The sequence below is a fragment of the Drosophila ananassae genome, chromosome 2R (genome assembly GCF_017639315.1).
Source record: "Drosophila ananassae strain 14024-0371.13 chromosome 2R, ASM1763931v2, whole genome shotgun sequence".
Classification (NCBI taxonomy): Eukaryota; Metazoa; Arthropoda; class Insecta; order Diptera; family Drosophilidae; genus Drosophila; species Drosophila ananassae.
In genome coordinates, this window is record NC_057928.1 from 10,177,523 (window position 1) to 10,316,608 (window position 139,086).

The 139,086-nt window shown below is 42.3% G+C and overlaps 17 protein-coding genes and 2 long non-coding RNA genes across 23 annotated transcripts in view; 6 read left to right on the plus strand and 13 right to left on the minus strand.

The window, feature by feature from the left end:
• Nucleotides 1–3,932: 3,932 nt before the first annotated feature.
• On the minus strand, nucleotides 3,933–9,124 carry LOC6493540 (organic cation transporter protein). Its single transcript, XM_014908948.3, has 3 exons — nucleotides 8,545–9,124; nucleotides 5,786–6,228; nucleotides 3,933–5,409 (listed from the first exon to the last, which is right to left on the minus strand). The coding sequence occupies exons 1-3, from the start codon at nucleotides 8,934–8,936 to the stop codon at nucleotides 4,259–4,261; spliced, it is 1,986 nt and encodes a 661-aa protein (XP_014764434.1). The 5' UTR covers nucleotides 8,937–9,124; the 3' UTR covers nucleotides 3,933–4,258.
• Nucleotides 9,125–12,384: 3,260 nt separating this feature from the next.
• On the plus strand, nucleotides 12,385–13,822 carry LOC6506390 (brachyurin). Its single transcript, XM_001957925.4, has 3 exons — nucleotides 12,385–12,876; nucleotides 12,934–13,032; nucleotides 13,459–13,822. Exons 1-3 carry the CDS (start codon nucleotides 12,411–12,413, stop codon nucleotides 13,770–13,772), a joined length of 879 nt encoding a protein of 292 aa, XP_001957961.1. The 5' UTR covers nucleotides 12,385–12,410; the 3' UTR covers nucleotides 13,773–13,822.
• LOC6493539 (chymotrypsin BI) lies at nucleotides 13,555–16,038 on the minus strand. The gene is made up of 3 exons (XM_001957924.4): nucleotides 14,742–16,038; nucleotides 14,508–14,683; nucleotides 13,555–14,447 (listed from the first exon to the last, which is right to left on the minus strand). The coding sequence occupies exons 1-3, from the start codon at nucleotides 15,287–15,289 to the stop codon at nucleotides 13,813–13,815; spliced, it is 1,359 nt and encodes a 452-aa protein (XP_001957960.1). The 5' UTR covers nucleotides 15,290–16,038; the 3' UTR covers nucleotides 13,555–13,812.
• A 9,726-nt stretch (nucleotides 16,039–25,764) lies between these two features.
• On the minus strand, nucleotides 25,765–27,514 carry LOC6493538 (protein tantalus). 2 transcript variants are annotated; one of them, XM_032454344.2, is made up of 3 exons: nucleotides 27,361–27,514; nucleotides 27,098–27,306; nucleotides 25,765–27,037 (listed from the first exon to the last, which is right to left on the minus strand). In XM_032454344.2, the coding sequence occupies exons 2-3, from the start codon at nucleotides 27,166–27,168 to the stop codon at nucleotides 26,185–26,187; spliced, it is 924 nt and encodes a 307-aa protein (XP_032310235.1). In that variant the 5' UTR covers nucleotides 27,169–27,306; nucleotides 27,361–27,514; the 3' UTR covers nucleotides 25,765–26,184. The 2 variants fall into 2 exon arrangements, with proteins under 2 accessions (XP_032310235.1, XP_001957959.1); XM_001957923.4 differs by having other exon boundaries at nucleotides 27,098–27,507.
• Nucleotides 27,515–28,370: 856 nt separating this feature from the next.
• On the plus strand, nucleotides 28,371–29,222 carry LOC6506391 (serine protease 1). The gene has a single exon (XM_001957922.4). The coding sequence runs from the start codon at nucleotides 28,392–28,394 to the stop codon at nucleotides 29,181–29,183; it is 792 nt and encodes a 263-aa protein (XP_001957958.1). The 5' UTR covers nucleotides 28,371–28,391; the 3' UTR covers nucleotides 29,184–29,222.
• Nucleotides 29,223–29,735: 513 nt separating this feature from the next.
• On the minus strand, nucleotides 29,736–30,612 carry LOC123257109 (serine protease 1). Its single transcript, XM_044714704.1, has one exon. It carries the CDS (start codon nucleotides 30,584–30,586, stop codon nucleotides 29,771–29,773), a length of 816 nt encoding a protein of 271 aa, XP_044570639.1. The 5' UTR covers nucleotides 30,587–30,612; the 3' UTR covers nucleotides 29,736–29,770.
• A 220-nt stretch (nucleotides 30,613–30,832) lies between these two features.
• On the plus strand, nucleotides 30,833–37,423 carry LOC116655781. Of its 2 annotated transcripts, none has more exons than XR_006507053.1 (2): nucleotides 30,833–31,085; nucleotides 36,936–37,423. It is a non-coding gene; the product is annotated as an uncharacterized LOC116655781 (long non-coding RNA). The 2 variants fall into 2 exon arrangements; XR_004310838.2 differs by lacking the exon at nucleotides 30,833–31,085 and adding an exon at nucleotides 35,526–35,680.
• Nucleotides 32,333–33,261, minus strand: LOC6493536 (serine protease 1). Its single transcript, XM_001957920.4, has 2 exons — nucleotides 32,994–33,261; nucleotides 32,333–32,923 (listed from the first exon to the last, which is right to left on the minus strand). The coding sequence occupies exons 1-2, from the start codon at nucleotides 33,251–33,253 to the stop codon at nucleotides 32,371–32,373; spliced, it is 813 nt and encodes a 270-aa protein (XP_001957956.3). The 5' UTR covers nucleotides 33,254–33,261; the 3' UTR covers nucleotides 32,333–32,370.
• Nucleotides 34,299–35,460, minus strand: LOC6493535 (serine protease 1). Its single transcript, XM_001957919.4, has 2 exons — nucleotides 35,017–35,460; nucleotides 34,299–34,894 (listed from the first exon to the last, which is right to left on the minus strand). Exons 1-2 carry the CDS (start codon nucleotides 35,364–35,366, stop codon nucleotides 34,336–34,338), a joined length of 909 nt encoding a protein of 302 aa, XP_001957955.2. The 5' UTR covers nucleotides 35,367–35,460; the 3' UTR covers nucleotides 34,299–34,335.
• Nucleotides 37,424–42,917: 5,494 nt separating the features above from the next.
• On the minus strand, nucleotides 42,918–43,958 carry LOC6493534 (serine protease 1). The gene has a single exon (XM_001957918.4). The coding sequence runs from the start codon at nucleotides 43,784–43,786 to the stop codon at nucleotides 42,980–42,982; it is 807 nt and encodes a 268-aa protein (XP_001957954.1). The 5' UTR covers nucleotides 43,787–43,958; the 3' UTR covers nucleotides 42,918–42,979.
• A 720-nt stretch (nucleotides 43,959–44,678) lies between these two features.
• Nucleotides 44,679–45,847, minus strand: LOC6493533 (brachyurin). Its single transcript, XM_001957917.2, has one exon. It carries the CDS (start codon nucleotides 45,845–45,847, stop codon nucleotides 44,897–44,899), a length of 951 nt encoding a protein of 316 aa, XP_001957953.1. The 3' UTR covers nucleotides 44,679–44,896.
• Nucleotides 45,848–47,201: 1,354 nt separating this feature from the next.
• Nucleotides 47,202–48,244, minus strand: LOC6493532 (serine protease 1). Its single transcript, XM_001957916.4, has 2 exons — nucleotides 47,875–48,244; nucleotides 47,202–47,813 (listed from the first exon to the last, which is right to left on the minus strand). Exons 1-2 carry the CDS (start codon nucleotides 48,222–48,224, stop codon nucleotides 47,255–47,257), a joined length of 909 nt encoding a protein of 302 aa, XP_001957952.2. The 5' UTR covers nucleotides 48,225–48,244; the 3' UTR covers nucleotides 47,202–47,254.
• Nucleotides 48,245–51,295: 3,051 nt separating this feature from the next.
• Nucleotides 51,296–52,263, minus strand: LOC6493531 (serine protease 1). Its single transcript, XM_001957915.4, has 2 exons — nucleotides 51,965–52,263; nucleotides 51,296–51,910 (listed from the first exon to the last, which is right to left on the minus strand). Exons 1-2 carry the CDS (start codon nucleotides 52,228–52,230, stop codon nucleotides 51,352–51,354), a joined length of 825 nt encoding a protein of 274 aa, XP_001957951.1. The 5' UTR covers nucleotides 52,231–52,263; the 3' UTR covers nucleotides 51,296–51,351.
• Nucleotides 52,264–57,565: 5,302 nt separating this feature from the next.
• LOC6493530 (putative uncharacterized protein DDB_G0282133) lies at nucleotides 57,566–82,957 on the minus strand. 2 transcript variants are annotated; one of them, XM_044714705.1, is made up of 7 exons: nucleotides 82,475–82,957; nucleotides 65,694–65,787; nucleotides 64,074–64,806; nucleotides 63,817–63,919; nucleotides 58,983–59,244; nucleotides 58,561–58,880; nucleotides 57,566–58,489 (listed from the first exon to the last, which is right to left on the minus strand). In XM_044714705.1, exons 3-7 carry the CDS (start codon nucleotides 64,559–64,561, stop codon nucleotides 58,280–58,282), a joined length of 1,383 nt encoding a protein of 460 aa, XP_044570640.1. In that variant the 5' UTR covers nucleotides 64,562–64,806; nucleotides 65,694–65,787; nucleotides 82,475–82,957; the 3' UTR covers nucleotides 57,566–58,279. The 2 variants fall into 2 exon arrangements, with proteins under 2 accessions (XP_044570640.1, XP_032310088.1); XM_032454197.2 differs by lacking the exon at nucleotides 64,074–64,806.
• A 21,634-nt stretch (nucleotides 82,958–104,591) lies between these two features.
• LOC6506393 lies at nucleotides 104,592–113,105 on the plus strand. 2 transcript variants are annotated; one of them, XM_001957913.4, is made up of 3 exons: nucleotides 104,592–104,965; nucleotides 111,705–111,959; nucleotides 112,052–113,105. In XM_001957913.4, exons 1-3 carry the CDS (start codon nucleotides 104,885–104,887, stop codon nucleotides 112,826–112,828), a joined length of 1,113 nt encoding a protein of 370 aa, XP_001957949.1. In that variant the 5' UTR covers nucleotides 104,592–104,884; the 3' UTR covers nucleotides 112,829–113,105. The 2 variants fall into 2 exon arrangements, with proteins under 2 accessions (XP_001957949.1, XP_014764729.1); XM_014909243.3 differs by having other exon boundaries at nucleotides 112,055–113,105.
• On the minus strand, nucleotides 110,040–111,164 carry LOC26515560. The gene is made up of 2 exons (XM_014910256.3): nucleotides 111,023–111,164; nucleotides 110,040–110,968 (listed from the first exon to the last, which is right to left on the minus strand). The coding sequence occupies exons 1-2, from the start codon at nucleotides 111,074–111,076 to the stop codon at nucleotides 110,606–110,608; spliced, it is 417 nt and encodes a 138-aa protein (XP_014765742.1). The 5' UTR covers nucleotides 111,077–111,164; the 3' UTR covers nucleotides 110,040–110,605.
• Nucleotides 113,106–114,539: 1,434 nt separating the features above from the next.
• Nucleotides 114,540–116,061, plus strand: LOC116655806. Its single transcript, XR_004310868.2, has 3 exons — nucleotides 114,540–114,860; nucleotides 114,929–115,047; nucleotides 115,111–116,061. It is a non-coding gene; the product is annotated as an uncharacterized LOC116655806 (long non-coding RNA).
• Nucleotides 116,062–117,787: 1,726 nt separating this feature from the next.
• On the minus strand, nucleotides 117,788–118,665 carry LOC26515128. Its single transcript, XM_014910215.3, has 2 exons — nucleotides 118,561–118,665; nucleotides 117,788–118,464 (listed from the first exon to the last, which is right to left on the minus strand). Exon 2 carries the CDS (start codon nucleotides 118,462–118,464, stop codon nucleotides 118,141–118,143), a length of 324 nt encoding a protein of 107 aa, XP_014765701.1. The 5' UTR covers nucleotides 118,561–118,665; the 3' UTR covers nucleotides 117,788–118,140.
• An 11,671-nt stretch (nucleotides 118,666–130,336) lies between these two features.
• LOC6506394 overlaps nucleotides 130,337–139,086 on the plus strand; it is a 19,329-nt gene continuing 10,579 nt past the window's right edge. The window contains exon 1 of the mRNA XM_001957912.4: nucleotides 130,337–130,798. The gene's annotated coding sequence lies outside the window, so the exon portion shown is untranslated. The remainder of the gene's footprint in view (nucleotides 130,799–139,086) is intronic.

Below are 139,086 nucleotides of genomic sequence, written 5' to 3' on the forward strand. Positions count from 1 at the left end.
AAAATTCCGCAAAGGAAAAGCCCTCCAGTACACCGACTTCTTCATATTTCCTCCTTCAGACAGAGTCGAGTGCGGCTTCAAAAACGAGGACAAAAAAGAAGCCAACAAATGACAAGCTATAAAAATTGAGTATACGCATTGGTTGCTTAAAGGATCAAAGGATACACACACACCCAGCCCGTATGAGTCTGTATTGTGGCGTACTTGTGTTTGATGGCATTCGATTGGCATTTTCAATGTATGTAAGTGGCTGGCCGTTGCCGCGGGTGAGGATGGGTGAAAAAAGTTATTGCATCATAATTCCCCCACTAAGCATTTATATTGCACATAATTACGCGCCCAGCGAAGCTGTGTATATAAAAGGGCAACAGAAGTTCGATTGGGTTCTTTCACATATACAATGTTAATTGAGGCCATCATAAATGTGAAGGGCCATCTTTTAGCGGAATTCCTGGTGGTTAGATGCTCATATATCGATGCTCTTTACCTAGAATGGAATTCGGAATTCATTGGAGGGGAATAGTTATTTAAGTTTTAAAAGCAATAAACAAAAAAATCGGAGTTCCTGAAGCTGTATATCCAGCTTATCAAAAAACGGCATTCATATTTAAACAATTCCATCGAAATCGGATTTTAAATGGCGATACCATCCCAAGTCAGAGCATTCAAATAGCTCTGCAACGCAATTCGCTTGGGGAAGGGTGGCTATAAAAATTCCTGTTAATGTTCATGCTGCTGCCATGCCAGGACAATTGTCCTGCGGGGAACCTGGCGGCGTTACAGCGCTGTCTGAGCTTATGGCCGAAGCCATTATGGACAACTGCAATGGCGACAATAACGCGACGTTGATACTTCGCACCTGAGACCCATTGCACCCCCCCTTCGCCAAACATTCCCGCTCATTTTTTTCCTTCACAGGTGGTTGGCGCCGCGCCCAGAAGTATGCTATTAAACAGGAAAAAATCCAACCGCCACACACACGCCTTGCACCAAAAGGTTGCCAAAAAAATGGTCATGAGAGAGGGGAACTTGTGGGGCATCAAAATTCGCTGACACAGCGGCCTGCAAATGAAACACAAATTTTGCGGTTTTGCGGCTATCCCGTTTAAGCAGCCAGCCTGCAGCAATAATAGTGGCTTGTAAGCTTGTTAGGTGTGAAATATGTTTTGGGCAGACGCCATTTTGTTGTTCTGTTTGCATATTAAATAAAAGCCATTTTTTGGGGGGAATGGTAAATCGATTGTGCCAATATTATAGGCTTATATATAGCCTTTTACCATACATAAGGGCTGGCTTTAAACTTTGAAAGAAAAAATTACATAGTTATCACCATCAAGTTGTCGAACACCCACCGCTAATTGTTTAGCCCTTGTCCCCAGGGCATTTCCACAATCAAATTGAGCATAAATCCAAAATAAATGCTACAACACTGATTTGTGCCGCGGGCACTGTTTAATTAAACGCGTGCCAAAAGCCTAGGAATTTTAATCGTTTAATTGAAAAACTTTAGCCGTTTAGAGAACCGAAAGGGCATGCTGAAATTGAAGCTTTTCTATTGCCAGGAAAAGGTCCAACTCGAAATCCCGCCTTTTGAATAAAAAGACTTTAGGTAAACTAATTTTCTAAAGAGGACATCTCTTTTAAGTTTTTACAAAAATGAAAGGTTTTGAAATCAACCCTTTTTCCTTTGTTTTTTCCGCAAAACTTGGATGGGAAATCATCAAAATTATTTTTAAGCGACAGCTTTCGAAACGTTGGCGCGAAATTTTTGTGGGGGCCACATGTCAGTAAAGGTGCCGAAAAATTTCACTGCTGATAGTTGACAGACGTTGCTCATACGCAGCATGTGCCTGTCCAAAGTCAAAGTGAATGCTTTTTCCTTGGCGCTTCGCCGGGCAGCATTAATTGACACGTGATAATTTAATTAACGTGGCAACCCCGAGCCTGGCAATCCAGTCATGGGCTAGAAGGATACTGTACAACATCGAAGATTCAGTTTTACGCATCAGGACGAATGGATGGATGGATGGATGGATGGAGATCCTCGCCGACTAATTGGGTCAGCCTCGGGCAGAAGAAAAAAGAAAGAGAAAGAGGAAGGGAAAGGGAAAGGGAAAGATAAAAGTGGTAAGGGCCAGCGTGTGTTCATCCATTGTTTTCCCACTGGCCCGGAGCCATCGTCCCCGGTGCCGGAATGGAGTGGAGTGTCTCTTAATTACGGTGTGCGCGTGTTGCCATAGAGGGATTTTCTTGTTAGACCCTAATACCCTCAACACTCCCAGAGGCCCCCAAACGCCAGAACCACCCAAACCAACCGAACCACCCGCACCACAATCATCGCCACCATTAACCACTTTTCATTGTTCGCCACAAAGAATGCAACAATAATTGACATTGTGCAAAACGGAAACAAAACGCAAACTAAACGAAGCGGGGGGCTTTGAACCTGAGACCTGGTTATTTACCTCATTATTTTGAATAAAAACGTGGCTTATTAAATTAATTATAGGAATAATTAGCAAGTCATTAAGAATTTTTGAATATAGTGTGCCTTAATATCTTTATGGATAATGTATTTTTATTCCAGCAAACATAGATTTAATATTAATACATATGTACCCAATAAGTACCTAAACCTCTTTAATCCTGCAATCCTTCAAAAATTTATCCTATATTTTGTAAATTCATTATTTCAAAATCCACTGCATACCACATCTGGGATCAAAGCCAAGCATTTCCAATTTATTTCCAATTTTATCTCCGCCAAAATAAGATGAGCAAATGCGATATATTTGGTACACTCAATTTACTTAGCAAGGGCATTAAAATTAAACCTGATTTGCCCTTTGAACGGCTCAATTCTGTGATGTTGCAGTTGACTGCCTTGGTAGGGATTTAATTACAAGCACCAAAGCAGCTCCTGCAGTGCCTTGGGCGAAGGCGATGGCTATGGCTATGGCAATGGCAATGGCAGTGGTAGTGGTAGAAGCAGAAAGCTTGGCCGCTTCTAAGCGCATTAAGTATGCGCCGCGTGCGCCAATTAGGTTGAGTCAGCTGCCTGGTCTTACGGCCAGTATTTTTAGCGCGCTTTCTTCGCCTCTTCGACGCCATCCTCGTCCGTCGCGCTTACAAACCAATTAACCTTTTGCAGTGTAATCGCTTCGGGTTCCATTATTAGCTCGGGCGGAAGGTGCAGATTTGCGAAGTACTTATTTGTCTCATCTGGCGGAGCGCTGCCAGAAGTCCAAGCACGGCAGCCTAGAGTTTGCCATTAGCAAATCGATGGGGTCCTGACAAATCATTGGGCATTGTAGCCGATTAACTTGCGGTCAAATGCGATGCGATTCAATAACCTAGCAACCCAGAACCATCTTCCCAAATCTGGCCAAATTGACACGACCAGTTCAAAGCTCCTTTCAATTTGGCAAAGGCACAGGAGGTGGGAGCAGGTCCTTAGGCTCTCGACATGACGGCCGATTGTAATTGCAACCATTATTGATTGGAGGAACTCTCCAAAGGACTGGAGGATAATTCCAATAAGCCTTTAGAAATAAAAATGGATTTTAAAAAGAATGTGAACTTCTCATAAAGTAAGCAACACATTTTAAAAATATTTTGCGGCTTTAATAATGACTGGAAATTCCTTAGAATAATACGTAATATTCTTAAATATCAAACATAACTATTTAAGTTTTAAATGCTGCTTATTTAATGCAAAATATTAATCAAAAACTCAACGCATTTTAAATTTTAATGTGACCACCACTTTAAACACATATTATCTACATGCAATGCTTTATACACACTAGGTGGCGCTGTGTAGTTGCGTGGCTCCAGGTGGTGGAACGTTTTGGTAGCTTAGTGCCACCAATTTTGGCCAAGCGGCGCTAGTCTACACAGAAAGAAAAATATGCTGATTAAATAACAATATATAAGGAAAAAATCGAGATCCTTTATTTATTCCATTTTAATTTTATCTACTACTATTTGTTAATACATATATTTACGCATAAGTCGCAATGATTTGAATCATTTCTATTATTTATTATTTGGCAAACCTTTGATGAGAAGAATTTTGATACTAATAGATCGTTAGATTGGTTTCGTGGATAGGCTCATGGAGATTTTCCTATTTCTAGTATCACAAAAGTCTACAAAGACACTTAGAGGCTAGTTGGTGCTAAAAATGCAAGGCGGAGCTACGTGTTATTGGCTGCTAGAAAAAATTAGCTACCTAGTAATAAGTGGAAAGTATTGTTTACAGCTTCGTCGAGTTTCGTGACTTTATGGATCGCCGCAGGATACTGGAACGGAGTTCCCCTCCTGTGGAGGCATTCAGAGAAGCTCCCGTCTGGGTTCCCCTCACAAAAGCTTGCGATCGCACTTCCTCCACATCCGCATTCCTCTTCTCATCCTCCTCGTCATCGACCTTTTTGGCCAGACAGGGGAAGTCCCAGATACTCTGGCCGCGTCCGAACTCCTCGCCATCTGACAGTGTTTGGGGCAGATCGTGATTAAGGGTTTCCGGCAGGAGGAGCGACAACAGACCACCCAGAATGCCCAAGAGTCCCAGGATTATCAGGGGCAGGGAAGTGGAGATGTTGGACAAGTAGACCACAAACGGAGCTATAATACTGGCCACGTAACCCATGATGTGGATGAAGGCCACCGCCTGGGCTCTGACCACGGTGGGCAGCACCTCCGCAGCCCACTGGAGTCCAATGTTATAACTGATGTTTACGAAAAATCGACCCATTATAGCCAAGGCCGCGGAGTAAACTCCCACGGGCACCACAGTGGCCAGCAGACTGAAGATTCCACTGGCTACCATAGATCCACAGGCCAGCCAACGACGTCCAAAACGATCCAAGGTCACTGTCAGAAGGGTATCCGCCGGCAGCTCCGTAAAGCTGGCCACCGTAAAAGTGAAGAAAATGTCCAGACCCAGGGAGCCCACATTCCGCACATGTCCATCGAAAACCAGCGATATGGCCATCCAGATCACAATCAGCAGCAACGTGGTCCTCCTTAAACGAGGCGACTTGAACAGATCCAAAACGGAGTAGCTTCCGTTCTGCTCCTCCTGCTCCTGCATCCTGCGACAGCTGTTGGCGAAGTCCTGGTAAGTCTGAGGAGACACATTGCGGCCATTTCGGTGCTCCAGTTTCTTGAGAATTCCAATGGCTTTATCCACCTTGCCCTGGGAAACCAGCCAACGAGCAGATTCCGGCACAATCACTGGAGTGAATATGACCAGCAACAGTGGAGCGGATGTGATTATGGCCAGGATCTTCCAGTCGGCCACAAAGTAGGCAATCCAGGGTAGCAGACAGGCGGCTCCTGTGAAGAAAATGGCTATCGACATGTTGGCCACAAAGGTGCGGTACTTGGGACCCACATATTCCAAAACTAAAAAGAAAAGTAAATGGGATTTAGATTGAGTGAGAATTGATTAAATGGCGTTTTCCTAACTTGAACTTTTTTAATGTGTCTTTAATTGGCTTCTATTTTAGCTAAAACTGATTAAATATTTTAATGGCTTTAATTTTAGTGCTTTTAGTGCTTTTTAGTTCTTTATCTTACTAGAGAATATAAACACTAATCTGAGCCTCAATCGTTTTCAATTAGGTCTGAGCTTTGGTATTTACTTTGAAATGCACTTGGCATTAATTGGTTTCGCAATTCAATATTTGCGTAGATATTATCGCACCTATCTCCGAGGCATAAAATATTTTTAACACAAACAATTCTTATCCAATATTTCTATATCAGCTCCATAACTCACCCAGAATGTACATCATGGTGAAGCAATTGTCGAACGCGAATCCCACGAAGAACCTCATGGCGGCAAACTCCCAGAAGTTGTTAACAAAAGCTGTGCCGATACCGGCAAACAGTCCCATCATGTTGGTACCAATCAGAGCCGGAATCCGACCGAAGCGGTCCGCCACCCAGCCGAAGAGCAGGCCCCCCACGATGGCGCCCAGGAAGAAGATCGACTGGGCGTAGGTGGGCAGGGCGGCGTCGTCGCAGACCCAGTTCTGCTCAGTAGCCACCGTCGAGTAGGGGATCTCCGTAAAGTTGTAGGACCAGCCGTGGCGGCACTTCACCCGCGGCCAGGCCGGGTCGGCCATCACCTTGCCCTGGGCCAGTACCTCCGTGTAGTTGACGTCGTACATGTAACAATTGTTGTACTCCCCATTAACCATGGGTATGGAAAGTGCGAGTCTGAAAAGGGGGATGTGGCGTGGATTATTATTTGGACGCTGCAATTAACTCAACCAGGGTCAGGCGCGTGGAATTGTCTCCGCTCGGTTCTCAGAAGCTCTAAGCCATGGCCAACACTTCTGCAGTTTGGAAACCCACACTTACGCGAGTGTAGAGTGCGGAGTGTATGTGCATATTAAGCCAGCGACAACTTAATTATCATGATCTTGAGGGGCACTCGAAAATGCGGTTGCGACTTAAACGTTTTCGGATACACTTTAACCGTTTTCGTCTGCTCCATTTGGTTTGGTTAAAGAGTTCGAGCTTTGTGTATGACCAAGACTAATTGTCTGATCTGAGATTATGATGGATGTGGACTTGTGGTCCTCGAAAACCTCCAAGTAATTTGAGTAATTGTAGGAAGTAGCCAATAAAAATAGCATATGAATAATTATTTTCATGAAAAGTATTTTTATTTGAGCCCTTCTCATCAATAAACAATCTATCTAATTGGAAATGTCATCATTGAGTCTAAGCCATAAATATATTAACTAATTATTATACAACTGGCAAAATCAATTATCGTGAGTCTTTGACATTTATCTATTTTATTAGAATATTCAGATTCGAAAGTAAGCGATTTCATTAGGATTTTAATGAGCTCTGATTAGATATTCCCATGGCTTAAGAATCTTTTGAACCAAAACATAGGATTTTAATTAGAAATCTAGCATTAAAGTTTCAGGGGACTTATCCACTTTTTTTAGAAAGAGTGATGCATATTCGACCACCTTCATTATACTAAACCATAAATTCACATCATAGCCACCACTTCGCCACACAACATTAGTCTTGTTGATGGTTGTTGTTGCTACCTGTGTTTCGCTGCTGCTGCCTTTGTTGCTGCTGCGTTGTCGCAACATTCACGCTGCGCTGCTGCTAATTAAACAATTTGGCTGGCTAACTTGGCTTATCTAACTGCCCCTTGGTAGCGCACCACCGCACCACCACCCAGGCACTTCAAGCTAGACGGGTCGGGCCACCCCACCCGCACCGCCGGGAAAAACCCTCCTCGTCTTGGCCACCCGGCAATTACACAGATGATCGTTTTTCGTATTGGCAGTAAGGTTCTTTGCCTTATTAAGCCGACTGGAAACCCAATCATGGCTCAAGGTCGCCTCAACTGGACGTTCTAAGCCAAGTCGGACGCTTTAATGACTTTGGTCAGAACACTCGAACTCCAACTCGGATCCGAATCGTTACGTTTCATTCGTTTTCAATTTAAATCGCGTTAGCACGCCCCAAAGTCTTGCAAACAGTTTAAATAATTTGACTATTAGAATTTTCGAATGGGTGGCAAAGCGGGCCAAATCTTTTTTGCGTGGCCAATTCTAATTTGGTTTTATCCAGTTTCGGTTCATGTACGCACAGGGGCTGCAGGTTTAACCGGTATTAGCCTTAGCCTTTCGGTTCCAAGGTTATTGGTACTATAGTAGATCGCTTATTAGTATTCGATCAATTGCTTTTTTTTTGTGAAAGTATCAACGGAACCGCATATTTCAGTTCGCCATTTACGCACAAACATAATGCTTCCGGATGGGGATTGTTTGAACAGAATATTCGAAAGGTTACTGGGGGCGAGGGTTGGAGAGTAAATAGGTTTTGACCTTTATGGTTTTCTTATTGTTTGGGTTCTTTGTCCAACTTGAACCCAATAAAGTCCTTGAACTATTGCATTCAAATGTTTGACTTTGGAGGTAATGGATCACTTAAAGAACTGTAAATTATTTAAAGTATTTTTTTGATTAATTGTGTTATTATTTTTAAAATTTATTACTCGGAGGTTTAGTTTTAAGCAATAACTTGCATTACACTTGGAGCAATTTGACAAGACAATTTATGGGATCGATTTGGCATACCATGAGTGACTTTAATGCATTCATTACAATTTAGCACCGTTTCTTGCTGGCGTTGGCTCACACTGTTTTATGCAATCTTTATGAGTGTTCTGAGAGCCAGCGGCCGTTAATAGATTCATGATCATTTGAATAGCCGCCAAAGTCTTCATTATAGTTTAGTACTCGAGGCGACGTTTACAACTACTGCACTTAGCCTGCAGTGTGCTGGCCACTAATCAACAACATACTTGATTATACACAACACATTTGAATATTTATGGCACATTACGTGAATTACTGAGCTAAGCCGAGCTCAACTGCGGATGCCATAACCAAAGCCATGGAGCTGATGTTGGCTCGCCTTGGCTTGTTTGGGCTTTGGAGGGAAAACCGAAAACCCATTCAGACTTTCGAGGGAAAATCAAAAATGTTCACTCACCTGGCCTCCACATCCAACCCATCCAATTCTGAGACATGGCACCAATGCTGTTCGGGTATCAGGGTTAGGAAGATTTGCGAGAAGTACACAAAGGCAACGAAGAACGAGAAGGGAATCATACAGATGAACAGGATCTTCTGATATTTTCCAAACTCCCCGATCATGGGGAGGATGTCATCAAAGTCCAGATTGGGAGGATCACCTCCGCCGCCACCGCCACCACCTGCACCACTTCCCATTCCATCCTGACTCTTCTTGAAGCCATTCAAGTCCAGCTGGAGTTCTTTGTTGCCAGCACTCTTCCGGCGATGCAGATTATCCAGGCCCTGGGAGGGCTCTTCGTGACTGAACGCCTCATTGACGAAGTACGCTTGCTTGGCCTGGCCTTCCATGTTGTGTGTTTGGATTCGCAATAACTCGGTAGTCCGCGACCTTGCTGGATGTGTGTCACTCCAAGTGATTCAGAACTCGACAAAAATCCGAAGCCGAAACCAATTCAAAATCCAAATACTTGATCGAATTCGATTGCGACGAACACGCGCGTTTCCGTTTCGAATTTGCAACTGACTGAGCACGCGCGCCAAAAGCCGTTTTTATATGAGCCCGGCCAAGAAGCCCGGCTCACAGCTCGCAGTTCGCAAGCCGCTGCACTTGCCGCTTGCCAAGAACAAGAAACCGATCCGGTACGATACGATACGATCCAGCCATCCGGCGATCCGCAGCGAAAGTTCGGCTGTTCGGCGTAGGTTCACACAGCTGGCAAACCGGTTCGCGGGATCGGATCTCTGTTTTCTGAATCGGCCTGACATCGGTTTTTGAGAGGGCGGGCGGCAGGCGACCAGGCGGCCAGGCGAGCCCCAAACGATCTCATATCGGTTCACGATCTTATGGCACTTATTGCTTATTTTTAAGCCTGCCGACATCCATGACTCCTTCAAAACAATGCTCGTGCCCATCTTTTGGGCCCAGCTGGACTTTATTATTAGCCTCCAAAAAAAACGGCAGTAGAATGTGCCTGTGATTCATGCCCAAAACACTCGGGTCGATTGAGGAAATTAGCAAAAAATGTATTTGTTATATTTATATATACGTCACAGCCCATTCATAAATTGAGCTGCGAGGGGATTAAACTCGCCGACAGATCACAGGCCATCTAACAAAACGGGTTTACTTGATTTGATAACGATAATGGTGATTGGCTTGGGGGATTGGGGGATCAGGTGGAGAGGCCTTGGAAGACAATGTCGCAATTTGTTAAAACTTCACAGGTAATTTATTCAATTTTTTTTTGAATCGTTTATATTATGTTGTATCTCATTTATTAAAAATATATTTTAAATTTTAAAATAAGTTTCACAGGAAGGGAAATGTGAGTGACTAACATGTAACTTTGAAATTTTCCAAAACATATTTATACTTTTAATTAGCACTCGAATTTGCATCTGAAAAATATTGACTTGTTTTGTTCTTATAGATGTTTTGCATCTATCCTGCTAACAGAATCCCAAACTTTTCCAGAAGAGTTTTTAAAAGAATATTAATCTTACAAATTAACAGATCTTACCTAATTAAATGACTTATTTCACCATTATTTTTAAGTATTTTCACTCATTTCACAATTTTTTGAAAACGGAAATTGTTCACAATGGAAGATTTAATATTTAGGGCATTATTATTATCACATTTTTGCTAATCTTGATTTAACAAAAAAACTGATGAAAAATAAACCTCCTTTAAGGTTTTCGGCGCATGAGCCCATTTTGTTGAATTTTTTGTTTCGAGAGGATAATTGAAGAACAAACCTGTTTTGAGTTATTAAAAAATATTTCAAATCTTGTTTATCTTATTTATAAACACATCCTAATTAATCTGTCTAAGCTCGTTTCCCTCATTCCGTAAAAAGAAATACCAAACTCCTTTAAAAGGCACACATTCAGGTGATTTACAATTCAACTTAATTTTAATTCTTATCCTACATGTTTTTATTTATTCGTTGGGGCAATTATCAGGACGTACACATTACTTAACTGTTAATTTGCTTAAAATTAAACTTTGATGTGTTTATGCTTGGTTTATCTTATTTATTTACAAATTGTCGTGTGTTCGATTCCAGATACGCATGTTACTTTGAGGGGGCGGTGGCGCATGTTTGCATTTATATTAATTATGAAGTCGCACCCAAATCAAATAATTTTGCTTCTCATTACAACTGCTCACAAAATTATTGTTCTCTTGACCGCTGCCGCTTTAAACCAGTTTAATCTCGCTTTATAAATTAAATTTTTATAATACACTTGCTAAGTGTATGTAACATAAATTTGATTAGGACTTTGCCGCACATTGCTGTTATAATATTTTTATCTTAGGAGGATACTCTGGAACTGGATCAGTATTTTTTCAAGATTCAGATAAATATTAAGTAGTCACGATTTTAATGAATATAAAGACATATTAATAATGCTTTTAAAACGAATAAAATTGCTTTTATATCTTTAGAGTGTATTAAATCATTCGATCCTATAGTTAAAACCCCTTGTTTGGTTTTTATTTATTCAACTAAGTTTATTTTTTTGTTGTTAGGTTACAATTTTATAGTTTGCTACGCATTTAATGTTTTAATTAGCTCTGCTTTGGAACTGCTTCAAGGACTTTTTCCATTTATTTTTTGTTCAGCCTAACTAAGTGTATCTATCAGCGTTTGTTGGCCAGTTAATAGAACGGCTATTGAGCAGATTTATAACGAGATAGTGTCATATGGCTAATTTGGACTTTAAGCGCCTGGCAGGTGTCATTTGAATTGAATAATATTTAGAAAGCCGTGCTAATTAATTGGCCAAATATGTCCTTCTATGGCAGCACTCCGAGAATCTCTTCTCCGCCAAGTCGTAGACATTGTTGAGACGGCTTTTGTTTGGACTCGCATAACTTCGACACCTCGACCTTCAATTGAACAAACAAAATTGTTATATTAAACCGTTTCCGTTTTGATTCATGTTTCGCTTAGTTTTCTGCTTTTGTTTAAGCTTTTTGTTACTTATTTTATTTCCATTTGGCTCCATAAGTATTAAGCTTTAATGAGTTTGGAAGTTGATTTGAAAACACCGAATACCGAACCTTTTAATTGAGTTGAGGGAAGTAAACAGCCGAAGCCCCGCTGCATCGGGGGCTGCTAAGCGTTATGACATCACATAATAATGAGTCGGCAGGAAGCTCACACGATCGATCAGGCCGTCCACTCATGCCATGGGCACCTCAAAGTATTTTGCGGGATACTCGTGGCACTGGATTCTATAAACTATGATTTATAAATCCCCAAGCCCCATTCGTAATCAAACCTGCGGGTTTTCTATATTCGCAGAAGCGTAGTAGGAGTTTCTTGATTGTATTATCAAAATATAGGACTCTTGACAAATGAGCTTGACCAGCTGGGGAATTCCAAATTTAAGATTAGCATTAACTGGCCTTAGCATTAATCTGGTTCATTTTCTATTCATTTAAGACAAAAGACCATATTGTAATTGCTCGGTTACTGTTCCACCAATCATTGATCTCCGCCGCCGTGGGCTCGTCATCATTGCCCTCGATAAGCACTCTTTTAACTGATAAATCTAAACATGATTAGGCATTATTATCTACGCCATTTCAATTCACAACTTTATAATAAAATCTTATCGCCAAAAAGTAATCGATGATCGGTAGCATCGTCGCCAATATCAGTTTAGGCCCATAGACGATTGTAAATCACCACGGTTTATTCCGGCCGGGGCAATCCAGAGCAGATAGTCCATGATATATGATCCCCGTTTTCGCATCGGAATCGGTATAAAGTGCTCCGATTACTGGCGGAAAATTTAGTTGCGATCAACATGAAATTCGCGTGCGCTTCGGTTTTGCTTTTGGCCACCCTTTTGGGGGCCCAGGCTGTCGACTGGCAGTCGGTGAAGAACCGCAACATTGAGGTTCCGGTCCCGAATCTCCGTGTGGGACGTGTTGGTGGTCCCAGTGGAAGGATTACCGGTGGAGAGCTGGCCACCCCCAAACAGTTCCCCTACCAGGTGGGACTCTTGCTGTACATCACCGGAGGAGCTGCCTGGTGCGGCGGCACCATCATCAGCGACCGCTGGATTGTCACCGCTGCCCACTGCACGGACAGCCTGACCACCGGTGTGGATGTCTACCTGGGCGCCTGGGATCGTACCAATCCCAAGGAGGACGGCCAGCAGATCATCTTCGTAGAGACCAAGAACGTGTATGTGCACGAGAACTGGCAAGCCGACACCATTACCAACGATATTTCTCTGATCAAGCTGCCCGTGCCCATCGAGTTCAATGGTGGGTGAAAAATTCACATTTAAAGGGTCAAGACTAAGAGGTTCCTCCATTTCGCAGAGTATATCCAGCCCGCTAACCTGCCCGCGAAGTCCAGCAGCTACAACACCTACAGTGGCGAATCGGCTATTGCCTCCGGCTGGGGCAAGATCAGCGACTGTAAGTGACCTTGTTGAAACTATAAATTGTTTTTTTTCGTCGTGCTTACTCTTGTAGAAAGTTTGAAACGTAATCACCTCACCGTACTCATAAAAAAAATACTTTAAAATGTGTGAAAAGTGTTAGTGAAATGAATGATTGCCGTAAAATTTGGAAATAAGTGAAAAATTAACATTACGCTTATTGAAATATAATTTCCTAACATGCTTTTTTCCACTTTTGCAATCAAATTTTCAAATTTCGCCAAAAATGCTTGTACAAAACTATTTCTTTTGAAAGAACTTATCAACAAATATTTTTAGGTTTTTGTTTGTTGTTGATAAGCATTGACCTTTGTCTATAATTTTTAGATTAACAAATCTTTAAACAGAATTCTCGAAAACAGATACCATCTTTACTTATATATTTTTTTATTTACTCTAATAGCTGCCACTGGAGCTACCGATATTCTGCAGTACGCTCAGGTGCCCATCATGGCCAACAGCGGCTGCTCTCCCTGGTATTTGGGCCTGGTTGGTAGCACCAACATCTGCATCAAGACCACCGGCGGCATTTCCACCTGCAACGGCGACTCTGGCGGCCCCCTGGTCTTGGACGACGGCAGCAACACCTTGATCGGAGCTACTTCCTTTGGCATCGCCTTCGGTTGCGAGGTCGGCTGGCCAGGAGTGTTCACTCGTATCACCTCCTACCTGGACTGGATCGAGGAAATTAGCGGCGTGGTCAACCTCGGAGAGTAAACACGATTATTCGAGCTTAGAATAAATGTTTATTTTTGGATTACAAGAAATAGAACTCGTGTTCTGCAGACTGTGGGCGGGTGCGAGTTCGATGAGTAACGACCTCGGAGAGATCCTCATCGGAAATGGGATTGGGATGAACATCGAGTTCATCGGGCACATCGTCTTCCGGCAGCTCCTCGGTCTCTAGTCTACGACTCTGCCTGGGTTTCCCATACTCTCGCACATACTGGTCGAAGAAGATTGCCTCTGTAGTGTCTTGGTGGGAGCTGACGCCTGTCTCGTCGCTGATCCAATCCAGATACGAAGCCACCTTGGTGAAGGCTGCCGGGTAGCCCCGGTCACAGCCGTATATACTGCCAAACGAGGTGATGCCCACTAGAACCCGTTTCTTGGAGTGTCTTCGTTGAAGGACCAGAGGTCCTCCGGAGTCTCCGTTGCACGTGGAGCGGGAATTCCTTCCACTAGTGCAGATATTAGTTCCTCGATAGGAGAGCGGAAAGTTGGACTTGCATGTCCTTCCGTCAATGATTTGTAGTTGAACGTACCGGAGTACATTGCTGATGGCATGCACCCCGGTGGCATAGCGACCCCATCCCGAGGCAATAGCCAGCTTGTTCTTAAAACTGCGGTACTCGTAGTGGCGCTTGGGCAGCTGGATGGGATGGATGCGCTCTGGAGAAGAAAACAAATTAAATTAGTTATTGTTTTTTAACAAAGATGATATCATCTTACCATTAAAGCTAACTGGATGCGGCAATCTTACTAAGGCGATGTCGTCCTTTAGCCTTTTGGGATTCCAGGTGGGATAGATTTGGAAATTACTGCTGGGCACCATCAGTCGCACCTGACCCTTCTCCTTGGCATTCTTGATCTCATTGGCGCCAAGGAAAACTAAAGCCCGTTTGGCCCTGTGGTAAGAAAACTTATAAATCGAAATGTTCCCCAGTCTGTCCTTAGTGTTCCTACATGTCCACGCAGTGTGCGGCGGTGAGAACGTACTGCTCGGAGATGAGGGAGCCGCCGCACCAGTACAGACCCTTAGGCCGCTGCAGGAGCATGCCCACCTGGTAAGGAAAGCAGTGAGGGTTGCCCACGTTTCCGCCAAAAATGCGATCCATGGCCATGGCGCCTTCCGGCAGCATCTTCTCCAGCAGTGGCGTAGTCTCCAGATTCAGTACGAGGGGCTCTCGCTCCTCGAGATCCTCCTCGCTGAATCCGCCGACACCATCATCCTTGATGTGGCGGCTCTCTATACTGCTGGCACTCATTTCCGCGTCATGTTCGAGGGAACCGGAAAAGGGGGACGAGGAGGAGAGGGAGGAGGACGAGGAGGTGGAGAGACCGAATGGACCCGGGTACATGGAGACCAGGTACATCGGCTTAACCTGTTGCCAGTCCAGCGCCATCGCCACGCCGACGCTGCCGAGGCAGTGCAGCATGAGGCATGACCAGGTGAACCACAATGCCACCTGACGACGATCTGTTAAAGTGGCTCTTTCAGTTTGTTTGTACATTGGCGTTGCTTTGCTTGAGTACGCATTTAATTATTAATTGCGATAGGAGTTGCTGGCACTAATGCACTTGATTTGATTACGCTGCTTTCACCGCTGACTGTGCTTCTCTAGCATGGCTTCCTGTTAAACGGATTCTGTTAAGTCGAACGTGGAAAAGGACTTCCCCTGTGGGGCTTTAAAAATGACTACTTTTTTTCGGTTAGATCTTGGTAAGCTACATTTATGAAGTAAACTTTTAAATAATTAGCACTTTATGTCTTTTAGAGCTTGAGGATTTATTTATTGAATAAACAAAAGATTTCTAATTGAAAATGGTGCATTGCACAATCTATATTTCGATCCTGGATATATATAAATTGCTTCTAACTTTTCCTATTTCAATCCTTTGAAAATGGCGTTTATCCACTTCCGCCTAGACTGCTTTCTTGAATCTAACTGCTTTCCGGTATGGCTGCCAAGTCCTACCTCCCTTCCGGCACTGCTTTAGGCATTCTAGTACTGCTTCCTTGAAAGCTAAAGCTGTTTCCTTTCAAATTTGATGCACTTCCTTGACTTCCTTGGCTTCCTCTTCCAATGCCTCACGCCGCCAATCCCCCTCGCCCACTTGACACCGGTGGTCGGTCTGTTTTCCCGCTTCGAAAAGCCGTTACGCTGGTTGCTGGACACTTCACTTGTAACCGCTGTAAGTGTAATCGCTCGCTCGTAATCTGCGGCTTGTTGTACTGCTTTCTTCGCGACTCGTTAGCAAACTGCGCCGGCGCGCTGGTTGCCAGCATTTTTATAAACTCTTTCGCCAGCAATTTCTGTGCGCGATCCAAGATGCGCTGAATTATTTCATCTATTTGACTGCATACGGCTTTTTAGCGCACAATTGCAGTTGCATCAATTTCATTTAATTTTTCCCCAGCCATTCATTTCTTCGTAACTCTCTTTCTTGGCTCTTTTTGGTCTCTTAGCCCTCTGGTTTCTCTCTGCCGCAATTGGCCCTTTCCCAGACACAAATGTCAACTTTTCGTCAAAGTTCGCCCTTTGAGTTGACGGCTGGAAGTCCGCATTTCAGTCGCGAAATAAAATTTGGTGCCGCATAAGTTACATTTCTGCTGGTGTATTTCGGCTTGTCTTTGTGGTTTTGCCATTTAAATTGAATACGAGAGGCTGTAAGCTGTAACTCTAGTTATCTGCCCGCTTTGGCGCTATTACATCATGATCACTTCTCGCTTTATCTTCATTATGCATTCGCATGTTGGTGGAAGTATCTGTCTGCACGAGAGTCTTTCATTGAGAAAAAGGCACAAACTTGTTGTTGTGTTTGATGTTGTTTTTGCTATTATTGTAAGTGGTAAGTGAAACAATAACATTCGTAGTTACAGCCACGTTCATTTGCGTGCTCTCTTCTTCAACTGACAGAAATGATACAATTATGTTCCTACTAGGAAAGTTTAAAAAGACTTTTCTTAATATCACTGTGGACGGAAGTCCACGAGGTGACGACCTGCATGCCTAGGCGTGCGCGAGGAAACTCTATATATAGCCGAAGAATTAAAAATTTTCTGTAGGCAACCGATCTAAATGAATGATATACCAATCGAAAGGTATTGTTTCAATTAGATAATTTTTGTCGAAACATATTCCAAAAGTTATTTGGTTTGGGAGAAATTAGGGTGAAAGTAAAAAAAAATTTTATCACTAAAGTGGGGCTGGTGGACACATTTTAGTCCCCAGATAGAATATTTTTATATATTCGCATTCTAGAGCTAAATACGCGTCGATTGGTACCTCAATCGACCCGATCCGACATTTCATTCAGAAGTTATTCAAAAAATTCGATTTTTTCTTCTTCTTCAAAATGAAGCCAGTTTGCGTCGGTTTGTCGGTTTGTCTGTTTGCACTATTTTTATCTTAAAAATCCTGAAAAAAATTGGAAAATGTTTGTTACTATCATATGAGCAACTATTGTTCTACAACTTTTTGAAATACCTTTAGCTTACGTCAAAAAATTAAAAAAACTTTGTTAATGAAAAAATTCATAACTTTATAATTAAGAAAGATATTAAAAAAAGCTTTACACCGTTGAAATGGTTTTTTAAATATCAATTTCACTTTCTTTGAGACCAAACGTCTATATAGTAAAAAAACAAAAATACACTGAAAATAAACTTTTTTTTTTAGAAAAAAAATTATTTTTCAAAATTGACTCGACTGATCCTTTTTTTTTATTGCACGTGTAGATAGCTTTTGAGATGACGCAACTTTCGATATATCGCTTATATTTGGCAAAATCCGTTAACTCAAGATATAGTCCTGTAAGTGCAGCTACCCATTTTGTCCAGCCTCTTGTGATGCTTGCATTTACTTATATGTACATGTGTATGTATTTGATTGGCATCTTTGCTTTTTGGAGTCTGCTTATATTTGGTCAATACCCTAAAAAATATGGAGTATGTATATCTTTTCAGATTTTAGTTTATTTATTAAAAAATAAAATCCAAATAAAAAAGGGCTTGAAAAGCAAAACGTAAACATTGACTCAACTTGGACTCGAACCCAGGCCCTCTGTGTTAGGAACCACGACGCTCTCCACTCGACTAACCTAGAACTGTGTTGCTTGATGGCAACTTTTGTTGTAATTCTGCTTTGTGTTTCAGTGTCTCATGTCTTAATGAGAAGACTCAGAAGATTGGTACTTCAACCGACCCGGTCCGACATTTCTTTCAGAAGTTATTCAAGAAATTCGATTTTTACAGTTTTTTCAAAATGAAGCCAGTGGGTCTGTTTGTCTATATTTTTATACCCTTGCAGAGGGTATTATAATTTTGGTCAAAAGTGTGCAACGCAGTGAAGGAGACATTTCCGACCCTATAAAGTATATATATTCTTGATCAGGATCACCTCCTGAGTCGATATGAGCATGTCCGTCTGTCTGTCTGTCTGTCTGTCTGTCTGTCTGTCTGTCTGTCTGTCTGTCTGTCGGTTTCTACGCAAACTAGTCTCTCAGTTTTAAAGCTATCGAGTTGAAACTTTGCACACACCCTTCTTTCCTTTGCAGGCAGTATATAAGTCGGAACGGCCGGGATCGGTCGACTATATCCTATAGCTGCCATATAGCTGATTGATCGGAAATGCCATAACTTCGGGGTTTTTTAAGATAGAGGGTTGGCACTTTCCACACATGTTATATTTGACCAACATTGAACATATTGAATTATTTTGCCCAAAGAGTAATCTGTACCAAGTCCCATCTTTCTTACTTAAAAAACACCAAAGTTTGCCAATTCCGATCGTTGTATGACAGCTAAAGGATATAGTCGGCCGATCCTTATGAAATTTTGCACATAAGATATGTTGGTCAAACATAACATGTGTGGAAAGTCCCAACCCTCTATCTTAAAAAACAACGAAGTTATGGCATTTCCGATCAATCAGTTATATGACAGCTATAGGATATAGACGGCCGATCCCGGCCGTTCCGATTTATGTACTGCCTGCAAAGGAAAGAAGGATGTGTGCAAAGTTTCAACTCGATAGCTTTAAAACTGAGAGACTAGTTTGCGTAGAAACAGACAGACAGACAGACAGACAGACAGACAGACAGACGGACAGACGGACATGCTCATATCGACTCAGGAGGTGATCCTGATCAAGAATATATATACTTTATAGGGTCGGAGATGTCTCCTTCACTGCGTTGCACACTTTTGACCAAAATTATAATACCCTCTGCAAGGGTATAATAAAAAAGAGCTTAAAAAAAGTAAAACATAAGCATTTTGCCTCAACTAGGATAAGAACTCAGGCCCTACCGTGTTAGAAACAACAACGCTCTCCACTCGGCTAATCTCGAACTTCGTTGCTTGATGGCAAATTTTGATGTGTTAATAAGAAGAATGCAAAATTTTATGAGTAGAAAGCTTTATATGCATATGCCCCCACTGAGCATATAATGCATATAAATTTACTTAAATTACGTGTTTCGGTCAAATCATGGATTAAAAGCTAAAAAAAAAACCAGGCAAACCAACTCCGCCAATACTTTTCTAATATTTATTATTTTATATCGCACACCCAAAATAAATTGTTACATTCAACAATTGGTTTAACTAGAAAAACTGGAAAAACGAAATTTCCAGTTTTTTTTTAATTTTTTATCTTTGCGCATTTATTTTAGATATAATACATGTTTATTATATGATTGATCGGATATGCCATAACTTGGTTTTTTTTTATAAGTTAGAAGGATGGAACTTAGTACAGATTGCATTTTGGACAATCTTATCCGATTTGCAAAATTTTATTAGGATAGGATGGGACTATCTATGGTTTCCGTTTTGGGCAATCTAATCCTATGTTTCATAAGAATCGGCCAACTATATCCTATACCTGCCATATAACTGAAAGATCGGAAATGGCACAACCATTCTATTTTTAAAGATGCTTGGGGCTGTTTTCAATATTTTTATTAGAAATTTTGTTGATGGTGAAATTCTCATAAGGATCGGACAACTCTATAGGATCCGATATATATAATAATAATATAAGCTTCTGCTTAACTGCAAGGGTATATCAAATTCGGCTCCGCTTGAAGTTAGCTTTCCTTTCTAGTTTTTTTTTTATAATTTATTATATAGTGGAAATCTCATAAGGATAGGCCTCTCATCTGTTAATTTGTTAAAACAATTTGGTTTCCCACAACTATGAAACAATTTTGGATTTTAAATACATTTTTGAGCAAATTTTTAATTAAAATTTTTAAACTAACCAAATTCCAAAACCTTTGTAAATTAAAAATACTTATAACTTCAGAGCACTGAAGCTATCGAAAAATTCTTTACGTCTTTGGAAAGGTTTTTAATTATTCCACCTTCTTGAATGTCAAAATCTATAGAGTTAAGAAAAAAGAGTTTTGATGTTTATCCTTACAATTAAAGTATTGCTAACCATGTGAATCGCCTGTCCAGAGGTTACTTCCATATACATATATTCTATATATTATGCGTTCTGTTTTAAATAATTGAAGATCAATATATACAAAAAAACAACTGATATCATATAAAAAAACCTCTTGACGAGGTAAAGTACCGGTGACGAACCTGCATGCGAAACCCAAAATATCTGATATCAATTTTAGTGACGAAAATATGCTATATAGGTGTACAAAATTGCATATAAAAAATATTCTTGTTCGGCACGTGCAAGAAAAACAAAAACAAATCAGTCACGTGCCGAACAAGAATATTTTTTATATGCAATTTTGTACACCTATATAGCATATTTTCGTCACTAAAATTGATATCAGATATTTTGGGTTTCGCATGCAGGTTCGTCACCGGTACTTTACCTCGTCAAGAGGTTTTTTTATATGATATCTGTGATATAAAAATATATCAAAAATCTTGTTTTTTAACCTTTTCCAAATTATTAAAAACTTCTCTTTTAAGACAAGTCATTTAGACTATTATTTAAACTATCTTTATACGAACTGCTCCCTGAAACTTATATAGTTCATCCTATATAGTCATGTCTCATTTGAATAATTTTTGACTTCCCATTGCAAATATGAGTGCACCACCAAGTAAACCACTTTGCAGAGTCTGTGGAGCTCAAGGTTATTGCCAGGGCAAGTTATATGTTGAAGGGTTAGGAAAGGGGAGCTTTGGCGCTGCACCAGTTGGTAGTAAACAAATTAACAGTTTTTCATTTGGTTGCATGCCACATTGAATGGCATGCGCAAAATTCTTAGCAGGAAATGAATATCAAATATGTACGTTTGTATGGTTAATTAAATTAATTCGTGCACCGCCCGCCTGTGTCTGAGATAATCAGTTTTATTTGGTGTTGAAAGTATTTCTGTTACCTGGCAATAGCCATTGTTGTCGATTTAGGAAATTACTGCCACAGCTACTGCGGTCTGTCTGCTTAGCGAAGCAAATAAATCAAATCGTCTCGAGCTAGCCATAGTGATATGTTCGGATCGAATCAAATTGGATCGGTTTGGATCGAAGCCGGAGTGTAATGAGGCTGCCACAACAACACCGAATGGCAAACAACATGATTATGCAAATGTCTGCACCACCGCCTCTACACCGCCACCGTCGGTCCCACCGCTTTCGGATCGATGCGGTGGTGCGTCGATAGTCGCTGCATAATAGCTCACCACCCGTTGCCCGTTGCATGTTGCACTCATTAATAATGGGCGCGTTTTTGTTACTGCATTTTATTGCACTTGCTAATCATGCTGCCCCGTTATTTAATTTAACGCCACCCGGCTCGCACGATCCCCCACTTGTAAGCCAATAATAGCCACCGTTTTGGACATCTGCTCGGTGCGTTTCGCTTCCTTTTTGTGTGGGCTTACATATTTTATTGTGTTTTTATTGCTAGCCCTAGTTTCCGTTGTTAAAGTCTGACTTCCCGCACAAAAATTATTAATTATGAGAGAGGAAAAGCTTTTTGGAAGCAGTGAAAATTTTTAATGATTATTTCTTTTTTGAGCTCCGAAACGACAATTTCAAAGAACCATATCAATGACAATTCTGATAAGATAAACGACTAAATATGTTCAAAATTAATATAAACGCATATTAAATCGAAAACATAGTTCAAATTTTATAAATTTTCATAAAAGAAAATGTGCATAGCCCGTTCGGTTAAATCGTTTATCAAAAGCTTTGATTTTGGTCAAGTGAAAATATATAACAACCGAAGATCTAATTTTATAAATTTTTGAAAAGGAAAATGTGCATAACTCGGTTAATATTTGGCGGATCGATAAATGGCATACCTTCCCCGACTTAGAAATCCTAGTATTTTCATTCTAAATAAAGACCTGGAAACAAAAATTCGGACCCAATTTTCGAAATTTTTCAAAGGGGAGAAAACTGTATGGAGCCACTATATGGCTCATAGCGAAGGCTATATCTTTGGCAATAATTATCAGATTCTTGAGCGGAATACCTTAAACGATTCCTAGATCAATTCTCCACCAATCTGCATCAAAATCTGGGAACGAAATATTTTTTAGATTTTTCATCAACTTTTCTGGGGGACCTGCCAAAATCTAGAAAACTGTATGGAGCCACTATATGGCTCATAGCGAAGGCTATATCTTTGGCAATAATTATCAGATTCTTGAGCGGAATACCTTAAACGATTCCTAGATCGATTCTCCACCAACCTGCATAAAAATATAGAAACCTTCGTGGTCGATTCTCCCGCAGAAATATTTTCCTTCTTTTTTATTGATAAATATCGTAACAAATTAAAAAATCTTAAATAATGTTCCATTTTTAGATGCTTTGGTATCAAAACTCTTTCCTTTTGGATCCAACTGATCGCCGCTCCATGTATCCACGAGATGACAGATATAGTCTCATTATTAGGAATTTCCAGCCAACCGATGATTTTTGCCAAAAAATGGGTCACATTTTTTTTGTTTCATTTTCCCAATCTTTTGATGCAGATTGAAGCGGATTTGAGTTCTGATTTGTAGATGGTATTCCGTTCCTAAATCGGTCGCGAAATATGTAAAATATTCGCTAAAAAGTTTATCAAAAGCTTCGATTTTGGTCAAGTGAAAATATATAACAACCGAAGATCTAATTTTATAAATTTTTGAAAAGGAAAATGTGCATAACTCGGTTAATATTTGGCGGATCGATAAATGGCATACCTTCCCCGACTTAGAAATCCTAGTATTTTCATTCTAAATAAAAACCTGGAAACAAAAATTCGGACCCAATTTTCGAAATTTTTCAAAGGGGTACCATCATGATTTTTGCCAAAAAATGGGTCACATTTTTTTTGTTTCATTTTCCCAATCTTTTGATGCAGATTGAAGCGGATTTGAGTTCTGATTTGTAGATGGTATTCCGTTCCTAAATCGGTCGCGAAATATGTAAAATATTCGCTAAAAAGTTTATCAAAAGCTTCGATTTTGGTCAAGTGAAAATATATAACAACCGAAGATCTAATTTTATAAATTTTTGAAAAGGAAAATGTGCATAACTCGGTTAATATTTGGCGGATCGATAAATGGCATACCTTCCCCGACTTAGAAATCCTAGTATTTTCATTCTAAATAAAAACCTGGAAACAAAAATTCGGACCCAATTTTCGAAATTTTTCAAAGGGGTCATCATGATTTTTGCCAAAAAATGGGTCACATTTTTTTTGTTTCATTTTCCCAATCTTTTGATGCAGATTGAAGCGGATTTGAGTTCTGATTTGTAGATGGTATTCCGTTCCTAAATCGGTCGCGAAATATGTAAAATATTCGCTAAAAAGTTTATCAAAAGCTTCGATTTTGGTCAAGTGAAAATATATAACAACCGAAGATCTAATTTTATAAATTTTTGAAAAGGAAAATGTGCATAACTCGGTTAATATTTGGCGGATCGATAAATGGCATACCTTCCCCGACTTAGAAATCCTAGTATTTTCATTCTAAATAAAAACCTGGAAACAAAAATTCGGACCCAATTTTCGAAATTTTTCAAAGGGGTACCATCATGATTTTTGCCAAAAAATGGGTCACATTTTTTTTGTTTCATTTTCCCAATCTTTTGATGCAGATTGAAGCGGATTTGAGTTCTGATTTGTAGTTGGTAGTCTGATCCAAAATCGGTCGCGAAATATGTAAAATATTCGCTAAAAAGTATATCAAAAGCTTCGATTTTGGTCAAGTGAAAATATATAACAAACGAAGATCTAATTTTATAAATTTTTGAAAAGGAAAATGTGCATAACTCGGTTAATATTTGGCGGATCGATAAATGGCATACCTTCCCCGACTTAGAAATCCTAGTATTTTCATTCTAAATAAAAACCTGGAAACAAAAATTCTGACCCAATTTTCGAAATTTTTCAAAGGGGTCATCATGATTTTTGCCAAAAAATGGGTCACATTTTTATACCCTTGCAGAGGGTATTATAATTTTGGTCAAAAGTGTGCAACGCAGTGAAGGAGACATCTCCGACCCTATAAAGTATATATATTCTTGATCAGGATCACCTCCTGAGTCGATATGAGCATGTCCGTCTGTCCGTCTGTCCGTCTGTCCGTCTGTCTGTCTGTCTGTCTGTTTCTACGCAAACTAGTCTCTCAGTTTTAAAGCTATCGAGTTGAAACATTGCACACACCCTTCTTTCCTTTGCAGGCAGTATATAAGTCGGAACCGGCGGGATCGGTCGACTATATCCTATAGTTGCCATATAACTGATTGATCGGAAATGCCATAACTTCGTTGTTTTTTAAGATAGAGGGTCGGGACTTTCCAAACATGTTATATTTGATCAACATATCTTATGTACAAAATTTCATAAGGATCGGCCGACTATATCCTATAGCTGTCATAGAACGATCGGAATTGGCATAACTTTGGTGTTTTTTAAGTTAGAAAGATGGGACTTGGTACAGATTCTATTTTGGACAAAATAATCTGATTTGCCAAATTTCATAAGGATCGGCCGACTATATACGATCTTCTATATATCTAATAATATAAGATGCGTGGCGCCACCTAGCGGACTGCGACTGAACTGCAAGGGTATATCAACTTCGACTCCGCCCGAAGTTAGCTTTCCTTTCTTGTTTTTGTTTCATTTTCCCAATCTTTTGATGCAGATTGAAGAGGATTTGAGTTCTGATTTGTAGTTGGTAGTCTGTTCCTAAATCGGTCGCGAACCATCATGATTTTTGCCAAAAAATGGGTCACATTTTTTTTGTTTCATTTTCCCAATCTTTTGATGCAGATTGAATCGGATTTGAGTTCTGATTTGTGGTAGTCTGTTCCTAAATCGGTCGCGAAATATGTAAAATATTCGCTAAAAAGTTCATCAAAAGCTTCGATTTTGGTCAAGTGAAAATATATAACAACCGAAGATCTAATTTTATAAATTTTTGAAAAGGAAATGTCCATAACTCGGTTAATATTTGGCGGATCGATAAATGGCATACCTTCCCCGACTTAGAAATCCTAGTATTTTCATTCTAAATAAAAACCTGGAAACAAAAATTCGGACCCAATTTTCGAAATTTTTCAAAGGGGTCATCATGATTTTTGCCAAAAAATGGGTCACATTTTTTTTGTTTCATTTTCCCAATCTTTTGATGCAGATTGAAGCGGATTTGAGTTCTGATTTGTAGTTGGTAGTCTGTTCCTAAATCGGTCGCGAAATAGTTAAAATATTCGCTAAAAAGTTCGATTTTGGTCAAGTGAAAATATATTACAACCGAAGATCTAATTTTATAAATCGAAAATTTTAATTATCTAAAAGGAAAATGTGTATAACTCGACTTATACTTGGAATATCCGTAAATGTTATACTTCTTCCGTCTTCCCTGTCTTCTTTATACTTATACGTCTTCCCTGAAATCCTGCATAGAAATCCAAAAAGAAAAAACTGGGCAACAAATAAAATTTGTATTTAAACACTTTTAAAATCAATAAAGTCAAAAAAACTCTGTATTTGAACTGTGGTACTGTGTTTAATAAATTATGTTACATTTACTTTGAGAGAAATTTAATTAACAAAAAATGAACAATGATAAAAAAAAAAAGTATTTTTAATTAAATCCTTCTATAACTTTTCTAACAATATAAATATTACGAAGACAGTCGGCAGTATATAGATATGTATTATGGTAACTTTTATTTTTCGCTTAAGGTCTAAGCACAGAATCGTATTCTATGGCTGGATAAGTTTAGTTCTACATCCTATTTACACATACATATAACTTTGCTGACTTAAGGTTATGTTTCTCGAATGAGCTGATGAAAAAACGAACGTAAGCCCTATCTTCATAATTGATATCAGTACGAGTTTTTTGGGCACTATCAACTAGATGTATAGTGAAATGAATAATGGTGTGTGCACATCAAATGGAACTTTCAGTCTCTCTACTCGAATCCAGCGGGTTGCATATGGAATTGCTGGCTGCTCAGCGTCATCGTGGCAGCTGGCAACTGGATGTCCTCCATGGTCATGGAGGTCTTGGGAAGCATCTCTGAAGCGTCTCCAGATCCCGAGGCCAGCTCGCCGTCATCGCCTTCCAGCATGGCGCTGTCAAAACTTTTGTTCAGGCGATCATGGAACTCTGTCATGGAGATCTTTTTTAGGGCAAAACGCTTGCCAAACGTCTTCTTGACCTTCTGCCGCCGCTTTTTCAATAGAATCTTGTTCTTGTTCAGTCCATCGCTGAAGGATATGGCTCTTCGAAGCTTACGTCCGCCGAACTTCACAATCCTTACTTGGTTGCTAATGGAGCACTCTTCGCTGTCGTCCTCCGCATCAGCGGCATTCTCATCGCTCGGCTCCTCAAATATGGTCTCCAAGTTAGTGGGCGTGAACTTCTTCATTCGCTTACTAGTGTAGATCTTCTCGATGCTTTTAAGTGTCTGGGCATTGGTACTGAGTTCCTTGCGCTGTTTCTTCTTCTGCGGCTTCATAATGGCGCTGCACACCCGGTTGAAGTTGTCCTTGGATAAACGGGCGGGCATCCTGCGACGCGCCCCACCGCTCCTTGAACTGTAAATGTACGAGCGGCTGGATCCACTGAGACAGTCGCTATCGTCATCGTTGTCCTCAGCCCGACTCAATTGGGAATCTGCTTCGTCGGATGCGTTGGACACGCTGCTTACGCTGTCGTCCGATTCTTCAGGCCGTGTACACCCGGGGGTGTCCTGCATCTCCTCCGTATCAGACATGGCCATGGACTTGAAACTCCAGGAGAAATTGCCACTAGTGGCCGGCCTTATAATAGAGAAACAAGGGGGTGCAATCATTGGAAGAGGAAGACCAGCGACTACTCACCTATTCTCAGTTAATCCTACGTCCTTGGGCTGAAATGTGATCTTGGCAAAGTCGTAGACGATGTTATCCATTGTGTTTATCGCTGCACCGCGAGCATTTCCTTTTATTTTAATTCCTATTTGAGAGCGTCTGTCTGGGAAAACTCACTTCTTGCACTCCAGGGGGTAACCTTTTCCCGGAGGAAGCAGATCCTCAATCCTCCGAATTGGCTGTAAGTTATCTTATTTTAAGGGAAATTTTTTGAGCAAAGTACCCTTACGTACTTTTACTTCTAAAGCTGTATGAGCGTCTTTATTTTTTATTATTCTATTTTCCGAGAGAAACAATACAAAACAGTGATGTCTTTCTAGCTCCTCTATGGCCAATAGCCAGTGTTGCCAGATGCCGGTTTGAACTTCCCCCTAAAACGTATCGGCCCAGAAAACCCACTAAAAAATCCCTATTTCCCCCTAAATTTAAAAATGGTCCGGAATTTCGGAAACTTTGATGTTATTACTAATAACTTATTAGACAAAGATTTGAACATTGAACACAATAAATAGTCAAAAATGAACGTCAAACAATTGGAAATAAAATGTTATCAAAGGGCAACATTCTGTTAACCTCGTTTCGTTACTATACAGTTCTGTTAGTCAACTACAGTGTTGGAAAGAATCATTATGTTTACATTTCCCGCCATAGTTTCTGTTTAAAATGTTATATTTTCACTTAACATATAAAATACAACAAATAAATTCATTAACACATATATCCTGAAATGAGTACAAGGAAATATTAAGAAGTATAGTGGACAAAAATCGGTGCCTAAATATTTTCTTATGCTATTGTTATCTATCTTTGGTAATGTTAAAAACTTTGATAAATGATTATATTGTATTATACATAATATTTTTAACTATTAACTAGTAGCTATTAAAGGGAGAATATGATTTAGTACATAGAAAAGTTTTTTCTATTTTCGTCGGATTTTATTGCATTTCCTTTTTCAATTAATTAAAATTAAATTATATGTATCCATTGTTAACTTTGATGGATAGAACTATAAATTATACACTTAAATGTTTAATATATTGTGACGATAATGAATACGCTTGAATCTAATCGAACACGGGCAGTTCCCCACGAGCAAGACTCGAAAGACTTCGTCAAGTTGCCTTAAGTTGGCAAATCGATAAAATAAAGGCTCGTCTTATCTAGGGGTTGTAAATAAACTAATAATATTGGCTGTTTCCGGCAAAACAAATGGTATAAAATCGCCGCTGGTGTTTACTTTGATTCATTCACTGTAAGCAATATGAAAGTGTTGGCTGTTCTTCTCCTGGGGGTGATCGCCTCCGCCTCGGCCTTCGAGAAGCCCGTCTTCTGGAAGGACGTGCCCATGGGCAAGTCCTCGATCGAGGGTCGTATCACCAACGGATACCCGGCGTACGAGGGTAAGGTGCCCTACCAGGTCGGACTTGGCTTCAGCAAGAACGGAGGCGGCACCTGGTGCGGAGGCTCCATCATCGGCAACACCTGGGTCATGACCGCCAAGCACTGCACTGACGGCATGGAGTCGGTGACCATCTACTACGGATCTGTGTGGCGTCTCCAGGCTCAGTTCACTCACTGGGTGGGACGTGGCGACTTCATTGAGCACGGCTCCGGCGACATCTCCCTGATCCGCACTCCTCACGTCGACTTCTGGTCCCTTGTCAACAAGGTGGAGCTGCCCACTTACAACGACCGTGGAAACAACTACCAGGGCTACTGGGCCGTCGTCTCCGGCTGGGGCAAGACCTCCGACGATGGTGGTGTGACCGAGTACCTGAACTGCGTTGATGTCCAGATTGGCGAGAACTCGGTCTGCGAGAACTACTACGGCAACTTCTCTGGCGACCTCATCTGCATCCCCACCCCCGAGAACAAGGGCACCTGCAGCGGCGACTCTGGCGGCCCTCTGGTCATCCACGACGGTGGCCGCCAAGTGGGTATTGTCTCTTTCGGCTCCTCCGCCGGTTGCCTGTCCAACGGACCCAAGGGCATGGTCCGCGTCACCAGCTACTTGGACTGGATCCGCGACCACACTGGCATCGCTTACTACTAAGCACTTTTCTAAATAAATATTGAAGCTTTAAAAAACGAATTTACTGTCTTTTCGTCATAATCTGGGAAAAAGGTACTGAAAAATAATTGCAAAATGGCAGTGGTTTTAAGTTCTAGGATTCTTCAAGTCTTAAAATGAAGCTCTTTCAATATCTTTGGTTTAAGGGGGTCATCCCGTGTGGCGCTCGGCTTATTAACATTTTTTTAAAATGTTTTTTCTAGATATATAAAGATATAAATATAAATTTTAAACTTAAAATATTGTTTAACACCTGATATATACCGTTTTAAACATCTCCACCTAAAAAAAGAGTGCTCCTCTTTCCTTCAGCCTCCCTCCAATTGTTAAGTAGTTTTTATTTGTTTAAACTTTAAAGTGAGAAATGAAACAAAACTATCTCGTTATGAAATGAGTATTCTTAATCAATTCTTTTTAAAAGGGTACAGATTGGAAAAAATGGTTTGTTTTTAACTTTTCTACGAGAAGAGAATTCCGCGAATAAGAAACCATTCTAAGCCTTTTGCTCTTCTGAATGTCAGATGAAACACATAATTTAATTTTTAATAGCTCAGATTATTTTTCTTATTTTAGTAAGAAATGCCAGTATTGTCGCGGATCCAGTCCAGATAGCTGGTCACACGGGTCATTCCCTTAGGGCTATTGGAGAGGCAGCCAGCGGAGGAGCCGAAGGACACAATGGCCACCTGGCGGTTCCCGTCGTGGAGGACAAGGGGACCGCCGGAGTCGCCGCCGCAGGAGCCCTTGTTCTCCGGAGTAGCAATGCATACGTGGTTAGGCGTGATCACCGTGGTGCCGTAGTAGGACTCGCAGATGGAGTTGTCCGCGATCTGGATGTCAACGCAGTTGAGGTACTCGGCCACTCCACTGTCATCGGAGGTCTTGCCCCATCCAGAGAGAAGGGCCCACGAACCGTAGTAATTGTTGTAGCGATCGTTGTAGCTGGGCAGCTCCACCTTGTTGACCAGGGACCAGAAGTCGACGTGAGGGGTGCGGATCAGAGAGATGTCGTTGTTGATCGTGTTGGTGTCGTAGGCGTGATGCTGGACAAAGTCGTTTTGGTGTACGTAGTGGGTGTACTGAGGCTGAGAACGCCACACTCCTCCGTAGCCGATGTTCACGCCGGCGGCTCCGTTGGTGCAATGAGCGGCGGTGAGGACCCAGGTGTGATCGATGATGGATCCACCACAGTACCAGCCACTGCCGTTGCCATTGTCGAAGAACAGGCTAACAATGTACGGAACTTTTCCCTCGTACGCCGGGTATCCGTTAGTGATACGACCGTTGATGTTCTGACCCACGGGCATATCCTTCACGGGAATTGGCTTTTCGAAGGCGGCCACCAGGGCCAAAGCCACAATTAGTAAAACTCCCAGCACTTTCATCGTCAAGAATAATACCCATGTTAGCTTTGGACCCCTTTATATACCCACCCGATTCTGGTCGAATCATCTTCTTTAACAAACTTAAAACCTAGTAATTTATTAACCCATTCATCTGGTATCAGTTGATAACAGGGAAACTCATATATTTTTGAGTTCCTTTGATGGTGCACTTTAATTTTACACCGAAAGAAACGGGAGCTCATTTAGCACCTTTGTTTATTTTTTGTTTTGATTGGTTTTATTGTTTTATGGCGAGTATCAAGAGGGCTACCAAAGACCTATATTTGTTCTTGATTAGGGAGATAGCAAATCTATTATCTACAAAATAATTCTAATCAAAAATTGATTAGTTTCAGTACCAATTTTAGAAATTGATATTAAATGTAAAAGTTCATATTTGCTAATCTAATCTTTTCATAACACAGTGCAACAGTGATTCTGAAATTTTAAAGAAACATAGTAGGAATTGTTTATCTGGTCGACTATAACACAAAACCGTGTAAGTATTTAAATTTTTAACACCCAAAAAATCTTTATTTATTTAAAAACAAGAAAGGAAAGCTAACTTCGGGCGGAGCCGAAGTTTATATACCCTTGCAGTTCAGTCGCAGTCCGCTAGGTGGCGCCACGCATCTTAAATTATTAGATATGTAGAGGATCGTATATAGTCGGCCGATCCTTATGAAATTTGGCATATTGAATTATTTTTCCCAAAATAGAATCTGTACCAAATCCCATCTTTCTAACTTAAAAAACACCAAAGTTATGCTAATTTCGATCGTTCTATGACAGCTATAGGATATAGTCGGCCGATCCTTATGAAATTTTGTACACAAGATATTTTGGTCAAATATAACATGTGTGGAAAGTCGCAACCCTCTAACTTAAAAAACACCAAAGTTATGGCATTTCCGATCAATCAGTTATATGGCAGCTATAGGATATAGTCGACCGATCCCGGCCGTTCCGACTTAAATACTGCCTGCAAAGGAAAGAAGGGTGTGTGCAAAGTTTCAACTCGATAGCTTTAAAACTGAGAGACTAGTTTGCGTAGAAACGGACAGACGGACAGACGGACAGATGGACATGCTCATATCGACTCAGGAGGTGATCCTGATCAAGAATATATATACTTTATAGGGTCGGAGATGTCTCCTTCACTGCGTTGCACACTTTTGACCAAAATTATAATACCCTCTGCAAGGGTATAAAAAACGGTTTTCGGAACTTTTTTTCGCTTCAAAACTCCTGAACGCGTTTTTTTTAAATGATTTCAAAATTGCCGATGTTTTTCAATAGTTTTGGGTTGTAGCTTTTAAAAAAAAATAGATCTTCAATTTTTTTAAACAAAAAGGACAACATTTTTACACAAGAAACTGAAATTATCGCATTTTATACGTGTTTTTCGGATTTGGGTACAGTTCTTCCGCCAGTTTTTCCGTACAACTTACAAAAATTCTGTCATTAATGCCATTCATCAATGTTGTCTCATTAATGCTGAATAAAACGAGACAAATTTCATTAAAAAATTATGAAAATTGTTGAAGTTATAACGCTTTTCTAAAAAAAAAGTCAATTCAACCTTGCTATAGCGCCTAGTTTGTTATAGTCGACCAGATAAACAATTCCAACTATGTCACGTTAGAAGTTCATTCACTTTTGTTTTTTTTGTAGCACTGTGTAACCAATATGGGTGAAATAATATGTATGTATTATATTATACTATGCGCCAAAAAAGACAGAGGATTTCAATGTTCGTTTTTATTCAAGAAGAGAGCTTGACGTTAGGCATTAATTTTGCTTTGGATCCAGGGAATAAAGGACGTAATACGGGTAAAGCCATTCGGGTATCCTTTCTCACATCCGGCGCTAGATCCGAACGAGACTACTCCGACTTGGACGCCGTTGACGGCCAAAGGTCCGCCAGAGTCTCCGCTGCAGGTGGAAACGGCATTCGCGGTTTGCGTGCACAGAACACTACTAACGACAACAAGCGATCCATATGCATCCACGCATATGGAATTGGAAACAATGTTAAGTGGTGCCCAATTCAATTGGGCGGCTACAGAGTTGGAACTGTCCGACTCCAGACCGTATCCAGAGGCAATGCCCTTCTCTCCTTCGTAGGTGGAGTAGCTGTTGGATACCTCGGGCAGAGCAATAGTGTTAATAATATCGGAGACAGCTACGGCGGGGATCTTGATCAGTGAGATATCGTTGCGCAGGAGTATAGAACTGTAGCTCTCGTGTTGACGGAAGTTTGTGCTGGAAACGACTAAGGTTTGTGCTGGCTTGGTGCGAACAGTAGCGCCCAGAGAGATGGTCGCGCCAGAAGCTCTGAAATAAAACCACGTTTGTTAAACCGGTGAATGATGCATCCAATCCAATGTTGGTTGTTTGTACTCACCCATTGGTGCAGTGGGCAGCGGTCAGAACCCATTCAGTTTTAATCAGGGAACCGCCGCACCACCAACTGCCGCTGTTGCTGCTGAAGCTGATTCCCACCTGGTAGGGGAACTGGCCCTCTGCGGCTGCCTGGCCATTGGTAATACGACCCTGAATGGAGTCACTGCGCTTCATGTCCTTGGGGTGGACAGGGGTCAGCTTGGGCAGGATGCCGGCGGAGGCGGAGGCCAAGGCCAGAAGGAGGACTACGAAAACTTTCATCGTGGAGAACGAATATTGCTATTGAGCCTCCAGCACCATATTTATACAATTTCCCATGACTTCTTATCGGAGCTCTTAAGAGGGCTGTAAATTTAATCCTAATCTGGATGGTTTTTAGGATATGTACGGGGAATCATTACCCGATAGTACACTGCAATGTCTGAAGATTATTATTGCGACGCGAGCTGCACCTACACTAGCTCATGATTCACATTATTCTTAATCGTTCAACGTCCCAAAGTTCTAAATAAGGACTATAATTTATTACCACACTTGAGACTTTCGAGTTCGTAATTGGTTAAGATTACATTTTGCAATTTAGCAATGAAGACATTTTTATTTGCGCTGCAAAGTATGTTATTCAAAAAAACTAACGATGCTACCTAGAAATATTTCTGTTAAAAAAATATGAGATTTTGGCCATATGAAATAAACAATTTTTATATTAGTTGTAATTGTATAAGTTTTTGTAATAAAAAATGTTCCCGCTCTTAAAACGGTTGCGGAATAGTTAAAATATTCGCTAATAAATTGATTAAAGCTTAAATTTTGGTCAAGTGAAAATATATTAAAAACTAAGTTCTAATTTTTTAAATTTTCAAAAAGGAAAATGTGCATAACTCGGTTAATATTTTGCAGATCGATAAATGGTTTACCTTCCCGGTCTTACAAATCTTAGTAGTTTCATTCTAATTCAAAACCTGGAAACAAAAATTCGGACCCATTTTTTTGAAATTTTTCAAAGGGGGCCATCATGATTTTGGCCAAAAATGGGCCACATTTTTTTTGTTTCATTTTTCCAATCTTTTGATGCAGATCGAAGGGGAATAGAGTTATGATTTATAGTTGGTTTTCGGCTTTGAAATCGGTTGCGAAATACTACAAATATTCGCTACAAAGTTTATAAAAAAATTTTAATTTTTAACAAATAAAAAACTATCAAAAGCTATTTCCCGATATCGGAACTTCGATTTCTTTCATTCCAAATCAAAACAAAAGTGTTGATCCCCCTAGTGTATAGCCCATATTTCTAATATTGATTATCTTGTATTCAATAATCGATTTTATTTAAATATTGCTGCTTAGATACCAGAGTTAGTCTCGATCCATTCGCGGAAGTGAGTGACGCGAGCGAAACCGGCCGGGCTGTTGGATTCGCAGCCGTTGCTAGACACAAACGAGGTGACACCGATAAGTTCTCCGTCGCTCTGCAGAACCAATGGGCCGCCGGAGTCGCCGTTGCAGGTGGAAATGGACTTGACAGTCTCAATGCAGATGACTCCGTTGGTAATGATCAGGGAGCCGTAGGTTCCAGCGCAAACAGAGTTGGTGATAACGGTGGAGACCATGAAGTTAAGATGGTTGGCAACAGAGGTGGCGGAATCAGAGGTCTTTCCGAAGCCAGAGGCGATGGCAGTCTGGCCGGCGTAGGTCGAGTAGGAGCTGGCCAATTTGGGCAGGGGAACGTTCTTGATGTTGCTGGTGTAGGTGACGTAGGGGGTCTTGATCAGGGAGATGTCATTGCGCAGGACCACCGAGTTGTAGCTGGCGTGCTGAATGAAGTTGGAGCTGGAGACGGTGTGAGTCAGCTTGGGGCTGGTACGGACAGTGGCGTCGTAGTAGATGGTCACGGCGGAGGCACTGCATCAAGGAAATAAAATCATTAATAAGGCAATCGCATGAAATGAAGAATTCACAGAAAAGATGGGCTCTATCTGGACTCAAAGTGACAACTTTCTAAAGAGACTTGAAGTATTACTCACCCGTTGGTACAGTGGGCAGCGGTCAACACCCATTCGTGGTCAATGATGGATCCACCGCACCACCAGCTGCCGCTGGAGCTGGAGAAGCTTAGTCCGACCTGGTAGGGGAACTGTCCGTCGGCGGCGGCCTGGCCGTTGGTGATGCGACCCTCGATCGAGGAGACAGCGGGCAGGAGACGGGGCTGGATGGGCACTGCACGGGGCATGATGGGCACCGCACGAGGCTGAATGGGCACCTCACGGGGCTCAATGGGCACCTCACGGGGCTCAATGGGCACCTCACGGGGCTCAATGGGCACTCCGGCGGAGGCGTAGGCCAAGGCCAAGGCGAAGACAACAAGCACTTTCATGATGATCGACAAACGAATAGCTTTCAACTGGTCAGTGCAGTACCTTTTATACCATTTGGTTGGACAGTTATCGCCTGACAAGCCTCTTGGATTTTGACCAAATCATTTCTGGCTATTTATTCGAAGCCCAAGCGCAAAGTCAAATGTCTTATCAGACCGAGATTTGGCCAGAGGATGTAGAGCTGCTTACGCCACGAAAAGGTATCTTCCGTTATCGGTTCCGATTGTGGCAAATTGTTGAGATTGCGCACCACAGGCTTTCAATTAAACTCACTTGAAAAATCAAAAGGCGGCAGACGTCTAGCACTCGAGTGGTAAGTGATAAGCATATATTTCTTTAAATGATGGCAGTGCTTTTGATTTGCAAACATTAATATTGCCGAAAATACGTTAAGCTGGGAAAACCGCTTATAGAATTTTCCCTAATCGAATTATTTGATTTTTATAAATATTGTTGATCGCAAAATTGTTTACGGCCACTCTCAGCGACTCAAGTGGCAGAAAGTCCCAACTATTACTGCGTGATGGACAGGCCCAGATCGAGGTAAGAGCTCGCAGAAGTGTGGCAAAGTAGCAAACTCATTCGTTCGGGGGCGGGAAGGTGACAGTGTCTAGTTGAATCTAGAATCTGGGAAATTGAAATCAAATCGCCTTACGTGTTGGGAATGCAGAGCGAATCCTATTCAGGACACTGCCGGACATTAGCACATAAAAACAATTCATTGCCTTTCCTGCTGACACATGTAGTTGTTGGCTAGTAGGCAACGACTTTTGTGGGCCACTGTGCGTGTCTGGCCCATAAATGCCGGGCCTGAAATAGATTTTGGCTATCTCGAATCGCTTAAAGCAGACCCAAGGCATTGGCCTGGGAAATCCTCATTTATTTAATCCTCGTATTAACTGCATTCTATTGATTTTCCCTCGCTTTTCGTTCTGTTTGCACTGTCGAGCATTTTTATGGTTGCTCCTTTCGCTGATTGCGGGAAAATTCGCTCCTTTTGTCTCTGTCTCCGGCTCCGACATCGGCTCCAGCTCCGTCTCCGAGGAGGAACAAAGGAAACTAATTTTCTTGAAATATTTGCTCTCATTGTTGGTTGAGCGTCAAGTTTTAAAGCGACCAAAAAAGCAAGGCTCGCCCTTTAAACTCCTGGCAGAGATGTATGAGCCGCACTTAAACTCGGATATAAGCGTACATTACGTATACGTAATGCGCTCACCCGACACACACGCTTATTAGACGCATATCCGGCTACGACAAAGAAAAGACAGCCTGAACAAGAATGTCCAGAAGCCTGAGACTGGGAGGGCAACTCAGTAGCAAAGGCAACCGCCCGAATATTCATCAGAAGCCCACTACGCCCCTGGCTCTAGAGGACATATAAGTAGTTTGGGGTACAAGCGGGGTCACCAATTTAGCAAACTTATTCCGCAGAAAGCAGAAGTAAGCGGTTATTGGGAGAAAATATTTTATTTTGTATCTTATCCTACAAATACAAGATTAGATAGTTTCATTAACTTTCTTACGCACCTATGCTTTTTACGCACTTATTTCTATTATCATGACCACAGCTGTATGTAATAGTGTGTGCCCAGAAAGGCATTTGAAATGTCCCCCAGCGTGCGCTCTCCTTTGACGAGAAAAAGGACGAGTCGACGACGACAAACAAGATTGCAGCAATAAAATTTCGACAAGTGAACAACAAATGATAAACGAAGCAGCAGCTTGGGATAAAAAGCAGAACCAGAAGCCCAAGCACAAGCAGCAGCGAAAGGAGCAGCTCCAAGAGGTCAGTTGGGGAGCACTTGAGATGCCGGTGGCTGGCCAAGGATTCTGTCCGGCTCACTTCAACTCAGTTTGGTCCTCTCCGGGCCAAACAATCTAATGTGAGCCGCATCGATTACGCTTCCACTGCCCCTCGTACTGTGTATTTTGGCCGACGTCTTGGTCCCGTTCCACTATTATTTAAGGCATTGCTAGAAATAATATGAAATTTATGTATCTCAAAGAATATACAAGTCTCATACTTAATAAAAATAAGCAATTCCTTTTATTCTAATTTTTTAGGAAATTTAATTGTTTGGATTTAATTTGATGGTCTTTAATTTTTTCAGTGCACGAAATGAAATACTTTCCTGCTTCTCAGCTTGATTCGCTTTAGTTTTTTGTGTTAAATTGTCATGAAAATGTCGCTGGGCCTGTGGTCAGCTGAAGAAATTCGTCTCCGGCTCCTTTTTGGCCAAAATTAATGACAACTGTCTGGCACAGCTGACCTCCTGGAGCAGCCCGATCCCGGTCCTTCGGAGCTTGTCGCTGATGACTTATCACAGGGAACTATGTCTATTTCCTGCTATAATTCAAATTGCTTTCGGAGATGTCAACAGCAGCCGCCTCATTAATCATGCCTCTTGGGATGGTCTCACATTGCGTATGAGTAATGTATTTGCCAGCCCACCAAAAGGTGATTTTTTTGTGTGTCTTGGCTTGAAACTTGCCAAGAACTTATCGCCTCATTTTATATCATCCCGTTTTCAAGATGTTACAACGGGGCGTAAATGCATTGAGAAACTTTTCTTTTTGCTTGGATCTTTTTTTTATTTTGAATGCATTTTGTTGCTGCACTTGGGTGGCAAGTGGAGAGGCATGACATGACTCACGTTCGAGAACCACCTCCCACAACTACCCGACCCAAGTTAACCCGAGAGTTAGCAGGTCCTGGGACTTGGTCAAAGTTTTGTGTTGCAGTTTGTCAACTCGTTTTTAATGCGCGATGTATTGAAAAAGTTTGATTAGGCAACAGCTGGCGGAGGATGTTGAGGAACTCGTTTTCAACTCCACCTGAGTGCAATTTCGGTACAAGAAAACTTGATAAAGAGGGAGCTTAGCAGCGAAGGAGTTGCGGAAAATAGGGACTTAAATTGCGTATTTGCCATGTTGTCGATATTGGGATGGCCAATACAATATCCTGGCACAAATCCGACGCCGAGTCGACAAACACAAGTGGCCAGCATTAAATTTTATGCGCTGGGATCAAACTAAGTTATTATATGGGAATACATAACATAAATGTATATAAGCAGCGGGCGGGATGGATGGGCAAATATTTGCGACCATTTCTGCTTCCTCTATGATTTTCTATCAATAAGCTGACGGCGTCCCGTTGGCTTTTGCATATGAGAAGGCTGAGCCCGCTCAGTCTTTTTCCATCTCGAAATATATAAATATAAATTCCTGCCATGCAAACAAATCCTTTTCGATAGATTGCTTTTGGCTTGCCTTTTTTCGCCATCGTCGCTTTTATTATTGTGTGCCAACGCCATGGATTTTTGTCTACTACGACAATTGGATTTTCACGGAGAAGTATCCGTAGTGTGGAGTGAGCAGTGTGGGCCTTTTAAGGGACGAGACAAATACGTGTTCCCATCGGAGGAGGTAGAACTTCTTGTTGTCAGCTTATTGGCAATGGCACATCCCAAAAAATGGTTCCGCTCCGTATCAATGACGCTTGAAAACTCACAACGGATCTCTATTGTTCCCGGCATTCTTGGCACCAAATAATGCAACTTTTCCTTTGTATCAGTATTTGCACTGCCTCTGCACTGTCTGTCCATATTTGAATGCACTGGCAGTCTGGTGCCTTCCCCGAGGAGGAGAATACTTAATATCACGGGCAGATTGTTCATTCATTTGGGAATCCCTTTTGTTGGGACTTCATTAATGCCCCGAAAAATATGCAAGGGCTCCCTTAATAAATATCTCAACGATGTTATGCTTCTAGTCGGACCTTTTTGAAAAATATATAACTACTCATCAAATTTCAGCATGCAAATATTTACTTGATGAGTCTACAGCTGGGTCTACAGTGCTTTATGGCTTATAAACATTTTGTTTGGCAATATTTTTTGTGTTGCCTTGGCACAGTTGTTGCTGCTGTTGTAATTCTGGTTTATTGTTTTCTATATATTTTTCTGCTTGAACGCACTAAAAGCTACTCTACTGCCAGTCAACCAGCTATCCAGGCATTCAATCCACCTTCTGGGCGGTGGAAGAGGCTTTCATATTTCCTCCTCGATGCCGGCATTTGTTTGCTTTATGTCTTTATTTTGTGCCCTGCCGGAGGAGCAGAGTATTATTATTTTTTTTGTTACCCTACTCTATCCTTTTTGCTGAGTGATGGCTCTAGGTACTACATATAATGCCAGGATACCAGGATGTCGGGATGCCTGGATGCTGGGATGATGGCAAGGGGATTTCGGTGAGTGCTCTCTGAGCGGCTTTGCATATGCGTATGGGTTTGCTTTCGGTGCTTTTTGGTAAAATTTTCGAGAGCCGAGTTGGAGACCGAGTGATGTTTCAATTATGGTTTCCGTTTGTTAGCCCAGAAGCAGACGCACTTTGCCGAGTATTTCTTAAGTTCCATATACACATACCAAGCAGTAAGCCATTAACTTTTCCTGTCAATCAATTGTCACTCGAAAGAAAAAACAAAGGAAAACCCTCCTTCCAGAAAAATAAATGACACATGAAAACAAAAGGCACGAGTCCATGACAAGACATTTTACTTCCATGAGAAATAAATGAAATTAAGGGTTCAGTAGAAGCATTGTATTTGTTATTGTTATAACAGGGGTACGTACTCCTTACATATTTAACAAAAATATGTAGACATCCTTATCTGAAAAAACTGTGCCACTTTAGCTGATAAATGACAACTCATTTCACATGGAATGATACCTAAATTCTAGTTACTTAAAATGGCATTAACGAAACAAAGTCAAAGCTCCCACTGATAAACATTGTAGATATTGTATCAATTTCAACAAAAAGAAGAGTAGTTGAAGGCATTAAAGTAAACATTTAGTAATAGGAAATAAGTAATACAGGCTTATAATAAAATACTTAAAAAATAAGGGAGATCCACAGATATAAACAAATATATTTTAATTTAGGTAAGACTCTCCCTCAGAAGTAAAGATTATCCCTTTGGGACTCTAGAGTCCTTTTAGTTAACCAAACGAACCGACTTTGACCAGAACAAGTATTACCACTCAATCAACAGTCAAGGCAGAAAAGGAGCCCCCCGAAAAGTCTTTGTCTCTGATGCCAAGAGCAAAAAAGCAGCGAACTTTGCCGTCAAGTCATTGTGGTGGCAAGCTGGCTGGGCGAACTCGTTTCAAGTGGAGCCACCGGAGCACCAGAAAAGCAGACAAGTCACAGCCAAACGCCAACCCGAACAAACCAAGTGTTGTTTGGATTTCATTATACAATTATCTTGTTACCAGAAATAATGGTGTCGGGCCGGGCAACATGCCAAAAGCATTCAATGAGCTTGATGCGTCTCCAACCAGTTTTCTTGGTGGGTGGTGGTTGGGTGTCAGTTAGTCACTCAGTCAGTCAGTTAGTCAGCTAGTGAGTTTTGCCAGCCCTCACGCCAGTGAAACCAAATCCAAATACCATATCCCATATTCGCATGTGTGTGCTTTGGTGTGTGGGGTTAGCCGGATGCCGGGCGCGTTAGGAAAAGCAGGAAGTCATTAGCCGAAAAAACTCTGGTGATGGCGGTTCCAACTGGGGTAGGAAAGAGCCAGTAATGCGATAAATAAATGAAAATGTTTGAGTTAAATGAATTAAGTGTGCGATACTCTGGCAGAGTTGGGTTTTGGCATTAGGGTGGGGGGCTTTTTTGTTAGAAACACTTTCTGTGTTGGCCTGTCAGAGCAGAAACCGGAGCGACTGCGTCTGAGGGTTGTGTTAAGTGCCGGGGAGTAGCAATTGTTCGGAGTTTAATTAGCCGAACATCACTCAAAGTGTCACAGGCACCGAGCGCACCAAGGGGTTAAGGAATTCGGTTAAAGTTTCCGCAAGTTCGGCTGCTAAGTTTCAAATCGCTGGTCATGCCCAGAACAACACATCATCATAAACATCATTAGGATTATAACTATCTGGGATTCCCCGGGCGTAGTTTTCCTGCGGTTGCTGAGTTGCCTTTTTGGAGGATTTTTTTTCGCATTGGCTGACTGATTTCGACTCCACTTAATTAATTATGTAGCCGAATCATGGCCGCCCCGAAAATCGTTAATTAAGTTGATTGCTTTGAATTGGTTGGCATTTATTAGCCAGGATTGCGTTGTTGACTCGCCGGTCGAAAAGTTTGTAACCGCTCCCCTCGGTCCCTGCATAATTGATGAGCTGACAGTTTGTTAATTGATTTTTCTCTGTGATTAGAACTCCATGGCGGGCTCCATGAAACGATTTTATTAGCTACCACATGAGGCGGCCCTCAATATTAAATTGGTTCGAAGTGGGTCACAGGCATAAATAATCGAAATAACGGCCAATGCAAATTTGGCCTGTCGATGGCCGCAGGCTGGCAAAATATTTCCCAAACAGAGTCAGCCTGGCTAACCACTTGACCGACTGACTGTGTCGTTGGCAAAAACCAAAGAAATGCCCCAAATCGGCGCTCGGTTCGACAAAGTTTGTGGCCAAAGTAAGAAATGAACTTTGGGTCGTTCAATCAGAGCGCTGCAACTGGGCAACTGGGCAATGGCACTGGCATTGGCACTGGCAGTGGCAAAAGTGGATTTTAAATAAAAAACTTTTGCCATAAACACTCGTCGACCGTTTTCGGGGTTGACATTTTAACTAACTTTGCCATACTCACACACTAGAAAGAGCTGAATAACTTGTGTTTTTTATTCCCGGAGTTATGTATGATATTTTGTCATATCTAAACCACAGAATACGAGTGCAGGAAACTTTTTATGCTGTCATAAATTTCGGCAATGCAAACATTTATCAGCACGGCTGGACCTCTCCATCCACCATCCTACACCCCCGGAAAGAGCCCGGTCTTAACCCATCTCCGATTTACTCCCGCATCCACTTTCAAGCTCAGCTGCTGCTATTTCCCCTGACTGACTTTGTTATGTCCCTGGCTGTGGATCCGAATCAGAATCCGAATCTGGTTTTCGTTCCTATCTCAACTACTATTTCTAATTCTATCTGCGACTCTGGGTCTGTCTCTTCTCTAGTCTCCTGTCATTGTTTCTGGTTTCTGTCGTTTGGCTCGTGTTGACTAAATGCTTTTTATGCGAAACCGCAGTACCATCTGGCCATGAGTGGTTTTTGGCCACCACCTGCTCGCTCTCAACATGTGAGGTCCTTCCACTGTCAGAAAAATCCAGCACTTGCCCCAGATTCTGGGTGAAAAGTTCTTGAATTATGTCTCATTTTCTGAAAATAAAAAGTGCTACAATTGAAGCAACCAACTTTTGTCGTTTATTTAAATGCCTGGCAATAATTCAAGTGTTGACATATTGTCTGCCGTTTCCTGTTCAACTTTCACTTGAATGAAACTTTTTCTTTATATTGTTTTTCCTTCTTGCAGCTTGTGAGTTTGAGTTTTTATTGTGTCGCTTGGCAATTTAATGAATTTTAATGAAAACTTATGTTTCAGGAGCACTTGTTATTATAATGTAAATTTTTAACTGCATAGGATCCAAAGCATTGAAGGGAAAATTAGAATAAAAGTAAAAAGAAATAAAATCAAATCTCTTTCGAATTTTTTTTATTTATTTTTTTAAAGTTGCTAATGAAGTTCGCTGACCATTAATTAAATGCCAGTTTTGGTAGAGATCCAATCCCTGAAGCTGGTCACACGGGTGAAGGCGGCGGGGTAGCCCTTCTCGCAACCGGCAGCGGCTCCGAAGGAGGTAAGACCGATCTGGACCTTGCTGGACGCCAGGACCAGGGGGCCACCGGAGTCACCGTTGCAGGTGGAGACGCCGTTGGGGGTGGACACACAGATATTGCCGGAGGTCACAATCGAAGAGCCGTAGGTGTTGGCGCACACGGTGTTGGTGATGACAGTAAGTTGAGCGTACTGGAGGTTGGTGGCGACGGAGCTGGAGGAGTCGCTGGTGCGTCCCCATCCAGAGGCAATCGCGGCTTCACCGGCATAGGTCGAGTACGAGCTAGATTTGGCGGGCAGAGCAGCGGCCTGGATCCTGGATGAGTAGCTCACGCTGGGGATCTTGATCAGAGAGATGTCGTTCTTCAGGTTGGAGCTGTTCCAGCCGGAGTGGATGATGATGTTGGAGCTGGAGACGGTGTGGGTGACCTCGGCAGAAGTACGCACGGTGGCGCCCAAGTAGACGGTCACGGACTGGACTCCATCAGTGCAGTGAGCAGCAGTCAGCACCCACTGGTTGCCGATCAGGGAACCGCCGCACCAGGCACTGGAGTAGGCGCTCAACTTGAGGGAAAGTCCCACCTGGTAGGGGAACTGACCGACGGAGGCGGTCTTGCCGTTGGTGATGCGACCCTCAATCACGGGCATCTCGCGAGTGCGGTGGGTCAGCTCGGCCTCGGGGAAGGCGGAGGCGGCGACGGCCAGGGCGAGGATGATCAGGAACTTCATCTTGATTGTTGCGTGTTCAGTCAAAGGAACTCAACTGGTCTTCTACGGCCTGGCGAGGGTCTTTTATACCGACTCCTAGCTGGCTGCTCACCGATTAGGTTGCACTTCGAAAAATAGACTCGCCCCGATTAGATAGGCCCCAAGTAGCTTCGAACAGCGGGTACTATCTTCGGAGATTTTTTGCGGTTGATATGAATGGACATAGTTTAGCCAGTCGGTCGCCAAAATTACTTTCCAAGTCCAAGGGTAGTAGTCTCGATAGGCATCTAATCGGTTCAGGTGTGTTGCCAAATCTAGCAGGTGTGATATGGAAAGCCCAGAATGAGGTTGCTAATTAATTTGATTAGGTTCGCGCAAATATATCTATCATTGGAAATTGGTAAGGGTCTTGTATTTGATCTTCCATGAGTGACGCGCCTGTCTAATACTTTTTTAACCGAGTACCACAGAGTACTCGAGTCCTATCTTATCATCTGGCCAAAGGGAAGCGAAAGCTTTAAGCTGGTAATTCCGCTATAGTGAGTGTTAAGACCTAAAGGTCATGTAGGAACTGCAGCTTTTTATTCGGAAGCCTCTTTGGCCGAGAAGAGTTTCACAATAAAAGCTCAATCATGCAGCTGTGAAATGTTTACGCTCTTCCATTCACGATTATAAACAAACAAAGTGCTGCTCCTTATCATCGAGTGCCGCGTGATTTGATGACGCGTTTGCAATTTCGTTCTGAACACAGTGCTGCGGTTAATGGCCAATTCAGTTGGCCAATTAAGGCGATTAGCCCGGCGACCAATAACAACGACCCACCAACCCGAAGACGGTTTCAATTTCAATTTCAGTAGCGAATCCATCACCAATTTGCCTCGCACTGCCTTTACTATTTATTGAACTCCCCAAACTGACTTGGTCAAGCTGTAATGGCGCAACGTTTATTGTTATTTATCGGCAACAATTTCCATTCAAGGGTAAATAACCCCCAATACTGCCATTCGTAAAATGGCCATTTGCACCTTGCCAACCCACTGCCCTTCGGGTAGAATCTCGTCTCGACTCCTCTGCTCAAATTGGTTTTATTGTCTGGTCCGACTATATTGTTTAGCAATTAATGGGCTGCAATTAGGCGTTAATTGCATTTAGTTGGTCAGTCTGCTGTCGGATCCATGGCAAATATGCGGTTATCCTGGCGTAGACAGTGGGCGCACCCAGCTCACATCCTCCGGCGCTCCCGAACGAGGTGACCCCAATCAGGTAGCTGGTATTTTGAAAGAGAAGGACAAGGGGTCCACCCGAATCCCCGTTGCAGGCACCTCTTCCCCTGCTTCCATCGGTGCATAGGTGACGTCTCTGACTGACCAGTCCCGGCAAAAAATAGCACATACACAGTTCCTGATCTATCACCTCCACATCCAGGTAATACAGATCTCTATTATTTTTCCCTTCCATGTCGCCCAGAGTGCCCCATCCCGAGAGGGTTACCAGTTTTCCTTCCAGGAAACTCTGATGCATAAAATCACCAGCCATCTCAATAGTTTTCACTCTTTCTGAAAGAGTTACCCTTCTGGGCAGTCGGATGAGTGCCAAATCATTATATCCACCAAACCCGAGATAATCGGGATGGATGATAAAATCTCTATGGGTGACCACAAGCTCTTCGGCGGCATCTTCTGGATCGGCAAACCTAGTTGCTCCCAAATATATCTTTGCACCAATACCATCTATCAAACAGTGGGCTGCGGTCGCAATGAATTGGGAAGTGATTAGGGAACCACCGCACTTTATAAGTCCTCCAGCACCAAGTTGAATCAGCAGGCCCACTTGATGCGGAAACATGCCACGTGCGGCTGAGTTCCCGCCAGCGATTCGAGTGGATACCAAAGAGGTCTGATTAACCTCCTCCTCGAATCTTTCGCAGCGAATACGCCACTGCTCATATCCGTACTGCCAGCGTTTTTCTATGACGGCTTCTTCATCGGCTGTGGTGTCTTCACTGGAGGGATCGTCCCAAGGGGCATCCGATGCAACCAGAAATGGAAATAGGAGTACAATTATGAAGTGGCAAGGTGTCATCTTGGAAAAAACTCTGGAGAAAACTTAATAAAACTATAAAAATAATAAATATTGAAAAAATGAGATAAAAATAGTAATCTTAACTTATTGTCAATAATATTCACTGAAGAAATTTTAATCACAATGAGTTTGATTAGTGTGAAAGCTACATACATATAAAAGCTTAAAGTTTTTCTTCAAAAGATAAGAGCGAATATTAATTTATCAAGATGATTGATATTTATATTTATATAATTATGTCACAAATATAACAGAATCATGTGGGATTGTTGGGGTTTATCGTTCTAGAAAAAACATCCATCATAATAAGATTGATAGCCTATCACACCTGTTAATTTATATTTTAGTACTTTAAAGCTAAATCTTTAGATTAAAATACATATATGTATGTGATATGTTCCACTTAGAAAACCTTAAATTTAATCTAATCTTTAATCTAATAATAAATGTTATCTTGAGAATGGAAATTCCCTATACCAAAAACAATTAAAATATAAATCCTAATCCTAATTGATTTATGGATTAAGCCATTGAATTCCCAGAAGTCCTATCCTATCCTAGAAATATTAAATTTGGGGGTTTCCCTTTTCGTTAATATCACTTAATTTTTTGTTTACCTATTGGTAGACTCTTGGCTGATAGTCAGCTGTTAATTGTTCTTTATTGAGGATGAGTCTGAGTGGGTACTTCATGTGGAGTACTGGAACTGTTGTTGTCTTAGCTGGTGCTTTTATAGCCCTAGAGTTTGTGGCATCAACATTGCGTCAGCCTCAGCGTCATCTTCAGCGTCAGCGTCTTTTTCCGTCGGCACGTGTCCGCTCCGACTGTTAATTGAATTTGCCTCATCCCGACCCCGGTGCAAAGAAGGGGCAAAGCGACAGGGGCACGAGCAGATGCTTGGCATTCAACTCCTCAAGCTCCCGTGTAATTGCCGCACGTTTCGGCGATTATGTTGCTTAGGCCTTCACTGCAGTCGCCTTAATTGCTTTCGACCCAGTCATTCATTGAGTTTCCCGGCTTTCAATTGCATGATTTTCGCTTAGCCCCAATGTCGCCGACAATGTCTGGCCTTACTCCTTATATTTATTGACTAGCTCTTTATCAATACCATGGTATATTATTTGTTTAAATTATTGTATTCGTTTATTAAGTCTGGCTGGATTTTATGGAGTTACCTTATGGAAAATTTTATTTAATGAGCTATAAATAATTTCTTGTATTAATTAAACACTTAATTTATAAACTATAGGCTTTCAAAAAGTCAGAAGAGCTACGACTCAGTGACGTTTCTTTGTTGGACGAACGGGATTCCTCCCCTTTTTACTTTGTGTTATTTTATAGAAAAAAACGGCAATTTGTTGCGATTTTAATTTTAATATGCATTAATATGTTCAAGGATTTCGGACCTTAACCAACGACACCGGAGTTGGCCTTGATCCAGTCCAAGAAGTAGGTAACACGGGTGAAGGCAGCCGGGGCTCCAGACTCGCAGCCGGCAGCGGAACCGAAGGAGGTGATGCCGATCAGAGTGCCATCCAGAGCTAGAGGACCACCAGAATCACCCTGGCAGGTGGACTGAGCATTGGGAGTACCCACACAGATGACACGGGCGTTGACAATCAGAGTGCCATAGGTCTCAGAGCATATCTCGTTGGTGATGACGGTGAGGTCGGTGTACTGCAAATGCGAGGCGACGGCGGTGGCGGAATCGGAAGTCAGGCCCCAACCGGAGGCCACAGCAGTCTGGCCAACGTAGGTGGAGTAGCTGCTAGCGATAGCAGGCAGGGCGATCTTGTTGACGGCGGCAGAGAAAGAGATGGTGGGGGTCTTGATCAGGGAAATGTCGTTGCGGACGACCAAAGACACGTAGCTCTCGTGCTGGATGAAGTCCGAGCTGGAGATGGTCTGGGTGAACTTGGGGCTGGTACGCACGGTGGCTCCGTACGAGGCAGTCACTGATTCGGCACTGCAAAAACAGGTTCTAATTAAACAGAATCGAGTAGGAGGAGACTCTCGCTTTAACTTACCCATCGGTACAGTGAGCAGCAGTCACCAACCAGTTGGCGGCAATGATGGAGCCACCGCACCACCAGCCGCCCTTGGAGCTAGAGAAGCTAAGTCCCACCTGGTAGGGGAACTGATCGGCCACGGCATCCTTTCCGTTGGTTATGCGACCCTGGATCGAGGCAGTCCTGTCACGGGGGTGGAGAGGAGCAGCCTTGGGCAGGACTCCAGCGGAGGCGGTGGCTACAGCCAGAAGCAAAACAGCGAAGACCTTCATGATGGCTAGTCGAACGATGTATGAATTTTCCCTACTAACCGGGCCAAATTTATACCCCTTCTTATCAGATGAAAATATTGGGCAAGTCACAACCATAAAAATCTGATAATATTCTTACGAAACGATAAGTAGGCAAATCCAGAATGTCCACTATGTCTGGGGCCTCATCTTAGGCCATCTTATCGCCAAAATCTGATAGGGGCCTTAGGTAGCCTTTACGTTTGATTTCCTTATCAATAAATTGAACTTTTCTTATCTCACTAATAAATGTGTTGCATCATGTTTAATTTAATTACTGGGGTAATAGTAAACAAATGATTTGGGAGTTTATACCAGAAAGAAATTGTTTGAAAATCACTCGAAGATTCTATTAGATTGGTCCATAATTTATAACCGAATAATCGAGATGGAATAGCCCGATTTTCGATAAGCCAATCCAAGGATTAATATATTGTACTTAAATAGGAACAGATGCCTCTTTCTTTGGAAAAAAGTGGTTTCAGTTTCGTTTTCTTAACTGTTAATGTTGCGAATTAATATAAAAAGATTAAGAAGTATTTAAGTATTAACAATCTTTGTGGGAAAAGCCACTCTAACCACCTTTGCAGATTATAAATCTTTTTTAATTTCTTGGGAGAAACCCCAGCACTTCCGATGTCACATCTTTGTGGAAATGTCTCTATCAACTAACGATAATCTATATTACCAGTTAATGACTGCAACAAATCATGTTTTACACCTCATAGATTAATGGGACTTCAGTTAATCGGGTCAAGTAGGTTTAATCAAGCCCTTGATTTCTGATTTACGATTTGTCGCGACTGGGAAATTTTGGTTTAAAAAGGTAAATGGGCATTGCCCACTCCCTATCGTAAGAGAATCCCCGGACTAAGATAATGGACCTATTTGAATTTTGATTGTGTTTATGAATCATATACTTGCAAATTTTTAAAGTCCTAGGTGGAAGCTTGTTTAAATTTGAAATTGTTCTAACTTTTGGACAGAAACACTGTATCGCCTAATGTCAGATGGTTTGTTTGCCTTCGATGGATTCTCGATTGCCGCAGGAAATGCCGAAGAACTCCAGCTTTGTTTGACTTCCATTGAATGGTGGTCGCATCATAGGAGTTTTGTTTGCTTTTTGTTCAATTTTTATTAGATACCATTTGTTTGCGGGCCACGACTGGCTCAACTTGCCATTGTCGTTGTTTTCTTTTTTTTTTGGTTGCTACTTGAGCCGAACCTTCCATATTCGAGCTGTGTTTTTATGTTTATGCGGAAATCTGCAGAAATTGTGTCAATATCAATAAAATTAGATTAGTATCGACGACGAGGACGATGAGGATGACGATGACTATGGCGGCGGCAACAACAAACAAGTAACCGAAGTGTGGCAGGCAACAAATAAAGTCCCTTCCTCGTTTTTCCGCTTCCTTCCCTTAACCAATTTCATGTGTTGTGGGCTGCTTCCGTTTTCTGGCGCACTTCCGGTGCTACTTGGGCTTATAAGTGTCTGTGTGTGTGTGATTTTATGTGACAAATACTTAAATGCCTTGAAATTGCTGCAATTTTGATCCGAATTCGGAAAAAGTTTTCGCAGTCGAGCCAAAAGCATAAGGCCTCCACTTAATCTCAGTTAATTTTCTTAATGGAAAAGTTTTCCCAATTCTTTTCATTCATTCTTCTGCCTTTGACTAGGCTTAAAAATTGCTTTTCACTTAATTCATGGCGGAGGGAGGTCCTTGCTGGTACGTTTTCATGTTGCGACCCAATTTTCATAATGCGAAAATTAGAAAAGTTTCCCGCTCTTTGGCTCTGGGGCCGAAAAGTTTCCTCCGGAATTGAAGAATTGAAATTCCATTCGGTTTAAAGCTGTTTTTCTTGGCCCTATTGATTTCCCATTCACAACATTTAGGTGGCATTATCGCAGGGCTTTTCGCTCTCCGGCAAACAATAACAACATGAACAATTGTGTCTCCATTTCTCATCTGGTGGCGTAATCTTTTATATAAACACAGCCGCGCTCCAAACACTCTGCCACAGTGCGCTGTCCAACTAGGAAAAACATTTGCACAAGAAGCAAAGGAAAAGCCGGAAAAACCCGGCAAAGGAAAACCTTTGCTGGAAGCGGGCAGGATAGGAGGAGTGAATCACGTGACGAATGATTGAGTGCACTTCTGTGTGCGCTTTTTCACTTAAAATGTGCGATTTCAATCACTAAAAGCAAAGGTACACATTGGAAAATCGAATCAGCCATGGCTCACCGACTGATGGAGTTTCTGGAGTGCTTACGGTTACTCCGCGCTTCTAGTTTTTGTTCCGGCTTTCCACTGTGGAAGGACCATTAACCGCAAGGTGGGCCAGAAACAAAAGACACTCGCACAGCGCATACGAAAGCGGAAGTTGGCAATAAAAACGTTGAAACAAGTTATGTGCAAAATGTCCGGGACACGTGATGGACTTTGCTTAAAAACAAAACCAAAAAAAGGAAGAAAAATGTAAAGGAAAATCGTTGAAAACAAAAAAAGTGAGGGTGTTGGGACCTGGGCTAAACATTCCGCACATCAAAAACGACGCGCCACTTAACAAATCCCAAGTTGTCGTTGCGTGCCACGTGACTGGCATACAAAACGGTGGAAAGGACTCCGGCAGGACTCCAGCAGGACCCGAAAACAATAGCTCTGCTTTGGCCTGCCGGAATGTATGGCTCGCTCTCGTTACTTTATGGCCAGCCGGCAAAACGCTTTCACGCACGCCCGCCTGCCACAGCTTTCTTCGTCCAACTGGCGACCTGCCGCGCTTAATTTCCGCTTGTAATGGACGCACGATAAATCCTGGCAAACGTTTCCGAATCTTCAGGACTTTCCTCATGCGGCACGCAACCAAAATATATATTTCCAAAGATTTTCTATTATTTTTGTGGGCTGACCAGCTTGTTGCATTTTTGCTTTCAGGAATTTTATTAATTTTCGCTTTAAGTTTTCTTTACTGCAAGGCTAGAGAAATAAATTTATTTGAATAGCTGCCAATAAAATGCAAGGTATTTATATTGCTTATGAAATATTTTAGAGAAATCGTATACATTAAATTGAATTTAGTTTCTGGTCAGTGTTTTTGATTCCCCTTTTTGGCCATGATGTTTTGTGTAAAATAAAATATTCAGAGAATGAGTTCGAAGATTTTTCTGATGCGCTTTATTTAGAAAACCAAATCGAAAGTAGTTTTAGGCTTCAACGCCGGAGTTGGCCTTGATCCAGTCCAAGTAACTGGTAACACGGGTGAATGCAGCCGGGGCTCCAACCTCGCAGCCGTCAGGGGATCCGAAGGAGGTGATGCCGATCAGAGTGCCGTCGAGAGCAAGAGGACCACCAGAATCACCCTGGCAGGTGGAATGGGCATCGGGAGTGGCCACGCAGATGACACGGCTGGTGACAATCAGACTGGAGAAGGACTTTAAGCATTCGGAGTTGGAAATGACAGTCAGGTCGGTGAACTGCAGGTTCCTGGCGACGGCAGTGGCGGAATCGGAAGTCAGGCCCCATCCAGAGGCAACAGCAGTCTGGCCAACGTAGGTGGAGTAGCTGCTAGCGATGGCGGGCAGAGCGATCTTGTTGACGGAAGAGGAGAAGGTGACGGCGGGAGTCTTGATCAGGGAGATGTCGTTCCGGACAGTCAGCGAGATGTAGTTGGCGTGCTGGATGAAGTCCGAGCTAGAAACGGTTTGGGTGAACTTCGGGCTGGTGCGCACGGTGGCTCCATAGTAGATAACAGCGGAAGAGGCTCTACATTAAGGGAATTTGAGAAACTGAGGTCTTTAGGATTCTTAGTATCCTTACCCGCTGGTGCAGTGGGCAGCTGTTAGCACAAAGTTGTTGGCAATAATCGAGCCACCGCACCACCAACCTCCTTCGGAGCTGGAGAAGCTGAGTCCCACCTGGTAGGGGAACTGATCGGCGACTGCGGTGTTTCCATTGGTGATGCGTCCACTGATGGAAGGAGCACCGGTCCTGTCACGAGGATGCAAAAACTTGGCCTGAGGCAGGAAGCCTGCGGAAGCGGAAGCGGAGGCGATAGCCAGAGCCAGGATAAGGAATACTTTCATGTTGATGGTTAATCAGGCAGTGAATGATGGCAACTCAGTTACTGCACCATTTATATACCCGTGCTGAGTGCCTGCACTATCTTTCTGGGAAAAGCGTGCCCCTTTCGAGGACTATAAATCTTGGCAAGTGTCTGAAGAGAACTATTGGGGTATGGCGTATTGTTAATCTAAAAAAATAGACGCCATTACATCCATATATGGAAGTTCAAGTACTCCAATCGATAAGCCCATTCATGTTTATTGATAACAAAACGCAAAATTTTACATCACGGAATTCCAAGAGCTACTAATCAGCTAATCAGGCTAAGTGGCTAAAATAAAAAATTAGATTTATGATTTTTCGTGGGCAAATCCCTAGTTCCATTCCTAAATAGAACAACCTTTTGGACTGAGATTACTGATTTAATTAAGTTTTGATAGTGACTGTTAATCATTTTATGACTAATTTTAAACAGCGTATACTTTAAAGTGAATATATTTTCTCTTTAGCATTTCTTCTAGACTAAAACTTACTGAGTCTGAACTTCTGATTCCCCTTTTCTCCATTTTATCCTTGTTTTTCTTCCTCACTTAACTCCTCTCTACTGGCTCCTTGCTAAGGCCATCATTTAAATCGAAAATCCTTTTAACTTGCCACCGCAATGTGCCAATTGCCAGGCCATTTTTATTGTCGCCCATCGTTAGTCAAAGGCTAAAGCCGGTAACAACTATTGCCATTGCCACATGCCTGTCTCCATGGCTAAAAAAAAAAGCTGCATGACCTTTCCCCTTGGCGCCATTTTCACCTGGACCAGCCCCACCTGTGCGTGTCGCTTAAGCCGGCGATAAGGTGAGCACAGTTGGCGGCACGAAACCCCTTCGGAGCCACATCCAAAAAACCGAAACCGAAACTGAAACTGAAACAGAAACTGAATCCGATCGGATCCGGGAGAATACGTGCCTTTCTTTGCGGCTACGATAAATTGCTATTGGCTTGCAGTCGGGGCCAAAAGGTAAAGCTGCTAATTTATTAGCCAAAGCGACAAACAAAGCATAAATAAGCAAGCAATGGGAGGCAGAGTGGTGGGTGGATGGGGGTGTATCTCTATCTGTAGTGGCAACCATCCTTCGGGCCTTAAACATCCGATACGATTCGCTTTTGGCCATTTCGGCTTTAATGTGTGCGAAAGTGGCATATAAATTTCAATGGGCCCAAGAATCCGCTAAGCTGTTGGCTTTGCAGCCATGTGCCACGCCCACCGCTGGGGGATTTTCCAAACAATAGGACAATGACAACGACAACGCATATTCAATAATGTCGCTTTCTACTTTTATGTTCGCAAAATGCAAAATCTGCAGCTCTCCGGTTGGCGCAAGCCGGGCCAGGAGTGCAGATAGTGAGTTGGCTAAACACATTCATGCATTTTACAATGTTGCCAAAGCCCGTTGGCCTGAAGTTCTTGGCTGTGAACAATAGAAAAACGAATTAAACAAAAAGCCAGGCCAGCGGCAGGATTCGCCAAAGTATGTGTTCTTATATCCACTGAGAAAAAACTGGCAAGTTTAAGGAATTACTATCTGAATTAGAACATAGAACTTTCAAACTAAATTATAAGCCTTTTAAGATGGTTTTAGTTTGGAAAAATTTTTCAAATCTCTAACCATTATAAACTTTATTTTTTGAAGTGCATTAATACATGTGTGTGTGTATATATGTGCAACAACAATAAGCAGAAAGGCAGCAGCTGCAACAATGGAAAACAGCAAAAATGAATGCGAGTGCGAATCCAAGTGAAAGCCGAGCAGGGACTACTGAAATGCTCTACTGTTGCTTTTACTGGCTTTTGTTTGCCCCACCACCTCCGACATCCGACCTGCCACACCCTCCTCCCACTCCCACTACCCCCTTGACTTTGTTGTTGCCGTTGCATTAGCAGCCATAGTGCATTAATGTTTCACGTTGAGCATGTGAGTATGACTCCAGATGGGTCGGCTTCACTTCAATTGGCAAGCAAAAATGCTGGGCATTCCGGACGGGATTCGATCAGACTTGGGTATCTGGTGTGCATAGAATTCGCATAAATGAGCTATTGATAGCCATCTCTTGGATGTAGCTTAGGAACAGCGAAGTATGCTCATGGAATATTTAATGCAATAAAGATTTAAATATTTTATAAGAGTTAAAGGCCAAACATTACTCATACGCACTGTTTACAACAAAGTAGTAAAGGATTCTCTAATAAGTTTCTCCTTTCAATAGTACCTTTCAATAGGGTACACCTCTTTCCATACAATTTTTACAATTCTAACTCCCTCGCTTTTATGTCCTTTGTTTTATTTCGTCCTATTTGGTGCCTTTTTCTTCAGCAGCACTTATAGTTGATCGAACTGTGCCGGCAAAGTGTGTGATTTGGAAAAGTTTCAAGTGCCATGGCAGCCGTCACAGCTCGAACAACTGCAGATTCCATTCCGCTCCCCGTTGGGCGCTCCACTTGAAATATGTTGAATCCTGGTCAATAGCATGCAATTTGGGTTAGGCAAACAAGTAAACAGGGACAAGGAGGCTGGGTGGTTGGGTGGCCAAACATTATGGCATAATCAGCACCAGGGCACCGCTACGTGGAGAGCCACGTTCGAGTCTGGTGCATTCAATTGGCCAACGGGCAGTGGACGAACGCTGTCTGCCAATTGGCCAAAAATGCCACAAAAACATATTTGGCAACGCAGTAACGTCAGATGCAGGATCAACTGAAGAGGAGAAGTGGCAGCAGTAACAGCCAGGAACCAGAAGCCAGCATCCAGCAGCAGGACAAACGGCTCCTGGGTCAATTTGGATGTTGATTTTGGACATGAGCTGCAGCCCCAACACGAGCTGGGCCATAAAATCAGGCAGTCAATGAGCCAAATAGCCGAAATAGCTGTTATTGTTATTGCCGCAGCCTGGCAAATTAATGAGGTGTCCTGTTCGGCCATCAACTCCATGCATAATCGAACTGGCCCTGTAGGCTCTGCTGCAGCTTTGTAATTGACCATGTCAATTGTGGAACGGGGCGGGGATATTCCCCGAGAGCGGCTATATAATCAGATTTCCAACTGTTCCCAGGCAACAAATTGGAGAGGATTTTAAGCCGCACAGAAATCTATACTTCCCATTTCCACTTCCCATTTTTATGGCTTACAGTAAGCTCTTGAATTTAAATCTATGACCGGCCAACTTTAAACATCTACTTCTTGGGTAAATGTCTTCTGTCTAACAACCACCTCAAGGCAGTAGACTTTAATCCCTTGTATCACATTATAGCAGTTTTTTTGTGTAGTCTCATTTCATTCCTGACAGTCCCTCGACAATATTTGCATGAAAACTGTTACTGACACTTAAGCATATTCCTGCCAAAAAAAAAATAATCCAAGAAGAGAGGAAAACTTTTGTGTCGCTACTTCTTTTTTATTGTTTTCTGTAATTTTTCGTTGGCTGGCATTGTTGGAGTTTTAATGACGAACAGGACTCGCAATTGTCGCCTTAATGTCGGCAAAGGCGACAACGTAGACAAAAAGTGTACAAAACTCCATGCCTTTTTTTTCTCTCGGATTGTATTTTTAAGTTTACATTTTAATGCGAGTCTCTGGGTCCGAGTGCCAAAGTTGCTTAAGATGCAAGCCCTGCAAGTTTTAGACAAGATTTTAAGTAGCCCGGAAAGGGGAAACAGTTGGCGCTGCAGGCAGTTGGATCCATTCGGTGTCCGGAGTCGTATCCGGCCCAAAAAGTTCGTTTACCTCGCAGTCATAAAGCACTTATTACCCATACGCCATGTGTTACACTTTCCAGGAGCCAAAACTTTCAAGACATTGACAAACACTCTCACTCTCAAACATTTTTAATTAGCCTAATGAAAAAGTTCAAATATAAAACGAAGAGAGACGTAAAGAAAATCCCCTTTTATACATTTTTATATTATTTTCTGTGGGTTCGGTGGGGATTCCACCACAAAGGACCCTCTCCTGCTCCCATTCCGACTGCTGCTCCTGACAAATGAAGAAGACGCAGCGCAAATAAGCAAAGCAATAATTTTTGCCATTGTGCCACTGAAACAGGACTGTGAGCTTGGGGTTTGGGGGAGCCTCACAATCTGTAGAACAAAGAAATGCGACTAATGAAAAGCGTTGGAAAAGAGAGCAAAATTCCAGGGTAAATATAACGACGTCGCCATACTGCAATTGGCTCAAGGACCCAATCTGAATGGGGTTTTGTTTGCTGGCAGTCCTACCTATTTGCCTTTGTCATTGGAGCGATTGAGAATGTTCAATTAAAAAACTTTTCCGTGGCCAGACGGCCGGAATCAGACGGCAGACGAATGTTTAAGCCACTTAAGAATGATAAGGTCCGTGCCCTCGCCCCTCAAAAAACATGCAATATATAATTGATTTTCGACGTCTTCTGTTTGTTGTTCCGCTCGGCCACTTTGGCTTATTAAATATTTAAGTGGCAAATTGTCAAAAACATCCAACTGAATGACAGGCCGAGCCCCACACTTCCTGTGCGCTTGTTTGTGTCGCAATAATTGACAAATAAAGTGAAAAAGCAAAGGAAAGTTTTCCCAAGTCTTTTCCTCATGAATACTTTAGGCTGTCTGTGGTGGGAGAATGGGAGGAGATGGAGGCTGGTGAGGGAAGGAGTGGCGACTTGCCAACTTCTTTGGCAATTTTCGAATTATTTAAATGGCAGCCAGTCCTTTTTTATTTCCCATCTACTTTTATTTTTCATTTACGCACGCCTTCGTGTGTAGCGATGCCGATAATTGCAACAAAGCAAAAGTTTCCAGCGCACAAGAGCCACCAGAAAAGTAGACAACACTTTGACAACGAACACGAAGGATATAAAGGATATAAAGAAAAAATAGGAGAAAAATTGCCGCTGGCCAGAAAGTTTTCTATTGAAAAGATTTGCCACAGCTGAAGCACAAAAAATGTGTTCGGGATAGCTGCAATTAAAAAAGGGATTACGATCCTGGCCAGACTTTCGATTTGCTCCTTGCTCACTTTTCATCCTCCTCTGAGCTCCCAGCCACCCCAAGTTCCTTCCTTCCGGTTCTGATTTTCTTTTCGCCTTTCGATTAAAAGTTTAGCAAATTAAAATCGTATAATGACGGTGATTAGGCCAACAAGTGCTGCAGGACATTGTCGCGGCACAGCGCTGCTGAAAGCGGCTTTAAAGAGCCGATGAGAATTTCGGCCATAAATATGGAATTGTGCCACCAACATATAATTAACGTGTGAAATTTATTTCGGTCCGCAGCTGCCAGTGTGCAGAAATTTGCATAATGAGCTGGAGAAGAGAAATTGATTGTTATTACTCGTGTTCCGTGTTTTCTTTTTTATTATAGCGTACTGGCTTTTCCATTTTTTGTTCTTTATTATAAATTAAACAACTTTATTTACTCAATTACGTTACGGTTGTGAGCTATTTACATATTTGGGTCGATTCTTGTTCTGGGTCTGTTTTGCTTAAATTTAAAATATGCATTTCAATTAGGTATATATTTATTTATGCTTAACAGTGGAAAGCAGCAACAACATTTAACATAGATTTTTCCATATTTATTATACTTACATATAATTTACTTTACTTTCATATATTTTTTTAGTAGGCTTGCAGTTGAAAATGATCATGAAGGGGTGTCGAGAAACAAATATTTCAGGCTAACCAATTCAAGAATTAACGTATTATTTCTATAATTTATGCAACATATTAAAAGATGAGAATGTTTTAGAAATTTAAGAATCTTGATGAAGATTTAAGAATCCCCTACATTTATTTTTCGCACTGTACCACCTTCTCATGATTAACTTGATAAATACCATTGACAAAAAACCACCCAACCGAAAGTAACTAAAACTAAACTATAGATAATTTCACCGTTTATCAGCTAGGCGTTTCATTTGCAGTGTCTGTGTTTTCTTTTTCATAGAGTATCACATTTGTTGGTATCGGTTCGATTCAAGCAAAATTGTTTTGCCGTTCCAGAACTTAAATGTAATTTTGCGCCACCAGTTGATCGATTTCCTCCATTAGCTACTGTTGCTGCTCCGTCTCCATGTTCTTTGCCCGCAGATACTTCAGCAGCATCTGGAGCGAGTCGTAGGTATCAAAGTCGTCGAGGTTGCGCCTCGAGGAGGACATGTTGGTGGGACGAGGCATGGCCAGGGGGACGGGCAGCAGTTCGGGCATCACCGAGTGGTGGGTGATCAGGGCCTTCAGGCTGGAGAACTCCTTGCGAAAGCCCTGAAGCGATAAATACAAATAAGATTTAGATTTAGAAAAGAATTACTTATTTCTCTATTTTTGATGGCTACCTTTATTTTGAATCCTCTTGCAGATCGTAGTATAATATAGTTAGCTATCTTTGGCCCAGGTGGCGAAGGTACTCTCAATGTCAGAGCATAGCACCCCGGCTTGGAGCTGCTCTTGCGCACCAAAAACGCCCCTGGGCTCTTGTTTTGCAGGACCTCGACGGCAATGTCTCTGGAGATCCCCGCCTGATACCAGCAGGCATCCTTCAGGTCACCCTCCTCCTCCTCGTTGCCAAAAGTGTTGGCCAGGCTACTGCTGCGCTGCCCACTGGCTCCCTGATTCATCCGCAGGCGATTGGCGAAAATCTTGGGACTGGAATTGGCTGTGGATGAAGGAGTTGGAAGTTTGTGGAATATAAAAGTTATAATTCAATCGTAAATAAATCTAAAAAAAATCCTTATAAGCTTTAAAGTGGAATACTTACCGCTACTAGTCTCCCTTAAATATCTTTTCTTCATGTTGAATTCGTTGTTGTCGTTCAGGTTGACGTTGTCCAGCATTGGGATGGCTGTCAGGGATTGGCGGCAGGAGTCACCGAATTTGCTGTCGATATAGGAGTCCTCGTTGATATATCCGTTGGAGTACACCGGATGGCTATCCAGGGGAGCTGTCAAAGGGGTCATGTTACCCACCAAAGGTCGCGATTCTTCGTTGTGCCGCAAAAGCCCCATGGTCAAGCGTTTGACCTGAAAGTTAAAAAGTTTAACATCAGATTACAATACTTTTGAAAAGTTCCCTGTGAAGAGTTAAAATATTTCAGAAAAAAATCGACTTTAAGCCTTAAACATACCACCAAAAAAATTGCGAATTTCGAAGCGTTCAAGTGGCAACAAAATTAACTACAATTTAAACACCTTGTAAGCCGACAAGGATCAGCAAAGGATGTTGCAGTCAAGGGCAACGTGGGCGTACAGGGGCGGGAGGCGTGGTCCGCAGCCACAGACAGAGGCGGAGCAGAAAAAAAGGAAAGAATTTATTACCAAGAACCGCAGCGAGACAAAATGCTGGCAAAATGCGCCGCGCCACAAAAGGAAAATGCAGGCAAAACTTTTTTTCGGGTGTGCACTTAAACAGGAAACGGATGCTTGGACTAGGCATTACCGGCGGAGATGGCGGTGAAGGGGTATAAGGCTGCCTGAAGACAGGCAGGAGGACGGCAGGAAACGAAGAAAGAGTGCAAAGTGCACAAGGAGCAGAGAAAGGCGCATAAATTCGTGGCAGGCTCTGCCGCCGCCCCTATATCCACTTTTTATAGTACATTGCCACCATCTAAAATGTTGCATAGCAAATGGCGGCTGTGGCATACTAGGCGGAAATGTGCCGCAGGACACAGGACTCGCTACCAGTAGTAGGAGCAGGAGCAGAAGCAGCATTGGAAAAAATAGGAACACCGAACTATGTAGAGCAAGAGTGCTGAGTTGTGGGTTGCAGGAAAAATATGATCGACTATGTTGGGACTTGGCTTATGATTAATTTCGAAATTAAGATGGAAAATAGAAAATTAAAAAAATAGTCAGCTTAAAAATATTACAATTTATTTAAAGGACAAACTTATATCTCTGTTATTGTCAGTCCAGGACCACCCTGCACAAGACATCCTTTAAAGGGTACTCAGGAGTAGCGGAAAAAGTGGCGGCCGGCAATAATTCAGATGCACAATGTTGAGATCGTGTTCTCCCTTCCCTGCCCGGCTCCTTTGTGTCCTGTTTTCGGGGTTTGAAAAAGTCTGCCGGCGCTGGAACAATAGTTGTCTGCCCCAAAGTAGACTACGAACTAAAGTCTAACTGGAAGCCTCGACTATTTTCCGCTCAGAAGCCTTCTGCTTTGGCTGCGAGTGTGTGGCATAATTTAAGGCGACATTGACAATGAGACGATGGTGGGGTTTTTGGAAGGACCCCTACCAGCCCACCACCTGGCTGTGACTACCTGGCTTCCCTGCCTTTCCGGCTCTGACAGCAATTGTTTGCCCATTGCTGCATAATTCAGTATCCGAAAAAAAGTGTGCTGCTTACGAGGTGGATGGTGGCAGCGACATTGTTTGCATATTTCACGGCGCATTGCACACTGATTGCGGCCATGTTTCTGGGCCGTATTTGTATTGGTGGAGTTCATTTCTTTCGTGTTTGCCGAAGGATATTTCAGGTGTTTACGTTCCAAGGAGTGAGCCGGGCTCACCCATTCCATTGCTTATTTTTTGTTTTGTTTACAATTCGGCTTTCGGCTTATTTCTTGGCGCAGAAGGAGAGCCACTCCATTTCTGAATAAATATTTCACATTTTTTCGTTTTGGCCCGGCCTACACTAATTGCCTTGTTCGTTTAATGAACTGCCAGCTATCTGGACATTAGTGGCAGCTGTTGCCGAGCCAAAGAGGCGGCACGTGCCCCCCAAAAAGGCAACAAAGAACACTTGCCGCAAAGTGTTCAACATTTATGCAAATTTAATAAAGTGCCTTGGCAAAGGATAAGGCAGCCAGGGAAGCCAAAAACGAGGCTAAATAAAAAGGCCAAGCGAAAGTCGAGCGGGTTTAAATCAAAAACACCAACTGGATGTGTGGGTGGCCGTGATAGTGGGAGTGTGGGCATGGGTGTGTTTGCAAAGGATGGCGTGGCACACAAAATATTATTTATGGCATTCGAGCTGAAAATATATTCTGTGCACACATGATACATGGATAGGCATGACGGGGCCAAATCGGAGATCCGAGCCAAACGAAACGAATCCGAATCCGAAACCAAGCCAGGAGAGGCCAGGCCGCATTTGGTGGCTGATAGCTGTGGTATCAAGTGGTTCACTCAAAAAAATAATGTATTTAATCAAAAACCAATCCTTTTAAAGTTTTATTTAAGTTTAAGGCTATCGACTTTAAAGTAAACAAAAGTTATAGAACTTTAATAAAAAACTTGTTTTGGTTTTAAACCACTTTATGTTAAATTAAATTATTTTCAGCATATTTGTTTATTAAATCCTTATACTTTTTTGTTAAATAAATACATTTTTGTTTGGAGTGGCAGGAACAGGGATGTCGAGTGAGGATTTCGTTTGTCGTTGCAGTTGCAGTTGCTAAACAAACATTTAGCGGCACCGAGTCAACAGCATCGATGCATCAACGCCGGCAGTGAGCCGAGCCATGACAGACAGTGCGTCATTTCCGTCTAAGTTGCATGGCACGGAAGGAGAGTGGGGGTGTGGAGCAGGCCAGGACTCTCGTGCTGCCATGGACAAGGATATGCGGGTGATGTGGCACTCAGACTCCGACTCAGACAACCGACAGCAAACTGCATAATGTGGCAACGCATTTGTCTTTGACTCCTGCCAGGACATGGCTTACGGCTCACCCCCGCCCACCATGGGGCACTGCCCCTCCGCCCATCGTTTTTGGTCGCATGTGCTGCAGTTGCCTGCTGCTTTATTTTCCTTATCTGAAATTGAATCAGGCAGCCAAGCAGACGTCGTCGTCGACGACGACAGCGACAGCGATGGCAAGTTGCCTGTTGGGCACAATTAGGGAAGCATCACGCCCCTCTTCTGTAGCATAATACCCCGACCCCGGGACCGGGCCCGGGCCCGGGCCCAACCTCTAGTCCTCCCAGGAGGGGAAGCAAAAATTAATTTGCTTATCGGGCCGCACCCTGAAACAGAATGATGTTATTGACAGGCAGCAGCATGTTGAACCGCAAAAATGGAAAGGACTAAAAAACTATGCAAAACAAAAGGATATGCCTGCCGTAGCGTACCATGCGGCGTATGCGTGTTATTTGCTGTTGCCGGCGAAAAATGTTTATAGCCAAAATTGATTTATTGACAAAACAAGGAAAGCGAACTGCGACCAGCATGCTGGCAGGAATATGAAAAATACCAAAAGCGAAAGCCCCAACGAACCCTTTTTTCTTCGCTTTTGTTTTTCCATCCATGCTCTTGTTGTTTTTTAACCCTCGGCATATGCAGGATATCAGGACGGGGTAGGGTCCTTGTATTGACAATATTTATGGTTTACCATTAGGGCCAACTGATTGCTTTTCGCTTTCGATACGATTTCAATTTCTCAAAGTGTTTTGCATGCGGTGTGTGTGCTGCTGTTGATGTTTCAGTTTCAGTTTTCGGTGTGTGACTTGGCCTTGATTCGATTTGATTTCAGTTACATTACCGCCCGGACCACAGTCCTGGCGGAGGGCTAGGTGGAAGCCATTAGTTTACAGACGTAATCACCATAATGCGCAATCGAGTCGCATTGCTGCCATAAATAAGACAAACACATAACGTATACGCAGCGTGGTCGTCGCTCGTCGCTAGTCGTTCGTCCAGAGAGTCTCACTCTCGTATGAATAAACTCGCACGTACTTATCGCATAGACTATACGCTCGACTGAGCACAGCTGCCTCAAGTCTATATCCACCAGCACACCACACACCACCCGGCACACACAACACACATGTATGAATATTTAAGGCGTTGAATTTATGAAAACAACGTGCCGCAAGTCGAAGTCCTCGTTTTCGTTCTTGTCCTCGTCCGGGAAAGACTAAAGTTTTGCATTGCAAAACTTCTCGATCTCGTGCCACCGCCCATCACGTGACAAAGAACACGGGCGAAACATTTGATAAACATTTCGCATGTGGGCAGCCCTTCGACGTCTACGTGTTATGAAAAAGACTCGAGAAACTTGGATGCATTGGGTTGGTATTCCTGCAGGAGGTGAGGAGCTGGGCAAAGCTGGCAAAAATCCACAAGCAATCCAGCAAATGGTCTGTAAGGACCTAAGGGTTGCCTGGGCTTAGTTGTCTAAAGTTTTTTGCGTTCGAGAGGAAGCTAAGCTCCCCACCCGCGGGAATTCCTTGTGTGCCAATAATTCATAACAAAGCGTTGAAAATTCGGGAATTTTTTTTGGCAAGTCCTTGAGCCAAAAAACGAAAACCAATAAACCAAGTAAAAGTGTTCTGGGGCACTCGTACCCTTATCAAAGTCAAATCCCTCAAATATATTTGATCTTCGATGCTTTGCGAAATATTTGCCATACTTTGTCGAGGAAATCACTTTGAAAGCCTTGAACTTTTTAGAAATAATTCTAAATCCCTTACCCAGAGGTATTATAAATCCATATTGAATAGCTATTAGCCTTTTTTTCATAAAATATCACATGGTTTCAAGGCAATATTGAAAGTATAATGGATTTTATAAAAAAGAGGTATTTTATTCATGGGTCTTAACTTAAATAAATCTTAATATAATAATATTTTTAATAATATATTTTTTACTTACCAATGGAGGCTTGTCAGCCAATCTTTTGCAGTTGTTCAGCTCGGTGGGCGAGTTGTCCTCATCAGAACTGGGCGTCTGGGCCACTTTCTCGTTGTCATTGCAGCTGTTTGAATTAATTTTGAATAATTATATTACTAAATTGCATAATAAAAATTTTAAAAATAAGTCTTGTGTCTAGTGTATTGTTTAATGAATGTGATTAAGCATTGACTGGAGGGATCTACTACGAATCGCCTTTTATTTGGTAAGCTACTCACTTGAGGTTTGCATGCGTGAAGAGCTGAAGAGGTCGGCGACGTCCTAAGGAGGCGGGCGACGCGGGCGTGGCCAGGGAGGTCCTGCCACGGCTAATCGTGGCCAGTGGGGATCTCATGGTGGCTGTGTTGTGCGCAACCTGCGGACGATTGTTGCAGGACGAGGATCGAAACCGGGCTCCTGCCCCGGTTAAAACTGCTGCTAAATTGGCAGCAATTCGGTTATCAAACCGATTGAAATATGAATTCGAATTTGAGTTTGAGTTTGAATTGGAATTTGAATTAGAGTTAGAGTTGGAATTGTCCGCCGTGGGCGAGGTGTTGTTGCTACTGCTGGTGCTGCCATTCCGGTTGCCACCACCACCCATGGCTCCTGCGGTGTTCGGGGATGTGGATGTGGCTGTTGCCACTGCGGTGGTGCTACTGGCACTGCTCTGGTCATAATCCAAATTATTGTTGGTTATCATTGCGGCGGCTTCGCTTTTGGGCATTAACTTTTGGCAGCAGGCGTTGTTGTTGAAGCTCTATGGGGCTCTGAATTATGGGCGCATATAAAAACGCTGCGGGCGGCTTTTGTCGCACTCGGTGTGTGCCCGCCAGGACAATTCAGGACCTCGGCAGTCACCACCAGAAAGGCGAGACGAAAGCTCTGCCTTTATTAAATTTGACTAGAGTGGGTGGTGGGTGGGTGCTAGCCGCAGGGGTTCACTTGCTCCACTCCTGGTGCTGGTCTCGACTGCAGCGGCAGGACGAAGGCGGCAGGACGACGATTCGCAGATTTAAACACAGAATTAATTCAAGCGGAAATTGGCAACGAAGGCAGGGGGCACGGAGCAGTGGGTGGGGATTGGTTTGGGGCAAAAACCAAAACAAAAATTGAAAGCGTGAAGCATAAACAAAACCGGCAAGTGAGGCAGAGAAAGCGAGTACGAAAACGCAAATGAAAACGCATAGAAACGAGAAATATTGAGGGGGTAAAGCCACAAAAATGCACATAAATAGGAATAGAACAAGGGTCGGGGTAGGGGTAGGGGTAGGAGGGTGGCGCAGCCATGACGTCACAACAAAAAGCGCATAAATATCAGGATTCGCAGGACATTCATGATGAAGATGATGATGGTGTTGTTTTTTGTTTTTGGTGGTTGTTGTGATTGCAAACGGAATACATGATTTCCATATTGTCGTGGTGGTTTGTTTTTTTATCATCAGATTTTTTTATTTTTTTTTTTTTTTTGCAGTTCCCATTTTATGTGATTATTGATTTCGCAACACAATTCGCAGTTGTAAATTGTTATTTTTGTTTTTGCCAATTATTTGCCAATTTGATGGCGCACAAGATAGAAGCCAATTTCGTAACGATTCGGGTTGTGTTTTAAGGCCAAATTTCATGTAAATAAAGAGTAGGAAAAATATGCCAATTTTATATAAAAGTTTTTCATTTTGTTCCTGCAATATTAAAATTTGCATTGAAAGTTTTCGCTGAAAGCGAGAGCTATCCTGTATATATTGCTCTATCGATTTTATTTTGCAAACCAAAAAAAGCGAAATTTCAATGCAAATTCGTGGCTAGTTTTTCGCTTTTTCCATTTTTTTCCCAGAAATAGTTTTTATTGATGTACTCACATAGGATCGGGGGCAACCAAACTTTTCATTGGGCTTTTCTCCAGAGGATGCTGCGCCACGTTCACTGATTGAAGTCGGTTCTGCAGCTCATGTGCTGAAAGGATGAAAGTTAAAGGAAGGATGGCTTAGATTTAATTAAACTCAACTTTAAGCCCCGCTCAAGTGTAAATATATAGGAGGATGTGTGTGTGGTAGGTGGCCGTTCAAGGCGGTTGTATGGCAATCATTATAGACGTTCATAGTCAACACCTCATTAGGCGACTAATCAAGCGTGCCGGGCTGGGCTCGAAATAACAACCAGTTCAGTCCACTGGCAACAGATTAAAGGAGCAGCCACCTACACAGGGATCGCAAGGACGAGAAACAGGAGACGGAACACGGAACAAGGCGCCAGGCCACAGACACTAAACAAAACCAAAGCAAATCATCAAGATTGCTGCGGTCAAGGAAGGGGAGGAGGTCCTGCCAGGAATCCCTGCTAGAGATGTGAGCGTGCTGCATTCAAAAGCTTAGGACGAGCACGAAACTTAATTACAGCACGGAGAAAAAAATATTGTAAGAAATGGTTTTAGGTCAGGATAAGTATATGCTACTGTTTAGACCATTTCTGAGTAACATTTAATAATTAAGGATGGAATTTAGACTGTGGATAGTAAACCTCAAGTACTAACTATACTCAGAAATAAACTATTTCTTCCAGTGACTGAGCAATGAAGTAAACACGAAGACGATGCCGCAAATAAAACGCACAGATTAAAGGATGCCCGGGTGAAATGTCTTCTTAATTACTTCGCCGAGTCCAGAGGCTGAGACTGCGAAGGATAAACAAGCCGTGGCAGAGTTGGCTTGGAAAAGAAGCAAGTACAGGACATGATGGTGGGCGGATAGAGGATGGAGAATGGCGGACGGAGGTCGGAGAATAGCGGCTGGCGGATGGCGTAATTGAGAAGTCGCCGGGCTGGGAATTGGAATGGCCTGGCCCTTCGTTCTTGGGTTCTTGCGTCTGCAGCGCAGTTTAAGCGGAAGTAATTTAATTAATTACAAATGAAACGGAAACACGAGCAAAACGAAGGCCAACTCTGCCCAGCTAGACTGCATCGGGTGTCGATTGTTTGCCCAATGATGGTATGAATAAAGGCCTCCCACATCAACCCCAACAACAAACAAACAAATGAGCAACAACCCAGTTTTTTGGTGGTTTTTTCGGCTTTGCTTTGCATATGGGGAGCATAAATTGGGGAGCAGCCTAAGCGTTTTCCAAAACAACGGCGGTAATATTAAGGGACCAGTCCTCCCAGAGGAGCAATTAAATTTTTCTGTGCTCCAGAATTGCAAACTATTCAAAGAAAAAATGCACTTCAATAAACTTTATAATTTTAGACATACATTATGCCTTTCAATATTATTTATTTGGTTTTTTTTTTGAAAGTTTTTAATGAAATTCCCACTAATTCGTTGAAAAATATTTTTGTATCATTTTTCATTAAATTGAATTTAATTTTTTGAATTTTTTGCAGTGCACAGTCACACACACAGATGAAATCAACGCACTCACACATCGGCGTACGCATTAAGCACAGCTCATTTGCATTGCGGTTTTAATTGCCACAGCGAGAACGAGACAGTGAGAGGGAAGGGAGTGAGATAGCGAGACATGGGCAGAGTGAGAAGGGGCGATTACCTCTGGCCCTGTCCTGCACGGTTCGCTGGCAGGGCTTACAAGGATAATGAAAACAATTTAACGACTCTCCCGACAATTCACAGAGACAGAGAAGGACAAACGGCAACGAATCCTGGTTAAACAAATCTTGAATCCTTTTTTGCCGCCTCCTGCATTTGCGTTTGCCATTAATTTTTATCGCCGCCACCCCCCAACACAGCTCCCCAAAACCCAAACTGCCCTCTCAACGAATGTTTCGTGTCTGCGCAAAATATATTCAGATATTTTTTGACATTTTAATGAAAATATTTTGCGTAGCAATCCAGAAAGTAAGCGCAAAAAAATGGAATGCCAGTTAGCAAAGAAGGACTGGCGAGTGGAGCGATGAATCCTTTATATATTTTAACGAAGCGGATTCCCGCCGAGCAACAGGATCCCGTCGAGTGGGTCACTTTTAAGCCCTGCTGATGGCCAGTAATTAAATGCTTGACATGCCATCGGGTGTGAGGTTTTGCGGAGGCAAGGATTAGCGCCGCTAAGAGGATGTCTCGACCGGGCGAAAATCCTTCACAGGCTGGCGCTCAAAAGTGAACAATTAATGAGGCCCAAGCTTCATAAATAAGCGGTATGAATTTCGCTCAGTGCAGGAATTAACTCGGAAGCCTGGCATTATAATTATGGCATGTTGTTAAGGCGATTGTTGGACTGCAGCTGTCAGGTATGAAAAATAAAAACTGAAAGCTGCCTTGGATAAGGTCCAGGGAGGAGGGATTTCGAGGATTAAGATTCCTCATTTAATAAAAAGTTTAAGTTTTCAGGATTCTCAGGTTAGTTATTGATAAAATACCCACTTTAATTCGGCATAATTAAGAGTTTATTGCCGCGCTAAGCCCATCCTGTTGCTTCTTTCCCGCCTTTATTTTTATTGCATTTCCCATCTCATTAAATATTTACAAATTCTCAATTTGGTTAAGTGAGCAGCGTGTATCAACATGGCCGTAATAAAATCAACAAGCCTAAACAAAAATATTTGTCTGCATGCAAAATAAGAGCAAGGACTGAGGACTCTAAGGCAAACAGCAGACATGGCGGGAGTGGAGTTGTTCGCAAATTAAAAGAAATCAAAATCATATGAGAATTTTCAAGTGATTGCCGCATGTGTGGTGGGAGTCCTTGTACGCTGGTTTTTGTGCCGGCAGGATGCGCGGGCCAACATAAACAAGCAATTTAACAGGCACTCACACACACACTCCCGCACTCTCGCCCCCTCCAGTTCAACACGCACACCCATACACGTATCCTTGAGGATCCGTCGCCAGTTGGCAAACAAACGAAGCGTTCAAGCGAAAAAAGCCAGGAAAAAAAACTCGGGCAGCCTCGAAACAAGCAAAGCGTTTTATGTGCCGACATCAGCTTCTGTATGTGTGTTAGTTAGTGTGTTAGTATGTGTGCTTGAGTGTGGCACCGCAGATTTCTGCCACCCACACAGAAGCCGCAGCCTTAAAGTATGCCGCAAGTTTTTGCCGCTCTTTGTTAATGAAATTTTAATCAAGCTGCAAGCGAAAAAAGAGTTTGCCGAACAAGTTTGGCGAGTACACACGCCATATCCTTTTACAAGGACCTCCCATCTCCGGCTCTCGCCAAATAGCCAGCAGCTTCATTAGACGTGGCGCCTCCGCCACCGCCACCGCCTCAGTCCACACTGCGTATGCGTAATAATTTATTTAAAATGCAATTCGTTTATGGCAGACATTAATCATTCCGGCAACTGCGATAAGACATCGAACGAGTCACGTTCCGAGGCCGGCTGCATTTATTAACAATTTACGTCATAAATAAAATTGAATAACATTCATAATGTCAATGGCGGCGAGAGGAGGGCCTTCCAGAAAAGTGAAAGACGTGAGAGCACGAGCTGATGGCAGTTTCATAAATAACACTGGGATGGCTCAACGGAGGGCTAAGAAGGGTGTGGATGAGCGGCAGGTTTACATAAATTAGACAACAAATTCCGGAACAAAATAAAAGCAGGAACCAGGTAAAAGGTAAATCACTAAAGCGGCTCCACAATGACAACATTAAAAGCGAGTACGTTAAAAGGCTCCTAAGTGGACACGGGAAAAAATTCATCAAAGGACTCATCCAAAAAACTGTTAATTAAAAAGATTCTACTAATTATATTACAGATTACAGATATTTTTTCCATATTATATTCATTGGCTTTTAATCTGACTTTTTCCCTTTTTTCCTACTAATATTTTTCCGTGTTGAATTTGCTAAAACACTTTTACTTTGAGCCCTAATTCCCTGGCCATTTTTTTTGCGGTATCAGGCCGAGTTGTTTAACATATTTCTGTTTTGCTGTGGCTGTTACGCCTTTTCCTGGCCGAATTCGAGTGAATAATGTTCGCTTCGCACGGCAAATAATTATTTTTCGCTTAGTGCCAACTGGCATGCTATTTGGCAGGATGGCAGGAGCTTTAAGGATAGCTTTCGGTCCTTTTCACCCGCCTGCCAAGCCCACCGTTCATCCATTTCGGTCCTCAGTTCATTATGTGAAATTTGAAATTGTTTTTTTTTTTTGTGTTTTTTTACCTTTCCACTCTCTGGGTTCTTTGTGTTTTTTGCTGCGGGGCTCAAACCCAAAAAAAAAAACAGAGTAAAAAACAAATGCCAACACGTTGGCTTTGCTGAGCAACCCCTCAAAAAGGTGTTGAGTTGAGCCAAATTACAAAAAATTGCCAACACCGCTGCCCCGAGTTGTTCCTTTAATGATCTGAATATGCAAAACGGGCCAAACAAAGCGAGCGAAAAGAATTTTAATTAGTTTTCGGAATGCTTTTCGGTGCAATTAAAGCCAAAGTCAGCTCGAAAACGAGCGCGGGCCATAAACAAAACAATTATTATTATTCTATGCTATGGTCGCCATTGAAATTTTGCATTCAACCGAATATGAAAGCAAAAATGTTAGCTATGCTCGGCGCACAATCGGTTAAATGCTTAAATTATTCTGTACAAAAAATAAACACGAACTGAAAACTAAATATGCAAAGCAAAGTGAATTTATTTGTGAAATACGTAAGCAATTGGCCGGCACAGAATTCGGAATGGCAGAATGGCAGAAACGGCCAAAATCAGGCCAAGCATCCGGCCAAGATGCCAATAAGAATCGGAAGGAAAATTCCCATTGATTTCTCTACCTTAGCCGAGGAGTTTACAAGGACAAGCCAAAACTATTTTATATTCAGCCAGAGCCGGGCAGAGCCAGGCGAGACGGAGGAGCAACAACGAAGTAATTCGACTACCTTTCGTCCTGGCAATGTCTGGGCAATGTCCCATGACGTCCTCGCAGCTCGAAAGCAATAAATGTTCAAATCAATTGAAACGTTTTGCCAAAGCCTCACACCGAATGTGCAGCCACCCCCGATATAAATCGAAGAAAGCTGGAATGAGAATTGGGCTGCGACTGGGACTGGAGCTGGGACTGAGGAGTGGGGCTAAAATGGATTCCTGGACAGCTTAAGGCGGCGATTTGGTTTGTTGTTAGGCGGCCCCAAACAACAGAAAATCGATAAGGGATGCCGACACACCGAATAAGCGAAGAATGTCAACTTGTTTTGAACTACTCCGATGAACTCAAGGAAACCGGACAGATCCTGTCCCATATTCGAGCCTTCGGAATAAAGGGAAATAGAGGAATAGAATAGTAGACTTCTATATGTGCCTATGTATGTGGCGGGGGGTGAACAGGAATCGGCAGAAGTCAACGGCAATAAAACGCCATTTGGTCATAAAAATAGTCGAACGTTGCAGGGGCCAAGTGAATGCGACAACTGCCCCAAGGGGGGAACACCCCCAAAACGGCAAGAGGGAGGGATACCGGAGGGTGTCCTGTCTGCCAGGGCAAATTACGAATTTTGCATATTGCCTGGCCGGGACCGAGCCGGTTTCTTTTCAGCCTTCTTTGCCCCTTTGGCCCATTAGTCATTTTGGTGCCGAGCTCGGACTGGGCTCGCGCCGGGAGAGTTTTCCCAGTGTCTACTTTGGCTTTGGTGTGTCGCCACTTTGCAGGATGAATGACCCCGGCGTAGTGACTGCCATTTTTCCCGCAACTCCCATAACCCCCGGCCAATTCATCCCCTAGCCTCTCGACCAGCGGAAATTGCGCACACGTCACAGGGCAGCAATTTTCATATAACAGTTTTGCAATTTTCCTTTTTTCTTGATATTGGAATAAAAGGACATAAAGCTAAGACAAATCGCAAATGCATATTGCATTCATTCCCAATCCAATTTTATGATATATAGCTATAGATGATTTATATTTCAAGCTAAGAACTTTATTTCCAACTAAAAAATAGTCCACTGTTTTGATTTCCCATCAAGTTTATATGTTATTAATTAAATATTTGCTTTAAATGCTTCGTTGCTCTATTTGTTCAAGCAGTGTAAATTATTTTATTGCTTATTTTTACGTTTAATTGATTTTTGCAACCGAATGCATCAAAAATTCATGCGTGTGCAATTAATGACATTAACGAAGCTCTTGACTGGTCGCGAGGATTTTTGTTCAATAAATTATAACCATTATCGTTATTAAGCAAACAGCACAGAGTCCCATAGAGCTGGGCATTAATTTAATGCGAGTTAAATTCAATTTTTAATCAATATGAACGTGATGAAATCACGCGAAGTGAATTGAAAAATAATTCTAAAATGGGCGTATAATCATGGAATCATTTCGAGTAGCAGGTCCATTAAGGAAGCTTTTAAATTCGGAATTTTTCATTAACTTTTCTTGTTGCAACAATTAGTAAGAGTGGGTGGTATGTATCTTATTTATGTTTCACCCTTCCAACTTGGCCTTAATCCTGATAATATCTTGCCCATTCCCCCATAGACATTCCCGCCTTCAACTTTACTGTTATGTAGGTCAAAACTGGCTGAGCAAAAACACGTTGCATACCTCCGGGCTGTCAATTCATTTTTCGCGCTTCGCATGTTCTTGGGCCATGTTTTTCCGATTTTCCCCGCGCGTGCTTCAGCGTCCTTGAAATTTATGCGTTCCACGCAGGCGAAGCGCCAAGTGTTGAGAACATCGGAGATAGGCACAAGTGCCACATGGCGTGTAATGCGCTCATTATGTTGCCCCTCACACACACACACAGCCATATACCTATAACCATATCTGTATAGATGGATGCCACATGCAAAGGATGCCTCCTCGTTTCGGTCCTTGGAACTGGGCCAATGTGAATGGCATTGTCTTTCGGGTCGCCTCCACCGGAGAGATAATAACAACAAATTATTACACTTGCCAAGGGACCTTTTTGGGGAATAGTCAGGGACGAAGGAAGGTCCTTGCTGTGGTAACTAAATTAAGCATATCGTTGATAACTCAACGCAGATCGGACAGGCCCCGATAAGGCAGAGTCGTTCGGCCTTAAAGGCTCTTGTTTGGGCTTATTCCCAAAGTTGAAATTGCCATTCAGTCAGCACAGACTGGCACGGTGAAAAATATTCACCAAAGTTATGATAATAAGATTTTAACATTTATAAACCAAAATATTTCTTTTTGTGCATCTCTGGCCTTGAATTGAGAATGTTACAACCCAGAAAAAAAAGTCATTTATCGATTTTGTCATAACCATTTTGGTTTTTGAACCTTACTCCTTATCGGCCTCTTTTGGCAATCGACAAGTCCTTTCCCCAAAAGGCCGAACAAGTGCCATTAAAATATAAAATTCCAATATGTACATGCAGTGGTATCTCCTCCGAAATATTTTTTTCTTTATTTCATAATTTTCGTGTCGGCGGCTTCTTCACGTCCCGCATCAATTGCACTTCCGCATGAAAAACAAGTTTCGTGCAAAAGCCAGATTATTGCAATCATAAATTTTTATGATTTTCCCATTGGTTGCAGCTCTAGGCGAGTGAAAGAGTGTGGTGTGGAAAATAGGAAAATGTTGGATGGGAAAATTCGGCTGGGATGGATGGAGAACTGCGTGGGAAAAACGCTCGCATGCCGCACGAATTTTTATGTGAATTTAATAGCCTTGCAGATATGATGCAGAAAATTATTATAGTCTGAAAGCAGCGCTGAAGGAAAGCGATAAAGATGCGAAACACCACCAGGACATACATATCTCTTGCTTTGGTATATATTTTTTTTTTGGGGGCCATTAAAAAGAAATTTAATATAAACTTAGGGCAAAATGACGAGGGCCGTAAAAGCATATTGACAATGCCACAAGATCAAGCCATCCCATCCATCAATCAATCAATCAATCAGCCCTGACAGCAGATGCGGCAGCCGCAAAAATGTATCCACAGGAGACCCCGACAGGTACAGGGAAACAAAAACGGAGAGAAGTAATCTAATCCAATTACTCAACACTGGCAAACAAGGACTCACGGTTTGGGGGAAAAGGATTTTTGGCAGGGCGCTAATGGACGAGGCCCCAAACAAGGCGGATATCACATGTCTACGCAAAAAGTTAAATAACCAAGGGCAATCGCAAAGTATCGATGGCCCAGGAAGTGGGCTCTTTTGGGGGGAAAAGCAGAGCCGCAGGCACATTTACATCATCAACCCCGAACTAGCTGCGTTTGATTATTAACCAACAAAAGCCGGGGTGTAAGACTGCAAATCCTTGCCCGGAAAAAACCAGAGGAAAAAACACAAATTGAAATTCATGCGCATTCAGTGGGAAGACCACCTCGCCATTGTTGAGGCCACGGGGCTTACAAGATGGGAATATCCAGGGGGAGGGACCTGGGCTGGGGGCCCAACCTTTCTATTGACGAAATTATCATTTTTGTTGCTTCAATAAAACGACAGGCCCAAAACTAATATGGTTTCATTTTTCCTTTTCGTAAGCAGGCTTAGGCATGGAATTGAAAATGTAACAATGGGCCAGTCGGCCGTGGCATTAGGGGGTTGGAATACGTAAGACTGATTGGATGGAGAAACCAGATGATGAGATGACAGCGATATTAGAATCAACCGAAAATGGGTAGAAAAACTATTCATTGAATCTTGGGGGATACTTCGGACTTTCGTACAGCCATCCCGTGATTTATATGCCTCAACTCGTCACTGAATTCATTTAACTTCACCTTTCACTTTCGGCAATCAAATGGCAATTATGCCCGCCCATAGTTCAAATATTTGCTGTCGGGTCCCGACTCCACCCCAAAACGATTATGCAAATTTGTCCGGGTTAACGATTTCATTAAATGCCAAGCCGGCCACGCCTTATCACCCAACCAGTCACTGTCACTGCCACTGCCCCTGCTCTGGTGCGGTTTGGCCAACTAATTTCAATATCAGCAGCCTGGAGCCAGCAGCCATGAGGCAGGAGCTACAGGAGCTTCCAGGAGCTTGCATTAATTCTCACATTTGGCCCAAAGCCGCAGGAGGCGTGGCATTGTTGATAAACAGCCAAAGCAGAGCTTCCGTTTAGTCTACCGACTCCACTCGACTCATAACAAATCCCCCAGCCTTACCCGTGACTCAGGATGTCCTGGATAGGGGACAGACACATGGGCTCAACCCCAAGCCGAAGGACATCCCAGCAGCCTTGGGGTCAATTTGCAATGTATCAAAAAGGGACAACAGTTTTATAAACTAGAGTTTGGCAAACAGCTTTCGAGCAAGGAGGTGGCAGTCCAGGGACTTCGTCTGGCCGGCATATTTATAAACACATTAAAAGCGCTTCACTGACAGGACGTAGCCAGGATATAAGAACTTGATGAGTTATCAGTTAGGGGAACTGCGACAAAAATCTATTATATTTTAAAAGAAATGTATTAAAGAATTTTAATTCGATGGAGGAGATAATTTTCTTTTTTAAAAAGATAAGGTGACTGCTTTAGTTATCTCTTAAGCAAAATATAATTTTAGTCTCAAATCGAAGAAAGCAAACTAGTTTCTCTCAGTGGTTGGTTTAGACCCTTTAAGGGCTACCCTAAAAATTAACAGAAAACAAGTCAAAGTCAATGTTTGTAGATGCGATGTGCTGGTTGTGGGCGAAATCCCACAGCATGTTGAAAAATGTCAGTTGCACATGAGACTGGCAGGGACCTCAAACCTCAAGAACCTCAGCAGTCAAGCCGCCGTAGGGAAAGCGGGGAAAATGGCAAAGCTGAGGGAAATTCCATAGGTGGAAGGACGCTTATATATACATATGTGTGTGTGTGTGTGTGTGCGGATGTGTGGGTATGTGGGTGTTTGAGGGTTGAGATGAGGAATGGTTGCAATTTGCAACTTGCAGCTGACGGTTGTTAAGCTTGTCAACATGAAGCGACAGTAAGTCGCTGGGGAGCCAGGACATGTGAAGAAGCCAGGTCCTGGTCCCAGGCATAACAATTGAAGCTGCACTCCAACACTCCTCGTAGGGCAGCCCTAGGCAGGCCCCCTTCATTTCAATTCCCCATACTGCCTGCATTCCAGGTCAAGCCTTATTTGACCTGGTTTTTATCTAAAAGTCAACCGTTTAAATGCCATTTAACATTTTATGGGACGCGGGGGAGACCAGAGCGATTTGTAACCTTCATGTTAATACTCCGCGAACCAAGTTATTTATGTAAATTACTGGCAGCAACTGCAATGCCAACTCCCGCACTTGGAGGATGCTGGCCAGAGCTAAGCTCTGCCCGGAGCTCCCAGCGTTCATGTTTTATAATTAAGTCAGTAATTTAAGAGTGTCAGAGCTGGGGAAACTTTTCGCTTTTTTCGCTCGCAGCTTTCCTTGACTGCATTCCTTGTGGCTTGCAATTTGGTTGCAAGCAAACTTTTCGCCCCCGCTTCGGAAAATACAGAGAGTCAGAGTCGCCATTTGAGTCAGAATCGAGGAGGAATAGCAGAGGGGGCCCAGAGTAAAGCCGTGCGAAAAGGCGGAAATGTTAACAACTACTTTGACATTTGCTTTGGCGCCGGGATAGCGAGTTCCGGGGTGTTTGTTTGCAAGTTGAAATTACTTAAGTGCCAGCGCGACGAGGCGTGTGAATGCCAAACTGAGTCCCCGAGTCCCCAGCGAATAAATGAGTTAGAGAGTGACTGAAATGGCTGAAACAGAGTTTAGCTTCTACTCTGGCTCATAAATTAATGTCATTGCATTAGAGGGTATTTCTCAGGGTTATCTCTGCCCGCTCACTGGCAATCGGAGGGCTTAAAAAAATAAATAAAATCAAATAAAATAAAAGTCCTGCTGCAGTGCTGAGAGGAGCAGAAGTTACTCTGGCTCAGATGCAGCCGAGTGTGAAGGACAACAGCAGCAGCACATAAAAACAGGAACATCATAGCCAGGAAGGACTACTTACGATACTCTACCTCTAGATCTTTAAATTAAAAACTGTTTTAGCAAAAATAAATGTATTACAAAGAAAACAATCCTTGAAAGTCTGAATACTTTACAGGTTCACTAAAAACCTTTATTTCCCAAGATGCACAAAATGTTTTCTTTGTCGGCCTGCCGGAAGTAGAACTTTCAAGAACTTGGCCTGAATATCCTGCCATCTGAACTCTGCCTTGTAGTGCGCTCTGCATGTCAGAGTATAAAAATGTTAGTTAAATTTCGTAGTTACATTTGTTTTGCGCCAGCCTGGAAAAGAGACAGATAGATAGATGCAGAGAGAGATGGCTGAAGTTGGCAACTCACAGGACTGCATGCATAGTGCATAAGTCAGTCAGTTGGTAAGGACGTGGTGGGGGCTGCTGGGTCATTCGGTAGTCTTGGCATGACTTTAAGACTTATTGTTGGTTGGCCTTCTGGCAGCACATTCGGAATAAAAAGGCAAGCAATTTTCGTTTCCTCTTGACTAGAAAAAGGCTTCACAAGCTGTTGCAAGTTATTAAAACGTCAGTCACACACTCTTCTGTATACCTGTTTGAACTCGGTTTTGATTTTCTTTGTTGCAGCTCTATTTTCAGTTTATCTTTACCCGGTTTACTTAAGCTAGACTCCGGCCAGACCTTGGCTCGTAATATATCCTTAAGGTATGCATTAATTACAAGGATCATAAAAACGGGATAAAGGCAACCTGCGAAATGCAATGCCAGCCAGACACGAATGCCCCGAAAACCCCGGGAGATCCCTTTCGCCTTTTACTTTGTGTTACTTTCTGCATTTTACGGCCAGACAGAATAAGGATTTTGGAGTAGATATTTGGTCCTCCGGCCCAATCCTCCCTCCTCCTGCCAGCGCTGCCTGCTCCCTTTATGGCATTCCATTGTCTTCCTGCTGTAATCAGGCGGCAAATTTCGAGTGCATAGTTTATATGCCGCCCCGCAGAAATACATACTTCAGCCCAGCTGCAAAGGCTTTTCATAAATGGCTGCTTTAAAATTTGCCAAAGAGACGGGCTGGCAAACAAATGACGAACTCATGTCGGAGGCTCATTTGTTTTATGGCCCACGCTTAGGCAGGCAGATGATGTCCCCATCCACTCTCCCCAATGGTGGCCCAGTTATTTGACACGCTTTTTTGCAGCCTTAGCTGAAATGAAGACCCTCAGCCGAGGAGCTGCCATTCATTATATGGAGTGGAGAAAAAGGCGAGAGGATTTATTATAAGGACGGGGTTCGGTTGGGGTTCTATAATTCACAAACCTTTGTTCGTAAGGCGCTAAGCTTCTAAGGATGAGGCTTGTAAATATTTCTTAACTAAACTTTCATAAAACCAAAATCTGGGTTTGAAGGATACTGATTTGAAGAAACTATATGTTTTTAGTCACAAAAGAATAAGTAACAATTTTTATTATGCCTTCCTAACAAAACCTATGTATATTCTTTTCTTGTACAACTACTCCCTCTTGGTCCTGTATGCAAAATATAATTGCCTACTTTTCGGTGGCGGCAAGAGATAAAGCATTCAAAGCGGCATTGCGGCTGCCCTATCAACTTTATTATGCCAAAGCCGAAAGTGGAGAAATTAAGAACAACTGAGTGTGAAAGCAAGAGGTGGAATGGCCATAAAGCAGTCTCTCCTTCGCTCCCAAGATAGGTCTCAACTGCAGGCGAGACACCCACACACTCTGCCTGAAAACTGTTTCAATGTCTTGTCGCACTGGCATGTGTTAGTGTGTGTGTGTTAGTGAGTGGTATATGCCTTGTTTATCTCTCTTTTGTTTGTCCTTGTTGAACCAGCTACCACCCCCTTTTTCTCCCATAATTTAGCTCCCCGCGAAAAAGTGTCTTACTTTGCTCAGCTTGTGCGCTATTTTCGCTGCTTTCGCAACTTCCACGAAGATTTTGTTTGTGTGTGTCTGCATTATGTGCATGTATGCGAGCAGTGGCGTGGCAGAAGCTTAAGAGAGGATTTAAATCAAAAAATATCCACAAAATCAATGATTATAAATATTTAATTTAAGCCAGTTTGAAGGCAAAGAAGTATATCAGTTCTATCAATCCCCTTTTATAAAACACTACCTACACCCCTGTCGCTCAGAGAGAGATTCAGCAAGGAGTGCGTATTTTGTCTACCAACACTTGCTCCTGGCCGCCTGTTCCAAATTATTCGCTCTGTGTGGGTGTATCATTCACAGACACATGCCCACAAAACAGCGATTCCCGCAATGAATGCAAGTCTGTGTGTGTGTGAGCCATGTTGCTGGCAACATTTTGGCAACTGTAATTTCGTGCCAAAAATGTTGCCGGTGGCATTGAAATGCTTTCGAGTGTTTTGATAGCGGGCCAACTAAGCCCAAGAGATTTTACTCATATGCACACATCATCCTGACAATTTTAAGCGGCTTACAACGACGATGATGCCGTCGCAGAATTTTCATTACAAAGCCAAAGGTTGATATCCCCCAGTCTACCCCACCTGCCTGCCTTCCACCATTCCCGCCCAAAATTTCCATCATTCGCCTCAAGTGCGCAGTCGACTTCAAAAGGCTGGCAAATTCTATGGCTGGCAACGAGTCTTGGGCAAACACAGATCACATCTTATCGGGAATCATTTTATGAGCAAAATTAATACGCTTCAAGCCAACTGGAGCGTTGAGAGCCACCGTGCCGACCGAGGAAATTTGTAGACGTTTTGTCGTTGCCCAGGCAACTTGAATGACGGGAACAATATAATGAGCCCAGCCAGGTGGCAGGAGCGAATGCCAAGGATATAGACAAAAAGATACTTTTTTCACTTGAAAAAATACATAGGATTGATGAAATAAATGATTTATTAGAAATTACTGACTAAATTAAGGTATTATGATACTTAAAAGGTGTAAATTAATTGCTTGACTTGGCTTTGTGTCAGAAAACTTTTTTTTAGAAAGGTTTTTTAACTCATAAATTTTTTAATAATTGCTTAATTAATAAATAAAATCATAATCATTTATTTCAAGTGTAATTGAAGGCTGACGGGCAACGACATCGTCATGGAAATTCTTCATTAACTCAACTCGGGCGCTGAGAGAAAATAAGTTTATGTTATTAAGAACATCGAGGCGTGGGCGTTGAATGATGGTAAAACGGGGGCGTGGCTAGGCTCAACGGCAAATGGTTAGTGGCAGGAGAGAGATGGGGCAGGGACAGTGCCAGCAGCAGCTGTTGTTGTACTAAAATGTGTGTTTTACTTGACAAGAAAGAGATAACGGTAAATGAATATGCAGCAATTTGCACGCCCACATAATGAGCAAGGGCCGCAAGGAGTGTGGGTGTGTGTGGGCTTCAAGAGGAGCTTCGTAAGGGGCTCAGATTGTGCCGCCGGGCAGAGACTGAAATAATAACAGCAACAGCAGAAAAGCAACAGCATCAGCCGCTAAACAAAAGTCGATAAACATAAACCAAGCGGAGCAGACGAGCCCTGATAAGTGTGCTACACTTTCCACGGGAAACGGAAGGAGTGCGTTCAAGTGTCTGTATGTGTGTTTGTGTATGGCTGTGTGTGTGTTGGTGAGTGTGAGGGAAAAGTAAATTAAAACGATTTTAATTACGGTTGCCAAGACGATGAATGAAAATGTCAACGATGCCGTACGACAGCAGGTGGGCGTGCCGTTGCTCTGCTGGGCGAAGGAGTGCGGAAAAATAAAACAGATCCTAAAAGCCTTTTGCTGTACCGCTTGCCATACAGCTGTGTGAATTATAGCCCCATGTATGTATCACTGAAAGAAGTTGGCAATTGTTTCTAAAATGGATGTCTTGAACAAGTTATTTTTACTAAAGACATACCCCTCTTGCAGCTAAAAACAATGTGTTAAAGTTTAAGAAATATCTGAAACCCTTTTCTATGTGTAGCTTCTGCTAGTCACTCAAATAAAGGAAGCCGAGCCACGTTCAAGATTTTCATTTAGAAGCTCCGCCGTGTTGTCTTTAGCTACTTGAAAGGACCCCCAAAGCCAAAGTCACTGCCAAGAGCAACACCAGCAAACTTTAACAAATAAAAGTGTTTACAGGAAGAAAAAAATAGAAAGACTACGAAATAGAAGCGCTACCCGTAGCTCCTAACTTAAACAAACAAGCTCCATTTTTATGAGGCTCTTTTGTCTTTTTGCTGCTATTCCGGTTCCGGAGGCTCCCCCTTTTTTTATACCTTATTAACGCTCGCTCAGTCGCTCGTTGAAAATGAAAAGTTTTCGCGGCGGGCGTGAAATTTTTTGCTTTTGTACCCACAACCAACCGACGAAAAAAAAAAATAGGAACGCTGAAAAGCCACGAAAAAAAGATGCAGAGAAACCATGGCTGGCTGATTAACTTGACACGGCCAAAAAGCGGCGAGACTGGAGCGGTTAGGTGGGGCGAGGCGGAAAATTCAGCAGGTGTCGCGGGGAAAATTCACAAGACGAGGGGGAAGGAGCTTCGCGGTTTGAATGCAGCTGACAGGCAGCACCTGTCGCCGCTGCGGAAGTGTCGACTGTGAATGCGACTGCGTCTGTGGCCGGCAAACCACCGCTTGACATTTCCTTGGCGACGACGCTTTTCAAGGAAATGCGAAAAACTGTCCTGGGAGGGGATGCGGGACGTGGAAAATGCCAGTGAATGGGTTGCAGACCCCTGCGGTGGCCTTGTGGATCTTATTTTGTGACTGCATTAAAGTGCACTTTTTATGCAGGATATTTAAGCGTAATCCACTGAAAGCCAAACTTTGTCCAGGGGTTTATCTTCATTAATTTCCATGAAACTTTTTAATACCGCTTAACTCGGGTTTTATCCCAAAATCCCAAAATTATACGAAGGAGCATTATTTGATTTGGAGGAGCAAAACGGACTAATAAAAAGTTAAAGGAATACCTCGTCTGCCCAAAAGTAGGCCAATATTGTCAGAACCTTTTCATTTCTATTTGGAGATGATAAAGGGAATCAAGGATATAGGATTCTTATTAGAAGATTTCTTTAAAAAATATTAAGATAAATATTTCAGTCTTAATAGAAAATATCACTTCGCAATAAAAGTTTTCAAACAATAACTCTAGCATTTTTTAGGAGGGTTTAAAAGTATTCTAAAAGTTACTTTTAAATGCAAACCCTCAATTTTAAAGCTTAGAAAATGGAATATTCTCTTCAGACACCAACTTGTCCAAAGATTTCACCCGATGAATAGCGATTTCTGTTCACACTTTTCACAAGCTTTCTCGCATGCATTTCAACTCCCCAAAGTATTTAAACTTCTTCGGGAAAACTGAAACACTTCACTCTAAACATGTTGACAGCTTAACAGGAAGTCTGCCTCAAGGACTACGACGACACCCTGAAAAAAGTTGATTCCCTTCCTGCCCTCCTCCTCCCCAACCCCCAACAGATAACTTTAAGGATCGGGCACCAGGCCAAAAAGTGTTACAGCTTTGGTGGCAAAAGTTTGCAATGCATTCTGATGTGCAGCGCAGAAAATGGCAGACAAAGTGCCAAAAGGTGAGAGGTCGGGATGAAAATGCGAAGGGGGAATTTTGTTTGAATAATTATATAGAGAAGATGAAAGGGATCACGGACGCAGCGAGGCGAAATGAGGGCCTATGCAATCCTTTCAAGTCAAGGCCAGTGACCTTTTTTATTAACATTGTTTGTCAAGGACTCGGCGAAGAGTACCCTTTGATCCCAAGGATAAACAAGAGACACAAGCTCAAATTGACCAACAAAATAATCGTAAATCCGCCCATACAAAAAGTGCAATTTACTCACCTTTGGACCAATTTTTGGCGGCAATTTACGTTATGGTCTGGGCCTTTATTTGTATGTTTTTCCGTTTTATTGCCACAATAATCCCGAAGAACACAGCTCGCCAAGTTTTCGCATAAAATTCAATTACGATTGTGAACTCATAAATTTCAACACTTGGCCGGGCCGCGTTTTACGATTACGCCTTTTGATTTCGGAAAGTGTGAAAGTTTCGGTTAACGCGGCTACTTTGTTATCACTGTTATCAGGCCACGACCACGACTTTGGCAATAAAATTACCCAGTCGCGTCATTAAAAGTTAAGCGACCCTTTGTGCTAAACTGGCAGATTTGTTAAGTTTTTATGGCTTTTTTTCGTCGTTGTCGGTCTCGTTCTGCTTTCGTGTTTTTCGGAGATTAAGTTTGCTTAGGGATCAGTAGGCTAATTTTTTGGCGCCTTGTCGGGGCCAACCAATGCAGTTGAAAGCGCGCAAGGAACTGTTTATCCTGGCTTCATGTGCTGGCATTTTTGTCCTCGCCACGAAACTTGGCATCCTGCCACCCGAAACTTGGCATCCACAAACTGCGCACGCGCTGGACCTGCCACTGGAAATGTTATTTTGGCCGCCCCGAAGCGGGAATCATGAAGGGGGATTGATACTTCCAGTGGACATGCAACTGGTGGTTATGCTTCAGTCCAATCCTCAATGGGCAGCCATATGTGACTGTCGACTTTGTCGTTTGTTGTCGGTTGTCGTGACAACTTGATTTCTTGTAATTTTATCAGAGGGGAATGCCATCTTATCTTGCATTACGTTGGAACTCTCTAAAGGTTTCGAATTTAATGAAATTGTATTTGGATTTCGGGCAGGCCACTGCCACTGCCAGGGGCAACCTTTGAAGGTCCACCCTCCGAGTCTCCATCTCCATTAGTTTGAAATCCAACGCTGATCTAATTATGAGAGCGTTTAGCACTGCATACTTTTCAGCGCTCGACAAGGACTCTCAGAAGAGGGTCGGTGAACATCTGAAAAGGTCTGGCATAGAAACAGGACATTAAGGCAAATCCGCTTACAGACACAAGTTACAGATACGGGATAAGGGGCCGGGATGAAGATACATTGTTTATGCAAGCGGATTATACGGAGGCTGAGCTCTGATGTGACCCCAGATACGGATGCCCAGACATGCAGATGCAGTGGCAGATACGGTAGTGCCCTGCTCACACCCACAAGATGCAGATACAGGCTGCGGTTTGATGAGCAGCATATTGACCTGGCCAAGAGTCTTAGCCTCGGGACAAACAAAACAAACTGACCGCATCGGAGGGGGCGAGGCGGCGTCTGAAAGGTGCAACTGCCACTGCCACTGCAACTGCAACAGTTAAAATTAGAAACTTAATGTTAAGATTTTGAAAATTCTTACACAAAAGTCAGCGGAGCGTGTTGAACTCATTAACAGCGCCGAGCAGAAGAAGAAGCCGTTGCCATGTAATTCAATGCCAGCTACCAAATTGGTAGCTCGTATCTCACAGATACGCACACGTATAAAAAGGGCTAATAAAATGAATGGAAAAAACTCAGTTAGAGAAAATTGAAACTCGCGTGGATATTCCGTGATTTTCCGTCTGCCCTTGCTGACTTTTTATATGCTTTCCATTTTATTGTTTATTTAGAGCATTGTTTAGCTGGATATATTCCGTGCAGATATATATATATCTTCATGTCTATTCCCCTGTCGGCTCTGATTTAATGGCTGTAAATTGAAACGAAATACGCGAAATGGAAAAAATGTTGGGCTAGGTGAGCCGAGTTGATTTGGATCCTTAAAAAACGAAGAAAAAATTATTTATTGAAAAAGTTGGCACAAAGAATTTAAAAGAATAAACTTTGCTGAACGGTATTTGCATTTCATGGTTTTAGGCCGAAAATCTAGCTGGCTTCCATCATCAATTTTCTGTCCTTTATGGATTTGATTATATTTTATCTGAGTCCCGGCCAAAAAGAGAAAAGTTTCATATTTTGGGTTATGCATATTATTCCCTAAATGTATCTCACACTCCACATCCCTTCCACAAAACTCCCGCCTCACTGTTTTTGCCAATTTCTGTTTATCTTTCTTGTATCTTTTTCTCGTTTTGCTTATATTACAAGCGGAAATTTGATTTGTTTCTGATAAATGCCATTTATTTTACTTGTTTAAGTCGAATATCCATCCACCTCCACGGGCGCCTAACACTCCTCTGGCGTCCCTAACTTTCAATGAAATTCAATTGCCAAATTGATTTAACTTTTTCACTTCCTGCCCCGCGCTGCGATGCCGCCGCCACTTTAAAACCGTGAAGCTTGGCGTTGAGCCACAGATAATTGAATGATTTGAATTTTTATATTGAATTTGGCTTTATACATAGCTGAACACGCCCATCGCCCACCACCCGCATAAGAGGCGGACTTTCATCATATTTGGCAATTGTGCGAATTTTTTTCCCCTCTTTGTTGTGTTGCGTGGGATTTTTCTATCAAAATGGAAATTGTAGGCGAATTGGAAAATTGCTTATCAATTGACGGGGGCCATATGCTTCAAGGATCAAACGGAGACTAAAATTGATTTTACCCTCGGCCCCCTTTGGTAGCCCTCATGCCTGGACCCTCCCTAGATATTTATGCCGCAATTAAGCATTAAATTAAGTTTTTCACTTGCCAGCAAACTTAATTGAGTTGTATGTGTGAATTTCATTCCCAGGGCATCGGAAGACAGAGAATAAATGGTAAAAGAACCGCCGGGGCGGGGGTGAAAACCCCCTCGGAATTTAATTTAATCCACTGAAGCGTTACGCCGCCAGAAAATGCATAGCGAATTTTTTCTCCAAGCATTGCGCTGCCAGCCTTCTTTCAATTATTTTCGTTGGGAATGGGAATTGAAGACAACTGCCCGCATGATGATGTAACCATTTGGAGAAAGAAAGGCCAATGTATATATGTTTTTGTAATGATCCCTCTGTGCCGACACAAAGTCTGAAGAGAGCTCTATTCTGACCCCGTATATCAAAGGAAACCCACGACCGGCTAATGGCAAGGTGCTCTTGAGTTCCTTTTGTTTGACCCAGAACAAAAAACGAAACTATTGCTTATTGGTTCGGAGAAAGCAACTAGAACGTCTAGGAGTCCTCCTGGTATTCGTACCTCAAGTACCTCTCCACAGTTCGACCTTTGTTTCGCAATCGAGTTTCAATTCAAAAGCAATACAAACACGCACTGCGGGTGCCACTTCAGACAAACAATTGGAATTCGAAATGGAAATGCGAATGGAATCGCTCCAGAAACTGCGTCACCATAAATTGTAATTACCCAGAATTCACGCGACCCATGGCATCGAAATCTACACAAAAAAGAAATGTGTCAGCCAAAGGGCGTATGCAGCGACACTTCCCCGGCCTCGCCCCCTTTTTGACGGCTGCCTCCTGGGCACACCCGCTGGCACCAGAGACCAGGTACTACCGCCCGCCGCTTTACGGTATATCTGCAGGGTAAGGGATGTGAGCGTGAGTCCTTTTTTTAAGCTAAATAACCAATAAAATATATTTTAAATTTCAGATAAAATATATAAAAATTTCTAGTTTTATTTTAGAATTATATAAGGAACTCTATAAAAAAGACTTTTATCCTTTAAATATTTGATTTATAAAATTGTGTTATTATCAATTTTATAAATCAAATATTTAAAGGTCCTTTTCTCCATATAACCCTTAAACTCCAAGCTCCAAAGTTGAATTCATTTCACGTTTCCATCTCTAGTTACTAAGCATATGTGTCACATAACCCGTAAAGACGCTTACAAATGAATTAGGCCAGTCCATCGAAGGCTGTTAAGAGCGCAGGCGCACAGCTTGAGGTCGAGCCTGAGTTATAAAACGCAAAACGTCATGCCAGACACACTGACGCAAACCACATGCTGACTTTTTCCAATTTTCCTCGGGTTCCCCAGCCCCCATCGAAACTGGAACCGAACCGATGGGTTCTGAGGCGAAGGCATTCCTAATGCAAAACGTGTGGCCACGACACTTGCACACTTTCACGTTGGCATGTGTTTGTCAGATGTCTCCCCAGTTACCCGAAAACACATCTCATATCACATCAGCCATCCAGAAACGAAGGGAATCGTCTTCAGAGACCCCGCAACAAATGGTTTAAAATTAATAACAAAATACAGTCGCTGACAGTAATTGAAGTGTGACATACTTTTAATATGATTACGAGCTGTGTGACTTACAATGTTATTTTAAAGTCAAAACTTGCCTCGCATGCTGATGAGATTACAAAGTGTAATGATGTGCCAGTGCCCCAAAAAGCCAATTAGTTTTCCCATTTCACGTCTTTGGTGATGGCTTTACTGGCTGCCAAAGATAGCTCATAAGTTTCAAGGCAAAATATAAAGAAGAATCCGTGGGATAGACTTTTAATTATGAAATATATTTCAATCCAAAAAAAAAGTTAAGTGTGCATATATTTCGTGTAATTTATTTGTTTGATGAAAGTTTGAAAAGCAAACTTATAAGTTATAACATAAAACATAAACACATAAGCAAAAAATCGTATAACATTCTGAAAATATTATGTATAAGAAGTGGTTCTATTTATATAAATTGTTCTCGTTTTGAAACCTATTTATTAAACAGGCACTTTAAATAGTCACAATATTTATATTGATTTGTTTTCATGATTCTTCTATTAGTCCATAAATCCTGGACTGACAATTTCTATTAAGAGTCTTAATTTAAAAGCCTTCAAAAACCAATTTAAATTTTTGAAAGCCAAAAACTAAAGATAGAACAACGAAGTGCCAATGAAAGCAATCTGCTTGAACATTATCCTCTTTCCAAATACAACCCCATGAATGGCCAAGTCCACTTTCTGCTCTCACCTCATAAAAGCCACAGAAACTAAATCTCACCTTTTCCCTCTCACCTTGAGGGCCAAACTCGGTTAGTTGAGGTCATATCAATAGTTTGGAACTTGCGGCCAACATAAAAGTCAAGAACTTAATTTCCAGCTGCTGTCATTTTAAAAAACAATATTCAGTTTTATGACTTTTTCGGCAAGGAGGAGAGCGGAGCGGAGTACCAGGAACAACTTTTCGATATCCGTGGCTATATCCGGTCCCTTACAAACACACGCACACACACACTCAAAAAACACACGCACACAGATAGTCTGACAAACACAGATGGCGGGCGGTTGCCACTTTGTTGGCTCTGTGGAAAGTCGCAGCTTAAAACAAATAAAATGCGAATGAAAATGTATTTTATGCATGTTGATGCTGTCGTCGTCGTCGTTGTCGTTGTGGAGTGCATTGTTTTTGCAGTGACAACAACCAGACAGACACACGGCACACCAACACACTCAGTTTCACCTGCACACACAACCAAATATCCACAAAGATTCTGAGGAGGATTCTGAGGGGCACACGTGATGTTTGCCTGCCAGAAACTGAAACAAAAGCGACTTGCTCCTGCCATCTCTAAACTGCTTAACTCTCAAGGAAGCGGCCGACACAGTGTCCTCGAAATGGTTTAGTCCAAGGCGATTAAAGGACTCTACGATTAGTATTGATTAGTTTAAGGAGATTAGTTTTAAGGTAAATAAACATAAATAGTGCCTGCCTTGGAATTAAAACTGAGAAAAGGTCTTAAGATATTTAATTAAGAGTTAAGACAGTTTCTAAAAGGAATTTAATCTGCGTGTAAATAGGTATACTATACTTATACTATACTTTTATATATTATACTATACTCCTTGTAAACTTATCTAATATTTGTTAATTGTTTATTATATTATTTATTAAAAACATTCAATTCAAAGATAGAGTAACAATTGTAGCCACTGTACGCATCTCGTATCTGAAGCTTATCAGGCATCCTAAAGATCTATTTGCGGTTTTCTTGGGCTACGGCTCTCGGTCTTGGTTTGGTTTAGTTTCTATTTGGTTTCGTGTGCCTGGTCTTGTTTATTTATTTGCATTGAGTACCGGAGACAGGAGTAGAACTGTTTCCTCCAGCGGCTACCACGGCAGTTGGAACGTTTACATTTACCCAAGTTGGGTAAATAGAGTCGTTAAGCGGAAGCTGCAACTGATCGAGAGGAGGGGTTGGGATACAAGCGACAACCAAGTAGCAAGTTGCATTATCTCGATGGCCGTAGATGGCCGATGTTGTACCTTCATTCTCCAGACGCTCTTTCAGTTAATGCTGCCAATTCCGGGAGCAGCGTTCTACAACTGACATGATAAACAAGCTAAACAGGCCAAAAGCTGTCCTGGACACTGCTGGTAAGAGCTGTGCACTGGGAACTATTTTTAAAATTAAATAAGATAGTTTATTAATTCATTAAGAGTATGAGAAGCTGGATATTTATTTTCCTACATATTTTTTTGACATTTATATATATTCTTTAATTATAAAGGTTGTATAGAACTTCCTTGGTCTCTTTGGCATTCCTGGCACTTCTCCTGTTCCTGTTTTTCCTCTGACAGCTCTTTTTTCCTGTCTGTCGCTGTTTTGCACATTTATCCTGTCCCTGCCAGTGACACCTTCTTTGTACCCCCGTGTTTTGTCTGCATGTCACTCTTCATTCAGTTACCCCAACCCGAGTCCCGCAAAATCAACCAGCTCTAATGTTGCCTCCTATATGAACTGCTTGCATGTCCCCTTCAGACCTAAACCCACCCCCACACCCTGACACACACTTACATTTGCTTAAAACGTGGAAATTGATTTTCTATTTTGTTGCTGGCGAGTTTTCCTTTCAGTTCGCCTGCTTTTTTCCCATTTCCCTCACTGCAGCGATTGTCAGTGTCAGCTACACGTGATTGAGTCTTATCTTTAGTTTTGTCACTTCACCGCTGGCAGCTACTTTAAATGTCAGCACTCGATGGGAAACCAGAAGCGATAGAAAAACCAGGAAAACCTCCTTCACCCACACCCTCTATCCACACCTCCCCAGCCAAATCCATTTACCAACACGTGCTGTTTGGCGAATTTTCCGTTTCCAGATGGGTGAAAGGAGGGCCTGGGGAGGGGCGACTCCCTACTTTACTGACAAAAGGGGTTTAAAGGGCGCGTGTTTGTTGCACTTCCAAGGGGTGTGTGTCTCTGTGGATACGACTAGGTTCCCCCTTTGATAAGTACAACACATGTTGGCACTTTGTTTTGGCATTTGCTGGGGAGCCGGCTTAAACCCTTCCGATAATTTTACGCAGGATATACATAAGGAAGTGATTGTGATGATTTTAGTGGATAAATTACTTCCGGGATAATAGGTATTTAAAGATAATGAGGCATTCTTTAAGAGGGTGATGAGGAAATAGATTTTATTAGAATTTCCTTTTATTAAGTACACTTTAAGCATTAAAAGCAATACCTGCATGATTCAAAATTTAAGTAAAATATACCTTCTAATATTATTTGATAAAAAATACCTCTCCAAAGCTTAAATTACCTTCACATTCCCCACATCTTTCTAGATAGAATCCCCCTCTGAAAAATCACTTTCAAACAATTTGCACAAAAATATTTGCTTACACATCAACGGGAAGTGCCTTCCCTCCGCCACTCAATATATATTTTTTTTGGCCACCACAAAGTTTGTTTAAGCCCATAAAACGATGCTGGCTGCCCCATCACCAGGTTGCGAAGGACCAAAATGACAGTGCGTAGAAGAAGTTTTCGTGATTCGGTCCCCAAAACGCAATTTTTATGCCGCGTCCGTCGTTTTTGTCGCTCTGGGAGCCATTAACGAGACCCCACCGCCGGCCCACTCAAGCACATTATGCTTTAAATTTATGCGATTAATAAATTTCCATAATTTTCGGATACAACATTTTTTGGCGCCTGCACCGGACGAATGTCCTGTCTGTCAGCAATTTTCCCAATTTCTATGTTCTTTTTTCCCACTTCCTTGGCTTCGGTTAATGGCAGCTGAGATTGTCCCAGATGGAAATTAAAGATTTCTTTGCTAAATTTAGAGCATTTTCATCGGCTTTGTGGCTGGGCTGGCGGCTGGGGGATGGGGGCTGGGGGTGCCCCAGTTGGTATTAAAATAAATTTGCGCGCTTAGTTTTGGGTGGCAGGGAAAATGAATAAAAATTAGTTTGCAGACCATAAAAAATTAGGCCAGCTTAAGGGAGATCCAGATAATAAATATGGTAGCAAAAACAGCACTCAGTGAAATTTATGACAGCTTACGCACAATGCATAAATCCTGGCAATTGTGTGCGATTTTTAATGCTAGTTAAATCGACTGAAAATGACAGTTTAATGATTGACATGCGCCGTTTTTGTTGGTCCTCTGGGTGAACCCCGTTCGGGGACATCCTTTTCTGTCATTTTCGTTTGTTTTTTCTATTCAGTAGTCCTTTTCGGTTTGGTCCTCAGTTTCAAATGAATGTCAAGCGACGGACTGTCTGTCCGCCCGAGTGACGAATACACTCGTTAAAGGGCATACGCCGGAATGGGTCCGGCGATTCCACAATTTGTGGAGCGGAACGGAAAAGTTGACGGGCGGACGGAGCGGGGTTTACTCCGGTGGTAAGGGTACTTTCGATATAGTACTATAGTAGTTGGTAAGTCCACGCCCACTTGTCAGTTGTCAGTGGCACAAAAGCAGCAACGAACTTCGTCATCGCCATCGCCAACGCCATCATCGTGACCATCGTCGTCATCATCAACATCAATGTCAATGTTTATGACAGGCGCAGAGGATTAGCGGGTTACCCATTCGGAACCGTTTTAACCCTCCGTGCGGATACTTTTGGGGGAGGGTGCTGGGGCAAGTATGCAAAATGCGCATAGCTGTGTGCACTCGAAGAAATTACCATACGATTTGGTTGAGTGAGCAGCCAGGGATCTGTTGAATTTAATTTATGTGTGATAGGCATTGATAATGAAAGATATGGAGAAGGCTTCGGGAAAGTATTGGAAGGCTTGAAGACACTATTTTTCCTTATTTTAAGGAGTATTTAATGGCCTACAGAGACCTATATTTACTTATTATAGTTTCTTGTACTGTAGCTACTAGGTTCATCTTTCACTGTCATCATTTCGAGGTCCCTGGACTGAAATGCGCTTGTCAATCAGCGCCCCTTGTTGGGAATGACGAAAACTGCATAATGTGGGGGTCATGGAAGTGGAAACATGACGGGGGACTGGGGGGTATGGCAACAATGTGCTCAAGTGGCCTGCGGAATAAATCATGCGTGTTGACCGAACGACCTCCCACTGCTGAAATTCAGAATTCAGACGACAGAGCGACCACACTTGAAGCTGCATTAAGCGAGGAAGTAACAAGAGCTCAACGTACTGCCTCTGCCCCAAGACCTGCCTCTGTCTCTGCCCCAGTCATTGCTCCACACCCCCACTTCAATCATTTCTGACTGATCTTATTGTTGATAAATTCAGCGTTTTATTCTGAGGTCCGACTCTGGTTGCTGCTCAATTGCTGTCGGTGGTATTTGAACAAAAACTCACTTGAGACAAATTGTGAATTTGTGTTGAGACGAGGCTACTTCAAGTGCGCTTAGTACAAAATTTGTATTGTTATGGAAAATCTTCTGTTAAAAGGCAGAACGAAGGGAAAGTACAGAGACTGACTACTTTAATGGGGAGGTTGCGTGGAAACTGTCGTGTAGGCGTTTGATTCCAATGCCAGATGAAGATTAATTGCGTTCTATAAAAAGAGGCCAACGGGGAGGTCATGTCCCATCCCACCAACATCAGATATGTACGTATTTACGACCATAGGAGCTATCATATCAAATTGCAGAGCTTGTTAACTGGAGCGGAATAAGCTTGCAACATTTTAGAGTTACCTTTGACAACAGTGATGACATAATCTCATCTCGATAGAGGGGCCGTGAGATAAACATCGCAAAGGTATCATTACTAGGCTCGAAAAAAGGAGATTTGCAGTCATGACAACCGGGGTAAATGCACAGAAGTACTCAGTATACGCTTATATGTATATATTTGTTCATCCTGAGGGTTGCAGAGTCAGCCAAGTGGAAAACAAGCAGGGGAGCACGTGGACAGGACACACGCCAATTTGCGGGAGGAGGGCAAGGGCAGCCGAATGAAAACGCACTATCCCAGCAGTCAACAGAAATTATAATAACAGTAATTACCAGCAAACCAACAGACCATCCAGGGAAAACTTACGTGTTTCCTACAATCAAATTTATGGCTGAAGTGCAGGACAACACCCCTCGAAAAAAGCTGGGAAAGCAACAGGAAGTGGCGACCCACAGGGTTGCACTTGAAGAAATGGGTTTAGTACTAGGTCTTTTGATCTAAGATTCCTTCCTTTTAAATACTTTATTCAGAAAGGCAATCTTATATTTAATATGTTGATATCAGATATGATATATCCTATCCTATACCCAAAAATAATTTATTCTATGTTCATATAATTCCTTTATAAATGTCTAATTTTATTCAAGAAACAATTGCTTTCCAAGTGTAGCCGTAAAACCACCCCAAGGAAGGATTGGAATTGAACTAGGAATAGAAATCGGAGGAGTCCGTATAAAAGTTAGTTGCATGTTTCGCTTGTTGCAGTCGCAGTTGATAAATGAGGCCACGTGCCTTATCAGCCGGGAATATAACAAGCAGCGGACATATAAAAATAGAGTAAGTGCGGAGTAGAGATCACGTACCCCTCCTGTGGTCCGAAGACCCAAACCCCTGATTATGCAGCCGAGCAAAATAGATGCGAGCTGAACACGAAAACCAATTTGTAAACGACAAATGCAGACGGCCGGGATCGGGGAAGACGGATTCGGAGTCGTGGGGCAAGTCACGGGTCGGCCACTAATGTGGCATGCAAACACACAAATGCATTCAAAATAACGCCAATAATAATAAACTCGAATTGAAAGTGCAAACAGCAAACTTTCTGCGGAGATACAACAAAAAAAATAACTGAGAAGGGCGAAAAGTAACCCTCAAATGGAAGTTCACTGAGGGAAAACGATAAGGAAAACATATTGAAATTATGTTTGAAATATGGTTTATAGATTTGTAGCCTTGTAAGCATTTATAAAAAAAAGAAAAAAACCCAAGCATACAGTTTCCAAAGCATCATTTGGCAATATTTTTCATCAGTGAAGACCTTCAAGTATACCCTCCCTAAGCTTGGGAGTCCCAAAGGACTTTGGTTGGCGTACGTCAGGATATTCTATCCTGTCTTCTGCTGTCCTTTTCCCCCGACCCTTGAGCACACCTTTTATCGGGCTTTCATCAATTTACGGTTTGCTTTTTTTCGAGGCTCTACCAATCAGACAAAACGCGTGTCCTGAGAACGTTTTGAATTAATTTAATGCCCTGTGCCTGCCGCCAGATGATGGCCCAAAAACCATGTCGCGTCAACATCATAATTCAAAAACTTCATTCGAAAACATGACGTTTTCATTTCGGCACGCGTCCCACCAAAAAGAAAAAAAATTCCTTTTATTCATTTGCTTGGCCAGGAGGGTTGGAAAAAGTTGGCAACGGCATCTCGCCAACGGTGTGAAACTCGCCAGCGGCGCTTGCATAATCATAATTTCATTTCGCCTTAAGTGCTGAGAAATTGTGTTTATGTTTAGTTTAATTTGCAGTTTTCAGCTGAGACGAGGGTGAAGCTTACACAAATGTTACCCTGTCATGCAAAAAGTAAATAATTACACAACAAGAAAAATTATGACCAGAAACCTATCATAGTTTTCAAGGTGAAAATAAAAGTTGCATTTATTTTTCGAGTGCACAAAATGCAACAAGAAGTTCAGACCTTTAGTGTCATTTGGCAAAGACTTGGCCTGGTCGTCTGTCAGCCATGAAATTGCGGGCCAAAGCCATCATATACCACATAGGGTTGGACCAGACAGTCTCGTGTCAAGTTTGGTGGTTTCTAATAGACCTGATTGATGACTCAGCCCGGTGGCATATGTTCTGGCAAAGTTTGCCGCAAAGTTAAGCCCGAGAGCAGCTGCTAAAAGCAGCACCAAGTCCCTCGGGGGACAAAGCTTTAAACTCAACGTGGAATACAAAAAAGTTAAAACTCTAATGCCACCTAAGCTGCCATTAAGGCATAGCTGTCAGATCCACGCCCAGCTTTCCTTCCGCCAGGCCGCTCAGGACACTAGCCATTAAAAATGAATAAAAATCAATTTAATAATTTAAGCTAAAGACTTTTTCAATTAAAGGCCCTGACAAGAGACCGCAGCCTAAGCCGCAGGAGATCAGAGGACATCAGAGGCGGCAGGACACCATTATCCTGGCGCGGGGGAGTGGTCAGCCAGCAGATGAGGCAATGGAGCGGAAATCGAAACCAATAAATTTCAGAAGGCTGAGAAATTATGAAAATCCTAATTGAAGCGGCAAAAATGTATAATGTTTGGACGAGGATAGCGCTCTTTCGCTCCTTCTTATCCTTCTTTTATTTATCGACTTACCTGGCCGGCCCAGAGGATATTTTTGTGAGGGCGTAGCTGCTAATAGCATTCCTAATTGGTGGGACGCCGGTTGTTTTTCCAAGTACAATAAAGCGGTATCTTTTTGATGAGAATATAAAAGAACACACACGACCAGTGTTCTTGGTAAATGCTACCCGTAATTTAAAATATCTCACATTAATGCGAAATTAATTTGGTCAACTAAATGAAATCATTCTTGAGATCTCTTCGAAAATAAACAAAAAGTTCTTGAGACACTATATGGCCCCCTGTGAAGGCTATGTCTTTGCCAATTCCCATCCGATTCATGAGCGGAATACCTTAAACGATTTGTAGATCGATTCTCCATCATTCTGCATCAAAATCTGAGAAAAAAATATTTTTTAGATTTTTCATCAAATTTTCTGGGGGATCCCCTTCGAAATGATCAAGGATCCATGGATGCCCAATATGGCCCCCAGTGGAGGCTATATCTTTGCCAATTTCCATCCGATTTCTCAGTGGAATACCTTAAACGATTTGTTGATTATTTCTTTTTCATTCCCCATAAAAATCAAAAAACAAAATATTTTTTATATTTTTCATCAAATTTTTTTGGGGGATCCTCTTGAAAAACTCACAAAGAGGCATGGACTCAATTTATAGCTCCTTTTATAGCTATACCTTAAAGGATTTGTAGATCGATTCTCCGTCAATATGCATCCACAATGAATGGGCTTAATGCGAGTACAATTTTTATTCTTTTCGGCCAACCAATTTACAATAAATCAAAATATATTTGAAACTTAAAAAGTTTCGCTTATGTATGCCAAAAATAAGCTGCACCCTATTCACATTTTGGTGACACATATATTTGCCTACCAGTTCGAATTGAACCTGTCAATTTTTGAAACACCTAAATCTTGATATAAGGCCCACAGACTCGAAGAAAACTTTTATCGAAGCCCAGAAAAAAGAGCCCACGAACAGAAAGAGGAAAATCAGCAAATAATAAGCGAAGTGTCGCGCTTGATTTATGTGATTTGTTTGGCGCTTTTTTCGGAAAAAAGGAAGTAGGTGCCAGGACATGTAGGTGCCAGGACATTTTCATGTCATTTGCTGATATTCGGCCTCAAAGTCCAACGTCGTAATCATAATTTATACACATTTCTGCTTACGTATTGGGTTACGCTTTGTTAGCTTGATTTATGTGATTGCTAACTCACTATTCATGAGGTCCAAACTTATAGACTGGCTAATGATTCTTCAATTGATGGCCAGCCCCTTCGAATGGACTTTGATTTAGTCTCCGGAGGCTTCAGCGTTGAACGATTGATTCGATGGAGCATCTTCAATTGCAGATACCGGCTTTGAATGCATTTTTCTTGATTCTTTTCCCATTTGACTAGGGTCGTAAATCATATTTCTCTTGACATTTCAACTCGGTCTATCGATTGAGAGTATCTCCTTGAAATGCATTGTTTACATAAGCCAATTTGATTACGTTCCGTTGACAATTGAATGGCAAGCCAATCAATCACAACTATTCTCGACTTGGCCCAGAAACAAAGCCAGCGCATAAATCAGTTTCCAATGCAGCTGAAATAGTTTTCGCAAATGAAATGCAATCTGCAGCCGCTACTTCGGATGCTCCGCATCCCGGGTCAATAAAGTAATTGAGACTGGCGCCACGGAGGCGGAGGCGGAGTCGGAGTCGGATTCCGAGGGCAAAAGGATAAACAAACAAACCCGGGTACGGGATGGAGTCTTGACGTCAAAGTGCCCGAAGGGGTTGCAAATGGATGCGGGCTCTGCATTTATGCAAATTATACAGAAAAGTATCCCAGTCCGATACAATTTTTTGGTCGAAATTAAATAGGGTATACGGTCTGAAGATAATGGGATGACAAACATATTTTGTGGATCTATAAAATGGTTTCAAAAATTAAATGTTAAGAAGTGCCCCCTCATTATGTAACAATTAAAATAATAAAAAAATTCTTTGAAAGATATTGAAATATATATTTATATTTTATTTGAAACTTTAATGATATTCCCTTGATAAAAATTACTTTAATATCGTTCCCTTACGCTTCCATCCCTGTTAATTTTTAGCCGCCTCTGGCTGACTGAATGACAGCAGAGTAAACAAAATATTTACACAGCCAGACCCCGGACCAGCTCGCATTTAAAAGACATCAGCACACGAAAAGGGTTAAAACGATGCATTTGAATTACCAAAATAAACACGAAATACGAAAATACTTTCGAGCCGTCGGTCGGAGCTGGGGCGAGGCGTTCGACGAAAGGGGTTAATTGGGCCGTTTACTGAATTTTGTATTTCGACTGGATCGCGTATCTGAAAGATACAGATACTCCATCTGACTGACGACTGAGTGAAAAAGTGACAAGTCCCTCGTCGAAGGTCTCACTCTGTTTATGACAGCTGTCTAAAAGTTTTCTCGTGTATCTCCATTTCTCAGGCCTCGTTCTCGAAGCGAAATATGATTGGGGCGCGGTTCATTAAACACGAGAATTCGTATTTTCTTTTAATTTACTTGGCCCATTGTGCTGGCTCTTTTTTGGCCCAAGGACTGCCCGCTGACAGCACCATTTAAATTGGCCATTGTGCGAAAGGATATGGTGGAAATACATATGTATGTGCTCGAGGTGCGATACAGGTAGCCGGGACCCAGAACAATCCTGCAGCTGCCCAAGACGAAGGATCCGAATTGACTTTGCTGACTCTGATTGTGTGTGTGTTGCATGTTGCATGTTGCGGTTGATAGACGGCGACACGGGCACAAAGGGAAAACTCATTATTTCTCGTTTTGTTCTCCATTGCAACGTCATTAACTGCCTGGTGCTGATCCCGCTGCTGTTGTCGTTGCAGTTGCACTATAAATTCCCTCGGAGCCCGGAGCTGTGCCAAATTTCATTTACCCTTGGTTTTGTGTCTAGGTCTAGGCCTAGGTCCTTAAACGCGACAATGGCCTGGGACTGCACTCACCCATCATCCTGACAGCGGCGCTCCAGACAGCCAGGCACTTCTTTTTGTCCCGACTCTTTCTTTTTTTTTGGCAAGCATTGTTCCAATTTTTGGCATTGTCTTCCATTTTTTTCACTCTCCAGGCAGCCTTGAAAAATTTGAGAAAAATAGCAGAGATAGGAGATGCAGGAGGTTGAGTGGTAGGATAAATTGCAAGGACATTCTCATTGCTTTCCACTTGAAAATCGCATTAAGCGGATTTCCTTTCGCGCATCCTTTACTCATCAGATTTTCCCTTTTTGGGTTTAGACTGTCTCCAGGCCGTGTTGGATGCTTTTGGTGACATTTTTTCCAGGGATTTGGTCATAGGTGAGACTGATTAGATAACAAGAGGCGTATGTGGGATGTGCTTCTGAAATTTCAAACAAAAGACCCAACAAGACTCCTCCTTTCTTTGCGAAAATATCCATTTTGATTACAACAAATCTGGAAAAGTTTTTCCTTTTGTCCGAATCGTTTAGGCAAACTAAGTCGCAGGTCCTTTTGATTTCACTAAAAGGTCCACTGGCCATTGGATCCATATGCTGCGTGGTCCTCGAAGATAACTCAATTTCCTATGATTACCCTCATGAGTCACATCAAACACAGGATAAAGTAGTTCCCCCCGCCATCCGCTTTGTTTGCTTGTTTTCTTCCACTCGGAAATATATTTTTATGTCTAAATTTCATTAATTCCAAACAAATACGGCAGGGACGGCAGCAGGAGGCGCCCATATCGAAAATTACAAGTCGCACTTCCTGCAAAAGGAACGGGATCTGGAGTCTGAGAAAAATATCAAATTACATCCTCGCCCATATTCAAATGTTCGATGCAGGAAAAGTCTGGCTTTGAGGTCTGCCAGCTGCTCCGAGGACCGGCGAGGGTTGGGCCATTAATTTTCAGAGGAATGGGCGACGGCTAAGTAAAGGATAACAAGCCTAACGACTGCACATGTCTTCATCTTGATTATGGCACATCCTGGCGGCAAACGCGGACGCACACGTACCAGGACCTCTCAACCTCACTTTGTTCCTCTCGTAAATGCACCTTTAAGGGTCGCGCCCAAGTGTCGCGACAGGCTCCTAGTTTCAGAGTCCCATTTAGAACCTGATTCAGTGCCCTCCACCTCGGATCTCGGATTCGGGTAAGGGACATACATATTTTTTATGGTTAAGCTGCAAGTGTGACATTCTCACTTGGCCATGACACCTACTGTGTGCGTGGAGCCACTCGCATCCTTTTCCTTCTTTGAGAAATTGTCACACATTTGTTCTTCCTCGAAAATACATATATATTTGTAACTCAAGGCCCCCATACGGCTCTCTTATTTCACATGATTTGTGTTCCCATCTTTTGTAGTTCATTAATCTTCGGTGGGTTTTACCATCTAGATGAAATTTTCTACGCTGGTAGAACATCAGCCAAAAGAATTGGGTCACTAAGGCAGTCGTTAGTGAGTAGTGGAGGTCATTAAGGGCCAGCAAATATGAGTTTTCTTATCCCGAAGGGGATACTTCATAACTTGGGGAGAAATAGTTTGTTGAGAAACTAATTTTTCATAAACCCATACCACTTCAAGAGTAGCAATTTTGTTCCAAAACAATGGAAAAGGTAAAGTACCATTAACATATTTTATTTCAACTCCCAACTCCATCACCCCTAGCTTGCTTTGACATTCAAATAATGATTTATAACCTTTATGCGCTATCTTCCAATTTCCGATCTGTTTGTTTCCGCTATCGTTCCGGCATAATCGCAAAATTTTGCCAAGCCCCTGGACAAACTTTTGGCAGCTGTTCGCACTCCAAGGATCCTATCGCCTACCGTATCTCTTCACAACTCAAAACAATGGGAAACGGCACCTTCAGCAGCTCATGGAATCTTTCTATCAGTGTTTTCAGATTTTCCGATCGTGATAACACTTCACTATTTCCGGAGCGGGAAAAAGGAGGATAGGAAAAAGGGTCTCTAAACAAAGGTCTGCCAACCGCAGAACGCCATTTCGGAATTTTTCCTGGCCTGCTCTGTGTATGTTATGGGTTTTCCAGTTTACCATTTTAATGGGCATGAAAAAACCGAACCACTCGATACGAAGCGCAGTCCTCATAATAGAAAAAACCTAATATAAAAAAAAGAAACCCTCGTACGCCAATTACGATTTATTTGTCTGTTCTGAAGTATGAAGGTAAATAAAACCTCTAACCCCTAACACGGATCTCTGGCTATATCAAATGCATTAAATTCGACGATCTGTGGTCGTGTTCCACCTTATCGAGCACTCTCTGGCCCGGGCTCTTTTTGTGGTTTCCTCCATGGGCATAAATTTATTCGTTCTGGTTCGGGAAAACCGGGTCACACTATGCTATCGGAAAACTTGCATTTTGTCACGTTTTTTATGGTTCTTGGTCCGGGTTCTGGTCCGGGTCCCCTCCAGCATTCACTTTTTCCAGCGATTAAATGTATCATGCATCCAAATATGCTCATTTATCGTGCACTTGGTCTTGGGATGGAATTACGCAGTGCGCCGCTCTTTTTTTAGTAATTGCCGTACAGGAAATTAGTTATTCATGTTGGGTTGTTGCCTAATTTATGCATCGCCTTAATTGTTTGTGCTGTGGCTGCCGGAAAATCGTTTTCATTGTTCGCTCGGCAAGTTCTCGTTAATGTGGGCGTTATCGAAATCATTACGTGGAATTAAAAAGAAGGGAAAAGACTCCACATATTTGATATGTAACGAAACGTGTGAGAAATTTCCCAATTCAGCGGGCTTTTTTTTATCAGAATAAGAAATATGAAAGGGGCGGGCCTGAGACATACCTGGGGAATAGAAAGGTGAAAGAAACTTTTGACTGACATTTGATAAATGACTGATTGATCGGGAGGCGCTCTGCTTTCCGTTTATCTTCTGGGGGCTGAGACTAAAACCATGTCAAATAAAATTATCGGCGGGACAAGTTAATGTGCTATAAAATATGAATATAGAAACTAGCCCGCCTTATGGAAGCCAAATCAAAACAGAAATGAACAACAAAAATTATTCAAAATGCAGTCTGTCTCCCCCGCCCGAAAACCAAATGATTTATGACGATGGGGCGGTGGAAAATAAAGGGGGAAAAATATATAAAATGGAAAACCCCCAAAACGCAAGGCGCAGCAATTAAAAAATCCGTTGAACTTGCCGGCAGTCGTAAACCAAAACACGACACAGCCAAGAAAACCCCGAGACCCAAAATTTAAAGCAAAATAACCAAACCGAATGCCCCAAGGTTTTTTTTTTTGATAAGAACAGAAAACAATTAAACTAAGATTTAATGGTTTTCACACATAGTTCTGGAGGGATTACCCGAAAACCAGAAACACTTGAAAGGAAAACAGACCAGACCACCCCTAACAAATCATTTATAAACATAATTGTCTGGATCGCTTGAGAGTCGGGTTAGAGATAAAGAAAATCCGAAAGCCGCACAAAAACACCGCGGGCTAGATATTCTTCAATGGGCAAAGCCCTCAGTGATAATTTTTGGGATAATGATTCGAGTCACTTTTCTAGTTCTAAACAAATTGCCGTTGGAGGAATCGAAGTAAACTACATTTTTAACACTTGCTATCGAGGGACCCCATGTCGGGCTGTGGGAAATAAAATTGATATTCGAATTGGGCATGTCTTTGTCAATAAATATACATTTATTTTCCCAACGCGATGCGACTATAAATTAAATAAGAACACGAACAACGAAACCAAACGACCTGAACAACAATAATAAACAGAAATGGAAACGAAATCCAAGAGTTCCTTGTCCTTGTAGGCCATTTATTGCTCTCAATGATGAAGCCATTACACTTTGTTGAGGGGATATAACTTCTGCAGTCAGTGCGTAAGTGCAAATGGCCATTAAAAACAATTTAAGGGGAGGATCGGCGAAAGCATTTAGAAATATTGCAAATTACTGCAAATAATTGACAAACATTAAGTGCCATTGGCAGGAATGGGAATGGGAGGAGTTTGCAGTGGGCCGTGTGGAAAGGACGCAGCTGGCTAGATTTACACAATATTCAATTGGAAAAATCAAATGCTCTTCAAACGGGCCCCAGACATCGTCCAAAATTGATGTTATTGTGATGACAAATCAACCTCAGAAATGGAAAAGCTTTCTATCTAATGAAACTGCAATTCACAACGGGACGAAACTGAGTTCTCCATCAGTTGATGTCAGGGGGTTGCACTTGATTTATGTATTCGCTCCTTGAGTGAACCGAAAAGTGCTTTCTCATCGATGCGGTGCGATGGCGAAACCGTGAGATTGCCGCACACAATGGGATACTTATATTAAATGCTGCAACCGAATTCAATTTTCGCAACTGTTGCCAAAATATCAGCTTAGCTAAGTGGAAGGTCAGACTGGGCTGCAGTCCAGAAGGGGGTGGAAAATCGAAACATTTGTTAAAGCGACTTATTAATGTAATAATCTAATTATAAAGAACAGCTCTGGCTCTGATTTCCTAGCATAAAAAATAATTCCCCCTCGAAGGGTGCAAAATGCGGGTGAAATATATTTCGGGGTAGCATATGACAAAAAAATAAAAATGGATTATTAGTAAGCCTTCAGTGGGATTTTAGTTTTCATACTTGAATGATTTATTAAGGTATCCGATCAGGTATTTACTGCAGCTGTTATTACCCAAAATATAGGGAAAAAACTTCCAATTAATCCAACACTGATGCTGATCCTAACTTTGGTCAAAACCGCAGGACTCTTGGCATCAGTTGATGGAAGTTTCCTTCATCCTTCCGACGTGCTAATTAAGTAAACAAAAGGGGGAAAAGCTCTGAAGCCAAACCGGAGCAGCTCAATTAATAATAAAATGGAGAAAATGGGAACGAAGCACCCAGCTCGTAAACAAGCCACAAAAAAACTTGAACTCATAATTTCCGGAGGTGCTAATAAGTTGCAAAATTATTTTCAATGAAAATGGCAAAGGAGTGGCCCGGCAATGGGGGGCCAAAGGGGAAGCAGCTGCAAAAGTTGCCGGGGCAGCCGCAGAGTATAAAAAATTGACTTCAATTAAAGTGCCATAGTTGCCTGTATAAACAGCACACGGAAAAATGAAAAGCGCAAAACGAGAGTCGAAAGGATAATGATAATTACGCCAAGTCAGGACGCTGAGGAGGGTGGGGGGAAAATTGCGAAGGAGGAGGATGGCTTTTCCGACTGCTGAATGAGACTGAAAAGTTTTTGTGTTTATTTTATGCTCGTGCAAAAAAGGCGACCAGAAAAAGACGATGAAACTTTCAATGTAGTGCCGCTGATAAAGAGGATAAAGGAGTGGGTTTTTGGGGGTAGATGCGGGGTAGTGGGTGGAAAATGCATTTCAGTGGGTGGGCCTTATGGCAGCTACATACGATTACGAGGACCTTAAACAAATAAGCAAAAGGCAATGTGTAAAAACAGCAAGGAAAGCACACAAGCAAAGGAGCAGCCGAAAGTAGAGCGCGCATCAATGACAGAGACACACACACACATACAGTCAGTCACCCATATCACCAAGGACTCATTCAGGACACACTATTGTGATCAGCTCAATAGCATAAGGTATGTGGATCTAATTCTTTGAATAGTTTTAACTTATCTTTTAAACATCTTACAACAGTGCGTATGAGTGATATAGTAGGAAGCCCCCAAAAACAGACTTTTAATAAACCTTGTCTGTAATGATCTCTTTTAAAGAATAATTAACTGCCTTCCTAGTTAAATTTCTTTATTTTTAGTCACTATTTTATTGCCTTTGTCTGTTAAAACTACATTAATACTGAAATGAAAAGTCAAAACTCGGCTAGACTCGGCTGGCTTCTGTTTCTGCCATTTCTCCTCCACAGTTGCTGTTTCTGATTCAGATTCGGATTCAGCTCCTGGTACTGGCTCTGGCTCTGGCTCTGGCTCCGGTCCTGTTCCTATTCCTTTGCTGTCCAAACTGAATGACTCGCCAGCGGGCCAAATTCCCCCTTTTCGCCAACCCCCAGGAGCAACCACCCACTCACCCACTGGGAGAAGTCAACTTGTTGAGGAGTGACAGGCAGACTCACTCGCCAGCCCACTCACTCACTCGCTCGCTCAGTCACCGACTTACCCCCAGGTTCATCGTCAGTCATTCAGTCAGTCACTCAAACTGGCATTTCATTTCATTCACTTTGGGCCTGCTGCCCAAAACAGCACCCATCTCGTCTTGCTCGCCTTTTGTTTCAGTGTAGTTTCCGACGGTTGTAGTAAATTTTTCTCATTTCGCTTTTTGTTGGAGTGGTTTTTTCTGTTTCTATTTGTGCTGTTGCTGTTTTGAGTGTTCCACTGTACGGGTGTAACTGTGTGTGTGTTCTAGGGTGTGTGTGTGTGTGTGTGTGTGTGAGTGTTTTGAGAACACAGAAGCAAATGAAGAAAAACCAACTCAGAGAGGCATAGAACTAGCGGTAAATGCATGAACAACGCCGGCTGCCTGTCATGAAATTTGTATCTCAAAGATACACTCCCTCGCCCTGCCACACTCTCTCTCTCTTCGACTCACCGCTCACCCCCTTTCACCGGATGGCTGCTTCTTCCTCTGCCTCTGCCTCTGCCTCTACGCTCTCCGTCTCGTGCTCATTTTCCGTTTGTATTTTTTCGATGCATTCGAGGTCCGTGGATTTCGTTTCATTTTCATTCCCTCAGCGCACTTCGACTCGATCGCTCGCATCGCTCCCGGAACTCTCGGCTTCGTATTCGAAACTGGAAACCATTCTGAACCCCGAAACCGATTCGAAACTACGCGCTAAATAATCGAAATCGAACACAATTGTAGGCCATTCACATAAAGTTCTTGAAATTACGACCGTTTGGGGCATATTGTGGGCCCAGTGTTTAAAGACCAAAGTGTAAACAAACTATAAACCCGGAGAAAACGAATAATTGAAGCCAAAAATGGGTCGCTTGTTCCAGTACAACCGATTCGGCGCCACGGATAATGACAACAAAAAGGATAATCAGCTTAAAAACAAGATGGTAAGCTTGGAGAAGGAAGAGTTTATAGATTTTAGTCAGAAAAGTCCTTAAAAAGTATCTAAGACTGTTGATCAAAGGAGGGAAGTTGGGATAGGATCTCCAAGAATTTGATTCTTTTTAAGATTCTCTAAGGACGATCTTGATAGAGAGACGGTTTTTGAATAGTTCTTATGATATCCAATGATTACTATCTCTAGTTTTGGTCATTAAACTGAAGCCCTTTTATAGAAAGTAAACATTAAAGCCTTATTAAGTCGTTCAGAGTATCGATTCTAAAGTATTAATTACTTGAACACATTTAGATTAATTCGAAATACTATTTTAATAGACATATTATATATAAAACAAATAAGTATTATTTCCTGAAAACTAAACCCACTCATCAAGCCAAAAATCTCATGCCTCTTGTTCTGAAACATCATGAAATGTATCTAACAGTCCATGCACATTTCACACTCCCCCACACATACCAACATTATCTTCACGGCCAACCCACGCACTCTTGGCACTATCTATCTACAATGAACTTCCCAGCATATTGACCCGCTATAGGGCTCAAATGGGGGGAGTTCGGGGAGGGATGGGACGAATTCAAAACACGAACGACAACAATTAAAATGATTTAGTGTCAGAGATAGCAGGCAACAGCACCACAGCACAAAGGCTGGAACAACGGCGCGGCATAATAAACTCAACTGTCGACGTAAATCAGTGGGACACTAAATCACACAGAGCCAAATAAATATGATTTGCATAAAAACTAAATCTAAGTATTGTAGTATAGGGAGGTAGATAGTACGGGGCATAATCCGAGCGCTAAGCCAACAACAGAAATCACAATTCAAATAAATCAAATTGTAAATGCAGTCCGATTCGGGGCGATAAGTAGAGCAAAGAAACGAAGCTCGAGTTCAAGTTGGAAATTGAAATCAAAACATATGTTGGCCCCATAAAGATAATGATTGATTTGGCTGCATATCTATGGATGTTTAAACAAAACGCATATGTTATTTGTATTTGATTGGCGATAAGCGCTAACTAGGCTTTATCGTCTGGCCGCGATGCCAGCAGCCCGATAGTGCTCATAAGTGGCTTAATTAAGACAAACTACCTCCATGGCTACCTGAACGGCAGAGTCAACTTTCTTTCAAAGCCAAAAGCCATAGCTACTTTGCTTTACTAATCTCCTTATTTGAGTTGGGACTGCTGCCAGATACCCAACAATAACATCTGATGCTGATGCTGAGACTGAGGCATTTATCAAAATATTTGTTTACCAAAAACCATGATGAACACAAGCCATGAGGCCATGATGAGAAAAAAGTTTGTAATTTCAAACTGAAAAACCCGAATGACAGTTTGCGTTTTCAGTTTTGCCTTCCTTCGTGCCGACCTCTGCATTTTCTTTCATTTTTCACCAGAACTGACACCCATCCCGGATTCTTTTTGTTTTGATCTATGGAATCCGTCTTCTCCACCCTCCAGTCTGTTTTTTAATTCAATTTTTCTTTGGGCCAAAGTTGTAGGTGTTGTCTATTTTGGCTCCCAGAAGGATTGTCTTTTGAAATCGGAAGAGTGGGTGTGGCCGCACCGGGAGTTGCTTTAGCAGGAAATATTTTGAGAGCCCTTCACTTCTCAATGCCCTTTTCGAAAACAGAAAAGTGCAAGAATGCGAGTTCTGCTACTTCTTAGATCCCTTAGATCTTCTGGTATAAATCGCTCGACACCTCCCCACAAACCCCACCGAAAACCGAAATCCGCATCCGCATTATCAGAATCTATTGCCAGACATCGTATTGTGTGTTTACAAACCGAGTTTGTGTGTGAAGTTGTGCTGACAAACGATTTCAATTAGCCGGCTCGCAACAGATAAAAGGCATCTCCGATATCGCGGGTCAAAGATACAAAACGGAATCGTCACGAACTGCCGAGCATACGACTGCGAAGAGGACCATACGACCAGAACTAATAAAATTGTCACACAACTGTCGTGGGTCTGGGGTATGGGTCTGTCTGGAATGACCATATGCTGTCGGTTTTGTGGAGGATATGAAGGGAACTGCAACCATATTGCTAGATTAAAATCGGAGACAATTAAAAACCAGAGATACGTTAGAGTCTGCTGGGGAGTAACAAACTAAAGGAATAAAATGCAATACTGTTCATCCCATAGCCAGTTTGTAGATTTTTTAAAGACCAAGTACCAGAAGCACTTACCGTACAATGCATCCCGTTGAAAGTCGGCCCAGAAATTATTTTCCTCCTCATGGGGCCATGCTCTGATGCCTTCGACGCCCTGCCTAAGTGGCTTCTCCCCGACTGCAGTGATGGGCCTCATAATTCTCGATGAGATGCAGCTAAAATTAAATCAACTGCCGGCGACGATTAGCAGCAATGATCTGAGGCATTTAAATCCAAAGGCATTTTAATGCACTTTTCCATAAGAGCTCCTCGAACCAGGGCCCAGACCAGCCCAGCCCAGCCCAGCCCAGTCAGTTGCTCCCTTTTCAAGGGCAGTGATTAATGCCTAGGCCTGTTCATGTTCAACACATGTATTTACATGAAGAGTCTTTGATTTTTGGGGGAAAAGTCTAAGGATAGAAAATTAATTGCATCGCTTTTAAGTGCATTTAATTAGAAATTTCGAGGCAGACGCCTAGTTGACTACAAGCCATGATTTATAGGGGAAAATGCTATCTGCAGCAGCCTGCCTGCACAATTGATGAGCATAATTAAATGGCCAACTCTGCCAGTGTCTGAGGGGACTGGGGAGCATTCTGCATTGCATGCATTGTTGTAATTTATGCTCCATATTTTGCCCAACTACCGACGAATACGAAATACGACGGTCTCCTCACCGTCGCTTTGAGTAAACAACAATTTCACTTATTTTCATGCCGTCTGCCGCCTCGACCATCATCCGTCTGCATTGTTATTTTTACGCTCGACTCAATATAAATTTTCGCCCCTCTTCGTTTTGTTCATGCCCGCCACATGCCACGCCATGAAAATGTAATGCAAATATGCAAAAAAGCTTTCAACGGTATCCGAGTGAGTGGCCCAACCTTCTATATCTTCTGCTTCAGTATTTTCTTCTGCCCCCTCCCTATCCAACTCTACTACTAGCTAGCTGTAGACTACAAATAGTTTTTGGTTTTGGTTTAGTCTGGCCATCAACTGAGCACTGAGAACTGAGAACCTCTAGCCAGCCAACATCATAGTCGTTATCATCGGCACGTTGGCCGTGTCCGTGTTTGAGTTTCATATGGCTTCCGCCAAGGATTTGTGTGCATTAGACGAACTGGGGACTAGACTAGACTCGGGCCAAACTATTTGCATGCCCGGTTACTGGAGAGCAGTAGACATCCAACTTGTAGAAAAAGTTGTCAGAGTCTCTAATTAAATTGTTCTGTAACCCTCAAAGTGATAAATTCCGAAAGTTCATTGCCTCAGCATTCAGAACAAAAAATATTCAGAGTCATCTCTTCACCAGCCCACTCGCTCTTTAAAGAATGCCCCTAACAGCGTTATGTCCATAAAATACAATTAAAATTTCAACAATTTTCATTTGCATTTAATAAACCCATTAAAATGTTTTTTTAAACACCCCATCGAATATATACCCCAGGCAGTCTCCAATGAGATATAAAAAACACAACTCAATTCGATTCAAATTTCAATAATTTTTTATGTGACCTCATTTTTTACACCTATAAACTGCCGCAGAAGGGCCACAGAAATATAAAAACCAAAAAAAAACCCCAATGCCACACGCCACATGTGTCTAAACAAAGGATTTCGGAGCCAAAGGCAAAGCTAATTGCAATAAAAAATGTCGAAAAACACCAAAAAGCTGAAACTATAAACATTTTTCCGGGCATATAAAACTAAATTAGTGGGAAAATCATTTTACGAGTGAGTTGCCATCCCCCCCAAAACTAAACACCAAAAAAAAAAGAACTCGTTTAACTAACTATAAAGAAAATCTTTTAATATTTCACTGAAAAGTTGTATATTCGGAGCTGGGGACTGGAGGATGGAGGGCTGTGTGCGGGACGTGTTTTAAAAAATGTCATAAACTACTCGTAAGTCCATGTATCTCTGACATTTTGAAAGCCCCGACACGTGTGTCCGTGCCGGGATCACTTTTGAGCAGTTTCTCTGGTGTGGCATAAAACTGTCAAATTAGTCGGAACTAAAAGCGAGATGCCTACAAAATATATTCAAAAATGCCCGACTAATGGCACCGAAGAGCCACATGAAATATTACTAATTTCGATTCGAAAATGTCTCAAGGAATTTTCAAAATTTTCATTGGAAGTGTCCAGAAGCAACCAGAGGGGGTTGTAAAGTGGGTGGAGTGAAGTGTTTTATTTTCACTGCACAGCTGTTTTGGCAATTGGCCAATTTGTGAGGGAATAAGTGCCCGGTTGCGGTTACAATTTAAAAGCCACCAAATACCAGTAACCACTAACCACTTCCCACGACGAGGTGGCAAGTTGTGTGGGTTGCACCACCCAGGTCCTAGGGTGGGTTCTCTCTCAGGATTCTTGGCAGTTGAAGGCTCTTTACCAGCTGCTTGATTTTCCAGCGGGATGAAAATTATGGCATATGGATGTGTGGGACCTCAAGTGGCGCACAAAGGAAACATTTCAATAAATTCATCAACTCACTCCGGCCACTTCAACTAATTTCAACTGCTGCCCCCCGATCCGCTCTAAATGTACAATAAATGAAAATTTAACAACTGTTTTTATAAGACCTATGGAAAAGGTCTTGGGGAACCTTTTTGTATGTCAGCTGTCGATTCGGTTACCTGCGTTTTTATTGTAACACCATTTTGATTACAAAAATATGCTAACACCTAGAAGGCCAAACAAAGAAAGTCGGCCCGGGGCGCTGTTTCATCGTCAATTAGAGCCAGAGCTCAACCTTTCCGCAGGCCAGGATCGGGTCGGATCGGATCAGAATATCAGGCCCAGAAACTCCAACACCATACCTATCATTATTGCATTAGCACGCACACCAGAAACCCCTGAAGAAAATAAGAGAAAAGGGCCAACACCTTTTGGTCACTACTGTATACTGGATTTTATTTTGATTTTTTTGGGGCAGGAGAGGGTTTTCGTCGTCTTTTATCATTGAAATTACTGTTTCTCTTTTTTTCTATTTTGAAGTCTTTTGGGCTGGCCGTGCATAAATTAAAACTCATGTAACTGGCAAGAATCTTGGCCATTAAACGCTTGTTGGGCCATTGTGTTTGATTTAAGCCGATAAAAGGTATACTTTTGAGACATTTTCACGCCGCTTCGTCAGACTTATGCGCTGCGTGGCCACATCAAAGAAATACTCTTATTTGGCCACGGCTCGTTGGCCACGAATTAATGCCCACAGTGTCCAGTGGCCATGGGGCCAAGATGTAGCAACCAATTTTCGGCCGGCATGTGTAAACAAGATTTTCAATTCGAAATGCAAATCAATGGGCTGGGCCGGTCGGCTGCAACGGAAGTTCTGCGTCTGCACTTCCTTTGTTTTGAGTCGAGTTCCCCAAACCCATTCTTTCTCTAATTTATTGAATGTGTTGAGTAACGAGGCCCCCTCCTCCTTCTTCCTCAGTGAAACGCCCCATCGAATCAGATTTTATAATCCCATATCGCACAGCTTTACCTGGCCGAGCGAGCTCTTTTGTGCGAGTGGGTCCTGGCTTTCAATTGAATGCTCATTATTTTGCCCATTTGGTTCGAGTGCTGTGTGCGTGCAGAAGTGTTGCCTGCACCGTCGCATCCACAAGGGGTGCATCATCCCAGCGATCGCCATGCACAGAATGGCGGGTATTTTGAGGCATCCGACCAGGCACTCGACTGCAACGTCATTCATCGGCCAAGATTTGTCGCCAACCACCTCGGAATGCGTGGCATTCTGGTCGAAATACTCCGAAATAGTCAATGCCCTGCCTTTATGGAGGATCGATGGACTGATGTTTTTCCCTTCTATGAAGTTCTTCTATGAAAAAATTCATTAAATGTTTTTAAAGTTTATATTAAGCTTGAGAGTTACCTTAAAAAACAGGAACACTATAAAGGTTAAAGTGGTCCACTTTAATAAAGCCATTGCTTCAATATGTAGAAGAGTAAAAATTTGGAAGGCTGGTAATATTACTATTACAGTATCCTTCTGAAAGTCTAAAAATTTACAAATGACAGAGCAGACATCTATATTTGAAATAAAAACAAGGCCTATCGTATAACAAAAAGGGTTACAATAATAATAAAGCCACATTAAAGCCTGGAATAGGTGTTAAAAGTATATCCTTAGCACTAACAACCCCTGACAGGAGCTGCATATGAATATTTTATGGACGAAATGAAAGGCAAATAAGAGCAGTAGAAGCGAGGGACTGGGACTGGGAAATTGTACAACAATGAACAAGTAGAGCAAGCGCATTACAAGGATATCTCGGCAGCAGTGACCCAAAAGCATTAGCAGCCAAAGGAGTCGTGTTTTGAGTAGGAGAAAGGACTGCGAATGGGATTGGCCTAACAAAGGGAGAAAAATATGAGAACAATGCCAGGATAATGGGATGGTAGTATGACTGTTGCATAAGAGTGCTCTTCTAACGAAATGGGAATCCCTCACCGAGACAGATAAGATTTATGGGGACACTTTCCTGACACTTTCTACAAATTTCCACAAACCAAATCTAACAAAAAAATGTGTCCTGTTTGTTTTCGCCCGACAGCTACGCAACGCCATCAAATGTCCCAGCTACTCGGACATCTATGGTCAGTACAATGTGGACTCGGCCCAGGAGAAGTGCGAACAATGGACCAGCAAGCTGCAGTTCCCAAGTGCCGGGGAACAGGAGCCGAACCAGAGTCGCACGCACAAGGTCTACGACAGCATGAAGAACTTCCTGCAGCGCAAACTGTTCGCCCAATCCTCGCAAAAGGAACAACAGGTCCTTGGCGAGGAGCCCACTAGCGATTACGATGAGGTGTGTACAAAATATAGTTTTTTTTTCAAGTCTAGCATTAGTTTTTACAATTTGATCAGATTTTTAATGAGTTTTTTCTTTTATCCTTTTAGCAGGATCTTCTCGACTCCTCGTACCATGCCGACGCGGAGGAAGAGGAGGAGGAACGCGACGCGGACTGCAGCTGCAGCTCCACCACATCGAGTAGCAGCCCCACCACCCCCAAGCGCTCGCCCCAAAAATCCCTGCTGTCACTCAACTGCTGGCAGACCAGCCAGCCTAGCAGTGACTCCAATCCGGAGGACGAGGACGAGGTGGTGGCCGAGGAGGACTCCGATGCGGGCATCTCAGACTGCTGTCAGCTTGTGTCTGAGAACTCCAGCTTAATTACTTCGAGCAAACGCCGCAGGATTATCCAATTGCCGATACGTTATGGTAGCACTCACCACAATTCCGACGACGATGACGATGAGGAGCCGGAGCTGCTGGAGTGTCCTTGGTATCAGCCAAGGATCACGGCCAAGGCGGCGGTGGAGCACCTGCGAAAATCCACACCCGGAAGCTTCCTCCTGCGCCGCAGCACTCCCCGGACTTTTCAGCTCGTCGTCCGGCTGGAGAAGAACAGCAAGGTCAAGGCCTATCCGGTGCAGTCCACCCGGAATCTGATGTACCGGCTGAAGGGAGCCAAGAAGCAGTTCACCAGCCTGAAGGCCCTCATTACGCACCACTCGGTGATGCAGGAGCAGCTGCCCGTTATCCTGGACATGCCACGGGAGCGGCGTGTGGTGAAGAGCGCCGCCATCCGGTACGACGATGACTTCGAGCCACTGGAGTCCTTGCAGCTGCTGGGCATCCTGAAGAGCCTGCAGGCCAAGAGCATCGAGATATAGAAATTAGCCATTAAGTGGGACTATCTGGGGCTGGGACTAACATAATATCGATCTGCAAAGGGAACGATAGGTGAAATTAAATAGGGATTTGTTTTTTGTGTGTCTAAGTAATTGTGATATAGTTTATGGATATTGGTTTAGCTATTACGTCATCGCTTAAGGACTACCAACTAAGGCAAATAATTGAGATTTGTATCCGATAGGGGGCTAAGTTATTTTGTATTGTAAAAGTGAACTATGAATAAAAATCGAACAATGCCATTCAGCAGAAACGCAACCCTCGAGAACTTAATGCAACCCCGCCCAAGCAATCAAAATGCGTATCCTGTTTCGTCCCCCCCCTTTGTCCTTTGAAACTGTAGGGTATCCTGCCGGAGGAGGGTTGGACGTCGAACGCTTCACTTACATGTGATTAGCGATTCGAGTGGCTCTCATTAATTTTTCAAGTGCGGCTCGTGGAGCTCTCGACAAAATGCGCTTGGCAACATGTTGCTGCAACATTGCCGGTGGCATAAATAATTACAGCGGTTACAACTTTTAGAGCAAAACGAATTCTACATGATTGAGGGGTTCTATGGAATTCGTCTGAATAAATAATGTTCAACAGCGAAAACAAATTTAAACGGTCGGGAAACTAAATAAATTATTGTAAATGTATTTTATTTTAGCATTTATTTCTCTTCATTATTCATTTATTTGGTAAATAATTCCAAGAAGCTGTGAGTTCAAACATTTTTACGAGAAATCTACATTAGGGTGGCTCTATTTATATAGTTTACCGTACGGATTGTGATATTTTAAAAACATTTGGAAACAAGTTTTCGAGAATCAAACACAATAGTTGTGAAATAGAAATAACCTCTACTTATTCTTGACATAACTTTATTATTTCTTTTACAAATACTTTTATATTTTATTTTTCATTAACGGAAAGATAAAGAAAAGTCATTAAAACTATATACATATATATAAAAATCCCTTCTACATTCTACATTATGTAAAATGATAAAAGAAGTAATGTAACTTACCATTACATGCATTTTACTTACATCTCCCATTACAACAATGAACACCAAAAAGTAGACTAGGTTTTTATGGATATTAAAAACTAAAATTTTTTAAAATCTATAGCCTTTGGCAACTTTACTATCTGCAACCCGCTTTAATTGCTTCCACATATCAATTTAAACAGAACAGAAACAGAAAACAAACAATCAACAATACCACAACTTCATAAACCTATTCTGCTCTGACAATCAATTTTTACGCTAAATAATTTTCCGGTTAACCCTCTGGGAAAAATGACTTTTTTATACGGCATGATTGATATTCGATATTATTTACTTAAACCAAATAAACGAAATAATTCACGGGTGCAAACAATTGGCTGGCAAGTGAATAAAACATAAACTACAAATATACCCACTGACAGTATCTGCGGACAGAAAATAGTGGACAGACTATGTATGTGTATACCCGAGGGTGCTGAAACAAAAGGCCATTAACAATAACGAGGTCATAAAAAACATTGGCAAACAAATTACAAATAAATGAATATGCTGACAGCATTAATAACGTTACATCATTAATAACCCAATCGAAATGAATACAATAACTGAAAATGGGAAATGTTTTAATTATGACAATAAATTAATTGAACACGAAAGTTGCCTTCTCATAGCTATTTGTATTATTTTTTGGCGCCAGAACTTTTCAGCTTAAGTCGAAGCAACCCTGTCATTAATTGCCTGCCAATCAGACTGACCGCAAAATGGAAATATTTCATTGAAAGTTTCTTCAAAATTACCAGAATAAACCGATCCGACAAGAGAAATGGGAGTAGAAGTTGGGGATTGGGAAATTAACATGAATTTCCATATAAAATCAGCGCAGAATTCTCTTTACACTGTGTGGTCTCCGGTGTTTTTATATTTGCTTCAGGTGCTTCTGGTTTTGGTCCTTCTGGCGTGGTCCTGATAAAAAGATATGTAAAAACAAACATTCCCGCTAATGAAGTGTTTTCATCTGAAATGTATGCTACGTTTATATTTATTTTTGTTTCCCCCATCACTTGAAATATTTGCGTAATTTTTTCACCAGTTTATTTAGCTTTTGAAAGCTGACAGCTGAAAAGCCATGCCAACCAAAAATGTCGCTTCGCAAATTTTCCATTTTCCTGTATGCCCCACTAATTACGAAATGGTTGCGATAATTTCAGAGTAAGTATCTAAAATGCTACCATGAGTAGAAAGTAAATACAAATAAAGTATCGTAATGAACAGGTAAATGAATTAAATAGAATTTTTAGATATACTATGGACTTTAAAATATGAAATTTTAATGATTTTATATATTTGATGATATTTTCAATTTATCAATAAAAATCCCTAATCCAGCCACTGTTAAACAAATTATAATTTGTTTGTCTGTAAATTTCTTTGATCCCCACGATTTGATTACGCGTCTGGTGGCCCTCATTAAGTCAGCATTCAGGTATCCTGCATTCTCCCCCACCTGACACCACCGCAGCTAATTACAAAAACAGCTCTTCTATTTGAATAGCTCGCCCCCCACCCGGTGAGCTCCCATGTACTGGGAAAATCAATAATTGAGGACGAGTGCATCCATGAATGGTCAATCATTCTGCAGAGGAGTGGAGGATACGACAGCCAAGTAGGAGTCCTCCTGTGTGACTGTCTGTGACTGCCTGACTACTGGTATTCATTCAAAGGAGCTGAAATGGGAGCAACAGGAGGAAAATCAATGGTGGCAGGACCTCCCAGCGATGAATGGCATTTGCGATGATATTGCCTGGATTATCTTCTGTTTATATGGGATTTATTCGCCAGGAAAGAGGAGGGCAGGAGGAGTGGTAACCATGTGTTGCCATGACGGCCGCCACTGCCTTTGTGCCACACTGCCTTTTGTTGCGCCTGCTCCAGCCAGTCTGGCATTGCATAAATGTTTTGCCTTTTAATTAGCACGCATTTCGCATCCGATATTCTGGCATGGAGCTCGCCTCAGCCTCAGCTCTGGGGTCCTTAATGCGCTTAAAGCATATCCACCAGCTTTGACGATAATGATGGAAAATACTGCCAAGCTGGACGCTGGAAAATTCAATCAACCACATAGATTCGAACTTTCAGTCGGGTAATGCAATCAAAATAAAGGCCAGCTGCAGTCCAAGACGTTGCTGTGCACTCAGGAAAATTTCTTTTTATGAGTTTACAAAATGATTTATAACAAATATTTTAAAGAAGTTATAAAGTTATTTTGGCTTAATTTTCCTAAATAAATTTCTGAAGCTTCTAGTCAAATTTAATCAAAAAATGGCTCTATCTAATAAAAGAACATTCTTCTCAATTCAAATACAAGCTTTCATTAATATCCTTTACTATTTCGCCAAGTGTTTAAGCCACAAACTCACAGCTGTATGGCGGAAATTATGTGCCACTCGAGTGTCCAACCAGCCGTGAACCGAGTATGATGCAAGTCTTAGAACGAGAAGAGGAAAATTGTGTCAGCAGTGGCACGCACAAGGATAACCAAGCCGCCTGGTAGCTGACTGACTGCCCGACTTATCCTTATCCTTAGCCCTATCCTTCCAACACTACGTGATCCACTGACGACAGCCGGGACAGGAAAAAAGTATATGGCATTAGTATATGCAACAAGCAGCGCAAAGTGCACTCAATTGTTTAGTTGCCCCAGGGCGGTGGTAAAAATGGGATCACAAAGGGAGCTAAAAGGGCCAAAAGGATGGGGGTCTCTTTGTGGCTCACAATCTGTATAAAACAGAAAATCAGTTGGCACTCGGCCAAGTGCATATTAAACGCAGCCAACAAAACACAAGCCCTCAAAGGTTCGATAGAGAGAAAAGGATTTTAAAGGATGTGATTTTAAAGGGTGCCTTACGAAACACTTTATTCGAATTTATTTTATGTCTGTTGCCTGTCTTTCATGGCCTTTCATGTGAGAAAGCAAACAAATTAGAGAAATTATTCAATTAAAAGGAAAACCATTCATTTGTAATTTTGTTTATCTTTGTTTGAGTTTCCAATTGAAACAATTATAAGTTGTTATATCCGTTTGTTTAGCATTAATCCACTAGTCCTGGAAACTCATTTATGGCAAAGCCTTCACTAATGACTCATATGATATCTTTCCTAATTGATATTCTCTCTGATACTTTGCATATATTTTCGTACAATTTTTCCTTAATTTTCCTCCCTTTGTATCCTGGAATCATTAAAATGTCTACTTCCCAGAATTAATTTACTCTATTTCCAACCCCAAGAGCTGCCCAAATATTATCTTACACCGATAATGAGTCTGTCCTGATTTGCATCCCTGTAATCCAAAATAATTGTCCGCATCCTGTTGCTGCTGAAAGGCAGGGATATAAATCAAAGGCACCCATGTGCCCGTTCGACGTCAACCATTGGCTCTAAACTTGTATCTTTTAATTTTGTTAATTAATCGATATGTGCTCCCCATTCCCGACATTCTGCCCCCTGTGGCCAGACAAACAATTAGAAGAAAAGGCACATTCCAGCTGGCGGAGGCGAAAAAGGCAACAGTGGCAGCCACCAGTCTGTGTCCTTTGGAGCAACAGTAACACATGGCACATCTACGCCTCACCACCCACCCATCCCGATCTCACCCCACCCCCTTTGGTGGCTCACATGATTTACAGTCTCAAAAGCCGGCGGCAAAAGTTAAGAAATGAAATTTCAAGAAAATTGCACAAACAACAGGAAGCCGGCAAAAATACGAGGGGTGGGGCTGGGCTGGCATGGGATGGAGGCATCGAGGGCATTGAGCCAAAAGGAAATATTGTAAACTCTGGCTATAAAGCAAATACACGATACATATCAGCCAGAGGATGGGTGGGTGGGTGGTTGTGTGGCTGTTGGGTGGCAGGAGTTGGAGATCCCAAAAATGTGAACAGCACAAAAGTCGTTATCTTAATTACTTTTATAGCTTCGATTTGGGGCAAGTGTAGCAGTAGCAGCAGCAGCAAAAACAAAAAACAGAAACATGACAACAAATACAGAAAGTGACTGGCATTCCAAAGCCAAGAAAACCAAGTGATTCAGATAAACTTGAAAGCCATAACTTGATACACCGACTTCAAAGGGTTCCTAGTTTCATTATAATTAAACTTAAAATTTTAACCCATTATCAAAATTATAAAAAGCCAAAGTCACAGGCACCACGCAGGTTGAACCATCAAAATTTTTGTTTTTCCATTCTTAAGAATCCATTCATGTTCCGTTTTCCTTAAATCAATCCATTGCCAATATCATTTCTCACATATACATATTAAAGTTTCCAGCCACAAAGGAAATCGGCGTTGGTTCATCCGGATACATCAAATAGCATGTGTGTTGTCTAAGATGATCCGTACCCTGAAGCGGGTAATACGGAAAAGGCGTTTCGCATATTCGGCAAGCCACCACATTCTTCACTCTTTCACCACTCATATCCAGGACGCGTCCAAATATCTGCCAGATGTCGTCAAAGTCGCCACGTCTCCGGCAAACCGTGTAGATGCCACTTCTGATGTTGTCTCTCACGACATCAAGTTGCTCACTAGAGTAGGTGACGTCGTCAGGTGCAATATAGTCAGACATCTGTAAGAAATAAGTATTAAATATATACTTTCTTTTAATTTTTAAATTTTTTCAATGAAAACCTGAATAAAATAATATTTTTGACACTATACATACCTTTAAAAATAGTTAAAATAGTAAAACGATAATTTTTTTAGGAGCTCTTTTGATTACCACTTTGTTCGAGATTAAAATTCGTAGTGTCTGTCGAACGGACTGGGTGTTGGCATTTGAAAAATTATTCTCAAAGCCTACTAAGATCATTCAATTTTAACCATTTTTTTGAGAATTTCTTCCTAACTTATGTAAGGAAAATATTAAAGTTAAATATTCCATAGCCTACTAAAAATCACTTAAAGCACTCAACCAGCCGTAAAGCTACCACAAGATACACCCACCTGATATGAAGCAGAATGGATATTATGACAAGCCCAGCAGCCACACAGGATCCTGACAGAAATCAGATATGCTAGGATGCTACCTCATTACCCCATAGAAATCAGCGCATATTTCGCACTTCATTAAGTCACATTTTTCAACTGCTATCAGAAGGGGAAGTGTGCATGGGGCTGTGTGTGTAAGCTCTTGTGTGTGTTTGCCTAGTTAGCACACCAGTTAATTAACTATTCGCGCACATATGTCAGCCTGCTATATGGCTTTCTGGTATTCAGGTTACTAGAGCCTGTCCTTGAGGCAAGGGAAAATTTTTGATGAGCTTTTGCCCAGGAGGAGCGGAGCTGGGAGCCTGCTTAATATTTCATGGCTGACTTTGGGCTGGGCTTTTAAACTAGACACTTAATTAACATTTTGAATGGTATACCCCCTATCCCGTGAATCCGGGGACCAAAATCAATTTCCCTTTTGGCCCCAGCAAGCTGAAACGGAAGCTGAACGAGTCCGGATATGAAAGACGAATGCCCGCAGGCGACAATCGCGAGAATTTTTGGGTTGGAGGATGTCAGCCACAAAAAGTTACAGGGGCGGAGAATAACAACAGAATCTCTTAGTAGGTATTAGAGATGGTTCTTCATTTCAGATAAAATATAGTAGTACCTATAAGGTCTATAAAAAGTAAACCTTTGAAAGCAAATCATACCTAGAAGTACCATCTCTAGTTGAATTATTTTTCCATTTGCCTTGAAGGAGAGTCGTTTTATTCAGCCTTTCGTCTTTGATTATTTATGTCGCGCTTTGCGGCTTGCTGGCTAAAAAGCCAACATCAATAAACTGTTGACAACTTGAAAATAACAGCACAAGGACTGTCTGAAGTGGGTGGCGATGGAGCTGAAGGAGGTAAGGTGTGGGTGGTTCCTAGCACTTTGTTTATTGAAGTGCGCTAAACTTTTTAGTCGCCATCACCGTCGACGCTTGTTAATATCGAGCAGAGCATTATTTATGGCAAACTTTCCGCCAAAACACTTTTATTTCGCAGGGTAATGGCTGAAAGGAAAGTGTAACTTTTAACGAGTTCCTCTCAGCTTGCTTCCACAACTCACCTGCAATTTTTCTCACATTCTCTGTAGATTTTTACTCTTGCCAGTCAATACCTTAAAGTTCTCGAAAGGTAAAGGGAATAAGCTGGGGTCTGGGGTCCCTGACCATGTCCTTGGCCCATGTCCTTGGCGAGGGCCAGGAGTAAACCAGCCATAAGCATTTCATTATTAGAACACAAAAATGTTTAAAATTTCATTAAATGGCTGCGTTGTCCGGTTGCAAACAAACATGGCCAACTTGCTCCCAAAGGGTGGCCAGAAAAAGGTACTCTTAAGAGTTAAGAGGACTAAGGATACTCTTTCCAAGGAATCAATGAAAATAAAGGATTCTAAAGAAGCAATAACTTTCAAACACTGAATGGAAGAAGTACCTTTAATATATTTTGTAAATAAACCTTTTAATTAGAACTGAAAGTACAAGGACCTTCCCTAAAGGGTATACGCATCCAACTAAGCAATTTAGCCTCCCCTCTCATTCCTCACCCCTAACCTTTCGCCCCACAGCTAGTTTCTGCCCCAAACCGCATCATAACAATAGCAACAGGAACAACAAAAACAACTCGACCCCCAGACGGACAAACAATTCATAAAAACGTTTAACAAAACGCAAAAGTGAAATGCGCCCCACAGCCCAGAAATGAAATTCCCAGACAAGCAGGAGAGCAACTCCAAGGGTCGGGGCTGCAATCCCCGGTTGCAATCATAATGAGCAGCAATTCCAATACCCAAACCACCCGAACAACCAACACCACCGCCACGGGAGCACCACAGGAGCAACCACCGCCAAAGTGGTCAGCAGCAAACATTGCAATTTCATTTAATAACAAAATATTTGGACAGCTCCAACGAGCGTCCCAGTTTGGAGAAGTTCGGGGAGTGTGTTTAGAGGGTGAAGAAGTGTGGATAGAGATACTCCTCCAGAGGTGGGAAAAAGCAAAAGAGTTGCGGCAAATTATTACGTCTTTATGCAGAAATTATTTATGATTGCTTTGTCTAGACTTGGCGGCGACGATGGAAGCCACACAATGCACCGGAATTCCGGACTTCTCTTTCTCCTTCCGAGTCCTTGCATCGCTGGCCGTGTAATTTATGTCCTGATTGCTAATACGCCCCATGTTACGTCAAAAGGTAAGAGGTAGCTTAACTTTAAAGAGGCTTCCAAAAAAATATATCCAAAAATGTAATAACCATTTCACACTTCCTAAAAATAAACTAGTCTTTTAAAACCAACGACAAACAAAGGATGAACCAAACTTACTTTACGGAAGCTTTAAAATATCCACCCAAACCCGAGCGGAAAAAATATATACTGCAAATTGCATTGGGTAAATTTAATTAACGTCGCATTGAATTTTAATCAAGTTCATTTAGCGAATGCGACACAACACGTGACATTATTTGCATGCGAAATTAACCTGTGACAGGCCAACGACTGGCGCTACTTTTTCACACGACACTCCTCCAGCTCCCAGCTCCGAGCTTCGAGGTGGGAAACATTTTTTTAATCAAGCTCAGCTCAGCATGTTTTTCACCGACTGGCGGCTGTCAATGTGGTTCGATTCGTTCGCTAATAGATTGGAAATGTGATATTGATGGGCCAGCGAGGAGCGGACAGAAAACCAACTATTTTCGAGGCTCTTTTAAATGGCGAGACTGTGGCCAATTCCAGCCAACCAATTGCAAATTGTTTGTTGTCTGCCAGACACACTCACAAACAGTCGAAATTTGAACTTTTCCCACACACACACTTAGCCCATACCGAAACCAATCCACACAGGAGATCTGAAAACGCTGTAATCATTTCGTTTATTACGGATGCCTGCCTGGTTTCTGTTTTTCGAACAATAATTGAAATATGATTTCAGATTTTGTGACCAGAGAAGGATAGCCAGGATGGGAATGCCTATCTAAAATTTTGATGCTGTTTGATGCCAAAGCAAATTTGATCTCTGGCTGGTAATGTATGCAAAATGAATTCATGACACGTCCTCGCCTCAGCATCCTCAGCCCCCATTCCTGGTCTCCGACTTTATTCATATGCTCTCCATGCAAAACTGTCCGAAAACTGTCACTTGAAAGTCCCTCAAATACAGTTGCTGTGCCAGCCAGTGCTACAGAAAGTCAAAAAGTTTTTGGCTTTCGACCAATATGCAAAATATCAGGAATATGCAAAGCGTTCAAGGCGGGTTTAGCTCTCTTTTCAGCCCTCCAACTCTTCAACTCGGTGTGTCAAACATTTTTCGAACACACTTGAACACATATTCAAAATAAAATGAAAATGTGCATTTTGCGGTGACTGGCTTTTGTGGACTAGACACTTGAAAAATTTCGAAAAGGACTTTTATTCAAAATGTATTGTTTAAAGTGGTGCTTGCCTTTGACAAAGGACATTTTATTTTGATTGTTAATTAATGCTCAGAATGTTTGGGGAAACATAATTATTATTTTTTAAAAATCTTCTCTTTTCTCTCTCTGTAAGTGCGTGTAAGGTTTTGAGTATTTTGGCTGAGGGGGAAATTCAATTAACTTGTCCAGGTTGATTGAAGCTTACGCTAGAATTCGGCAGAATGGAAATGATTTTGTTTCTTAGCCTCAAAAGATTTTAAAGTTATCCCTCGGTTCTCAACCCTTTCATCTGCTTTCTTGCCCAAAGTCATCCCTCAAGAAACTTTCGCAACCTCGCACTTTTAAAGTTTACAGTCCAGTTAACCGCTTGACATATGACCGTCATCAGTTAGCCCTTTTAAGACTCGCTCTTAAAAACCATTTCAAATCACGCACTCTCTTCTGTGGCCCCCCTGGCTGGGGCTTCTGGCCTCCTCTGGCAGCCCATTGAAGGGGCGTGTCAATAGCCCAATGCTGCATTTAAATTGTCCATTCCATTTGAACGTTTACGAGATGCGGACGATGTCCAACGATGACGGAGTTTGGTCTAAAAGTACAGTGGTTTTTGGGAGTTTAAAACTGACTCTAATTTTTCCAAAGAAGCTGAGGAATATTCCGACTTTTTCTTGGCCAAATTCAAGCTTACCGAACCACTGTGCATATACCTAAGACCCCCTATCTCTCCAGTACCAACTACCCCTTCAGTACTACCACTTTCTGCTGGCCACAAGCAAATGCACTTTCCTGGCCACGACTAATTTTATGACTCCCATTCCCCGACTTGGCCAGAAACTTTGTGTGCGTCTCCGGGCTGCTCATTTTTTTTTTTAATGGGCTCAGTCTGGCGGAGTGATTCCTCTTAACTCATAATTGCCAGCTTCGCCAGCGCCGTCTCGGCCATTATGACAATTGGCAATGCACCAAAAAAGCCACAGACCAGAGATCCCAACTCCTTTGATGCATTGGCCACGAAGCCAGAAGAACAATTAAATGGCAAGACAATTTAATGAGCAGACGGAACGGCCAAGATGATGTCCGTTTCCCGACTCCTTCTCCGTTTGCGGCTTAATGGCCAAATTATTGTCACTTTGAAGTTGGCGCCATTAAAGATCATGGCTTAAAGGGCGGCGTGTCCAACCCACTGGCGAAAACAATTGAAAACCGCAATTTTACGGCTGAAATATTATCACGTTAATTTGGTGAAAATTAAAGCTATATTACTTAACCCTTTAAAATAAATTTTAAGTACTTTTTTACGCCAAAAAAAGAATATACTATTAAGGGGTTAAAAACTGCATTAAAATACGATTACCCAACTGGTTCCAAATGAATCCAAAATAAAACCTACTCAGGCGTGATCTGAAACCTCTGAACCCCAAAAAAACATATATGGGCTTAAATTCTGACTTTAAAACAATGGAGAATATGTTAAAATAATAAATAATTTCACTGGTCTAGTGGCTGGTGTGTGTTTATTGTTCGCAGCATTTATTTGGTCATTTTATTTACAAAACACTTTGGCATTAATCGATTTATGACGCCCCCTGGGCGTTGACTTTTCGCATATCCAGTGAGTGCGGTTCATTGAGTCCCAAATGAAAATTGTTTAAATTATTGGCATTATTCGCCGGCTATATTTCGGCATCAACCAGCCAATCAATATCCAACTATTAGCCATAGTTAATTGCATTTTGTGCGCAAAAATTTCAATTAGTTATTTAATTAAGTCGCCATTTAGCCATTAAGCCGGAGTAGGTGGAGTACACTATAGAGATAAGAAGGCCGGAGCCAGTGGTGGATATGAAATAAGCCGGAATTTGATTAATTCATTGCCTAAACGGATCAACATTATCCAATCATCTGCTCCATCTAGCGGCAATTTATTCAAATGATAACCCAAACGACCAGGCAACAAAAAATATTTTAACACACAAGATTTTCACTAACCCCGAAAAGGGGCACCCAACCAACCAGCCAGGCAGTCAGCCAGCGAGCTAAAAAAAAAATGAATGAATCTCGACTATAAAGCTCGGTAAATGTTGTTAACATGGTAACTGGGGAGTCAGGCACACTGGCACGCACACACACACACAAACTCTCAGGACCCAAGGATACAGGCACTCGCACAGATGCAGGATAGCCGGGATAGCAAGGGCCAGAGGAACGTGGAGCGTTTTTAATTTGCGTATTTTAGTCACGTTCAGGTAAATCTCAATTGAATCGAATGTGACACCGGATGTGAAAATTGTGCACATTTTCCAAGCATTTTGCCATGGAGCTCAGAAAAAGAGAGATAGAAATAGAGGAAAATGGACATGTTGCTGCTGTTTTTGTTGTGCTACACTGTGCTACATGGTATTCCTGGTCCTGGTCCAATTGCCACTGGATGGATGGATGGATGGAAAGCAAAGCAAAGCACGAGACACAAACAAAGATCGCATCAGTAAGCATGCTGCGAAATGTTCCACCATGTCCCCACCGGTGGAAAACACGTCGTCAAATCTATCTTGCCGATTCCGAAGGCCTGCAATGGACAGTCGCAGATGAATGACGGGCATGACTCTGGCCTGTGCTTTCCCAAATGCACTGTGGAAAAAAAGGGATACAAGCCTATATGCCAGAAGGAAGACCTACCATTTGTAGTTTAAAAGTTAGTAGAAACTCTAAGCTAAACTTCTTCCAGTGTAAAGAGAAATCATGGGTATCGTTGTAAACAAAACGTTTACAGGACACTGCCGACAACATTGGCTCCACTTTCCCCGGCTTCCCAATTTGTGGGCTTCGGTTATATTTTCCTATTTTCAAATTCCCATTGACATGGACTGGGGTCTGGGATGGCTACTTTGTGTCCACATCCAAAGACCTGCCCCTAATATGCCACACCTCATTTTTATGATGAACCCGACGTGTGAAGGTGTCTGGTGTATGGAAGAGCCTGAGCAAAGTGTGAAAAAGGTGCTAAATGGACAGACATTGCCACACCGAGAGGCACGCACTTTGTTGACCCAGGCTTTTGGGTGGCAAATGGAAGGATATCCACGTACACATACCGGCAGCTGTTTCTCGTACATACAGTTGCCACTTTTTGCTTTGATCTCAAAGCATTCGCAAATATTGACTCGGCACATTAACGCCAATTTAACTCCGGGCGGTCATGCAGATTCTGCTCATTTTCTCGATGGTAGCTACAAAGCATTAAAGTATTTCCTGCCCGAGGATGCCAGTTAGCAACTGCCCGGTCTGAGAGAGTTCATACACATAATTACATTGTTATTTATTGAATTTTCGCCCCGAAAACAGCAGCAGCAGCAGCAGCATCAGTATCAGCCACTGCCACAAACTCGTACATAAACAACGTCAACTTTTGGCCTGGTCGCAGAAATTGTTTAGCGACAAATTGTCACAGGCGATGACAAGAGTTCCAGTATCCAGTTTGAAACTCACTCCTCCGGGTAGGACTGAGGGACAGACCTGACAGACAGATCGACCGACTGACAGTCAGCCAGCCAGACATGATGCGATGCCACAAAATATTCCGCAAAGTCAACAGCGGCAACACAAAATGAGGTCAACTATGAAAATTGCACCAGCGGCAGCGGCAATTTCTCATTTTGAGTTTAGCAGGCTGTTCGGACCAACAAAAAGCTAAAGTACTTCACAGAATCACGGGGTCTCTGTACAAAAAAAATAAAGAATTTCGCGATGCGGTTCACTGGGCGATGTTGTTGTTATTGTTATTGTTAGTGCTGATGTTGCTTGTTCCTGCGGTCGATCAGTTGCTGTTGTTGCATGTTTTTGGTGTAGCTCCTGATGCTGCTGCTGCTGCTGCTGCTGGTGTCATGTCGTTCATCAGCGTAACAATTTTTATTGCCATCCGGACCGCAACTTTGTTGTCGATAAAATTTTAATTCGCTTTGGCTTACATATTTTTTTTTTGGGGAGCTCCCTTTATGGGATTTCAATTTTCAGCTTGAACGGCAAAGGATTCCCTTAAATAAAAGGGCTTATTAATTATTAAACCTAAAGAAAAATATTAAAATTGTTAAGAAGATGGATACTGACTTTCTCTTTTGAAGCCATAATTCAAGACCTATTCCTTAAATTTTTTTTAAATTAGTTTAAGAGCTCTCTTCCCAAGAGCCTCCAGTATTCGTTGTGTCTCCTTTAGTGCCACATTTTTGCATGCATCCTTCGAATGCCCTGCGCCAAATTGATTTATAGCGTTCAAACACGTTTCCCCCCCAAAAAACCCAACAAAAATACCCCAAAAAACCAAAGCAGACAAGGGAACACCACAGCAATCACGTCCCCAATTATAAACACAACTAATTGCCCCAGTAAATGTTGCATGAAAGCGTTGCAAATCCTTAATAACATGGCATACAAATGTTGTGCTAAATTGTCAACATTAGCGGAAGAAACTGCTGCTGCAACAGCGACCCCAGTTGCAACAGCAACACTTGACACCACAGTAGCCACTTTTTTTAGGAGCAATGGGTAACAATGTAAGAGACGTGGAAGAACTTCTATGGGATTCATTTATCATGGCTACCGTTTTTAGATTTGCACGCTTTTGACCTGCAACAGCAGCAGCAACAGCAACGGCAGAACCAACAGCAACTGCAACGCGTGCCACCGGCAACACCAGCAGTAACAAAGTCAAAACACAATGGCAACACGAAACCTTGAAGCCTCCTTTGTTGAACTTGCTCACTGATCTTTGATCTTATCTTGGCTGAGCAGTGGCAGGTAAAAGTGTTATACTTGAGATAGGTTCACTGGGAGAAACAGTTTATTAAAAAATTAAATAAAATGTTTATAAAACAAGACTCCCAACTCAGTTCAGAACACAAGAATAAACTTTAAAAATATTTCACTAAAATAACAAATAATCATTATTATAATAATAACACCTTCCATCTCTGAACAGAAACTTTAAATTGAAATTTTCACATTTCTCATGCTTTACGGCGTGTCTTTATTAATCGTTTGTACCCCACTTTAGTCAGCCCAAGATGCATAATACGTTCACGCCCCAAAAACATGTTGCAAGTGCCACTTTTGGGCTCTGCCCCTCGCCCCCTTGCCGGTTACTCGGCCCATTTGTCGAGGCTGTTAAATGCGTTTTTAAAGTGCACAAGACCCGCCCACGGGGCGTATGAAACATTTTCTGTTTGCAGTTATGCATTGGCGGCAATTAGCCGGCGAATGTCATAAATGAACCAGCAATGCCAACACAGAACGACCATAACTACCAGGGCCACTCACGGCTGTCAAAAAGTACGCCAACTAATGACAGTGCGATTGGAACTGAAATTGGATTGGGGAAGTGAGGCTTGGGAGACCAGGAATGGGAATGGGAATCGAAATGCTCTCGAATGGGCTTTGTGGGACTGCGCAAGATGTGAGCCAATGTGAAGTAATTACACATGCAAATTGCCAGGCACAAACCTCAAAACCATAGCCTCGCCACGGAGTGAAGACCATAAATCAGATGTCAGTTGCCAGTTTACAGATCTCAGTTTGTCTAAGTACACGTCAAAATGCAGTGATGATGGGGGGGAATGGGTTTTAATGGAGGAACTTCATTAGAAGAAAAGTCAAAGCCAACAAGCCACATGAGATCATTAACAATTTGGGATAATTAGAGGCCTAAAGCCCACATAAGAAAATTCGGAATATAACTTCTAAGATACTATATAGTATTTATTTTTTTAACCCATCCCACAGATTAAAGTACAAGAGTCCTCTTCTCAAAAACAGCTTCGAACTGGTTCACCCCATCCTGCCACCTTGGTCTCCCCTTGGGGCCTTCGCCCTATCTTACCTGCAACTTGGCAACACACACCGTTTGAGCCAGAATTGCAAGCAGCCCGGCGATATGTTGCTAGTGTGTCGCCCAGCAGCAGCAATTGCTGCTGACGTCGACGCGGAGACAAAAAACACGCTGCCAAGTGATGCGGCGCACAGCAGCGGCAGCAACAGTAGCTAAGCCGCGTGGCAACAGCAACATCGCAAGTAGCAGCAGCACCTAGAACCCAGCTTCGTGTTGGGATTCGGTTTTCGCTCGTGAGCTGAAGATGTTGCTGGCGGATGGCTGGGCTGGCTTAGGAACCTCCAACAGATTTCCTCAAGCAACTACTAAACTCTTACCAAAAAAAATCGTATGAAAAAATAGACGGTGTTGCTCTCGTTAAAGTGCCAACATGTCCAGTTGCTTATCAGTCAACTCGGTTTTTTCCGCTTGTCATAAATTATGAGAACTGTTGCGGTTTTATGGCCGCCTTTGTTCACACAGCAGGCAGCTAGGTGAAGGAAAACACACACAGAATAACACACTTACACATACTCATCCTAAAAAAATTTAGAGGAATTTTTAAAGTCTAAATAAATATTATTTTTTAATTTAAACAATTATACAGATTTGGAAATCGATGAAAAATTTTTGTAAAAGTTTCTTTTGTTTCTACAACATATTTAAGAAAGGCCTACATAATTTATAATTTTTTTGGATCCAAAATAACTTAATATATTCTAATTTCTTCTAAATTGATTGTTACATTTTATGCAATTCCTTTACAAATTTCTAACAGTGTATCAGTGGAATATGCAACATTTATACGGAAGACTCACGCGTGGTCGCGACGATAACTCATCCGAGTCACGCCGTCTGCCACGGCCTCCGGACCGTTCCGCTTGCCCTGCTCCGGAGTTCATCTAACAGCGGGAGGAGCTGCACCAAAGCCAACACCAAAAACAGCCAGACGCCCGGCACTTCCTGCCAATCCCTTGAGGTGAGCCAACAGCCCCACCCACCTCCACCCACCGGCTTGCAAATCATTTGTGAAATGCAGAAACGCACGCTAGCAATGAGCTCGTTTGAAATCCAAACATTTTCACTTACCTCCTCCGGAGGCATGCCTCCATTTTCCGATTTTCTATTTTACCAAAGCACCTCACTCCCCCCACTGGACACTTCTCCCCCTCGGAAGTCAGTGGTGCGTGTTGGCTGGCAAATGCCAAACATTTTTAGATGCGACTGCGAACCGAGGCTTGTAAATACTTTCGAGTTGTGAAAAAGTGGAAAAATATTTGCTGCCGTCTTCGCGGTATTCCCCGTTGTTGTATGCGTCGTCTCTTCCAGCGATTGGCATTTCTCTGGCAGCAGAACATTTTTAATGCATTTTTAATTAATTTCCTGGCTGATGAATGGCGTGGTCCTCGGAGGGAACTGGGCGCTTCAGTTGAGACAAAGTTTCCATTTTGAGTTGAAAATTTAAATTTGCAAGAAAATAGTTCAGAATTGAAACAGAAAGCTAATGCTTACAAACGAATTTCATTAAAGTTGATTCAAATATAAAAATAAACTATTTAAAGTCAATAAACCTATATACATATCCTTACAACCACCATCCAACTAGCCTACATAAATATTTTTTATAATTAAGCCATTATATCCCCCACTTTTTGTTTACCTATCCCCCTAAATTGCGTAATTATATACTAAACTTTTTAATTGGATCTCATTTTAAGCCAACGATGGCATATAGAGGCACTTTATTTTATTGGCACTGCAATAAGATATTCTCTAGAAATCGTAAAAATAATCCAATGAGTAAGACTTGCTCGCCAAGTAGTTGCAAAGCTCTTCCTTTATATCCTCTCGACAGGCACTAACCCTAATTGAGCCATCAATTAATTAGCCAGTTGAGGCAGTTGAGCATTTGAAGAAATAGTGGGTATTATCAATTTCAGGAGGTGGTAGCCAGACCAGCACCCGGACGGTAAGGACCATTGCCCAGAAGTGGGCATTAAAAATTATGAAGCCCCAGGTCGTAAAAGACAAGCGGGGTCGCTGTGGCCTTATCATAAAAGATAATAAACCGATGTGGAAACTGGAAATCGGTAGTGGAACTTGAATTTATTTCCCATTCCCCGAACTTACCATCCACAAACAATGTCCGTGTGAATGGAAGGAAACTGGTTGTTGCTGCCGGCGTCGCTGTTTCTGTTTCTGTTGCTGTTGCTGATGGTGTTGCTGTTGCTCGTGTATATGTTGCTGCCAGCTGCTCTGCTCTGTTGACTGACTTGCCTGCCTGCCTGCTTGGCAGCCTGGCTGCCTGGCCTATTGAATGTGCATCAAAATTTATGTGGCCTTTTTTAGTCGTTTGCGTTGAGCCAGCGGAAACGAACGTGTTGCCGGAGCAACTATCCTACCATCAGCAACATCAACTAAAGCAGCAATCGTCGCGTGTTGCCAGTTTCAGTGTAAAAATCCCAGTGAGAGACAGGTTGCAGGTCTATTTCGTAACCATTTTCGAAAAGTGTGTGTGCATAATTTTCAAAGCAATTGCGAAATAAGTGAGAAACCACAAAAATAAAATCTATCGGAATCCTATCAGCAAAAAATATACGAAACCAGGGATCTTTGACCTTTGCCACCTGTTGCGGCTTCGCAGAAAAGTAATTTCTATAAGGTAATTAAATAATTATGCAATCATCTGCCATCTAAGCGGCCGAGTTAGCTGATGGAAATTAATCAACTCGTGGGTAGGCATAAATATGCAAATTAAATTGAGGAACCGGAGATTGTTACACTTTGTTGGTCATCCGAACGAGAACATGTTCTGCGGTCGTAGCTTGATTCTTCCCCCTCTCTTAGCCAGTTTCTTTTTAGCCAAGCGTGAGAATATTCACTGGGCATTAATTAGCCAAGAAAATCTGCAGAAAGTCATCGGTAAGTTGGTGTGGTATTTGTACCTTTCAACTAATTGCCGGAGATCGTAAAGCACGCTATATTTCGCGACCATAAGGTACTATATGGGGGTGGATGGGAATGGAATCAATTGCCAGACGGGTGTTTGTGTAGACCGCCTTTAAGTGCTCGTGAGCAGCATAAATCACACCCCGACTATGCTGGCCATGTTGCACAGCATGGTCCATGGCCCGGACCATTCCACAGACTCATTAAGGTTTTAATTTACAAGTTTAACTCGAGATTTAAACACTGAGATTTATATGCGTGCCGCGCGAGGCAATAATCAACGGCAACAACTCGCAATCACGTACGGCCACAAACGAACCCACCAGAACCAACAACATCAGTAACATCAGTACCATCGGCAACACCAGCTAACTGCAACAACATGCGCCAATGTCCACCTACGCAGATTGGTTAAACAAACCCTCAATGAGGAGGCCCGTGTCGGAACCGAGTCTGTCCGTAATCGAATATGCAACTCATGAGGGGAAACTTTAAGACAAAACATGACAACATGAAACAAATGCAAAGGCATCAGCCCCAGCCCCAGCCACGACGAAGAAGATTTGTGCAAACAAACAGACTCTGAAATCATTTAGTCGGGACAGGATGATACTCGCTTTCAAAAGAAATTAATTTACAGAAAAACTGCTATTAAAATACTCTTTAAAGGGCACACTCTTCTAAGGGGCATAATGACATAGAAACCTTTTTATAGGTTTCTTAGACTTTTACTTATTTCTGAAAGTTAAAGAAGGAACTAAACATTTCACTATCAACTCCCTCTATACCCCTAGAAAGTGTATAAAATCAACCGAAAATTACAACGTTGATTAAGAACGCCTCAAATGGGGTTTGTCAGAGGCCTGACCTTACACATCCCGAGCAGGAACCGCAGCAGCAACTCTGGCACGCACCTGCAACTTACAACTTGCAACAGCCGCCAATCATGGATGGCAGGATGGCAACAGCAACAGCAATGGCCACTCTTGAGGAGGACTAGAGCAACACGTGCATGTGATTTGGAAGACAAAAACCGTTCTAATTTCTCAACTGTCAGCTGAGAGAGGCTTTTCCTCTGGCCAACATGCTACTTGCAACGGACGACGGGCAACTTGCAACCCCAACTCGTTAGCTGGCTGTTGCCATAGCAATTATGCAGCTGAGCCTCACAAAAGAAGGTCGACATTGCTGTTGCTGTGGCGTTTGCTTCCACACAGCCTCATGTCTTTATTTTGGTCGCTTTTTTTCTTCCACCAACTACATATGTTGCTGGTGTGCTCGAGTAGAGCAACAGCAGCAACAGCAACAGCGGCAGCAGCACTAACAGCAACAGCAATTGCAACGTTTTTGTCTGGTTGTTTGCATTGCCCAGCGCTTTTGGCCTTTGGCGCTGGGATGTTAACCCTAAGCCCAGCTGCCTTTATTAAGCCACCGCGCCAAGTGACTCGCCCCACCATCACCACCAGCAACAACAACTGCAATCTGGGTGCTTTTTTAATAGTTTTTTTTAGGCGAAAACTAGTTTTTTTAGTTGGACCCTCGGGTGCTGACGTCGCCTCTGGTTTTTCTATAGTTTTTTCATCTATCCTACTCCCTCTAATATGCAGCGCTTTAATTTTTCCATTTTATTTGCAACACTTGTCGTTTAAATGCAGCAGCAACAGCAAAGTGTGGCCAATAAATTAAGCGACGCCAAAAAAAAACCAACAGTCACACACTCGAGCAGAAATATCATCAAACCTGGGCCAAGTTAATACAGAGAGCGAAACTTCTATAGTTTACAGAACTATGAGTTATTAAAATATCTTTTATATGAAATCTTCAAGCAACTTGTTAATGATATAAGAGTTAACTTTTTACGATCAAGACAGTCAAGTCTTCAAGAATATTTTAATAAACTTATAGTTTTTATCACATTTTATATAAGAATATCAAAATTTCTTTACGTGCCAAGGAATCAAGAAAAATTATCTATGTGTGTCTGGCAGGTTCTCAGGCCAAAGTCTCGGAGTCTTAAGATCCAGCTCTCAGCTCCCAAGTCGCAGGTCTTCGGTCTTCGGTCTCCCCAACTCTTGGAGCTCGGAGCTCCGTGCACAATCGCAACAAATGGCATTTTTATTGATATTTCGGTCGGTTCGCCTGGCAGCCGCATGTTGAAATATGCGCGCCACCTGTTGATTTTGTTTGGCGATTGCAGGAGGACCTATACCCGAACCTATACCTATACTAAGGCCATGCCTATACCTCTGGCTGCTCGTGATTTGCGCTGCAAATTAAAAGCGAGGGCGATGCATATAAATAGCAATTTGGACAGGCGAATTAAGGTAAACGACTGCCAGCCCCAACAAATCTCGAAGGAGTACGGTTGAGTTGTCTTGTCACATAATGGAGTGGAATTATATCAACGGCGTGACTTTAATTTCCACAAAATGAAACAGAGGTGGGCCGGGGAATGCCAAGGGTGCTGAGCCAGCGGAATGCAATCAAGTAACTCAAAGAGAAGTATAACTTTGCAAATGAGCTTTAAGAAGTGAAGGAAGTCGTAGCAGAAAAATTAATAAGATTCTTAGATATTTAAAAAAAAAAAAATGGTAAAAATAAGTAGGAGATAGTTTGTTAGATCGCCTCTTTAGATAAAGAAGTCGTAAATATTATGGTAAATAATATAATTCTCTAGAATTTCCTTTTAGTTTCCCTGCAAGACTGCAACCCTCGAAGAGTGGAAACTTTTAACTAACGCAACTCGTTACCAAACCAAGTTACCACGAACTTTATCAGCGGCTGCTTGCCCACTCAACGTAACTTTATCAGACGGCCTGCATCCAATTAAAGGTCTTTCCGAGTATTTAGGGTATTGCCAGTTCGTTTGCTCTAATAAGATAAGCCATCGAGGAACTGCACCAGGGGCCTAGGCAGACTCTATGGCCACTCCAGTCCAATAAAGTTGTTGACAGGTAGAGAGATTTAGATAAAACTCTGATAAGAAGCAAATTTGACAGTCATAAAGCAACTGGCAAACAGACAGGTACAAGATATACCCCAATGGGAACTTAAATTACAGAAAAAAGTAAGAAAAAAATTAATGAAACCTGTTTCTGGGCATTTTTATTGTTCTCCGTCTGTTTAATTAAAAGACAATCAAAAGCCAGAGCCGCAACAGGCAGCTGATGGAACAAAAGGCTCACCAGCGGATGCCCAAAGAGTTCATCAAAATCAGGAGCAAACTTCCAGATACGAGATACAAAACTGCCAAAGATACACGATCCCCGGCTTGGGAGGAAAACCTGCTCCGGATCAGAATCCGAATCGGGATCGGGCTCTGGATTCTTTATCGACATGTTTATGCGTTTCGTTTGCCCCCCGAAGTCCAACCGCCACAAGAAGTCCCACAAATGTATAAATATTTACACGAAATATTTACGATTAGAGCAGGCCATTGAGGGGGCAGCCGTTTAATGAAATGCTAACGATATTCATTGGAAAAATCACAAGCGTAACGAGCCCGGGGAGGAAAAAGGCCGCAGATGCCGGAGTTTACATTTCAGAACGCTGAAAGCTGAAAAGGTTTTCATTTCTATTTTTTTTGTTCTTTCCACAACGGTCTTGCAACAAAAGCGAATTATGTAAATGCTGGGGAAATTGTTTCGGCCTCAACCCGGCAATTTTCACCGAGCCACGAGCTGGGAGCAGCATTTTCGGCAAATCAATTTCAATTGCCAGGCCCGGAAGGCGGTCTGAGCCAAAGTGATGGGGGCGTGGCCGGTCATGGCTTATAATAATAATTGAATACATAGGCGATCGGCCTGGCTGGGCGGGGAGAAGATGCATTGGCAATTGAATCGAGGCCAGAAGCAGGAGCATCATACTGGCAGGTGTAACTTGGCCAAATGGAAACCATAATGAAAATGCTACTCGGAGGCTGCCAGCCGCCTGCCAGATAGTTTTAGCCAGCCTGCGGTTATGGCCACAGTCCGAAATGCAATTTGGGTTGGCCTCACCATCCCAAAAGTTTGGGGCGGCTCCTGGTAGGCTCCTGCTATGGAATGTATAATTAAAGCAAATGTGTTTCATGATTGGGCCCGAAATCAGGGTTAAGTATCGCAGCTCATTTGAATGCCGTGCCATCCAGCAATCCTGCAATATTGCAATCGAGAAATCCAGCAATCCTGCAATTATCCCATCGCCAGTCATAAACGACCACACAGCGAATCTCATGGATCCACCTCAGCTCATCACCGGGGCCCTGCCTTCATTTTCGTAGCCATAGCCACTGTAATAACTGTAACTCTTCATCAAAATAATGTAATTATCAAAATTGTTTTCCTTGAAATTTGTTTACATCATTGCTGCAGTTTCTTATGCAAGTGGGCACAAAAATAAGCGAAGACGGCCATAAGAAGATGGCTTACTTAAGGCCACTTTTGATGAACTATTGTATACACTTTCTTTTGGATTTTGATGGCAAAAATGAAACTAATTCTATAATTTTATATCACAAAAATACAAAGGTATTTTTTATAAATCTCATTTCTCTGAAATCTTACCTCAAGCTAGAGTATTCAAAAAAAAAGTTGAACAAACTCCATCTCCTGCATGCAAAGCGGTTCCCGTTAAGAGCCACTTGAAGTGCGGCTAACACACATACTCCGGCACTCCGCCACCAACACACACTCGCGTGTGGCAGAGCTTCTGCTCTTACTTTGGCTGCTGGGTCTGGTGGCAACTGCTGCAACAACTTTGCACTTTTCCAAACCGACGCTTCGGCAACAATTTCATTACAGCGCCAGCAGCAACAGCATTATCATGCAACTCTACTTCCAACACATCATCTGCATGCACATCATCCTGGAAGTCGTCCCTTTTTCCCTCACACGAGGCAGCATCATCTTCATTATCATTAAAGCAGAGCACAGGAAAGCGCCGCTAAACTGTTTAACGTTTTCCCCCATTTCGTTTTTTAACTTCCGCTTTTCCTTTCCATTTCTCCCCCTTTTTTTTAGCCAAGTACTTGGCAGGATCAGGAGCAGGATATACATATGGATGTGCACATACATGCTCCCCATAATCCTCCTGGCTAGTAGCAACATTTTAATTGCATTCCACGTGTTTATTTGTATTTTTTTTCTTTACACACTTGGCATAATAAATAATTGCATTTTCCAGGTAAGGCCCTTCAGGCTGTCTCTTGAAAGCGGCATATTGAGCCGGAAAACTCACTTGGCTTTCAAGTGAATGACCGATTAGAGCCATAAGTGCCTGCCTCCGTTTCGAAGAGATCTCCAATCGAATTCGAATTCGGCCTAATTGCACTGAACACTTTTCCAAGCACTTTGGGGAATCAAATTTTCCACTTCCTCTGCATAGTTGGACCCCCTTCTCTTTAGAGGCGCCGCCGCTAAATTGCTCGCTGTCAACAACAATAATAATTGTAATAACTATGAGCCATACTCGTACTCGTACATGGCCGACTATTAAGACCATGTTCTGTTGCCTGACAGGTCGAGTTGGTAAAAGGGATGGCCGAAAAGGGGGACTTTCGGGGACACGAGGCAGGTGAGGCAATCAAGGCACAAAACTTTCCTGCCAGCGATTTACTTCGCGAATCGTCGTGTGGGGCGCCATTGGCCTGGGACTAGTCTTGGTTTAAACTGGATATTGTTGTCTGGCCAGCCATAAGGCCAAAAACTAGAGAGGTAGGGAAATAGAAGAGCCAACTATGAGGGTGGATACAGGGCCATAAAAAGACTGTCAAAAGGTTAGAGAACTTAAAGTCTAGTCTAGAGAAGTCTAGAGATCTTTATATCTTATAAGTAAAAGTTTAATCTATATCCCTGTACCACTCTCTATTTCATTTAATTTTAATGCACTCCCTTTCGAAATCAATTTCCTTTTAATATCAAATCACTACTGATCATTGAATTTGCTTCCACTTAACCCACTTTGCCGGATCAATCTGGTATTGCCAATGCATCTGAGCCACAGACTATATATAAAAAGATTCTGAGAGAGTGGTTTACAAGAAACCGAGTGCAATCGACCGAAAATTACCGACCGACCGACTTGATTAGCAATTCCAATTAGAAGTTTTCGCATTTCTGACAGGCGGAGCGACAGGCATGGCATTCCTCTTAGCCCGCTGCCACTTCTTAACCCACTGGCAGCCAATCATCGTTATGATGTTCATCTGGCGTGCACAATAAAAATAAACAGATCATAAATAATATATGAATTCAATTCATATCTAAAAGGATTTGCGGTTAAGACGCCGCCACGCACAAATATGGCCAGGAAAACGAGTTTTCATTCCAGATCCACAACTGAAGAGAATCCAAAAGAGGGGGGAGTATGGCGTACGGATCGGGGAATCACTGGGAGAATCCAGCCAAGAGATCGCGTAGATGCAACAGAGTCTGCAACAAAAACAAAAAAATGCAAGAAAAGAAAACAAGAAAAACACGTAGAGCCACGGACGAGGTTAACTCACTTTTTTTTCTACCCCGCACTTGGTTCGTTTGCCGGCGATTTTCCAATGCCGGTTGTGAAATTTCTGGCCGGGCAGCGAATGTTTCATGGCCAAGTTAACAGGCGCTCAGAGCCGAGTGCCAGGGCCGGAGCAGTCAGCCAGCCAGCGATCTAGCCAAGCTGAAAGTCGAGCCAAGCTGGAAAAAAAAATGGGAGACCGGAATGAAAACCATCATTAAGTTGTGTTTGCGGCAACATGCAACTAGCAAGCCATGCCACCAATGAAACACCAACAACAACAACATATACATAAGTGAAGTTCAAGTTCAAAGCCAGGTAACAACAAGTTATTGTTTTCTCGACAAGATTCTTTCCACTTATTACACAAGTCATCAGTCGTCCTCGTCATTCATTCCCATTCTGGTCCCCATCATCTTCTTGGCTGTCATCTTTGACATTAGCTGAGATCTTGGGCTCTTAAATCTGAGATTGGAGATTGGAGATCCGGGATCTGGAAGCTGGATGATGGAATCTGGGGATCTCAGGCATATCCCTCTCACTCTCCTGTGTCTTAACGGTCCAAATTGCCAAAGGCGTTGCCGCATCATTATCAACTGATTGTGTGCACTGGGCTACCGGCTACCGTATCCTGTCTCCGATACCCATTCCAATTTCCCACTCCCATTCCCATTTCAACCGGAAAGCGTTATAAAACTTCGAAATGATCAAAAGAAATTTTAAGAGCAAAAAAATTCTGGCAAGACCCCTTCTTCACGGCACTAATTGTTAATTAATGGAATGCAGGCGTGTCCAAAGTCTGCCTCCGGCTCAGGCTTTCGGGTTTTTATTCAACTGGAAATTATAGCCACACTTTCAGGGGAATGCAAGTCATTTTTATTCCAGCTTACAGGTAGAATAAGATTGTGGCTAATTTTGTACAAAAATCTATAAAAGCTTCCTTCTATATAATAAACTATAAAACGTTATTTGTCTAAAAGAGTATCTATCTTAAAAGTCTCTGAAGTGTCAAGTCACTAACTTGGCTTAAGAGCTTAATCACTTTAATAAGCATTTTCTTGGCCCACATTTCTATGGCTTTAAGCCATTCTACAAATTCTGGTAGCCGCGTATCTGCATTTCCACGAATGCATCTTACGGATGACAGCCATAGTTCACCCGAATGACAGATACGAAAAGTCATCTCGGAAAGAGTTCTCTTGCCGCTTATTGATACAGTTCTTTCACTTTTATTTTTTGAGCGTTTCCGTGGAAGAAATGAAAATGCATTCCTGCCAGGCAGTCGAACATATTTCATTTTCACAGTCAACGAGGCAAAAGTTTTTCAATCTCCCCGGAAAATGCATCACCTTCGCTGAACCTCGGGCTTGCGGCAAAGTGTGTCATCAGACGTGGCATAACTTTTATTGAACTGTCGCTTTGGGCTGGTTGCTGCACTACAACTATATATATTTCAGATATCTTTCAGGAGGAAAAAAGGTTGGAAAACGTAACCCAAAGGTGACAAGTGCCGGAGTCAAA

What these genes read in the sequence shown, in the direction of transcription:
- LOC6493540 (XM_014908948.3), bottom strand. Translation starts at nt 8,936, where the DNA reads ATGGAAGGCCAGGCCAAGCAAGCGTACTTCGTCAATGAGGCGTTCAGT. An exon ending in GGGTTGGATGTGGAGGCCAG is followed by an intron (nt 6,229 to 8,544) that starts GTGAGTGAACAT and finishes CCCCCTTTTCAG; the next exon opens with ACTCGCACTTTCCATACCCA. An exon ending in CACCATGATGTACATTCTGG is followed by an intron (nt 5,410 to 5,785) that starts GTGAGTTATGGA and finishes TTTTCTTTTTAG; the next exon opens with TTTTGGAATATGTGGGTCCC.
- LOC6506390 (XM_001957925.4), top strand. Translation starts at nt 12,411, where the DNA reads ATGAAATTCGCGTGCGCTTCGGTTTTGCTTTTGGCCACCCTTTTGGGG. An exon ending in CGTGCCCATCGAGTTCAATG is followed by an intron (nt 12,877 to 12,933) that starts GTGGGTGAAAAA and finishes TCCATTTCGCAG; the next exon opens with AGTATATCCAGCCCGCTAAC. An exon ending in CTGGGGCAAGATCAGCGACT is followed by an intron (nt 13,033 to 13,458) that starts GTAAGTGACCTT and finishes TTACTCTAATAG; the next exon opens with CTGCCACTGGAGCTACCGAT.
- LOC6493539 (XM_001957924.4), bottom strand. Translation starts at nt 15,289, where the DNA reads ATGTACAAACAAACTGAAAGAGCCACTTTAACAGATCGTCGTCAGGTG. An exon ending in GCCGCACACTGCGTGGACAT is followed by an intron (nt 14,684 to 14,741) that starts GTAGGAACACTA and finishes TTCTTACCACAG; the next exon opens with GGCCAAACGGGCTTTAGTTT. An exon ending in GCATCCAGTTAGCTTTAATG is followed by an intron (nt 14,448 to 14,507) that starts GTAAGATGATAT and finishes TTTCTTCTCCAG; the next exon opens with AGCGCATCCATCCCATCCAG.
- LOC6493538 (XM_032454344.2), bottom strand. Translation starts at nt 27,168, where the DNA reads ATGGATAACATCGTCTACGACTTTGCCAAGATCACATTTCAGCCCAAG. An exon ending in GTAGGATTAACTGAGAATAG is followed by an intron (nt 27,038 to 27,097) that starts GTGAGTAGTCGC and finishes CTCTATTATAAG; the next exon opens with GCCGGCCACTAGTGGCAATT.
- LOC6506391 (XM_001957922.4), top strand. Translation starts at nt 28,392, where the DNA reads ATGAAAGTGTTGGCTGTTCTTCTCCTGGGGGTGATCGCCTCCGCCTCG.
- LOC123257109 (XM_044714704.1), bottom strand. Translation starts at nt 30,586, where the DNA reads ATGAAAGTGCTGGGAGTTTTACTAATTGTGGCTTTGGCCCTGGTGGCC.
- LOC6493536 (XM_001957920.4), bottom strand. Translation starts at nt 33,253, where the DNA reads ATGAAAGTTTTCGTAGTCCTCCTTCTGGCCTTGGCCTCCGCCTCCGCC. An exon ending in GCTGCCCACTGCACCAATGG is followed by an intron (nt 32,924 to 32,993) that starts GTGAGTACAAAC and finishes GTTTTATTTCAG; the next exon opens with AGCTTCTGGCGCGACCATCT.
- LOC6493535 (XM_001957919.4), bottom strand. Translation starts at nt 35,366, where the DNA reads ATGAAAGTGCTTGTTGTCTTCGCCTTGGCCTTGGCCTACGCCTCCGCC. An exon ending in GCTGCCCACTGTACCAACGG is followed by an intron (nt 34,895 to 35,016) that starts GTGAGTAATACT and finishes TCCTTGATGCAG; the next exon opens with TGCCTCCGCCGTGACCATCT.
- LOC6493534 (XM_001957918.4), bottom strand. Translation starts at nt 43,786, where the DNA reads ATGAAGTTCCTGATCATCCTCGCCCTGGCCGTCGCCGCCTCCGCCTTC.
- LOC6493533 (XM_001957917.2), bottom strand. Translation starts at nt 45,847, where the DNA reads ATGACACCTTGCCACTTCATAATTGTACTCCTATTTCCATTTCTGGTT.
- LOC6493532 (XM_001957916.4), bottom strand. Translation starts at nt 48,224, where the DNA reads ATGGTTGTGACTTGCCCAATATTTTCATCTGATAAGAAGGGGTATAAA. An exon ending in GCTGCTCACTGTACCGATGG is followed by an intron (nt 47,814 to 47,874) that starts GTAAGTTAAAGC and finishes CTGTTTTTGCAG; the next exon opens with TGCCGAATCAGTGACTGCCT.
- LOC6493531 (XM_001957915.4), bottom strand. Translation starts at nt 52,230, where the DNA reads ATGAAAGTATTCCTTATCCTGGCTCTGGCTATCGCCTCCGCTTCCGCT. An exon ending in GCTGCCCACTGCACCAGCGG is followed by an intron (nt 51,911 to 51,964) that starts GTAAGGATACTA and finishes CCCTTAATGTAG; the next exon opens with AGCCTCTTCCGCTGTTATCT.
- LOC6493530 (XM_044714705.1), bottom strand. Translation starts at nt 64,561, where the DNA reads ATGCCCAAAAGCGAAGCCGCCGCAATGATAACCAACAATAATTTGGAT. An exon ending in TGGCTGACAAGCCTCCATTG is followed by an intron (nt 59,245 to 63,816) that starts GTAAGTAAAAAA and finishes TTTAACTTTCAG; the next exon opens with GTCAAACGCTTGACCATGGG. An exon ending in TTTAAGGGAGACTAGTAGCG is followed by an intron (nt 58,881 to 58,982) that starts GTAAGTATTCCA and finishes CTTCATCCACAG; the next exon opens with CCAATTCCAGTCCCAAGATT.
- LOC6506393 (XM_001957913.4), top strand. Translation starts at nt 104,885, where the DNA reads ATGGGTCGCTTGTTCCAGTACAACCGATTCGGCGCCACGGATAATGAC. An exon ending in ATCAGCTTAAAAACAAGATG is followed by an intron (nt 104,966 to 111,704) that starts GTAAGCTTGGAG and finishes TTCGCCCGACAG; the next exon opens with CTACGCAACGCCATCAAATG. An exon ending in CCACTAGCGATTACGATGAG is followed by an intron (nt 111,960 to 112,051) that starts GTGTGTACAAAA and finishes TTATCCTTTTAG; the next exon opens with CAGGATCTTCTCGACTCCTC.
- LOC26515560 (XM_014910256.3), bottom strand. Translation starts at nt 111,076, where the DNA reads ATGGCTTTATTAAAGTGGACCACTTTAACCTTTATAGTGTTCCTGTTT. An exon ending in TAGTGTTCCTGTTTTTTAAG is followed by an intron (nt 110,969 to 111,022) that starts GTAACTCTCAAG and finishes ATTTTTTCATAG; the next exon opens with AAGAACTTCATAGAAGGGAA.
- LOC26515128 (XM_014910215.3), bottom strand. Translation starts at nt 118,464, where the DNA reads ATGTCTGACTATATTGCACCTGACGACGTCACCTACTCTAGTGAGCAA.